At 37.3% G+C, this 144,179-nt stretch overlaps 1 protein-coding gene across 1 annotated transcript; it reads right to left on the bottom strand.

Annotated features, from left to right (window-relative positions):
• Positions 1-25,787: 25,787 nt before the first annotated feature.
• Positions 25,788-131,046, bottom strand: GABRA2 (gamma-aminobutyric acid type A receptor subunit alpha2). Its single transcript, XM_053923485.2, has 10 exons — positions 130,966-131,046; positions 129,939-130,016; positions 127,331-127,446; positions 83,636-83,703; positions 67,600-67,820; positions 65,307-65,389; positions 60,619-60,762; positions 59,476-59,628; positions 37,506-37,708; positions 25,788-27,720 (listed from the first exon to the last, which is right to left on the bottom strand). The coding sequence occupies exons 2-10, from the start codon at positions 129,980-129,982 to the stop codon at positions 27,424-27,426; spliced, it is 1,329 nt and encodes a 442-aa protein (XP_053779460.2). The 5' UTR covers positions 129,983-130,016; positions 130,966-131,046; the 3' UTR covers positions 25,788-27,423.
• Between the last annotated feature and the right edge of the window lie 13,133 nt (positions 131,047-144,179).

The raw sequence follows: 144,179 nt of genomic DNA, 5'->3' as shown, positions 1-144,179 counted from the left end.
CCTTTAAATATGCAAAGTGCTTCTCAATGGCCATGCTCCACTTCCTCTTCCCGCAGCCAGGTTAGTGGGGAAACTCCCCCATTTTTCAGGACCCCAATATTCCCTGTTACAATCGCACAGATTAACCTTTTTTATTTCAGAAAATTCAGTTGAAAATATCTTTTTATCTTCCAATTATTTCCTTTGCTGATAGGTTCAATTATAAAATACGTGATTTGGACAGAGCAAAGGAATGATGAAAATTTCAAGAACAATTTACTTGTTCTACAATAAAGCTGATGACTTTTGAAAAGTAAATTGCTAGAAATTTCATGTATATAATGATTTATTAATTATCTCTACTAAAGGAAGAAAGATTTAATGATATTAAATGATATCTAAGAACCTCATAAATATTAATTCTTTGCAAAATTAATAAGAGGATAACCAGTATCCACAAATATACATTGCTGTTTATCTATATCTGGTAATACAACAAAATCAGACACCGTTATTTAAAAAGATACAGATGAGTCAAAGAATGAACAAATGAATACAAGCTGAAAACCAAAACATGATTTTCCCTTTAATTTGTAAAATTACAGCTAGTATCATCTTGAAAAAAAGAGGCGAGAAAAACAGAAAGAGCTTTGGGGCTCTCAGGTTTCTAGAGGTTTTTAATAATGAGGAATCATTGCATCCACATGTATGTACATGCATCCACATGTACATATATCTATACAGTATATCAATTTTCCTTGAAGTATTTACTACTAAATGTAATTGTTTCTTAGTTACCTAGAAATTGAAACACAAGTGAAGTCAAAATACAGGAATTTGAGTGTCTAATACAGCAGCAACCCAAACCAGTTTGCAATTCAGGGCAGAGGGACCCTTGTGTTCTGAAATCATTCTAGAGCTTGCTTCTTTAGCGTCAAATCTAACATAAATGCCACTTTCTATCTGTCTTCCTGAGGCTAGCAAAATGGTTATTTTTACATAGTATACTCTGGAACCAGTCCATCCACCTAAGGGAAAAGTCCAACTGAAGAATGTTGAGGAAGTGGAATAACTAATAGTCCGAGATTTTCCTACTGACAGAACATTTGTAAAAGACATAATGACCCCTCTCAGTCTTTTTGGAGGCATTTATATTTATGTCCTTTTTGTAAATGGCAATGTCCTTCCATGTTAGGTCTTAAGAATTTACTTCTCTCTCTTAGACTCAATTTCTCCTGCTGCCATCCATTTCCATTGCTTCAGAAAGGAGTGACTTTATGATTATTTACAAATTTCTGTCTCTAACTCAGATCACCATACATTTGGTCAATTCTCAGGGACCTTAAACTAAATAAAACCAAGATTCATTATCTTCTCTTTCCAACCTACTGAATATGGGTCTATGTATGATCTCGATTTTGGTTAGTGTTGCCATATTTATTATCCATTCAGTGTGTAAAGCCAGAAAGATGGAACTAATCTTCCATCTTGTTTTTCCCTTTACAACCTATATCTAATCAGTCACTGGGATCTCTACATTCAACCCTGTAACTGGCCCTCAAATCTATTTATGCCCACAGTTCCATCATCTACTTGAGGAAACATCATTTCTTGCTAGGTTCACCACAACAGTCCCCTCCGCAATGTCTCGGTGTTCAGTCTCCCAACCCCTTTCCCGTTACTTGTCCCCAGTATAGCCAAAGTGATTCTAAAGTGAAAATGTTGACATATTATTTCCATGCGTAAGCCTTTGATGTCTCCTTATAGTACATAGAATAAGTCCATACTTCTAATTCCACACATAGAATAAATGAAATCTTAAGACACTTTATAATTTGACACTTCCTTACCTCTTCATAATATCCCATCACATTATCTGTTTGTATTCCAGTTACATGGTACTCTTTTTTTGCCTTTAAATTCATATGCTTTACACATCATCTTTCCGAAACATTCTCTTCTTCCCTGTGAAATCTTACTTATTATTCAGTTCTTAACCTAATGTCTTTTTCTCTAAGAACTTTCCTGAACATTGTTTTCCACCAAACACCCCAAAGTCAGGGTGATAAAGGCAGAGTGGACAAGTTCAATACATAGTCTGCTCTACAGGGTTATTACTATGAAAAAGTGATTAAAATGAGTGCCTAAATTTACTGTCATTTTAACATAGCTGAAGAGAAGTAAAATCTTTCTGCACCTTACATTACTTGTCATCATTAGGATGATTGTATTGGAGGAAAGTCACCATTTTCCTAACACACAGATAATGGTGCTCTTATAATTATTTAAAGCAAATCATATATTGCTGAGACTGAATGTAAGAGGAAAGTGAAAAATATATGTAAATAAATTTTTAGCAGAGGGGTTAAGCTAAGGGCTTTAGCAGCGGGGTTAATATTTACTAGCTCTATGAATGTGGAAAGTAACTTAAATTGTTTGAATTTCAGTGTCTGCTTGGAAAAAAGTGGTAAAAATAGTATCTATCTCATAGGGCTATTTTTATAATTAAATAAATTAATATACAAAAACAGTTTCTATTATTGTATCTGGTACATAGTAATCATCTAATAAATGTTAGTAGTGGCAGTAATATTGGTAGTTGTTTTAAGAAAGGTAAATTTCTATAAATAAGAGTCAGTAAAACATTCAATATCTTTTTATTTATTTATTTATTTATTTTTATTCAGTTACAATTGTCTGCATTTTCTCCCCTTCCCTCCACCACACCCCAGCCAGTCCCACCTCCCTCCCCCACCTCTACCCTCCCTCTTGATTTTGTCCTTGTGTCCTTTATAGTAGCTCCTATAGACCCCTCTCCCCACTATCCCCTCCCCACTCCCCTGTGGCTATTGTTACAATGTTCTTAATTTCAATGTCTCTGGTTATAAACATTCCATATCTTTTATAAATTAAGAAAAACCAGCATCTCTGGACAAATATTTCCTTAAGCAAAATGAACTATTGTATAAGTAATCTCTTTTACAAGGATCTTTAATATTAAACAGGAGGCCAAGTCTCATTGAATAATCTTTATTTCTATAAATACTAAATGACCAAAGAAAGATATTTAAGATATCGTCATTCAAGCCAAAAGCTTTTTTTCTTGTACTATAATAATAAAATTAGCAGACTTTCCATTGTACTTTCACAATAGTATCCCTCCTATTGACTCAGCACTTAGTTGACCAGAATAATAGCTACATTTTTCAGTCACTCTGGCAACTAGTTTTACTGAACTTTAAGTTCTGAATAATAAGATGAAAGCAAAACCTTCCTCATAAGACAGGTGGCACATGCCGTGTGTCCTTTTTTTTCTTTGTCCTTTATCCTTCCTGTTGGCTGAATGCAACTGTAATGGCTGGAGATAAAAGAGCCATCTTAAACCATGAAGTGCTTTGGGGACAGGAGGTGATGAAATAGTGAACTCCTGTAGACCTGGAGCAACGCCCTTCCAGCAGCTATGACTGCCTGCCTTCAGACCTAAACAAAAGTGAATTAAGGTATTTCTGTCATTTTAAGTCACTGTAAACTTGAATCAAAACTTACTTTTAATAAATAGAGGTTGAAATTTGTGGGAGGAAAAGACTCTTACAAGAGATGCCTTCTATTGCTTTAATTAAAATTAAGGTGACTTATCAATTAAGAATTAATTAAGGGGATGAGAGGAAGTTAAAGTTTTAATCAGAGATGAGAAATACAATGATCTTTTCAGAAAGTAATAGAACTAGGGAGCAAGCTAGTTTTGACAGAGAATTCTAAGTCACCCTAGTAGTAGTGACAGTGATTTAAAATTTAATCACTTTGACAAGTAGTACAGCTTTTCTCTATCAGAGTTCAGACCTCTAGGTTGAAGCACCGAGAGGGAAGATAAGTTAGAAAGAGCAAGATATGGGTTTTACCAAAGTAATATTTGGGAGAGAAAGTGTGGCAGAATCAAGGGTGTTTGCTGGAGATTTATTATATAAATGGAGCAGAGGACTAGGTTACTCTAAAAGGAAAGATAAGTACCAAGGGAGGAAAGAATGAGGTCAGTAATTATGGTTTACTGGCAAGTAGATGGCAACATGAAGTTCTGGAATTTTACAGATACTCAGGAAGGATCATGGAGAATTTGAAAGTGTTTCCTGAGAGTGGAATGATTGAATTCAAGATTTTCTAAATTCTCTCCAAGATTTTTTTTTCTCTTCCTGTCCTTGATAAAAACAAAGCTGGGCAAAATGCTGGGACATATTGACTTACGTATATACAAATAAAAACAACACTGTTTAACGAGAAAATTTTAAACCTTCGAAAAAATAAATTAAATGATCTTTAGAGACATGTTCTCAGTGGCTCTTCATAAGGTCTTCTTAAGCCATAGTGATATAAAATCACTATTGTACAAATAATCATCCTGGTAATTGTTATAAACACACACAATGCTAATAAAACACAGGCATTCTTTATTCTCCAAACTCATTATGTGTACTCACAAACCCAATAAAATTCAATATTCATTTTATAGATTCTTGTGGAGGAAACTATATCCCTCACTATCTAAATTCTTACTCCCAGATCTCTCTTTTATTAAATTTAAAATAGGGAGTCACACATATCTTTATAGTAAGGGAATACATTTAGGTGTGCCGGTTACATTTTTCTTTTAATCTTCAATCTCAATAGTTTTTTATTCCAAACATGTCAAACTATATTTTAATAAACCTTAGTAAAATATGTTAGCATTGTTATCCTCTCTTTTTCTTCACATCTCTATTGAGTCTGTCTGACTTATTCGCGATCCCTTGCTTGGATTCGGTCTCAAGATTTTTCTGCCTCCTTAGAAATTTTTAAGCCATTTCACTTTGATTCTTCATTTGGCTATTTTTTTAAAGGAAATCTTGACAAAAAATACATAGAAACTCTATGTTTCTCAAAACAGATTTTTTTTCCATGTAAAATGGCTTATAAGATTTCAAGCAGCCGCATATGTCAGAAGTCATTTTCAAAGGGGGTGTTTAATGTGCTGAGGGGGTCAGGCTTGACGGAGATTGCTGCTATTAGTGGGTATCTACATCTCTTTTGTATTTCCCAGGTGGTGTTCATTAGCATTGCCAAGTGACTTAAATTGGATAGGTTATGAGCATAATTTCACTTGGTTGAAAGTCAGCAGACAAAGGAAGATCATAAATTGTAATATATGACTATGGGAGTAAATTTTATTCCCAGTGGAATATAGGGTTCTTGAAACAGACATACACTTTAACCTCCTTGTTACATCCATTAAAGAGAGAAGTAGAAAAAATACTGCATCTGTATAATGTATAGATCATGAAGAATTACGGGCTTTGCGAATGTATTACAAGCATGATTTAAAGGGAACTACAGAAATCACAGTCATCCATGGGCTATTAGCTTCAGACACATTGGATAGAGCCTGGAAGATAGACTAGTCAGACAGAAAATGAACACTCTCTACTTCAACAGAATCATTCTATGCTCTTTGAACACGACTTATTTAACTTAAAGTTCTAATGAGCCTAAAGAAAAAAATGAACTCTGAGAAAATAGGAAAAATAATTCACAGAAGAAGCCACAGTGAAGCTGTGTCTTGAAGGCTGAAAGGGGTTTCAGAAAGCAAAAGTACAAGGAGAATAGGACACGTGCCAGGGCAATGGGGAACGCACAGTGCCAGAAAGAAGGCATACGCACGACCCGTGTGGAGATCAGAAAAGACCCACTGCAGATGGAGGATAAAGTAAGTGCTCACAGAAAAGGGCAAAGAAAAATGGCAATGTAATGATGTCTGTCCTTTAGGATATGGTCTTATTAGGAAAGGCCTCTATGTTTAGTTTGAATTTTATCCTTGTAAAATGATTAGCTCTTAAGCAGTACCCTGACCTGATCACACAAGATTTCAGACAGAATCCACTTCTGGGGAGAAGATGGTCAGGACAAGAGTCGTGGTGAAGAGGACTTTCAAGATGCCAAGGGAAGGGGACAGACATGCAGTGAGGGCAGTGACATTAGGGGTGAAGAGAAGAGAAGAATCGAAGGGACACTGCAAAGAAAGAAGCAACAATTTATTTTTCAGTTGGACACAGAGTATTTGTTCTTGACAAAAATTGATTAGGGTTTGAAAACAAGAGTGGAAGAACTTAGAGACCACTGTAAACATTCTCTTTTGACTAATGATGGGGGTGTGGCCACCTAAGTGGTCAGCACCTGTGATATCCTTCTGCGTGGGTGGCTCTGCCACCCAGGTGTTTGTACGGCGGTAGGAGAATTTTCATGCATGTGAAGGTGGTAATATATATCTTTCCACAACAACTTTCAGATGTCATCCTCTTTGAAATGGCTTTTTAACAGTAAAAAAACAAAACAGACAATACAATTAATTGGGCAGAAAAGTCAATCCAAAATCACTTCACATTTACTGAAGATCTCTGGTAGTCGGTCCTATGCTGCTCAGGCGAATTCATTTTGTTAAGTTGAAACATTGGCTATAAATATAGAGCTCTTCTGTGTAACATATGATTTCCCCCCTCAACTCCACCATTACTATTTATTAACACAAACTATTTCTAAGGCACTCCCTTAGATATAAAATGCTAGGAATTGGTCACATAAGTTGTTCAGACCACATCTTCCAGAGACTACCAAGGTACAAAGCCATAAGAAAGAATTAATAACCCTCTGAAATGTTTCACCTCAGCAAGTCCTACATTACGAACTGCACTTTACTAGGGACTGCTTTGGAAGTGGGAATTTTTGGAGTTGATTTATAAATAAGTAGTCTCATGTAATCTCTATTAAAGTTTATTAATCTGAAATAAGGGTGCTAGTACAATTTTCGCCACCATCTTCCCCAAACCACAGATTAGTTCATTATGTCTTGATTTTCATCCATCCTACAAACTCTGGAAATTACCACAATGAGAGTACTACAGAGGTATTCCAATATTCTTTGAGAAAGACATGTTGAATGGGTGAATCACACACTCAAGGGAGCCACAAAAGTTCTTATATGAAAGTCATTTCTTTGTAAGCAACTGGTCTCTGAAGCTTAAGAATTATGTTTATTTTGTACCATAAATTTTTCCTTCTTTATGCTGTAAGATGACATTAATCAATACAAAACACAAAGTTAGATCATCACATTTGCATTTGTTCTCAGGTTTTCTTGACCTCTATGTATCTGTGCAATTAACTCTTGAGTCTATTGACAAGAGAGTTTTAAGAGGAAAACATTTAAATTATATTTCTATATTTTAAAACAGCTTCCAATATGCAGCTAAATCACTTAGTACCATTGAACATGAGCAAGTTGCCCAACCTGTATCAAATATGCAGGTGCAGCAAAGATTCTACCTTACTCAGGACCTGAAAAATCAGTAAAATTCAGGATATTTTATATAGTGAAATTATTCAATAATGATCTAGTGCAATTGGTGGTTGTAAGAATCTAGTATAATAAGTGTGGCTGAGTTTTAACCTGCAGTATTTATCTAAGTGTTTCCTCCATATCCCGTCTCTCAGGCATTTTTACCTTGTCCCATTCACATACTACTGAGCTTTAGATAGTCACCTCATTAGCAACCACAAAGACTACTCATCATGCATGTACACAAGCAACATTTTCCTCCCTGAAGAAGTAAGCCAGTGCTGCGTAATGGTAAATTGGGGCTCGTGTCCCCTTCTTTTCCTCTTCTTGGTTGTGTGGACTGGACACGTTACTTCACTGTGCCTCAGACTTTCCACCCGTAAAAGGGGCATAGTTTCAGTACCTGCCCCATATTTTCTATGACAATTAAATGAGTGGATTTATGAAAACTTCTTTGTGCAGTGCATGCCAAATCAATCTAGCTTAATCAGTGAAAGTTATTATTGATAACATTTGAACTGTAGCGAAAGGAAGAGAAAATGGAATAACGTGATAAACACAGCCATGGATAAATCTGGATTCTGGTAGAACATATGGGGAGGCTGACGAAAGTGTAGACAGCTCCATCAAGGACACCTGAGAGCAGAATGGGACCCTGACTCAGGGCCATGTTTGATAAATCAATTCCCAAACCAGAGTCCGGATATCAGAGTCTGTTGACAGCCAAATGTTTGATAAATGGCCTTGCCGGATATATGGTCCTGTTCAAAATGTTCACAGAGACATTTGGTTTATGTCAAAAGGCCCTTGATATCAGTCCTTGATTATTCGGTGTTGTTCACATGTCCATGGAGACATTTGGCTCATGACCAAAGGTTCCTATATTTCGTCCACTGAGGCAAAAAGGCTTATCATTGGCAACAAAGCCCCAATGTAATTATTGTACCAGTAAAACATGACGGTATTTTATGTACTAATCCCGTAAACCAGAAATAGAAATAAGCATCGTGAGTTATTTAAAGCCAGGGACATTTTTTAAGTGTGGAAGTTTTTGACAGGAATGAATATCAAGGCCCGTTTGGTGTGGATGAAACATGCTCCTGAGCGTTCTAGACAGGACTGAATTTCAAGGACGTTTGGACGTGGATCAATGTCTCCGTGGATTTTTGGGGGGACTGGACCCAAAGTTTGCTAATCAGTGTGGAATATATTCCCAAACACGTCCAAACGTGGTGATGCAATACCTGGTACAGGACCATGGCACACAGGTCAGCTTCATCCTGTGGCCAAGCTGGGACTGGAAATGAGCAGACAGACAAGAGCAAGACCTTCCCTAAGAGCAAGGTCAGCAGGAAGCACGTCACCTCTGCCAGACATGGTTCTGATTGCAGGGTCTGACGCAATTCTCCACTTTTTATTGTAAATACCCGCACAGTGACACACACATGAAAAAAGGAGAACACTTCAAATTAGCACAATAGAAAAGGTTTAACAGTTAACCCATTGCTAATCTCTATAAGGCACTTTCCAAGGATGATGGCACTTTATATAAAAATAAAATATGGACCAGTTATGGAAGCTCATCAAGAAAATGTAGAAGAAAGATCATTCTTTCTTGTTCCTTGATATTGTTTCTGAATAAGAAATAGAAAGTTAATACTAATATTATCACTTTTGGATAGCAACTCCCAGAAAGTTGATTAGGAACTGGGATATGGAAATAACTCTTATACATTGAATCCTACAATATTTAATTCCTAAAACTTAAAGGTTGTGGATGAAGAGAGAGAGACCTGGGGTAACAGTGCCTTCTGGTGATCGGACATAAAGTAATAATAACCACAAGATTGCCAAAGATTTGTAACATTTATCAAGCAATCATTATGTACTGGACACTGTGTGTTACCTGATGCAGGGAGTATAAGATAATGAATGTAAACTGCATTAAGTGCACTGAGGAAATATAAGGATTGATTGTATTGTGGTTAATTGAAGCAATCAGATATTACATGGTGAAAAATAAATGTATGACAAATCTCTTCCTAATACAGTAATATGGAGGTAAGGGGAACTCCAACAGTCTTTCCTGTATATAAAGGACTCTCAAAGTTCCACCTGTATCTTTCATAATAAACCTATAGCCAATATCTGACTTGGAAATAACATAGTGTCAGCAGAGCACTGGCAGTTCCTCTCTTGGTGACACTCATAGCAATTAAAATCCCAAAGTAATATACACAGTCAGAACTACCACAACGCTGACCTGCAATAGAACTATTATAGAGGCAACAACATATCTAGTCCATAGTCCATAGTAGGTCCAGCACACTCTTTTACTGTAAACAGACCTAAATGAGAAGCCAACTCCGATAAGGACCTAGTTCAGTGTATAAGTAATCAGAACAAAGGAATGTGAAATTAGATATTAAAATAAAATAAGCTTACTTCGCCTGATGCAATCACCTGGCAATACCTTGCCCGTGGTAAAGGGCCAGGATACCTGATGCAATTGCTAAGTCTCTCTCCTTGTGGGTAGAACTTTGGCGCCAAAGGTGTTTGCTTCTAAGGTTGTGATTTTGTTAGGTTTCTCTGGCTAACAACAATTTAAATTTTCTATTTTGAAATATTAACACTTGTAATCAGATTATATTTTTAGTTCATAAACCTGGGAGATATTTTGTCACTTAAAATTAAATTTGAAACTCTTTTTTTGACTTTAGGGTTCAACTCTCAGAGAACAAATTTAATTCCTTGGTTTCCGGTATTTTGAGAGGTAAGGGTACATACTTAATGGAGCCTCTAAGCTTTTGACTTGCGGTAAGAAATTTTGAACCTAAAGTACAATATTAAGTTAATGATCTGATTAGTAAGATGCCATTCAACTGAGAAATTTAGTATGCCAATTGTGAGTTTCCTATGTAATACTTAGATAAGCTGAAGAATAATAATTGGAATTACATAAAAAGTAAAAACACTTCCAGCTGTGATCTACTTGCTCAGATGCTCAGCAAGACAAATCTCACTTTTCTTGACTTTGAAACCACAATTCTTAGACCATAAATAATTTCTCTGTCTTGGTACATTAGCTTTAAATATGCATACCCACTCATCCCATTATTCTTAACCTTCCTGAACAGCTGGATTCATTATAAAAACAGACCTCTTTTTTTTTCTTCAGCAGAGAATGGGATGAGAGAATAATTTAAAACATTTACAACAATATTTGAATGAAGTGGCAAATAGGAAAGATGGGGATGCCTTCCCTCACTTTCTGTTCTAGTAGCTACTTGTTTCCCAGCCGGCAGAGCTCTGCACTCTGCTAAATGAAGCCCAAGTGCTCGATCTTGCTTGCCCTCTCATTTTATGGACAGAATGAGCTGTTGTCTGTGCAGGGAGTGAACTACACACTCTATTATCTTTCCAATAGGCCTGAAAATTATTTATTTAAAAATCTTTCCAACTGTCACATTTAGAAGTGTTTGCAAAAGTGATTGTTACAGATTTCCTTCTATCTATCATTTCAGAGTAGACTCACATTCATTCTGTCCTAAATTTCAATAAGAAGCTGAACTTGAAGTTTAGAAATTACTCGTCTTCCATGGCTTTGTTTCTTTACCAAGACTTGTCCCTTCTTTATGCGTCAGGATTTTAGTCCACAAACCACTTTCTCCTCATGCATTCCATTATTCCTTTTTCTTCTCATGAGAGCGCTTCACCATGTGTCTTCTGGACAGGTTGTAGCAAGCCCTTAACTTCTCTCTTCACAACCACAAAATCATCACATAACAGTGCCGGAAATGTATTTAGTACAGCATTTCATTGCTGCTGTCTTTTTAGCTTAACAAATGCTATAATTCTAGGGTATTTTTCTACCACATATGCCCCCGGTACATTTCTAAATCATTTTTATCATTTAATCCTATCAAATTTTTACCATTTCAAGAGTCTAATAAGTATTCAATTGTGCTCTGTACATAGATAATTTACATGTTTTTTTTTTAACTCTGGCCACACTTCTCAACCCCCACTTTATTCTAGATCTGTATGACTTCTAAGGAACAAAACCAATTTGAAATGCCATTGATTCCTGATATAATCATATTTCAATACCCCATACTTGTTTTTCTTACCAAATTGATATCACTTCCATAATTGTCTTTCCTTTCCTCGTCTTTCCACAATGTTGCAGTTAAAATTTCTTGTCCCTTCCTTAAAGAATTTGCATTAATCATCTCAAATCTCTGTCTTGTTCTTACAAGTTTATGTTCATGATATCAAAAAGTAGCTCTGCACCAACTTACCTGCATCAGGAATAGCAAGAAGGCATCAAATAATGAGTAGAGGTCTAAGTGAAATCCTTTTCCGCTTTACAAGCTATTTAATTTTCAAAAAGAAGACCAGTTGCCATATAATTGTCACTTTTAACATTGTGGTTTATTTAGACTAGATTATGTTAGTACTACATTAGAAATCAATGCTTTATAAAGAATTTGGTGGGATGGTTCTCAATATCTACCGCACCCCACTCTGAGGAGCCAGGGACATAACTTGATTTTTTTTAAATGCTTGTGCAGCTCCAGCTCCAAATTGTATTTAGATTCCACCAAACAGATAAACTCACACAAGATTTGAAAATGAAAGCCCAAATAATGAAGGACACATCCTGCTTCTGCAGTTTATTCTAGCAGAGAGTAAGAGATTTTTTACAGTAATAGGGCAGCAGTCACACGCTGGTAGCTTCATTGGACTTGAAAGCAGGGCACAGACATTTTTCTGACCTGCACTGTGGATAACAGTACTGTTCTGCATCTGTAGATGTAACAGCAGTTACAGGGCTGTGACGCGTGATTGTGACAATGGTATTAGTTCTGGTACCTGTGATTTCCTGATTAGAGAAGAGGTACCAGCTCCCTTGGCATCTGTAGTACATCTGAGAGGATTCCCTAACCTAAAACTTCTTCCATAATCTTCCAATAGGATCTCTACAATTCATATCTTATAAGAAATTCATTCTTGTTTCTTTTTTGGTCTGCATCTTAACAATGGTTGATAAAGTAACTGACGACAAGATTGTCATTCTTAACAAAATGATGATCTGGAGTTGATTAAGGAGCTAGTTTAAAGTTGGCTGTGTTCCAACTAACATTAGATAGGCCAGAGATAGTCTATGGCATGCAATGATAAAAGTGTTACTTAAATTATGAGAGTATTATATGATATTGGTTGAAATCATAGACTTTGGAGATTTATGGACTGGGTTTCAATCAGAGTCTGCCATATACCAGCTGTGTGATTTTTGGCAAGTCATTTACTTTGTTTCAAATTCATTATCTATACAATAGTTCTAGCGTGTAGTTTTGCTGTGAGAATAACTAAAATGATATATGTAAAGTGCCTAGAAAGTTATCTGGCAGGGAGTGCTTTTTAGTTATTTGTATCATCATTATTAGTTATTGCTGTTGTGGTTGTGGCTATTTGTCAAGATTTGACCCTACATGCAAGCTAATAAGTTAGCCAGCCACAGTTTTCTGAACACTGGCAGAAAGACACAAGTTTCCTGGGTCGGAGACAAAACACATTTTTTTTTTTTACTCAAAGCAATAGCAATAAGTAGCACACCATGTTGGCATCCATTTCCTGAGCCCCAGTTTCTACAAAGCAGCAAAAAGTGATTCAGAAGATACCTGCACACACAATGGGTTACACATTATGAGAGGAATTCCAAGTTTGGGCACCTGAAACTTTTATAATGAGCAGCAAACTTTTCTGACAGAAAAAGACATTATCATTATCATACTGAACTGCTACTATCTTTGTACTCCAAGGCTGTTTGCTATACAAACATATTTGAAAAGACTGTCTGGAACAAAGGCAGCCAGTGCCTTTCTTGACAAGATGTGCGGAGACATGAGAGACTCATGGAAAACTATTTCAAAAACATCTGTCCCCGGTTTCTGCACCACCTTGGCTTCTGGTGAATTTTTTCATGAGTCTGGGCCACTTTATTGATTCCTCTGATACATCTGACTGACAGAGGCTGGATTATCGCTCTTCACTTTGTGTCAGCCAGCATTTAACTATGGTACTGTCCAAGAAGCAGGATGAAGCAAATCTGCAGTACTGACCACAGCGATGATCTTCCAAGTTCTCAAAACCCATTCGCTCAACAAATCCCATAAATCATCGGGGTATAGCTTAGGCAGCAAGGACACTTTTCTGTAAAATTTTGTGTGAGCCTTTCTACTGGTCTTGAGGCATTAATCCATGTAGAACATGATGTATTAACAATTGCACAGACTCTGCCCTGGCACTCAAGGAGGAGGAAGTCGAGGACTATTTTATCATCTCTAACAACCCTGGCCAGTGAGTTGCGGATGACCTGAATGTCTTTATGGGTCAAGGTGATATCATTGATTGTTTCAGATTAAGTCAGGAAACAAATTTCCTACCACCTTTTCAAATTGGATGACTCCCATTGTAGGAATAAACTGCCCTCAGGATACGTATAAATAAGGATGGGTTATCTCTCCAGAAAGCCCTCCTGAACAATCAAGGTTAACCTCTATTTGGAAAGAGCTCTGTAGTCTTAGGACTAAGTGATCTACTGGCAATATTTCCTTAAATACTTGAAGGTCTCTAAAGCACAATTCACGTTTTATTGAGGGATGCAAGTTAGAGCCTAGTTTCCACACAAGAATTATAGTCCTGGAGCAAACATGGTTCCCTTGGGGAAAAGGTGGTGTTTGCAATTGTCTGGGCCCTCCAACTGGGATCTGTATGAGGGGAGGGGCACCTGTTGGCAGTGCTTCCGGCATGGCTGAGAACAAAATGAACATGAAAAGGTCAGAGAAGGAGGAAAGTTATAATTGTGAAACAACCTCATCATCAGTTGGAAAACAGTGGACAGAAGTTCTCATTCATAATTTCTCTCTTGCCTTGTAAATATATATTTTCTTTTTTACCCTCTTTCTTTTGTTCACATTTTACATTTTCATATAGCTTATGGTTGCAGAGATAGACTTTATATAATAATGAAAGGTAACACAAAATTTACTGTACTAATGAAGGATTGAGACTGAATGCTTCTCAAAGAAATGTGCAAGATTGAATGTTTTGGTATCATCAAGATGAAGTCACTCATTTTTGAGCTTTCAAGTACAATCCAGCTGAAGTCAATTGCCAGGATTACTTTGTAGAGACTTATCCAATCAGAAAATCTGTTAACATTTGTTGAGCATTTAGTATATGCAGAGAACTGAAGTCTGCAGTAGAGTATAAGACAGACAATTAATGCAACATTTTGAAATGGTGACGTTTACTTGCCCGTGATGTGACTGCAACTACATGCAGAAACGTAAGCAAACACAACCCCGAGAGATAGGATCTGAAGGCAACCACTTGACTCGGTTTCCCTGGGAAACTTCCCTAGTGCTTTGCCACAGATCACAGTATCCCCTTGATTTATGTAAAGTCTTATCAAACATGTAAATAACTTCTATTCATATTAATTCATTTTAAGGCAAGAGAACTATAGAATCACTGTGTAATTTAATGGAAACCCCATGGAATTTGAAATTTAAAATAATAAAAATATGATTTTAGGCAAGTTAATTAGCCTTAGTTCAAAAGAAAGTATCCAGAAGGTGGTGCAGAGAGTTAGACACAGAAGAAATAAAAGAAACATTAAGGAACATGGAGGGTAGAGTAAGAAGATCTAACATACGTCTAACAGGCATTCCAGAATGACAGGGGAGACAGGCTAGAGCAGGAAGAATGTTACTGAAAGAGATGATGACCGAGAATTTTCCAGAACTGATAAAAGAAACAAGCCACAGATTCAAAGATTGTCAATGAATTTCAATCAAAAGCCTTATAAAAGATGGGCATAATCTCTGCCATTGAAATATTAAAGTCTAACGGGGAAAACAAATAGTGAGTAATTGTTAGTAGCATAGGAGACCAATGATTAATTAGCACAGGAACAGGCAATCAAGTTTTCCATCAGGGTGACTTGGAGCTTCATGCACAGTCCAGGTCAGTGGAGGTGTGTTGGAATCGGCACTAACTTCACTGTATAAACAGGCCAGGCACGCAACAGGACTTCTCCCCTATAACGCAATGCCTACAGGTGGGCTAACTGAAAAACAGACAAACAAGAAATTACGTGGAACCTAATTTTGCCCAATATAAGTTTACAAAGTTTTATGAAATTCATCTGGATGTATTAAAGTCAAATAATAAACTATAAATTATTATCTAGTGTTTTAGTTCTATTGTTATAAAAACTAGCTATAGCTCCATCAAGTTTAAAGTACTGATATTCAATACTATAGAAATTATAATACTGTATGCTTAAAAATAAGTCATTAATAGTGACATCCTGTATAAACAGAACTTCATTCTTCTGAGCAAATAGTAAAATTACTAAATGCTGCTTTTAGAAATTAATACTATACTACCTTGAAATATGCTAATCAAATAAGTTAAGCTTACATCAAATCGGTTAGATGTCAGCACTGTTCCTGTATCAAAATATCTATGATATAAAAAATACAGAAATTATTACCTATAAATAAAGAAGCAGCAATAGGATAACTGTGTATTTAGCTATATAAATTAATATAATATTAAGGGAAAATTACACATTCTATATTTTTGTTAACACGGAAGACCAAGCGTTCAAATCCTGATTGCAGGTTTGCGATCCTCAAATTCCAAGACTAATTATTTTAGTCTTCTGCTACTGTCTTCTTCTGTGACTCTCTGACTAAAATAATAATTCATTCACTTCTCATAATTTTACTTCATCTTATTTATTTTATCCCCTATCGGTGTGACCCAGCATGTATTGTGAGCAGAATGGGTAATGACGATGAGGAAGCTAGTTCCACTGTTCACCATCACTTGGGACTCCTCCTCCTTCGTTTACAATACGGGCTACAATTCCATTCCCATTCCGCTCATCTCTCCACCCTCTTCTTCTGGCCTTGTTCTTGCAGTTTGAATATACTGATTGTTTATAATTGTCTTAGAATATTTCTTGCCAGAATAATTTATACTTGGCATTGAGCTTTAGTTTCCTTCCAGTCCTGGATCCTTTAGAATAGGAAACAGAGCACATAAAACTTCTAACTCCAAAGCCCTTTGAGACCTCAGCTCCTCCCTTTCCAAATCTTTTAAAACAAAGGTGACATGAAAATTTTGTCCTCATATATGGGATCTACAAAGAAATTAAGAAGCTGAACATAAAGTAACAGCGAGTAGAAGGGGAGTTATTAGAAGCTAGGATATGGTGGGTTTAAAAGGAAGGTGAGAAAATAGAGCGGTGGTTGCCAGGGGCTGGAGGGAGGAGGAGCTCATGGGGAGTTACTGTTTGGTGGGTACAAAGTTCAGATTTACAAGATGAAAAGAGTTCTGGGATGAATGTCGGTGATGGTTGCACCATAATGTGAATGTACTCAATACCACGGAACCATACCCTTAAAATGGTTAAAAGTATAAAGTTTATGTTATATGTATATCTTATCACAATTTTAACATTGAAAAAATAAACACCAATAGAATATTGCTTTTCTACACCTTGTGATAGAAACACAATTTGTTTCCACTCTTCCAATAAAATATACTTTTGTCTATCAGAACATAATTTCTGGTACATTTCTTTATAGACAAATAAAAATTTGCCACCTAGGAGGACCCTGCATCTCGATCACGACTCACTTACCTGAGCTGCCAATCACCTCCACTTATTGAGGGACTGTGCTGATAGGGGCAATTGTGAGCGTAGTAAAGCAGATGGTTTTTCATCCCACTGAAACTAAGCATGAGTAACTTAAATAGGAGATGCATTTAACAAAATCTGTGGGATACATAGATTTCTTTGTCCTCCTAGATGTTAATTAGTTATGCTTTTGCATTGTATACATTATATAGACATGTGAATATTAACAGTGCAACTATACATTTTCTCACCCTTAAGTAGAGTTACATCAATTGGAAAATACAATGAGCATATGAACATTGAAAGAGAGTCTTTTTAATTTTTCCCCTTTAAAAATATTTTTAAGTTTCATTTTAGGTTTTGGAGGTTTTCAAAGTAAAACAAAAATCGTACTAGACTGTAGTCATGACATGTTGAAGTGTGTGCTGAGCCCTGGCCCCTCTGCAGTGGGCGCGGCCTCTCTCCCTGCAGCAGGGCGGCCCAGCAGCTGTGCTTCTCGTTTTCACTGCAGATCATACAGCTGATTGGACCAGACTGCTTCTCCCAGACTGTTTTCCTCACAAATTTGAACCAGCTATGTAGGTAGGCAGTGATCCTTGTTATTCCAAAGCTTCAGTAAAGTCCCTATCCCACTCCTGCCTTCCCTGGGTTCAGGGGCTTTAATGTTTAGTACTAAAGACATTTTCTACTCTTTCCCCGAGTTCCTTCTTTGCTCGCATTGCCTGGAAGTTGCCGTTGCTCTTCGTCAGAAGAATAAGGCTAAGATAGTGACTTTTACAAAGTCAAGTACAACTTTCTGTATAATATTCTACCTTAACTTTGAAACTATCTAGAGTTGTCTTGAGGAGTTAAAATGTTCCATATAATCACTGGATGGGATACTAGAATTTCAAAAAAAGGAATATAGTCACTTAAAGTAAAAATAGAAAAGCATTAGAAAATTATTAACATTTTCTTCTCAGCTACAGATATAGTTGTCTGGCATGGATTGGACTGGAGTTGAGCCTTAGGATGTCTCAATACACAACCACTGAAATCTTCCTGTAATCGTATTTAGAGGGACATATTATGACTTTAAATAATGATAAATTATGTTATATTTTTATTTATTTGGCATTTTATGTGTATTTTAGTTTGGAAATAAAGTAAGAGCAATTCAAAGTTGATATGCTTCAATTGTTCATTTACATCCCTTTATTATTCTACATCTTAAGACACGATTTAGGAATTCTCTTTACACTATTTTTATTGTTTCATGAAATGAATGTTATGGAATGTCAAGCCTTTAATGGAACACGGTGTTCCACAATAATAATTTTTCCCAGGTAAATGAATTTCAAGAAATTAAGCTCCAAAATGTTCACTGAAATTAAACAAAGGTCAAATTTTTTTCGAAAGTACCCATTTCCCATTTTTTAATGTATTGAAATTTTTTTATTTTTCATTATTTAGTTTGTAATGTATTGGGGCGACACTGGTAAACAAAGTTATACAGGTTTCAGGTCACAATTGGGCAACGCATCATCTGTATACTGTATCGTGTGTTCACCACCCCAAGTCTCCAGCCAACAGCATTTATTGCCCCAGGCCCTTCCACTAGATAAAATGTAATGTTCCTCCAGGGGCAATTGAGGGACTTAGTGCTATTTTTACTACTTTATCTGGTTTTCATTTTTCTACTTTCTTCTCTGCATCTAAAAACCTCTAAGACTTAATATTGAGCACAGGCCTTAGAATATGAGACCAGTTCTGCCCTGGCCAGTGTGGCTCACTTGGTTGGAGCATCATCCTATAAACCAAAAGTCCCCTGGGTTCCATTCCTAGTCAGGGCACCTGCCTAGGTTGCTGGTTCAGTCCCAGTTAAGGCACGTTCAAGAGGTCCCCATGTTGGGATGTGTAAAGAAGGCAACCAATTGATTTTTCCTCTCACATCGATGTGCCTCTCCCTCTCTCCCTCCCTTACCGTCTTTGTAAAATCGATAAGCATGTCCCCAGTGAGAATTAAAAAAAAATGTAAGTCCAGTTCCATGTGACAGGGCAGCAATCTTCATGGACAACTGTATTTTCTCGTACTGCCTTCTCAGCAGTTTTCTTTACCGGCAAGGCCCCTCTGAAACCTTAGTCCCTCCCTTTCTGAATCCTTCAGAGAAGAGATGACATAAATGCTTCCATTAGTAACATGTTTGTTTTCATTTACATGAATTTGACAAAGCCTGGGCTATAAATTGATATTGGAGAAACTAGCTAAATTCTATTAAAGAATGTAGCTTTTTGCTGGTTTTAATTTTACTGACATATGAATTTGGAGCTTTAGATACTTACCATATTATTTCAATTGAGCAGGCCTTCCCCAAGCAAACAGCAAACACATGTTAGTATGAATATTTTTTAAATATATGGTTAAAAAGCATAAGCTGAAAATGGCAACGATAATACTGTATATACTCAATTGTTTGTAATTAACTATAGGTCTATAGGGTACAAATTAAGAGTAGTAGTAATTTTAATTAATTGACTAGCTAATAAAATTTCGAGAATGATTCCTTGTTGCACAAGACTTGATTAGGTCATAAATTCACTACTTGGATGAAAATTTACCCTGTAATGTTCATGTTGTTTTCTGGTTGGTTCTTTTTTTCTTTCCTAATATAGGCTCAACTAAAAGTTACAGAAAAGCAAGCAGAGCTCTCCAAAAAGCAATCAGACATTAGAAAAAGCCCACACATAGGTTTATAAAAGGAAAGCATATATACATAGCTGTACTGTAGAATTACTTGGGAGTTTAAAATTTTTCATAACTTCTTTCAAGATTCTGATTGATTTGGTCTAGGGTAGGACCAAGGTTTGCTTAAAACTCTCAAGTGGTTTAAGGTGTGTCTCAGGTTGAGAAATATTGTATGAAAAATTAGCATATTGATAAAAGTTTGCTCAGTAGTTATACCATTTTAACAATGAAAAGTAATTGATTTCAGTGATATTAGTAAAAATAACAATAATCAAAAGAGGAGCTCATTAAATCAAACTGCACTAAGAGACTATATCCAACCGTAAAACTGTAATGTTACCAGTTTACAAATAGAACGATGCCCTGAGTCTGCCTAAAATAATCTTTATTTTATTTAATAGTTTCATATAAATGTGACACTTTTATGATAGAATGCAGTCAATTTTCTAGATGAATTTTTATTTTCCATAGCGCCACTCTCTTACAGTGTTAAAGAGGTCAACATTAGCAATTCATGATTCCCTCTAAAATTTCAGAAAAAGTTTATGCTTTTCCTGTTCACCCTATATTTTTTTTATTTTTAAAAGAAGTTTAAGAAACAAACAATGCTTAAAATCACTATTACAAAATACCAGTTTTATATCCCAATATAAAAAGTCAGTTTTACAATAAATTCACATCTTGAAGCAAACACATAATGATTAAAGTACAAAAAACACAGTTCTCAGATCAAATATATTTAAATTAATTTTAATAAGTACAAAAAGATAATGCTTAGCATTAATTTGCATGTAATCAATTAATCAGGAACTTTTAAAACAGCAAGCATAATGACATGTTCAATAATGGTCAAATTATCTTACATAAAAATAGTGATTTTTCCCAATTACGACAAGGTCACAAATAAATATTAGCTCCCGAATTATTTCCTTAAACCAGAAGACCTACTGTACAAGGGTAATGTCACCCAGAAAATTTCAAATTTCTCCTAATGTGAATATTCAGAGTTTACAATTGGAACTTCATCATGCATTCTTTATGCATACAATTTTTTAATAGATTTGTAGCAAGGGAAAAACATTTTAGCCTTTTCTGTTTTCTTTTCTAATTTAGCAACAAATACAAAGCTTTTTAAAGTTTCCACATATGTCACCTCAAAGGAAATATTTCATGATGGTCGCGTTCCTCAGTCAGGAGCTCACCAAACCAGATTACATCTGCTCAGAAAAATCTTGAAAAAAAATCATACACCAAGAAACTTGAAATCAATTACGACTCAAGCACCCAAGTTCAACAAACAACGAAGAATTTACCCATAGATGGGGAAGTTTAATTCATGAAAACTGTGCCGCGAGTTCAGTTCTCTTTAGGCCTCTCTAATCACACATCAAACTTCCTTATGCGCTCTGCGGATGTGAGACACAGACGCGTGCTTCCGCTACTGTGCTGAATACTCAGAATACAAAGTAATTGAAACACATCTGTGATGCATTATTCCTAAAGTAATTCTAACTACTTAGTTTTGCTTCTCTAGGACCAATCATTTTCACAAATACACTTTGTTAGAGGTCCTCATTTTTCTGATAACACAGGCTGCCATCCGACAGCATGTTAGAGTAGAGTTATGCTTCTGAAACAAAGAATGAAAAATTCCAATTTTCACACCAACCCCGCTAACTCAACACTTACAGCCCCAGCGCTGACATTTATTTGGGGTCAGTTTGAGTTTCTTTCTAGTAATAGTAATTTGTAACAAATTGTTTGATGAAATCAATATATAATATTTGGAGTCAGTGGATTTAAATGTTATGAAACCAACAATATGGTAAATAAAAACCAATCCAACCCCTAACAAAACTGGCAAAAAAGAAATGAAAATAAACTAAGAAAGTGTTCCTTTTGTGTGCTTAATCTACTTTAAGCATTTTACATATTTAAAGTATCTATGGATCAAAAAGAAAAATGAGCTGTATTCTCAAACTCTAAATTGTAACAAATGTTAGTAAATAGCTACTTTCACAAAAGTACATTATATTGGCTGCTGTACAGTTTTAGTTTTGCTTGGTTTTATTGTGTAGAAAATCAGATAGTAGCCTTCTTATTAGATTGATGCTCCCCAAAAAGTGTGAATATATATTTGAATTAAAGCAAAGAAAAATATAGGTTTTTTTTTTACTTTGCCCAAAATATGTGTTAGACTAGCATGTTGGTGTACCATTTAGGAATTCTAAACTTCCACGATGTGAAAAATCACACAGTGATTACGGTTGCTGTGAGGACCGAGTGAGGTGACAGCTGTAAGGGTGGGAAACACTGACTGGCATGCGTGACCGCATGTGGTTTTAGATGAATTGTCTATGAGAAGACACTTCAAACTATTTCAATTCAAAAAAGGTGGGAAACTAACCAGTTGTGAATGTATATGACTTGATATTTGCAAATGAACAACCAGATGTTTAATTTAATAAAAGCTTTCGCAAACTTCCACTGAGAAACTTGGAGTTAAAGGATTTTTCTATTCTGCCTTACAAGCAGAATTGTGATATTACTTTTAACTTAGTGGCTCAAAAGAACTGGCTAGAATTACCTCAGAAAAAATGTTTACACCTTTATAAGAAGGATAGTTTCTAGCCATTTACATAGCTCAAGACAAATTCCCATTAATAAGTTTATTACAGATCTATGGAAAGAGCTATTTTATTGACTAAGTGAATTGCTAGTTTAATAAGAGCTACATGTATGATTGAATAAGTTAATAAAATAAATGGTTTAGATTTCACAAATTTGTTGGAATTTCTCAAAATGTTATTTCATACCTAGGAAATACACCCACATGCACGCACAAACACACGCACACACTTCTAATCAAAGTTAAGACCTAAGGGTTCCTTGGGACTGTTCCTATAAACTCAAACACAGACCTGCTGTTCTTCCCTACTGGCAATGTTAAAATGTGATGAAGTAAATAAAATATGCAGGGAGTGACTTGGAGTATATAATTACATATATAATAAAATTTTGTTTATATAAACAAAATATTTCAGCTAAATATAATTGAGGACAATGGTCTAAAGTTGTAAGTTAAGAATTTTATGGAACTAACATGATATAAAATTCTTCTAAGTAGATATTGAATAATTTATTAATGCTACCTCCCCAATATTCCTTTTATATGACCTTTATGTATTTTAGTGTTTTAATCATGATTCACACTTTGATAGAATCATGACATTAGGCATTTCTATATGTGTGTGTGTGTGTATAATGTATCCTCTTCAGTAGGAAATTAAAAAGGGAAAATATTTCACATTGTTTAATTAGCAGCAGCTCATTAATCTGGAGGGTTTCTCTCTTCTTTTCTGTTTTTTTATTTTTAAATATTTTATTTATTTATTTTTAGACAGAAGGGAAGAGAGAGGCAGAGAAACCTCAGTGTGTGGTTGCCTCTCATGCACCCCCTATTGGGGACCTGGCCCGCAACCAAGGTAGGTGCCCTGACTGGGAATCAAACCGGCTATGCTTTGGCTCACAGGCCAGCGCTCAATCCACTGAGCCACATCAGCCAGGGCCTTTTCTGTCTTTTGAGGACCTAAATTTGTCTTTGAATTTAATGAAATCGTGAGTGCTTAATACTAATAAAAATATTAGTATTATATAATGTTGACAGTACAAGATTATGAATATTAAAATATTTATTAAATACTGAATTTAATTTTAAAGCATGGATGCAAGAGGAAAATATCATGATTCGTCTTGCCCATGTCACTGTTAGTGATTTGTTTATAGTGTCCTGGTTTCCCAAGCATGCAGGTGTTTAAAATAACTGTACCCTCCCTAATTTAAATTGTATGACTTGGTGTCCAAGATGCCTATGAAATCTCAATTAAAAGGAAAGTAAATGCAATGTAAAGTAGCAGTGGTTCATCTTATGATTCCCCTGAAATTCTGAATTTTTATGAAAAAATCTGGCAATTGCTTCAAAATATGCTGATGAATATAGGAATGCCAGAAAACTAATAACATGAACAGCTTATATAATAAACCTATTATTATGGTCCCAGATTATCAAAATAAGTAATACATATTTTAGTGTTTCACAGGCCTTGTCTGAGTGCATCAAGTATGGAGGACCTGAAGAAAATCCTTAACAGATGCTGAAGAACCACAGCTCTGCAGGAGGTGACTTAAACTACTTCCCTCACCCTCCCATTGGACTGACGACAGGCCCTGCCCAAGTCAGGGAGCCACAAGCCGCAGACTCCTGTGGAGCTGTGGTGCCCTGGAATCTAAGTCATCAGGGCAGAGTTCAATTCCCTCAATTCCCAGGAATATAAAGTGAGCCACGTCATAAACACATTATATATAACACATATAATATCAGTGAAACAATGGCTTCTGTGTTTTTTTTTTTTTAAATAAACTGTGGATAACTTAAGCAAATACAGCTCAAGGGGATCAGTTATGCAAACCTGAGATAAATTCAAAGTACAGACATCCCTGAAAAGATTGCTAAACATTAAGACTGCCACTTAAAAAAATGTCACTCGACCGCTAAAACAACTTTGAATGGTTATAGTAATTCTATGTTTATACTCAAAGAAAGAGGAGCACGGATGGGAGAACACAGAGAAACAGCCATCGTCCTTAGTGCCCTGGTGATCTCAGGGCTAATGAGAGGACTCTCAGTGCTGAACTCCTTTAAGTGTTCAACAGTCTTTGAGTTTACGTTTGTATAAGAATGTGATGTACTTTAATTTTAACTAAATTCTGTGGATGTGATATGAGCGGTACTAACACCCTCCCCACTGCACAACACATAGTAGGGGGTAAAAATGAAATATATTAGTGGAGTAAGTAGCTGAATCACAGCATTAGCTATATAACAATGAGAATATATCTCTATATATGTACATGTATTTGTCTACATTTTGTACATACTATAAATCTTTATGTATGACTACATAAAATAAGCGCAATGTTATGGGCCAAAGAGAACTGTTACTGTATTAAAAATGTGCTTCCTGAAAAATTAGTCATTTTAATATCACATTTAAATTGTGTTTTAAAGTAGTTTATGGAAGAGAGAATAATTATAAAGCCTATGCTTTTATAATTTAAAAATTCCCTTCCATGGAGCATCTTCTTTTTCTTCAGCAAGACCAAAGGCTCCCTTCGTTTTTTCTCAACTTTTAAAGATTAAAATGTGTGTGAAAAATACAACAAGTTAGAGAAATAATCGAAAATCCTGATCAGAGAATCAGGATGTCATCAGTCTCAAATAAGATTTTAACAATGAAACTAAAAACAGGTGTAACGATAATGATAAATTTTCTGATCTACAATTAATTTTAATGAAACTGGTGCCTTTAATGGAGGTGCGGCCTTTTGTCAAAGGTATAGACAAATCTCCTTTTGTCCTGAAGTAGCTGCTATATATAATTATTTTTACATATGTACATATTTATAGATTTATAATTTATAGTCAGAAATGAAAGGGGCAATGCAGAACTTATAAGAATTACATTTTTCAAGTGTCTAATAATGGCATACCATACAAAGCATTTTTATTGCTCGCTTTCAAGCACTGTGTACATTCTTAAACTATTGCACACTTCCCTAAACTACACAGAAGAGCTACGCTATATTTAAGTGTGTAAGAAAATAGGATATCTTCTATTTCAATGTGTAGATAAAGTGCACATATTAAAACTATTTAGGTGATAAAGAATGTGTTATTGAAAGGGGGCTAAAGGTATAAATGTATGGGCTTATGTCACAATATTATTTTATCAAGGATTATGGATTACTTTTTGTGAGGGAATTTCAATGTCAAGGTTGTCCTCAGGGTGAATTCTTCAGGGTATTTGTGACCTTGGTAATAAGACACTCATGCAAGCACATAATAAAAATCACACTAAAACAAAGAAATTTAAAAAAATAAAATTTAAATGAGGCAAAGGAATAGCAATTTTTGTTGTGATTTTGCTTATTTCTATAAGACACTCCTTTTATTGATTTTATGAATATACCTACTTATGCACTATACTGAAATACTGTACAAAACTGCAAGAAATGCCACTATTTGTCTACTTATGTTTCTACAAAAACACCATCATAAAGGTGTATCTAGTAGTAAAAGTCAACTAATAACTGCTAATGTATTTGTGAATCAAAAGGATCTTAAGTTTGCCAAAAGCACTGAATCTAGGCATAAGACACAATTGTTACTTTTATTAACATATCTGAGGGGCATACAGAGTACTTCTTAAAAGAAAAATGAATTTTACCCATTAATAATTTGTGATTATATAAAATAGAAAATTTTGGTTTTTAATTTAGCTACTTGTTTGTGTGTGTGTTCTAATTTCACTAATTGTGTATATTATGTTTGCGCATGTGAATTCACAATTTGTTGGTGATCCTTTGAAATTTCAGTTTAAAAATGTTCAACTCTTACCAAAACCTCTTCTGGTATACAAAGCTGTTGTAAATTTGGGTCAGCAAAATTTAAAGTTGCAGTTTACAAAAGCAGATTTACAATAATTCGTATCTGAAAGTGCTGCTTTCAAGACAGAAAAATGTGCCAATTAACTGCCCTTTCCATTGTGATTAGTGGCTTCTGAGTCCTGATGAAAAGAAGCCTTAAGGCAGAATTTGCAGTAAACAGGAAAGAAGAGAATCATGTAAGTGTTCGTCTACTCTCTGTGACACCTATGAATTCTCATTGGTGGGAGTTTTTGGCACAGTTTTCTAATCCAAAATGAATGTTGCTCTGCAGCAGCCAAACTGGATGCTTTGTCCAGTCTCCAGCACCAAGAAAATTTAGCTGATCAATTTCAATACAACACAAACCTGGAAAGAGTAAGACACGTTTAATTTTACTTTTTAAACTTTAAGGTAGTTTCCAATGATTAAAGTGATCTTAGACACATTTAAAATGATTAAAAGGATTTCAATGATCACTTTCAAATAAACTCTGATGCTCAAAATGTAATGACCATGACATTCCAGGAGTTACTATATTCTAGGCATAATTAACATCCTGTCAGGGGTTATTAGTAATTATTTGAGCTTGTCATGCTGTAATATGCACATGGCTATAGATACTGTATAGAATAATTAAAATCTCTTTTCAGACTTCTGGTTTTTCTTCTGATGTGTGCTAAGCTTCCAATTATGCTAGGAGGGATTTTGAGTGCTCAGGAAGGGGCTGCTGTTGCAGAAATGTGGTTCTGTTATTTCGAAGAATTTGTCTTGGAACAACAATGTTATCTTACATTATAGTTAGGCGACAGTAGAAAACACTCCTATATAAGACCTAAATCAAAGGGTTCATAAAGTGTGGTATAGGATCCCTATTGGCATCGCTATTAGAAGAGGAAAGAAATCAGGCCACCTGAAATCCACCTTAAAAACCAGTTCCTAGGGTCATTCTTGATTTGGGCATGGGGTGCTTCCGGCCTACAGTTCCACGAGTTAGCAAATGCGTGTCTCCATTAGAGGTGTACTGTTTAGCTCTATTGCTATATACATACTGTACATGGTTCACAAATTAGCAGTTATTAGTCAGACTGTACATAGCAAAAACAAACCAAGCTGAATGGTGTTATACATCCCAAAGGTAACCTGTGTCTAGATTCAGGGACTGACCCCTAATACAGGTTCCCTGTTTAAATATGTGGCCCAGTAAACTAAATTAAATGTACCAAACAACACTGGGAAAACTATTCTAGACATTCTGTCAATTTTGCTAACGCTGTTGAAGGTTTTCTTGGCTTCGGCGGGCTTGTTTTCTGGCTTCTTGTTGGGCTCCGGTGTGGTTGCACTTTTGGAGATGGTGGAGAGAACCGGGTCTTTGGAAAGGTTCGGGGCGTAATTGGCAACAGCCACTGCATAGGCATTGTTCTGCATCATGACAGAGGCTTTCTCTTTTTTCTATTGAAAATACAAGAAGGAACAGAATGTGGGTTGAGTCTGCTGCTTAACATGTTCCAAACTCCAGTTCAAGTTCTGAAGAAAAGTATCTTGTAAACATTAGAAAGAAGGAATTTCGGAGAATAAATGAAAGGAGTGTATGACGTCCTAAAACCATGAGGGTGAGGAAACCCCAGAGTAACCAAAAGTACCATTTTCCCAAAGAGCTATTTTTTGTTGTTCACAGGGAAACAATACAAATACAACTTTAAGAAATGACAGACAATTTTGACTATTACAAGCAACTCAAATATTTGCTGTATGAATGAGGGAGTGAGTAAGTGAAATGTAGAAATACTTTAACAAGAGGAACATCCATCTACAATGAATGATCTCAAAATCTGAAGAAAGACATTTAATTTCTTTAAGTCGACAACAGGATTTCCCCACTTCCCGTCAAACGGCGATGCTTTACTCAGATGGTGAAAATTTGTAACCACATACAGATGGCGGTGTAATCAACACTAAAAGAGAAGAAGGAAAATGAAATACAAACTTTTTTGATTTTTGCTAGCTCATCCACCACCTGTTTCTCCTTATAATCTTCAGGTCAGTTCTCACCGACTTTAGTCAAGGTCACTGCTATCTCCTGCCTGTACCAATGGGGGTATTCCTGTGTGCTCTCCCATCCTGGCTTGACCTCACCTAATCATTGGCCACCCTATAGCCTCAGGGATTTTTTTAAGTCATAAATTGGATCATGTCACTCCTCCACTTAAATCTCTTAAATACGATCTCACAGAACCTAGAATAAAACCAGCACAACTTACCACGGCTTTTTTCTTCTGCTGCCACTGCAATAGCGTCAGTTTTCAGAGTATCTCCTTGTTCGGAGCCTTTGGCTGTGCCACTTCCTCAGCCTACCCTACTCTCCTATTTCCATGCGACCCATTCCCTCTCGTATGCTGATCTTGGTTTCAGTATCATTTCCTCAAAAAAGCCCTCCTTAACCACTTTAACTAACACAGTCCTTGGTCCCAAACATGTTCTTTCATAACACTCAGGTTATTTAATTTCCATTCCCGTCATGGTCACTTTTAACATGTGTAAATTTCTTCTTTAGTGTGATTATTTATTGGCATCTTTTTTTCTCAGTAGAATCTGTATTCGGTGAAGGCTGCTTTTACTTCTGGCTGGTTCACCATTATAACTTACCATCTATCATGATGCCTTTCATAAAGCAGGCACATCATATGTAGCTGAATTAATGAAACTGGAAAGTATAAACTACATTTACCTGCATTTTATACTAATATAAATACTAAATATTATGAGTTATCACAATGCGAACAAAATCAGCCAGCAATGAATTATGCAAAATAGTGAATAGTGTAATGAATTGATTAGATTTAGAGGACCAATTGGCCTAGAACAGAAGTTTGAGTATCAGTTACTTTTTATTAAAAATTCTCAAAATGTTCGAGTAAAATAAAATATGCAAAGGCCTCTGAAAAGCCAGGACATCTGAAAAGAGGACTGGATTTTCTGTCCTTCACTGGCATCGGGCTTTTCCCTCTCCTTTTCCCTTGCTTGTCCGTTCTTCCAGTCATGCCTGGGGTGTAAAAGGAAATGGGGTGAGGGACTGCCATTTGTATTTTTATGAAAAGCTAAAAAAAGAGCCTTTCTTCAGTCATGGCACTTGCAGTTACTATGTTACAAACGGAGGGTGATGTACTAGTGTGTAACTGCTGAGATAATAGCGAACATTATGCTATGTCAGGTTGAATGGTGAGCTTGGGGGTGTCATCTGTGAGAAACTTCACTAATGGGTGAGAAGTAAGCTCTATTATTAACCCCACGTCACAAACTCAGAAAGGGAGGCTAAGGAGGTTCCGTGGCATGGCCAGATCTCTTGTCACTGAAGTGGATGAAAAAGCACACAAACCTAGGTGTATGAGAATTCCCACCTCCACTATGAACAGCATGCTATGTGACTTTCACGCTGAGGAAGCTGTTTAAAACCTGGAAGTACTTTCCCTAAAATATTCTAATTGAAGTTTATGTTACTGGCTCAATCTTCTGAAATGACTCTTAAACTCCTAGAGTATATAGCATATAGTGTTTATATTATTTCAGCTATACTTAAGCATCATTTAAAATGGCATCAAACTGTATTTATAAAGAATTTGGGCCTTGAGAATACTTCTTAACATATCCCTGTTTCAGCTTCTAGCTGGATAAAAAGGGAGATATTTATACCAAAGCCATACTGAACCATTGGGAGAATCAAAGGGACTAATAGATGTATTTGAATCACATTAGAAAATACCTCTTTATTGGAGAGTAGTGAAAGTTATAATTTAATTATAATCTAGACAATGATTACTGACATATAAGATATAAAAATGTACTCTATATATTTGAAAGAAGACATAAACACCGTACAGAAGAGCTCAAGGAAAGTTTTGTGGAAGAAGAACATTTATAATAAGTTGTGTTAGGAATTGGTGTACGGTTTAGACTTTAGACAAAGAAACATAAAATGTTAATGTTTTTGTTGCAAGGGGAAATACAGATAGAACTCTATACTAACTCTTACCAGCATCCTTTCTGCCTCCCACTTAAATACCCTCAATTATAAATAAATGCACAGGCGATACTGAAACTATGTAACAGGCTGTAGAACAGAGGCTCAGATAACTCAGAACACCAGAATTCTTACATACTATGTTTCACTGGACTCCTTCACTTACATATTCTACAGGTGTTTAAAACACAAAATATCCAGAAATGAATGAAGGTTTCTTTCATCCCCAACCTAAATCTGTACACCCTCCTGTACAGATTCCCCAACTTGTGAATAGTACCTCAATAAAACCCGGAACTGGTGATTAATCCACATTGGCCCCCTATGTCTCATACATTTTACATGGATTCAGCTTAGAATCACATCTATGGAGACATCACTTCCTACGTCAATAAGTCCCCCTTCCATATGCTTCCACAGCACCCTAGTGCTTGTCTCTATAATGGCATATATATACATTTTTCACATCTTTTTTTCCTGTTCCACTTGATTTACAAGTAAAATCCTTGAAGGTATAGACTATGTAATGCAGAGATCCTAGCAAGCTCCAAAAATGTTTGATTAATGATAAATGAGTGGTAGAATGATTACTCTGATTTTATACATACATACATACATACATACATATATACATATTTACATATGTATATATGAACATTAGATTTTTGTAAAATACAATAAAATTTTATTAGTAAGTGGAAACGGATTTCAATAGTTTATTCTACAATTCTATTATGTAATAATTCTCCTGAAAGTTCTCAATTTTACCATCTATAGATGTAGGAGACTGGGAAATTATAAAATAAGCTCAACTATAAAACAATGTTTCTGGAAGTTTTACTTGTGATTGAGACATGCAAGTGGGAAAGGGGCAAATACAGCTTATGAACAAAATCAATAAACCATGCATTTTTATACCCTACGTGGGGAACATGTAAATTATGCTGCTATAGAATTTGTTGATGCTGCTACTGAAGTGGAATGAAAAGGAAATATAACCCACAGTAATTAAATTCTACCTTTAAAATGATGGTTTACAGAATTCAGAATATTCTGACCTTGTTATTCTGTTAGAGTTCTAAATATATAATTCAAAATTCAAGTCTGGAAATTTTCTGGTTACAGTAATCTGAATGTGTTATACCATGTTGGCAAACCAATCTTGGCTTCTTTATACTATTAGATAAAATAGTGTGTTAATAACTTAAGTGATTGCTTTAGCTACTTATTCGTGAAGTGACCTGGCATATATATGAATATATGAAAATAACAACCACATGGTTTGAGAGTTGGAAAGAATCTCAGATTTGTCGATGAGAGCAAGGAAATGGAGCTTTTGTAAATATAACGCTAAATAGAACAGACTTTGGAGACAACACCAGGCCTCCAAAGTAGTAAATCTATGCTCTTTTTACACATCATGTTGCTCTTTTACAGTCATTGAGGCTGCTGGAAAGCCCAGTACCTGTAAAACAGCAACATGCTCCCTGGTCAGACAATGGAATTAACTATCTGCTACCCGTCCTGACTGAGAAAAGTGATACTTACAGAAGATTGTTTGAAGGTTATATAGTCCATCCACTTCTCTAAGTACTCTAAAGTCTTTCCTTGGATTAAACTGGGCCATGAGAAAGCTATGTACTTGGACCATATTAGCTTAGCTCCTTGAAGAATTGCCTTCACTGAGTTGTATGTTAATGTACTGCCTTCAGCTTTTATTGAAGGGGACTACAAGAAACATCAATATGAAATTCATTACTGCTTTTATTGGGAAAACGTTGACATTCCTACCTGCAACAGTACCCAGCTTTCTCTAATAAAAAATCCATACAATATTGTTTTAAAAAGAGAATTCAGTGTAGGAAAAGTTTTTTTTTTTCTGAAGAAATTTATGCTTCCTTTTTTGATTAAAGAAAAACATCCCCTCCCTCCCCAAGCAAAGATTAACTGGGGCCGCCAAAAAGCTCAGAATTTGAAACTTAGCACTGCTAGCTATGAACTACAGTTAACATTCTGGCCGCGATATTTGCAGTCTATTTTCCTTCACTCTGACTTCCTACCTCTATTTCTAAAATATTTTATAATAATTTAACAACATGCTTTCTTCTGGCAAACTGCCCAAAAAGCTTTTGGAACAAGGTAGGATGTTAAAAAATGCAAAGAAATCAATGAAAACACTTGAAAAGTGATGTTTTCTATGAGTTGCGTGGAGTGGATCACAACATAACGGCACACTTCATGTTGGTTTGGGTATCACGTGGCTGTGTCTCTGTTTTAATAGTTTTAAATTCAGTGTATTTCCAGAGAATATGCTTTGTTTGGGCAGCATAGAACCACTGATTAAGGTTTAGAAATGGAAACCATCTCAACAGATTAAAGTTAGTTATTTTAAAAATTTAATTCAAATAAATTACATGTTAAATGGTATGCTAGGGAACGGCAGAGAAAACAATGAATCAAACAAAGCTATTATCTTCTTAGAGAATGTAAGCTGCTGTTAGAAACAGACTTACTTATAATAAATATGTGATTTAATGAGTTAGATAAAATAACTTGTACCAGGTTCTGTAGAAACACATTGGCAATTAGATTTATTTGGAAAGTTTCAAGATTTGAGGAAAATCAGATGTATCTTATGGAATAAATAAATGTTTATTAGTTAGGGAAGGAGGACAAGGGAATTGCAATAAAAGGGATCGGCATATCTCGTGTCCTGGAGACGTGTAGAAGCACCGATGTCTGGGGGTGTGTGCAGTGGCCTGAGGAGTAAGTAATGTGAGCATGGACTCCAGATCTGTGCTGAACACTGAGTCCACCACTTAGTGGATGTGAGATCCTAGTCACGTGCTTTGTGTGTCCAGTCCTACATATCTTCTTTTCCGAAATGGAGATATCCCCAGGCACATAGTAGTAAGTGCACAACACAGAACAAAAAATATTGTCCTTATTATTCATCATGTAAATAAATAGATGAGAAAACCTGGACCCATATTAGGTGAGCTGCTTGAAGAATTGCCTTCAATAATTCATTAAAGACCCGAAAGGTTAAACAATCAGATTTTAGTTTTAGGAAGATTAACTCTGGACCTAATTTATAGGATGGACTAGAGGCAGAAATGATTAGAAATAATAAGGAAGAAAGAGACTAAAAAATGAGAGACGGCAAGCGCATGGTCTGTGACAGATAGGGCAGAGAGTGGACAGCATTTAAAGACTGGTTATGTTAAGGAGTTCCTCCAACATGTTAGGTTTTGCCATGAGATGAGGTACAGATGAAAACTAGGCTGCTGTGGGAGAAGGACTGGAAAAATAAATTTAAGAGTTTTATTTTGGTTTGTTGTTTCTTTCATTTAAAAAAAAGATATGTAAAAATTGAGTTGTTATATTCCAGTATAAGAGCCTAAGGAACAGATTGGGTATTTGATCCTCGAAGGTAAAAGAAAAGTATGGGCTGCACTTGTAGATAGTAACTGGAAGGTGAAATAAAGAAGTGGGCTGTAAATTCGATTTGTTCTGCTTCATTGATCTACACCACATTTATTGAGCAACTAATTTATACAAAGTCCTGTGCAAACGGACAGGGATCAATGACTTATTAAAATAAACATGGTCATTATTATCACGATCAGTGAAGGCGTTGAGACTCAAATATGCAATTACAAGTTATAATAAAGGCTCTGAAGCTAAAGGGGAGGGTACTAGGCACACTACAAAGAAATCCAATCATATGGGGGTGGGCAAGAACTCAGAAACACCCTGAGGACTGACATCTGCACTGAGGATGAGGCGGGAGTGTCTCCTTGGAGACAGTGAGTGGCCGGACAGTGTGCCTAGTGTGGCACACCTTCCTACAAACACTGCCAGGAAAGCCCTTAACGTGAGAACACATAGCGAATAGTAAAAACTGAAACAGCATGAAATAAAGCCAGATGATTGTCTGCTGGGGGATAAACAAGAGCAGAAGCTAGGGAGACTGGATCCACTCTGAACTCAGGCAGATAATTTCAAAGAATAGAATGAAGAGTGGCAGCTGCCAGAACTTGAAGGAAGGAAGTTGATATTCTAAACCTCATTTTAAAGAGGAAAAGGTAAGAAAATGTCACTAACTTGGGCCTGGAATGGAGTTCTCGAATACAACAGGATTCAATGGGTTTCCATTGAGAAAAATGGGAAATTATTGTCTGATCTGAAAATATGGAGGGTGTTGGTGTCCTTTGGCGATACGACAATAAATACAAAAGGAATCAGATTATGGTGGGTTGAAGATTAAATTGCAATTGAAAACATGGCAGTGTAAGCAATGCTTTCAAAAAGCTCCAAGGGTGAAAAAGAGGGTAGAATCTGAGGATAGGGGAAGGGGTGACACAGGATCTGGAGTTTTATTTCTGTCTCTATGGTAAGGTAAGCATATTAAGCATCTTCATAAACTGAAAGGAAGGAGGCAGTTAAAAAACAAAAGCAGGCTTTGAATAAATAAAAAAGAAAATAATAACCAATGGATGAATGTTAAGAAAGGAACAAGAAGGAAAATGCGTTGAATAGAATAATTAGTCTTGGTCAAGTGGAAAACACTGGGCTTAAGGGAAGGTTCCAGAAAAACTGAGAGGGTTACATAAGTAGATACTTTTTTTGTACGGAAGGACATAAAAACGTGGAGTTCAACCATTCGATCCAGCATTACATTTTCGAAGTAATAAGGCTCTGTTGTCTGGTTTCACACCTGAGCGTACAAGTGATGTACAGTTTTGACCAAGATTACAAAACAAGGTAGGGTTTATCTTCCAATAGCGCGCTCAAAGGTAGCATGAATGCAACTTGAGGATGTTTATTTATTTAACTTTAATGATCATCAGAGCATAATCTACACAAACTCTGTCAAATACATCATTACTTTTAAAAACATATAACATTAATAGGTATGTATCACTGATTATTCTCATAAAGCAAATTAATACTTGCCAATTAACAAATTTTCAAGAAGTTTTTATGTGCTCTTTGTATTGATGGATACCTTAACTGAATTTACTCACGTTGAAGAAAGCAGAGGACTTCTTCAGTCTGATTAGAATAAAAGGATACCAATATGGCCAGTGGATTAAAACTCTATTTCTAGAAAAGTATTATTTTTCCACTTAAAAATTAAATCTAAAGAAAAATAAAGCAGAGGTAGATTGCATTTTATTTATATATGTAATGGGTTAGTTTAGGGTATTCTACTTGATTTTTTTCAGGTCTAAGGACCTGGAAATTTCCAATGTAGGTTTAAGAAATACCTCCCAAAATTCATTTGAATCAGGGAATTGTACTGGGCACCCACTGGTAAATTCATCATTGGGAAGTTTTAAAACTTCATGTTGATATTACATTATTACATGGCCAGATTTAATATCAGAAGTTTGTTTACTCTTTATTCAACAAAAATTTCATACCTGGCACTGTGCTTGGCACTCTAGCTATGAATAAGTAAATAAAAACAAGCACTGTGCCTGAAGTAATGTACCCTTTAACTTAATCACTAAACTTGAACCACTAAGAACTGGAACAATATAAACTTTACTTTTTGTTTTCCTACATGTTAGGTTGTAGCATCAATGATTTTGACCTAGATTTCCCCCTACTACGTGTGATTTGATATGCGGATAGACTTAAATTCAGTATTCGTCCACGGAAGTTACTGCTTTTGAAATGCATTTTCAAGAATGGGTTGTGGTTTTGTTTGTTTGGTTGGTTGGTTTTTTGCATATATAGGTAATTCTTTTTTCCAAGTTCAGAGGGTGAGAAAGCATACTTTTTGACTTGCTAAATCACAATGCCAGTTTCATTGGCATACTCACTGTGTTAAAATGTATCAATGAATTTCAACATGGGGAATTTATACCCCAAACTACTATTTACCGTTTGTGACACACTCACAGATGACTAACAAGCATCTTAAAAAATATATTAGTATGAAAGTGCATGTGTTAACTAATATCACTAAAAAGAAGTAATTTCATAGATAGTAATGAAAAAGCAGCTTTACCACATGGGGGATGAGGACATAAATCAACAATGAAATGAAATGGAAATGTTGAAATAATCTGGAGGTTAAACAAAGAAATTTAATCAAATTTCTTTTAATGTTTACTCATTGGCTACTTATATGCAAAATGTAGCTTATAAAATGAAATAAACCAGAACTCATTAAAACTTTGTTTACAAAATTATGGGAAAAGAGCAGGACTTTTAAACTATAACATGTTTGTATGCTTAAGCTGCAACATGGACATAGAAATGAGGAAAAATATGTATATTGAAATAACTGAAAAAAAAGGGTATCAGCAAACATATTATTCCAAATGTAATAGAAGAGCATTTAGTAGATAGATTGCTAAAAGCAATCCTTCAAGTAGAACTTTTTTACTCTTATTAAGAAAACTTCATTATATATTGTGGTATATCCAAAGCCTTCTCTTAAGGTAGATGAATAATAATCCATAGAATAAGAAAGGAAATAGCTGGTATATCAATGCACAAAACTGCCACTAGCTTTCATACTGGAAACCTAAAAATGGGCACCGACAATCCCCAAAGAAGTTTCTCTCGAACATAAATAACTTTTGCCTTACAGACTACATGACCAACCTAAAATGTCTAGGCATTCCAGCACTGACTCAATCATTTCATACGACATGGGGGAAATAGCAATGATGTATGTATAGACTTTTACATCCAAGCAACAGAGATGGGAGTAGGAGAAGGGCAATAACTCAACCCACACATAAGGCCTGAATTCTAGAGCAGGCACAAGTAATGCCCACTTTTAATAAATAAATCAATGTGGTGTTTAAGAGTGTGAACTTAGTGATCGGACTTGGTTTCCAGTATACTTATTAACTCTTTGTGTGAGCTCTGGCAAGTAACTTCATGAAACCTCAGCTTCTTCATCAGAATAAAAAAGAATTAATATGAGTTTAGTTATAAAGTTGATGTAAAGATTACATGAAAGAGTATATGTTAAAACAAAAAAGTTACCACAGTTCCAGCCACAGAGTCAGAGCTCAGCAGATGCTAGGGAGTGGTTCCAAAGACATATTGCTACCACAAGCACTCCTACAGGATTTCAGGCAAGAACACCCTTTCAGAGAAATCAGTATGATTCATACACATAGACGCTAAATCTGCTCAGTCTGCTCCCCGGGAGTGCCTTAATCATGGAAAGAAGGAAGTTATCACTTACCTTGTCATTTACTACACTCTTCCCATCCCAAGCCCATCCTCTTTTGGTGAAGTAATTAACAGTTGCAAATTCAATGAGGGCAGAGAACACAAATGCATAACAAACAGCAATAAACCAGTCCATGGCAGTTGCATAAGCCACTTTGGGGAGAGAGTTCCGGGCACTGATGCTTAGAGTTGTCATTGTCAGAACAGTCGTCACACCTACGGAAGACAAGATGAGAACCGCAACGTTAACGGGTCCTAGCAGCACAGCATGGAAAGCTTGTTGTTTGCTTGTTTGTTTCTGAAGCAACTTTCAGGGCCACATTATTCCTCTAAAAAAATAAAGTTAAATTAACAGAACAACAAAAACAAAAAACTACCCGGAGAGATGACCCTGAAATGCTTTCGGTTTTCATTTTTGTTTGTATGAGTCGCTCTGTTCTCCTCAGGACAGCTGAGGGTAAAAGGACTGCTCAGACCGAGGTAGAATTTCCGATGAGAAAAAGTCATCACTTTAAATTGACCTACTGCTCATTAACATTAATTTTTTAAACCCCACATAAAGTCTCATATTAACTCATTCGTTATTTATGTGAATCATGCTAGGCAATGGACCAATCCTCCTCACCAATGATTTCAATGGAACTACAGTTCAGAAGCTCTTCATTCCGAGTATGACTACTGCACTATGAAGTTAATTCCAGACTGCTGAGCATAGTAAGGACATAGTTTCTTTCATAGTGAAGCTTAAAATTTATAGAAAATAAAAAAGCAGTTGAAACTAAAACCTTGTAAAATGTAAATCACTACTTTTGAGGAATATTTTAAATTAATATTGATTTAAACAATACTCTAGTTCCCCTTGTGCAGTTGGCAGTCATTTAAGCCAATAAAATATCGTGGAAATTTCAGTATGAATCTGCCATGTTTCACCATATTCAAATCTTGCCCACCTCTAAACTTTATTGGATTTTTTTACCTGATTTTGGAAACTAGACAATGAAATTGTTACCACTGACTGTAAGTTCCTTCCTCCTTCCCTCCCTGGATTTCTTTTTCTCTGTCACTGGAAAGATAAGAGTCTCACAGGGCAGCTTTTCTGCCTGCTAGTTCGGCCCAGCCCGGTCCCGTTACACTGTGAACAGAGCGAGCTGGGCATTAACCCATGAGTGCACTTACCTGGAAAGCTCGCAAACCTCCCACATGCCTGTCTCCCAACAACGTGCATTTTTCTAGAAGGGCCTCCATAAATGATGTTCCCACATTTCTTAACAGACAGTTTCTTCCTTTAGCACCTCCCTGTGACCTCTATAACTCAGTGCTTTTGGGGGATGCTTAGGTCTCTTTTTCAGTAAAATAAAAGGCAAGTACCTCAAAGTGCTTTTAGCACTAAAATTGTATGCATATATGTGAAACATTTGTGACCATTCCCCATACACAGGTAATATCTAACATGCAGCTTTTTAATATGCTGGTGTTACTCTATGTAGTATTATTTCAAGGTGTAACTATCAAAAACCTCAACTCGTAGTAGCTGAGCAAATGATGGAACCGTAAAGGAATGATAGGTGTTGGGTGAAAATATGCACTTTGAAAAAAGAAAATCAAATCAGAGTAAGTGATTTCAGCACAGACAGCACCATGGACACCAAGGACAGAAGCCAGAGACCTAATTTTGTGACCGTGGGGAAATTCCCTGGTCTCCTTGTACCAGCTGCCCCCTTGTAAAGGGGGGGCCAGGAACAGTGTTTGCCGTAGACTTGTTAGAGCAACAATGAGTTGCTGCGTATAAAGCAGTGTCACTATCTTGAAAAGAAACAGTGAGTGTGTGAGAAATTATCACCCTGGACTAAAACAAATTGAAATGAAAAAAATAATGAAATCCCTCTTTAGTCTTTTATACCCAGAAATGTTTTTATAGGGGTATTTGTGACTGGGGTGTGGGGTGAAAGTTAGGGAGGAGACGTCTCAGGCCACAAAACTGCTGCAGAACAAACATGTAAAATTGTTTGATACCACCTGCTGGTTACTGCTAGAAATGGCAGAAACAACAGGCATTGTAATAACAAGTTGTTGGGGTTTTTCCCCTTTCAGCTCAACAGACAGAGAAATAATACCTCCCTTTCAAATAATGACAGTAGCAATAGTAATAATAACAATAATAATAAACAGTAACAATAACTAACAATAATAATATGGTTAACATTTACAAATACAGTATAGGTACACTATGAAAGGTTGCAATTTTATTTTATTGTATTTTTAAGAGTGCAATTTTGACTCATAACTGTACTATATCTGAATGATAAAAATGGTAAAACTTCTATGTATGATGGACAGGACTTAGAACTTGTATAACGAATCTTTGTCATAAAACCTAATTAACTCAAATTCCACTAACTTAAGATTTGTGAGACTTGAGAATCTGTTTATTACGATCTAGAATAAAATGTCTGACAGGTTAATTATAGTGTGGACAAAACTATGAGGGAGTCAAATGTATTTTGTTTGCTCACCTGAATATGTCGTGCATTTTAATAAATCCAAAACTCATATCCCTTTTCCCAAACGCTTTTCTTCCTGGTGCCCTTTTATCAGTGAAAAGCCCCTCCAATCTAGATGAAGCCATTTCATATTCCAGGTTGAAGCTGCGTGTCATGTAGTATCTGTCAGTCTGACCTGTCCACTGTTTCCTCTGCCTGGAAATGTTCCTTGTTACTCTTCCCTCTGTTGTATTTAGCTAGTTCCAAGTCCCTCTCTTAATCAATTACTGGGTACCTACTAAATGCAAGGGCCATTTGTAGGCCGTGGGAACACAGCAATGATCAAAACAGCGAAGATTCCTGCACCCAAGGGGTGCCCAGTCTGCTAATGCTGCCGCACACACAGCTCAGTTTGCTCGTTCTGCAGGATTTTGACCCTGAAGGCTCCTGTGAGACCGTCCTGTGCATACCTCTGTCCAATCATGTTCATTTTGAATTTTCTGTCGGTTCACATGACCATATACCCCAATCAACTACATGGATGAGAGGATGAGTGTTTTCTTCCCCCCACATTGTAAAAGGGTGCCCAGTAGCGGGTAAGAGGTCATTAAAGAATTTTTAAATGAATTATTAAATATTTATTTAAACTACTCCTCCAGTGATCTTTAGTTGATAATTGCTGATCTAGTAGGATAACTGCAAGAATTCTCTTTGTACATTTACAAAGCAAGCATTCATTTAGTCCCCATTTTTTGCTGGGCACATATGATTTTTTTTTTTAATTAAAAAAAGCACAGTGTAAATGGACACCACAACTGGGCAGGGCTGATGATGAGCTGTAATCAGGTGCTCTCCCTAGACTGGGAGGCTGGGTTAGGCTCCCCACAGGAAATAGGGAGCAGAGTTTGAGGGCTCACCGGCAAGAGGAAATAGCTAGACTTACAAAAGAACACACACAGAAGCCCAGGGACCTGGGAAATGTGGCATTAGGAGGAATAGAAGGAGGCTTGCAAGATGGGAAGGTTTCGTTGCAGATGAGGCCAGAGGCAGAGGCAGGAGCCAGATTCCTCAGGGCCTGTTAAATGGCGCTGACGGGATGCAATCGGTTTTCCCGAGCAGTGAGAAGCCATTACATACAGAGATCGTTTTAAATGGAGGTGACATAATCAGCATTACTTTGGCTGCTGTTCCTCTGTTGTTAAGGTGATTGCTTTTCCCTTCTCTTGTTTTTCCAACATTTTCTTTTTGCTTTTGCTTCACTGCAGCTTGAATATGATATGACTAGGTTCGTGGGGGGTTTTTTGGTTGTTGTTGTTTTTTTTTTTGTAAGTTTATCTTCCGTGGCATTTTCTGAGCTTTCTGTATTTGTGGTTTGTCCACTAACATGTGGAAAGTTCTCAGCCATTATCACCTCTAATATGGCATCTGCTCCATTCTCACTTCTGTCTTCTGATATTCCAGCTACGAATATGTTACACCTGTTGAAGTTGAAGCATGGCTCCTGGGTGCTTTGTTCTGTTATGTTGTTATTGTTTTCTTTTTTCCTGATAAGTTTTTAATTTTGAAAGTTTCTAATGATCTATATAGAAGCTCATGTTAAGTTTACTGAGGAGCCTATCAGAGGCATTCTCCATTTCTATTACTGTTTTTTATTTTTATCATTTCTTTTGATTCTTAGAGTTTCCATATACCTGCTTACATTGCTGATATATTTTTGCATTAGTAAAAATAGTTTTGACATTAACATTAGCATATTAATCAGTTATTTTAAACTCCTTGCCTAATAATTCTAACATCTGTTTCGTATCCAAGTCTGGTTCTGGTTTTTTTGTTTTCCTACAAACTGTGTTGTTTCTGTTTTCCTTTTGACATGCTTCTAATTTTTTTCTTCCAACTTACTGAAACACAGTTGACATATATCACTGATAATTTTTTGGTGTAAGTTGACCATGTTGATTTAGGCACTAGAAACTGCTAAATAGAACTTTAATGTAGGACTGATGTTAATCTGGCTAAAAGTTGGAGTGTGTTTAATGTTTGCTCTAGTTATAAGTGCTGTAAGTAAGATTCTAGTTCCTCTTGTGTTCTTTGTCAAAAGTAAATGTATTGGGGTGACATTGGCTAATTACATAGGTTTCAAGTACACTATTCTGTGATACATCATTGTGCTCTTTTGTGGTTTTCTGTCTTCACTTTGGGCTTCTCTAAGTGCCCCGCTCCCAGAATCTGCATCTTCAGCTCTTTCTGCTGTAAGTCACAGCTATTCCACTGGGTTTTCGTTGGTTTGGCGGTAAGGCATTGTAAAATATTGTCATTAAATCTCAGCTTCTAGTGGGGCCACATCTCAGGCTGTAAGCTTCACAGGGTTTTTCCATGGGCACAGCTTTATTCCCTAGTCTCCATATTCCCTTCCCTGCAGCATGATCCATCCACTTCCTTGAAGCTCTGACCTGATAATGATGTTTTGTTCCTTACGCCACCCAAGGTGAGAGAGTAAAGACTAGAGGGGTTGGACTGAGAGGAAAGTCCTTCTGTCAGCTGAGATGAGTCTCTGGCCAAGTCCCTTTCCTTAAACACCTGCTTCTGTTGGGGAGAAACCTCTGGGTGTAGTTCAGAATGATCCCTGTTCCTTGTCCCTGCCCTGCCATAGGGTGGAAGGGTTATTTTTCAGATCTTTACCTCAAGAAGCTGGTGGGATTCCTGGAGCTGAAACCCATGAATACGTGGGGCTCCCCCATAAGACTGTGGCCTGAGGAGTTTCTCACTTCTGCATTAGAAGACTCTGAGTCTCCAGTAATTCATGAAAATGACCATCTAACTGCCTCTGCCTGTATGATGCTCCGGCAGCATCTCTTCCAAGTAAAAACATCTTAGCTGTGTGTCTCTGAATGTGCCTGCCTCTTCCCAATTTGGGGTGGCGGTTTCTCTGTCACCTTGATTCTGTTATGAATGCAATAAAAGTCTTTAATTTTCAGTTTGTTCAGCTTATTCTTGTTGTAGAAACGGGAGCCATAACTTGCAAGCTCTTCACATGTCAGCTCTGGAACCTGAAGCTTAGTGTCGTGATTTGAATACACGATTTTTTATAACTTCCCATGTCATTAGTTAGATGTCTATTTTTTTTCTTGTGCTTGAGTTCCTGGTTATGTTCTGGGTAATTGAGTTTGACAGATAATCAGAAAAATGAGGTAATCCTCAGCAAGACAATGAATCAATATAATACAGGCAATCTTCTGGGAGTGAAAGTGAACTTATATCAGCAGATGACTGATATAAAAGGAAAATCCACAAATGCCTGGATTTGGCCAGCATGATGAAATTTGAAACACAGATGCTCTGACAATTCACTGTGTTCCTGTTAACTGAGTCTTCAAAGGGAAACTTTGAAAGCATACAAAAATGAAACACAATGAATTAAAATGTGGTGCCAGAGTAATGTTATAATATTGCTGTATCTACATCATTTTAAAATAACCTGAACAGGAAAATTCCAAGTAACCAAGGTTTTAATTGATATGTACTTGATTTATTCAGTCAGCTTTCTTAATATTTTTTTCTCACTGCATTGATTACATTTTTGGTAAAAACATGACATAAATATGGGCCAAAGTTCTTAATGTTTTTACCATAACCATAAGTAAAATCATATTGCTTAAGACCAAATGTAAGAAGAAAATTAATCCAGTAATTGTAGTGACACTAATTTTACATCTGTGCACAATAGCTATTAAATTACTAAAATGTTAAAACTGTGCATGGATGTAGACTGAAATGTATTTGCAACACATATACACATGAACATTCAGAAATCTGGGGAATCGGTGGTGGAGCCATACATGTGAGGACCAGTTAATACTCCAAACTGGGACTGAGAGCCCCTTCCAAGTCATCAGAGAGCTCCCTGCAGGTCCCCTGACAGCCTCCTCAGACAGACAGTAACCTCTGCTCAGGTAGGGTTCCTGTCTCTCCTGTTGACCTCATATCTGGGCAGCCTGGTATAAGTGCCTGGCTAATGTTTTTTGATTCAATAAGAATACATATACTCATAATAGCAAATACACTTATGTGTGTGGATATAGACACAGAAATAAATGGATATGTTTGCCAGTATTTGGGGTTAAATACCCAGATCCTCAAAAATAGCCTGATAGTAAATTTTTTCAGAATTCAAGGACTAGGAAAACGGGTGCCTTACCTTGGAGGATTTGGAGACAGAGATGTGTATGTGAATTCTAACACAGTTTTGAAGTAAATATTTTCTGTGCTCTATTCAAAATATTACATATGCAATACTTTATACAAACATATTCATACATATATAAATAGCATATATAGTATACATACTATATTTGTTTATATACATAATATATAATATCGCATGTATAATTAAGTTATAGTAAAAGAAAAGTATAAGTCATAGAAAATATGTTAACCTAAGCACCAACTAAAGACAATTGAGCACCAACTCTGGAGTAAACAGCAGGAGGGCAGACAAGAGTCAGTGGAAGATTTTGCCCCTCTCTCACTTAACAGTTGTGGCCTAAGACATCCAGGGTAAGATGGTCTTGGCATCAGAGACCTACATTTATTCTTTCTTATTTCTCTGCCATTTTTAAGTCATTGCCTCTGTTCTTGAGGTTCACGAGTGCTTACGCACATTTGGTCTGCATTCCAGAAAACAAAAAAAGGTGATGGGAGAGAGGAGAGATTCCATTCACTCTAAGGGCATATTTCTGAGCTAAAGGCCATAAACTGAAAATTGTGTCTTCGAACACTTAGACATACGACCACACATAGCAGTAAAGGAAGCAGAGAAATGTAATCTTAATTTGATGTATATGTAGAATCAAGACTTCTATTATTCTGTACATTATTAGGAGAAAGCTAATCCTCTGGTAGAGAGAGGACTATGAGATCCAGGTACAGACTACAAATTGGTTTAAAATTTGGAACAAGAAGAAAGGAATGTGTTACATTCACCCTTTAAAATACCAAATTACCTGATAAACAAAACAAAACACAGATACACTGCCCTCCTGCAAGCCGTCCCAACGTGCTATGTAAATGCAGCTTAAAGATCCCAGCCTGCTATCTGGTCCATTTGAACAGAGATTCTTGAACTACTACTATTCCACGCACATTCCATTTTGACCACTCTTCCTTTGTCCTCTTTTCAGGCTGTTCTACTGCTCTTCTTGCTGTATTTTCTCTCTTGACAATACCATTTACTCCCACATGATGAAGATCTTCAAGGATGTATCTTATGATGAGCTCTAGTGCCAAACATCTGACCGTCTTCTGGATGTCTCCACCTGGACTCAAAAAAATTGACTGAGCCTCCTATGACACTCTTTGTTTCAGTAAAACGTATCCAGTCACCTATATGCCTGTCACTCTGTCTGACAGGAGTGTTTAAAAAACAAGAATCATAAGCTCAGGGAGACTACAACCTTCTAAAATATATGGGTAATGGATAAGCAAGTTACACACAGACAGTGTAAGTGCTGAAGAAAGTAAAGGTGCGCTGAGACTACCTAAAGATTACCTGTCCAAGACTGTAGAGTAAGAGAAGGCTTCCTAGAGGAAGTGACATATAAAAAGAGTTCTGAAGAGTCTTGGAATATGTTCACTGAAGACAAAACACGTTCCTAGATCCAGTGTAGGTTAGCACAGCAAAAGGTGGACTCACGGTGGTTTAGGCTGGGGAAGCCTCATGCAATGCAGAGCTGCGGAATGGTTTTATACACAAAAGGGTTATATAACTAGCCTGGAGTTTTTAAAAGACCACTCTTGCCACTGCGTAGAATGGAACAAAGAAAGGTGAAACTAGGGATGGGGGAAACAGAGAAACCTTTCACAGTATTCAACGGCATGTCCCATAGAAATTACAGATTTTTAAACATTCCCAACTGAATTTATAGTCTAACGTAAAACGTATCAATGTCTTCCACTATTCTCTATTACAGTGAATAAAATTACATTTATCTAATCACTCAGAAATCTGGGAGTATTCTGCAGTGCCTACAATTCAGATTTACTCTGGTTTAGTATCCCTCAAATCTATAACACCCTCTCCACCAATATTCATTGTCTTATTTCAGGCCTTCATTAGTTCTGAGCTGGATGATGCCAATTATCTCTTAACTAGATACTCTGTATCACTTATAATGTTTCCATTTTTTAATACAATATTCTCCACAACAGGCTTTCCCAAATTCAAAAGCATCTATTATAGTCCCTTGCTAAAACACCCTTCAAACAGTTTGCATGACTTTAGCATGGTACAGAAGCCTGCACATGAACTGGCTTGTGTAACCAGCCATCCTTACACGCAAATGAATCCCATGCCTGAGATACGCCAGTCACCAATTTGTTTTTCTCCATATGCTCCATGTTGCTTTTGATAATTGTGTGTCCTCTGCTTAGAGCATGGCCTTTTCCGTTACACTAATTCGCTAGGCTTGACTTGATGCTTCTTCCCTTTGGGCTTCTCTGACTTCCTCGGATATAATTGCTTTCTTTTGCCCTTAGCTTATTTTGGAATAGTTCCCTCCAGCTCCTATGATCCTTTACTTCACTTATTTCTTACATGTCTATCTCATTCCTCCAAACTCTGAGCAGTGTGTGAGTATGTGACTCGTCATGTCTTTTTAAAATGCTGCCTCCTAACACTGACTCTAGCAACAGTAAATACTCATTATGTGTTGGTTCACCAAGTGAAAGAATTAATTTTAAAAACTGAAAAGGAACACTGATGGCCCATATTTACAGATCCTACAAGAAGGGATGTACAAGTTAAAAATCTAGTAAACTGCTCTGGCTGGTGTGGCTTAATGGATTGAGTGCTGGCCTGAGAACCAACGGGTTGCAGGTTCAATTCCCAGTCAGGCACATGCCTGGGTTGCAGGCCAGGTTCCCAGTACGGGTGCATGAGAGACAACCACACATTGATGTTCCTCTCCCTCTTTCTTCCTCCATTCCCCTATCTCTAAAAGTAAATACATAAAATCTTCAAGAAAATCTATTAAGCTTTAGCATGAAATAGAGGTTTAATCACAATATCACAATATAAATGTGATGTAAAAATAGTATAAATTGATGTCTTTTGCACATAAATATCACATTCTCACATTACTCCAGATACGATAATAGAAGGTACCACCAAGGAGCACCTACTATAAGCCATATTTTATTATAAGAATCCTTCATATATTGATTCATTTACTCCACATAACAACCCTGTGAGTTAGGTATTATTATCATCTGCATTCACAGGAAGAAACTGAGGGTAGGTAATTCTGATCACCTCACTGAAGCTTACCCTACTCTCAGTCAGCAGAGGTGGGATGCAAACCCATGCAGTCTGCCTCAGAAGTCTGCACTCTTCTCTAAATTATTCTGCCCTCCCTATCGCCGGCACTCCCTCTCAATGTCAGCCGCACGTCCACATCATGCACTTTTCAGCGACAGGGATTGAACCTTTGCACTTTACCGATGCAGCTCCTCAGACCTCTGCAATTTTAAATTTATATCACAAATTAAATTGCTTGGAAAAAATAAAATAAATTGCTTGAGAAGTGGCAATGCAAAATGATGAATGTGCACTAAAATCAGGCAAAAATTTGGATTCTGCTTCTGACATGGCAGCTTCGTGACCCTTCTTGAGTTTTTTGGGAGGAGAAAGTACTAGCATATATGCCTAGCGTATGGATTTGCCCAACAGATGTTAAATTTTCCCTTCTCTCAGTGTGTCTCTTTGAGCCTTGGTGACTTCATCTCTAAAATGAGAATTCAATATATACCTTATAGACCTGAACACTGAACAATATATGCAAGTGACCAATACAGAACCTGCCACATAAAGATTGCTGTGGCTCCCCTGTTATTTCTGAGTATGTCAAGCCCCCAAAGTGAGAATGAAGCAGCCGAGAATCCAAACTAAGGATGCAAGAGCCCCATCTAGTGGTAGTTTAAGAAAAATCAAAAGACACTGTACTGTTTAAATGGCTACCTAGAAAGACTTGGACTGTTTTGTTTTATTCATTTCCCCCTTGAAAAATAATTGAATTGCCTCACAAAGATAAAGAAAAGTTTTAAACCAGACTTCCTTCTAGTCTCCCACTGTTTCAAGAAAGCCGAAAATCTTTGAGAGTGGATATACACATTTCTGGTCTTACTAAACGCATCATTTTCATTTCGGTTCACCTAGGCTGAACTATTCTGTTCCTAGATTTCAAAAAGGATATAATTCAACTCCTTAAAGGAGTCATTATTTGATAGCCTGATGCTATCAGACAGATTAATCTGTGTCTTTGCGATCATAACGCCAGTCTTTGGTAAGAAATACCCATCAGTTATAATTTATTACATATCAGAAGTGACTTCCAAGAAATCTAGTATGATCTGCATGTAATCTCCAGTGAAATCAGGAATGAGGTGGACATTCTCAGTTAAGATAAGGTTGGACCTAAAAATGGTTAAACACAGCCTACCAGGGGTAGCACCGTGGGACTCCCGCACCAACGGAACATTGGGGCCATTACCCAGAAAGGGACAACCTGAGGCAACTGCCTTAGCATTTACAGGAATTGTTCTGGACTGCATGTCTGCCTTTCCCAAAAATTCACTTGTTGAAATCTCATTCCCTGTGGGACGGCATTTGGGAGTGGGGCCTCTGGGAGATCACTTGGTTGTGAGGACGAAGCCGTCACTGATGGGTTCAGGGTCCTTCTACAAAGAAGCCAGAGAGCTAGCTCACTGCCCTTCCTCCCTGTGCGGAGACGATGAGGAGTCAGCAGTCCACCATCCGAATGAGGGCTCTCCGCAGAACCCCACCAGGCTGGCACCCTGGGCTCGGACTCCCAGCCTCCAGAACTATGAGAAATAAACACCTAATGCCTATAAGACACCCAGTCTGTGGTACTCTGTTCAAGTGGCGTGAACTGTAACAGTCATATTCTGGTTTCGTGAGTTAAAAAAATAATATAATCAGTATGATGACAATAAAATAGTAAAAGAGCAGAAGACAACAGAAAATGTAGTCTGTGTAAGCTCCTCATTGTCTTCAAACCCATTTATATTTCAATCTTATAATTGCATTGCCATAAAATTCAGGGTGACTATTCAAATGTTAATAGTTTGGGCAATTTCTTATAGCTCCCTGAGGTGATTTAACTGGGGAGACATGTTACTTTTGATGAATAATGCATTATTAAAGATATTTTTTCACATAATATCACCCAAGTGGGGAATATTTCCTTGAAGGACTAGTACATACATGAAAATAAATAATAGCTTTCTATTCCTTTTATGAAAGTTAAAAAACTAAGAACAGGTATACATTCAAGATTGTATTGTGGTGAAACTAAACATTTAACGACTTAAACCTCTACAAATAGCAATGTAATTAGAGTTGAAAAATCATTATTTTTCACTTTATTTCAAAATTTAATAAAGCAAAAATTAAATTTACAAAAAATCAGAACAAAACAAAAATACTTTCCTCTTGAAACACCTGAATTCTCCTTCATACTTTCTATAAGGTTACCAAGATTTCACAGATGAGTTTCAAGACGAAGTGTATTATACACGAATGCTAGTGATCAAGTTCTTCAGCTCAGATTAAACCAAAGCGTTTAACAAACTAAGGCCATCCAATTATAAGTAGCTATATTTTAAAGACCTGAATTTACTAAATTCATTTCACTTAAAAATGCAGAATATGATACTTGGGCAGAACTGAACTTGGAAAAATCCATGTAATGTATTAGTGGCTGCCATAACCTGAGAGTATCAATTTTTGGACAAGGAATAAAGAAAGGAATCTGGACCACTTCAATAAGCAACGGCTGATACTAACAGTTACCTAAAATTCAAATCGTCATGTTCACCTCCCGTTCTGGCCTATGTGTGGTAAGCCTGACCCTCAAACAGAAATCACGCATCTATGAAACAATCTCCCAGGATATTTCTGACTTCAGGCTCTAAAGGGGAAAAAGAAAAAGAAATAAAAAAGTCCTTGGATGGCATACTGTGCGGTTTCCACAGTGAAGTCACATTCGAGAGGGAGAGCCGTGATGTCACATCCTTTCTTTGTCACTGACCTGCTCTGTGATCATGGAATAACCTCTTGACAGCTTTGGTTTTCAGTGTTTTTGTCCGAAAAGGGGGAATACTAACTGTACCAGCAGGAGATATTTGTTCAGAACTTCACAATGAGTACAGTGGAAGGACCTACACAGTATAGGATGTGTAAAAAGTGTTCACCAAATGCTGTGTAAGTTTTTCCCTCAACATGACTATTTGGATTTCAGTGTAGGAAGTAAGAGTGAATAAACTGCCCTGAGTGGTCATAATTGAACTGAAGTGATATTTGCACATCCTAGGAAAATCTAAAAGAAAAAAATCACAGACAAAATAAAATGTTTAACTCTCTGTCTGTACTTTTACCACTAATTCATTCCCATCAGTCAGGCTTGACCAGGCTACCTATATTCCTGAAACAACTTTTAAACCTGCCTCTAGATGAACTCTCAAGGCTTTCTACTCTCCCTTGCCAGGGCTTATTCACGTATTTTGCTTCAGCCACTTTCCTAATTGGCGGTGGCTGACTAGGATGAGTCTCTGACAGCCGGGAGGAGGGCGGCTGGTGGGCTGGCAGCCTGCTGATTAGCATGTGCTGCCTTGTGCCAAAGTCAATTCTGGATGCCAGGTGTGCCGCCTGTTAGCTCTCCGCAGCCCGGGCCTCCTGGAAGACAGCGATTTGGAAGCAGTGTTGCAGAGGCTGTTTCTCCCCTGCACAGGTTTTCTGTTCTTTGTTTTCATATCCTGCTACCACCCAGGCAACCTGCCCCTGCTGCCACCCAAAGTGGGACTTTAGGTCTTGTTACTTTCCAGTGAAGCCATCTACGTGTCCTAAGGCTGCCCCAATTCTGTGTTCAGCCTGGACAGGCTAAAGGTGTGCTCAGGTTACTTTCCGATTCTCACTCCCTCTTTTTTTCTGTCTCTTTATTCTTTCATCTTTGCTGAGGTATAATTGACAAAGTCATAATATATTTAATGTGTGTAAAGTGATGAGCTAATATACATTGTGAAAGGATTCCACAGTAGAGTTCATTAACACACCTGCCCTCTCCCGTATTAACCTTCTTTCTTTTTTTCATGAAAACACTTAAGTTCTATTTTCTTAGCATATTTCAATTACACAGTATTATCAACTATAGCCACCAAGTTATAAGTTAGATCCTTAGACCTTATTCATCTTATAATCAAAAGTTTGTATCTTTTCCCCAGCCTGTCCCTATTTCTTCCATCCCCACAGCTCCTGGCAATCACCATTTTACTCTCTTTGGGGGAATTTGATGCTCTCTTTCATTGTTTTTGCTTTTTCGCCTGGTTTTTATGGAATGTTATTTTTATCTCTGCATGCCTTCATTTATGGGTTGCAACTTCCAATGTCCACAGGGACTGACGAGCAGGGAAAACAAACAGGTAAGGTGGGCAGCAGTGGGTGCAGACTTTGTGGCAAACCAGGGACTTCTTGCCCAAAGAAACTGCTTCTAATCAGTTCCAGTCCCAGGTTGCGATGTAAGAATGAATTCTAGTTTTAGCACATTTTCTGATTTTTTTCAATCACCCTTTTTTAAATAATGGAAACTGTTAGAATCTATACATTATGCACACAGGATTTTATATGTATTTAAAGGTAATAAAGGTATATATATCACATATGTAGCATAAAATCATCTATCTATTTATCATTCTTTATGTCCTATGGAAAATTCAACAGCTGATTCAGATGAAGTAACTGGAAGAAATAGTCTTGTATACTAACATGAGAAGTAATTAAAATTTGGAAGTTATAAGCTGAAGCTAAAGGAATTTGAATTCTAGGAACACACACACACCCCCCACTTGGATTCACAGTACATACTATAGTATCCTTGGCCCTCAGGAAATGCTCAAACGTGTTATTTGTTCTATATCTAAAACAACAAAAGTCTATCTTTAAGATTTAAGAAACCCTATACACATGTTGTTTTACGGATCCTCTAACATCCTTGTGAGATCGAAAGCACATGTTTTACACCCATTTGCAGCAGAGAAAACCTAGAGTTCAGAGAATTCACACACCTGCTTAATCTAGGGTAGAGTCAGGGCCTTGCAGAAGCCTTCTTCACTCCTGGTGCAATGCTCTTCCAAATGTGTCTCAAGCACTCAGCAGTGTTTGTTGTTTAATTGTAAGAGGAAAATATGCTATATGCACTAAGTCAGATTACGACTATCTCTTTATTAAACTACAATATTTGATTATTAAGGAATTTTCTGCCCAATCGACAACTGGTTTCTGGAAGCTTATAATGGAATGTTTTCTTATCTACTAATGTTATGATCCCCCACAGTATGTAGTTGTGTTTGTGTAACGGGTACATAGAGCCCATTGTCTGTGCAGCCTTCTAGAATGAAATGAAGAAGCATGTTCTCCCCTCCATAACTTCACCGTAAGTGAGATATTTCTAATACTAAGTAACTTTCTGGATGTGCTGGGGGGGAGAAAGAAAGTTAGACAACATGTTGAGTGCTATAGGGAAGTAGACAATGAGGAGGGAATCAAGACCAAGGGAAGGTAAAAATGAGGGAAGGACAGAAGAAGACTAGAGATGATACTGATAAATGTAAGAAGGACACAGATATATTGATAACTCAAAATTTTATTCTAATCTTTAGATATTTAATAGCTGGTTTATAATATATACTGTATGTGTAATAAATAATTTTAACCTTACTCAAAGAGAAGTTGGCCATTGACCTCAGCTTCTGGGAGTAATCTCTAGGCTTCGGAATGTCATACTTGATGGGTGTGACTCTGTTGACCTGGGGCCCTTGGGCCAGCCAGACAGTAACAACTGGATTTAGTGTGGCGTTTTAGCTCGTGACATATTAACCTGACCACCCGAGGAGCTGAGATCCGCTATAAGACCAGTCAACAGTGCCACTGTGAGAGCCCAAGACAGACCGGACACCAAGGGCTAGATGAGCTTCCCTGGCTGGCATGCTCTGTACCTGTTGCCGTATATCGATGCCAAGAAAATAATGCTGCCCTCGCTCCACGGTGAGAAGACAAAGGAGGCTCTGCGTTTGCAACTTTGCCTGGAGTGTACTCTCTGTGCTTCCTTTAGCCGATTTTAATCTGTCTCCTTTCCCTGTGGTAAAACCGTAACTGTGCAGGCAACAGCTTTCGATGTGCATTGCGAGTCCTTCTAGTGAGTGATCAACACTGCGGATGGTTCTAGGAACCCCGTGGACTTACCGTTAGTGTCGAAATCCCGGCAGCCCTCTGCATTGTGTTCCTCCTACACTTCGCAGTGGGCTAACCTTTGCAATGGAAATTTTGTTTGTTTTTTTCCTAATATCTATTCAACTCTCTTTTGGAAATAACACTCTGGTAACCTATACATACCCCTATGTTCAAGCCAAGGTCTGAAAACAACCCAAATGCCCATGAGAAAATGAGTGGGTAAAAAAGCTGTGGTGCATTCACACTACAGAGCTGTGAAGAGGAAGGAACTCTTACCCTTTGTGACAGCATGGATGGACCTGGAGATTATTATGCTGAGTGAAATAAACCAGTCAGAGAAAGACAAATACCATGTGATCTCACTCACATGTGAAATCTAATGAACTAAACTGATGAACAAAATAAAACCAGAGGTTCGGGCACATGGACCAGACTGACAGATCTCAGAGGGGAGGGAGGTGGGAGGACTGGAAGAGACTAGCTAAAGAACATAAATGCCTATATGCACAGCCCGTGGACACTGACCACAGTGTGGAGAAGGCCTGAGGAGCAGGGGGAACTAAGGAGAAAGATGAACAATTCGAACATGCTACTTTGGCATTTTAATTATTTCAAAATTTATATAAAACAGGCATCGAAGGCCCTTTCATATGCCAGGAAATTTGTATGCAATAAAGTATTTGAACTCTTTGTACTCATTTACCAAACCTCTACCCTAACAGATGCTGGTTATTTAATTTTAGTTTTTAATAGAAAAACTCACTGTTCCATACTGAATGTAGCATTAGCACAAAAATATCAGGACATATTTACTATATATAAGTTTATTCACATACAGTCTGAGGCAAAATTAGGTTTACAGTTGTGAGTATGCAAAACACAGAGTTTGTTCTTGTATTACTACTTATTAATTATTGTATTGCTTTTCTAACATGAAAAACAGTAAATCTACTTTTGCCACACCCTGTGTTCATATTTCCATATATGAGCTGACAGTCACATATTAATATATTACGTATCTGAATTACTTATCTTAAATTTGAAAGAGAATTTGGTTTCAAATATAATTGGTAAATTCCTTATGATTATTATTTATATAAAGTTCTGAAGGATGTCAAGCAACAGAAAGAACCAGAAGCTGCAATTTCACAAAATACCAAGTTTTGCTGTGTATGATGCATACCCATGTTTTTGGCCCAAACTTTCAGGAAAAAAATCTTTCACTTTAATTTTTTAATTCAATTTCTTAATTTATTCATATTTAGAAATGAAACCAATGACCGTATTCCAGGGTATTAGTTTGCATATGGATATCATTATTGCTTTCTAGAGTTATACTTTTAAAGTGTAAGCATAAATAAAAGAATTAAAAACATTTATACGGATATAGAATTAGTACTACCCATATATATAATGTGATCCTTATTTTCTCCTCAAAAGTATGGGGAAAACGCACGTTATACACTTTTTTGTATAATCTAAAGAACAGTATGCAATACTGTATGTTACACAAACACAAAATGAGGTCTGTACTTTGCGGATGCATTGTTCATTCACAGGAACCTGAAAAGCACAAAACTTGAAGTACAAAGTTAAGTTTCCCAATTGCTTTTTTATATTATTGGCAACAGGGAGCAGCTACTTCATAATGAAGGAAGTTGCATTTGGTTTTTGTTCAAGGATGTATCTCAAGCATCTAGAACAGTACTGATAAAAATAGCCGTTCAAAATAAGTATTTGTTGATGCTGAATGCATTGGGCGTGAGCACTCAGAGCAAGTCAAAGTAGATTTCTTATCATTGCAAAACATACGGAGAGCCCACTGAAGACACTGTTTAAATATATCAAGCGGATCTACAACCATAAAATAAATGCAATGTACAAAATAAGAATAGATGGCCAGAGGGAAAGGGGGTGGGGTTGGGGAGAAAAGGGGGGAGAAATTCGGACATCTGCAATAATGTCAACAATAAAAATAAAGTAAAAAAGAAATATATAAAACCAAATATAATGGAGCAAAGTCTCTAAAATCAAGCAACACACATTTTAATTTCCACTCCTCTGCATACTGTCTTGTTTGCTCTGTTTTCTTATTCTATTCACAGCATGAAGCCAGACCTCAAAGGGTGAGAAATTTGACATCTCCCTCCCAGGGCATATTAATTTCTTAACTGTAATAGTTTTTCCTTGGGTGGGTTACTCATCACAGAAAGCCTTGGAGGCAGGAGAAGGGGAGGTGATTTAATGATCTCTCAGAAGCTCGTGAACCTGCCTGTGAATCCGAAGAGCGAAATTTGGAGACAGTGGAAACGTTGCTTAGGTACCTGCTGTCTATGAGTCAGGTTAGGATATTCAAACTCAAAAGGAGGCAGAAAACAGTGAAGAATAGAATAAGGGTGTAGAATAAGGTGGCTGAGCAGCTTTCAACTCCCATTCCAAGTACAATATAGAGGCTGAGTTCATCTTTCACTTGCACACACACGCGCAATCACATGGAATTATGTTTATTACAAGCCTTGCACAGAGTAACTTTCAGAGAAAATACTAAGGATGCTTTTTACCACCTAACAGCCTAAATTTAAATGAAAATGTGACTTTTTGATCCTTAAGCTTGAATTGTAAATAATCCATATAAAAATTTACACATTTGAATATAGTTTGGATTTTTAATTTTATATTCATTGCCAATCTTTAAAATTCTTGTACATTAGTTATAGTTAAATCTATCAGCTTTGATACTAACACATTCTGCTGATTCAAATTTAAATATTTTTTCATCTATTTACCTCTCCTACAGGCAGGGAGAGTCCTCTACTTGCTTCTTTTAACATATGCATCTATGTGATTTATACTACAAAATCTTTATTTATCTCCATTCAAAATTTTATTTTTCTTACAATCTGTACCAAATATTATTTCATTTTGTCTGACTTGTCCTACATTTACATATAAAGTTAGATCTTTCTGGAATATCATTTCTGTCCTTTCCTTTCTGTTTTTAATTATTGTGTTATTTTTTTCCTTAAAGACTTTTCTCTGTAGTATTTGTGCTCTGAAAATCATGTAACCTTATTTTTCAAGTCATCTGAAAAAAATTTGCTACTATTTTGGGCCACATCAAATTTTTTGTCTTTGATTCAGTAATTTTCACACTTTGAAATAGGTATCTGAGAACTTGCATCTGGGTCTAAATCCTGGGACCTCTTGTACACATTCAACGCTGTCTTTTCAACCCATGGCATTTCCGAGGGATTTTACTAAGGCAAAATTAATATAACGCGCAACTCACCATTATAAAGTGTGCAGTTCAGTGGCATTTATGTTCACAATGTTCAGCAATCTCCACCTCTCTCTAGTTTCAAAACTTTTTCAGTACCTTAGAAGAACATCCTATTCTTATTAAGTAATCACTTCCTGTTTCTCTCTGCCTCCAGTTACTAAACTACATTCTATATCTATAGATTTACCAATTCTGGATCATTCATATGAAAGGAATCATACAGTATAACCTTTGAGCCTGGTTTCTTTTACTCAGCACGGTTTTGAGGTTCATTATGTTATAGTATGCATAACTATTCATCTTTTTATGGATGAATAATATTCCATTGTGAGTATATAAATCATTTTGGTTATCCACTCATCTGCTGATGAAAATATGGGTTCATTCCACCTTTTGTCTATTAAGGATGATTCTACTATAAACATTGGTGTACAAGTTTTCGTGTGAACATATGTTTTCATTAATTTTGAGTATGTACCTAGAAGTGGAATGGATGGGTATGAAAATTCTGTGTTATTGTTTTGGGAACTGCTGAACTTCTGTCCAGAGATGCTGCATCATTTTGCATTTCCACCAGCAATATATGAGGGTTTTTATTTCTCCTTATCCTTGCCAACACTTACTTCATATCTTTTTATTATTATGGTAGACATCCTAGTGTGAGTAAAATGTATTTTATTATGATTTTGATTTGAATTTCCTGAATGTCCCACGATGTTGAACACCAGGCCATGTGCTGGTTTGCCATTTGCACACTTTCTGTAGTAAAAAGTTCACTTGAGTTCTGTGTCCATGTTTTAAATCTAGTTTTCAATCTTTTTTTCTTTTTTAGTTGTAAGAGCTCTTTATTCAAGATTTTACATCCTTATCAGATATATAATTTTCAAAATACTTTCAATCTTTCTCCCATATATAGGTTGTCTGTCACATTCTTCACAACATTCTTTGAGGTGAAAAAAAATTAATTTTAATTAAATCCAATGTACCTATGTTTTTCTTTATTACTCATGCTTTTGGTGTCAAACCTGAGAAACCATTATTAGATCCAAGGTCATGAAGAGTTATACTATACTTTCTTCAAATAGTTTTATAGTTTTAGATTTTGTATCAAAGTTTTGTATCCATTGGAGTTCATTGCTGCATCTGGAATGAAGTCAGGTTCCAACTGCACTGTTCTGCATGCGGTGGCCACCCAGCCGTCCCAGCAATTTCATGAAGAGACCTCAATTTCTCCACAGAATGGTGTTGGCACCCTTGTTGCAAATCAGTGTGCCAGGGATGTGTGGTTTTGTTCCCGGACTCTCAGTTTTATTCCCTTGGTCCACGTGCCCATGCCTATGCCACGACCACTCCGTTAGGTAGCTTTGTGCTGAGTTTGGAAACTGAAAGGCCCACCGACTTTGTGTTCTTTTCCAACATTGCTTTGTTTGTTTGGAGCCCCTTGCAATTTGAAGTAAATTTGGGGATTGGCTTTGTCTTTTCTTTAAAAGAAAGGTCATTTTTGACTTTTGATAGATATTGACTTGAATCTATAGGTCGCTTTGAAGACTATTCTTTTCTTAGCAGTATTGTCTACAAATCCATGACCACGGATGCCTTTCTTTCAATTAGGTCTTCCGTAATTTCAGCAGAGTTTTATACTTTTTAGTGAACAGTTTATTCAGCTACTCGGTTAAATCTATTCCTAGATATTTTATTCTTTGGGATGTTACTGTAAATAAATTTTTTTCCTTAACTTCCTTTACAATTACTCATTGCTGATGTTGAGACTCGAACTGCTTTTTTTTTTTTTTTGCATTGACAATAAGAACAGTTAACAGGTATATAACACATATTAAATACCAGGGTTGTTCTGAGAGCTTTACACATGTTTGTGGCCTTAAATCACAGTGGCTTGCTATAGGCTACAGGATAAAGGTCAATTGTATTGACATGGCTTTCCAGGTCTTTCTCATCGAGGCTTTAAACTATACTTTTATCTGTGTGTGCCTCTGCTGACACCGAAATAACTCACTGTCACCAAACACACTATGTTCTTTCATCTCTTGATGTCATTTCATTCCACAATCTGTCAGTTTTGGCTAGGATTCTTGCCCCAGCTCATCCGTCTGAGAATCTCCTACTCATCCTTCAAGATTTAGCTCAAATGTTAGCTCAGCTACTTAATCAGTTCTCGTAGAGATGATCTTGGTGCTGTTTTCTGCAACAACCTCTTTTATAATGCCTTCACCTTGGGTCTGCATTATCTTTTCTGCTTATTTTGCTGTCCTCCCCTCTAGGGCTTGGTGCATTATCCAGCATAGTAGATGCTCAATAAAACTTCTTAAATGAATGAGTGGTCCAAATACACAAAAGTAGTCTATCTTGTCACAAAATGTGCTCAACCTAGTTCATACATACAAAACACAGTGACCAAATTTCCCCACCTGGTTTAAATCAGGAAATTTAAATTTGTAAGTAAACACACTGATGGTAGTACATGAGGGGGTCTCTTTGTCTCCCTTTTTTCTTCCTTCCCTTTCACTCTCTAATCTTAAGATAACCTTTGTTTATCTAAAAACAAAACAGAACAAACATAGAAAGCCTAGAAATGTGGTAGTTTTACTCTAAATTAAAATTTCTAACAATATTCTCCTTACACTAGCATGGAGGCAAATGTTGATGAGCAAAAGGATTGATCCACAGGAAGTAGACTGAGTGTACTTCCAGATGATTGGAGTACTGTTTGTATTCCTCGTTCACACTGCAGCACCGACTCTCCAACTGACCTCTCTAAGCCTCAGTTTCTTCACCTACAAGGTGAAGCCAACACTTCCTGCCGGACACACCACAGATTACTGTGCGAGCATCAGGAAAGAGAATGCTCTTGAAAGTGTGCTGTGAGACGTGATGCGCTTTACAACGAAGTGTGCAGTTGTACACTCACCAAACACGGTTCTTGCGGGCACGGACTCTCTGTTCAGCCAGAATGACACTTGGGAGAGAATGACAGTCATGATGCAAGGCAGGTATGTCTGAATCACAAAATACCCGATTTTTCTTTTCAAGTGGAAATGAGCTGTCATTACGGTATATTCACCTGGAAGAAAAATTTAAGAGGCTTAAGAAACTGTAGCAGTCAATCGTTTGCACATTTTGGAAATGGAAGGGATTAGAGAGAGAGAGCGGTCTCTGGTTTGAAAAAAGAATTTATCACGTATATGACATGAAAAATATATATATTTTAAATCCTCCTTAACATAGCAAGGATATTTTTAAAGGATTTAATACTACCAGGAAACTCACACTGCACGTCTACTGTATGGAATTTGTTTTCTCTCTAGGTCATACTTATTGACCAAGGAATACAGGATTAATGAATCCTCGCTGGCCATGGACTCTTTTACCTAGTCAGGTCCCTCATCCACACTGGTACCAGCCTCAAGTTCAGTTCTCTCTGGCCCTTTAAGGTTTTGATTTCTAGCCACATCTCCAAGACTGATCTTCTGGTCCAGATTTCCCACTGTTGACCCTGCCACCAATTCTGAATTTCTCAGTGTAGCGTGTAAGCTTCTATTCCCTGCAGTCAGTTCTATCCCATCCCCAGAGCCACCTTCCTTCCTGCTCTCTGGCTTTACATCTGCAGGATGTAAACACGTTAGTTCACAAAGCTGCTTTTTCTTAGAGGAGGGTGGCCCTTAGAAAGGACATCAGCTTCCCCACACAGGCCAGTAGTAATTAATTATAAACAAAGAGTTGAATCATGATAAGCTATCTAAAATAAAGGGAAATGAATCAGAACACTAGGGAAACTGTAATACTATTTGAAGGTAAATTGACTTGTCTGAGAAGACACACACTTTAATATGAAGTATATTTTAGACTACTATTTCTCAAACTTTAATGCACACCTAAGGAATCTCCTTGGAATCTTGTTAAAATACAGATCCTAAATTAACAAGGGGTCAGGGCTGAGATTCTGAATTTCTAAAAAGCCCCCAAGATTTTAAGCAAACTGATACATTTCCAATGACTTTAACCCTTTAATTTTTCTTAGGAACTAACTTTTCTTTAGACTCATTTTACTAACCTGTACTGGATTTAATTGTCTCCTTCCCAATCGATTGGCCCAGCAGATCATACTGATTTAACCTGGAGCCATCGGGAGCAACTTGTACTGAATCAGATGCATTGTAAGTCCAAATATACGTGACCTCTGAGGTTGTATATGCATCTGTAGGATAGTAGAAAAAAATTTTTTATCACTTCAGTAAAAACCATCAATAAAATATAACATCAAAACTTGTGTGTTCCATAGAATAATTGTTGACTAAAAAATCATTGTTGATACGTACAGGTCACAGTTTTAGGGTAAAAAGTGTGTGAAGCAGATAAAGAGAGACAATCAAGATCATGAGACTATTTTCTTTGCAACCACATTGGAGGTGAAGAACAAATTTCCTTCTAGAGCCTGCAAAAATCAGTGGGCTTTGAGGTGATGGAAACATCTCCCATAGCCCAAGGTGGTAGATGCAGCCGTTGTGGTAAACAGGTTATGAATGCCCATACCTCAGGTAATAAGAAATAATAATTACTTGTGAAATAACAATCATACTCCAAAATAATATTGCTGTCTGGGCATAAATCAATTTAGTTAAGAATTGAATTATAGCTATCATACATAATACAATGTATTTCATTAGAAAAACAAGGACTGATTATTGCAGAACAAGTAAAATAAATGAGAATGTTCTACTTTCCTCAAGTTGTAAATACTTATTAAAACATTTTCATTTTAAAATCAATTAATGCACCTAGATCTCACTGGACTCTACTATTATTGCATCTTAGCTTAGTTATAGATCCGTAGGAAAAGACAAAAGACATACAGACCAGGTGGGAGCAGAACTTAGTGGGAGTGAGGTGTCTCTAGGGCTGGCAGCTTGTCTTGTCTTAGCTGTCCTCTGGCCCTGGCATTTCCTTTGTACCTGTAGGTCTTGATGGGGGACCAGCTGACCTTTTCATAGCTGAATAAACAGATACCTCTTGCTACTCTACTGACCTTGTAAAGAAATTCTATGTACTTTTGCTCATGGGAATGTTTTGAAATATTGGTTACTCCTGGTCCTTGAGCAAAACTCAGCACCATGGACACATTCTCAATGAAGGGAGAGGATGGGCCAGCTGTCTCTGGCAGTATCTCTGTCTTGAGCTATCCAGGACCCTGGGAAGCTTATTTTGCTAGCATGTATAAATTTTCTAGTTTCAACTATTGTGATGCAGTAGTCCTAGTACTCACCTTGAACCAAAGTCTATGATCATAATTCAGTTCCCACTTAAACTTCAGTAACAATGAAATGAATGTGTAAGTTTGTATCTTTCTGTGTGGTTTTTTAATGGTCCCTACTAAATATTAGTATCCATAAAATGCTGATTTCATTGTACATGTATTCATCTACATTCACAAGTAAATTATATTACATAAAACAATTTTTGAAATAAGATTCTAAAAATATATGTATACATTTGTATATGTATATTTAATAGTAGAGATATATTGATATAGTTTCCAGATGAATAAATTCTACTTACTCTGTTTAAATTTTATATTAATTTTAGTTAGTTACTGATGAGGGCTAAAATTACAGTAACAACAGTAATGTGGATAACTACAAATTCATTGGCAAATTTTCAAGTGGCTTGTTTTGTTCTCCTGTGGATACAAATCATGGCCTTGTTTTCAATAAAATTCAAATTGCACAGAATTTAATAATTCAAAGACACACCACATGTACTACTTTATATTAGAAGGTCTCACAATATCCAAATAGTTGTGAATACTAATAAACTATATAGTTTTTTAAAGTAATAGCAAACATCATTTTGAGTCTGATGACACTTTTAAATGTAAATAAGAGAAAATGAAACCCTGCAAATGGGATGCCGTATTAAGAAACTAGTGAGCCATGGATGGGCAGGGACTCTGATTCATGCCTATAATTCCAGCACTTGGTCCATGCCGGACACACACAAAACATTTTCAATGCATGCTTGCCAGATTAATGAATAAACTCATAATATTTTATTATCTTAGTTTCCATCATAGAAGATAAAAATCTGTATGACAGCAAAATAATATGTTAAAGAAAATTGATTGATCCCTCCTACATCTTTTATAAAAAAGCAATTATGTCATTTCATTGGTTGTATAGGAATATGTTATTTTATTTTATTTTCTAAAGATTTAATTTATTTATTTTTAGACATGTGGAAAGGGAGGGAGAAGAGAGGGAGAGAAACATCAATGTGTGGTCGCCTCTCATACGCCACCCCCACCGGGGACATGGCCCGCAACCCAGGCATGTGCCCTGACTGGGAGTCGAACCGGAGATCCTTTGGTTCTCAGACCGGCACTCAATCCCCTGAGCCACACCAGCCATGGTAGAATATGTATTTTTAGGTTTGGGGCCTAGAGAGAGAAGATGTAGCAGAATGTTACGCAATGAGGATGAGAGGTACTCCCTGGTACACTGACACATGTAAAGGAGGCCAAAGCAATGTTTCTCAGTAAACTATAAAAAAGAGGTAAAGACCATTTGTATTGCCAATTTCATCTTAAATTCCATCTCTAAATTAGGTTTTTATTAAATAGTTTTATTTAGTTACATTAAATAACCCATTTTTAGTACCATTGCCTATTACACATCGAATGCATACTGACTGATTCTTAATAGTTGGTAACCAAACAAACTTTCAAGATATTCTTTAATTATTCATTTTTGTCCAAAATGACAACTTTTTATTTATTTTGGGCTAATGCACAGACTACGTCTAGAGGCCCATTCAGCAAGTTTTCAATCTAGTTAAACAGCAAGGAAATGTATAAAAATGTGAGACAATAAAATTAAGACAAAAAATTAATTCAAAATCATAAACCTATAGAAAAGATGCTTCTTTCATTCAGGAAAATGATAAAGTTCCAGAAATTCCATCATTTAGGGGGAAATAAAGGGACTTTTAAGCAAGACAGGAAAAAATGGACAGAAACAGTCATGACCGCTTCTGCCAACATTTGTTGCACCAGGATCTCAAGGTTTGGGTGGGATTCTGAGTCTGTTACTGCATTCTGGTGCTCATGCATCAGGCACCTATTGTCGGCAAAGACTAAAAGTGTGTCAAAATAAACTTAAGAAAAATACATAAAAAACAATTAAACAGAGAATGTCTAACAACAGGTTTTATGTTTTACCCATATCATTTCTAGGTACAGACAACCATATTCTCAAGCAGGTAATATTCCACTACTGTGTAGACACACTATAAAGACTTTTTATTTTCATTTAAAACAATTTCAGATGTATTTATTTCATATCCAGAGTGGTAACATAACCTCATTTATATCTGGTGTTTTAATAGCTCTAACTTGTCCACTGGAAAATAGGTTTCCTTCCTACACCATACTGCATCATGAATATATCCTTCCTTTGGTATCAAGGTTTTTTCCCCAGTTTTCTCTTTAATGCCATTTACGCAATGCAAATGTGTTTTTCCCTGCAACATCTGCTGGGTTTTTCAACATCATATTTACGTTGTGTAACATGATTGACTATCTTAAATAATTTTGGAAGAAATGCCTGTATTGAAGTGGTGGTTTCCATGACAATAAAGGAAGGCTTTGTAGTTAAACAAAGAAGAGATTCTCAAAAAAAATTGAGAGCTGACACCTTTTGTAAGAATGAACAGAAAAAAACAAGTCTGAACTTCTCATTCTATAAAACTATGGTCATCAAAATAATTAGAGGCTTTTGCATTCATATGAACCATCATTCTTTCCTTTCCTTTCACTTACAGTCTGTGAAAAGAAGGCACATCACTCACTCAGAAATATTTTTAATCAGTTTTGAGAACTACATCTCTATTCAAGAAAAAGAAATGTCAAAAGCTGCCCCAAATGGACAAAGACGGAGGTGCCGGAAAGAGCAATGTTTCTTAAAAGGTCAGGCAATGGAACGCGTTCACACAAGAGAGAAGCTGTCTAGTGTTATCTATGAATTTATCCTGAACCTGCCCTGCATGCCTAGCGGGCCTAGGGAGATGACTTGACCTTCCCTCTTTCCAATTATCCTGGGAGAGTAAATGCTTCTGCTTGACATGCAAGATATAACCTCAGTGACCTAAATATGGCCAAATGCACAGAGCCATCTCTGCAATATTCTATGTACACAGAAGACGTACGTCTGCATGCAGCAATCTAGCTACACACCTCTTTCAAATTTATTTTAGGAAATTAAAAAAAACACCTTCTATTAGTTAGAAAGCAGAAAGATAATTGCACAGGTCCAGCATCTGTGCCTGCCAGTTGCAACAGACTGTTAGCTACTTTAATAAACAATGGAATCTATCCTTTACAATTCATACTTAGGTGACAAAAATAAAACATTTATTTTGTATGTTTTACTAGCACTTAGCAAACACAGAAAATGGCACAGTCCTGATTTTCAAAGAGCTCCTGATCTAATTTACACATTTACAAAAACACACGGTGCTTTTTATTAGCAATAATGCAAGTGATAATATAAATACCAGGATTAAAATATAATGATATTTGAGAGTACAGTAGGGATAGCCAATTTGTCCTGTGATGGAAATTTGCCTTTGTATCTTCCTAACCAAGAATTGAGCATTCAATGATATGATAAGAAATATAAAATTAAGCAGTGTTGCTGACTATCCTTGGTATTGTTGACCCGAAACATGTAACTTCATCCCCATACTTACAGCTGCCAAATTTCAGAGGACATGAGTGAGCATCCATTGGAAAATCCTCCAAGTGCATTGGACATTCAGCTTGGACCGTAAGCCTAAAAGTCAAAATTCCACTCTTTGTTTAAGTAAATTGGCAAGTCAGGATAAATCACTCCTTACTGTTGTCAGCAGAATTAATGATGACGTAGAACTTTATAGCATCTTATTAGGTTAATCAACATTTAAACATGTTTTTTTCTTTCACATTTAGATCATACTTTAGAAGATATTAACATATGCAAAATGTGAGTACAAGTAACAATAATATTTATTTACAAAGATGGCATATTTAACCATACTTTACTCTGTGGCTTGTTAAAAAATAAAGAAGTTTTATATGCATTTTTGAAGAACCACTTTCCCATTAACTTCACTATTCATATTTGAAATGTTAGACAAAAGTTTTTAAAAATCTCTATAATGAAAAAAATGTATTTTTTCCTATCAGCTCATCAACAACCATATAACAAAATTGATGCAAGAATTCAATATTAATTCAGAGGAGCTTCCTTCAAAAATGTGTAAACTTTGAGCCAGTATCATATATGGATACATGAGTATAAATATGGAAATAGATATACTATGTTTTGCCATGTATAATGTGCATCCTTATTTTTCCTAGGAAAAATAAGGATGCACATTATACATGGGCAGTACTAATTCTGTATCTATATAAATGTTTTTAATTCTTTTATTTATGCTTATGCATTAAAGGTATAGCTCTAGAAAGCAATAAAGATATTTGTATGCAAGTATGATCATCAGTTTTGCTTTAAATATAAATAAATAAATAAATAATTGCGTGAAAAAATTAAAATGAAAAATTTTTCCTGAAAGCTTGGGGCAGAACTGTGGGTGTGCATTGCACACAGGTACATATTTAGATGTATCTCAAAAATATCTTGTTGACATGAGGCTGCGTTATGCATGTTATATACCAAGCATTTTTCTGTGTCCTCATGACCACAGTACAAAGTAATCAGCAAATTTATTATAAGGTTATTAGTCATTCCATCTCACACAAAGGTAAAGTAGAAAGACATGCGTTAAATCGAACAAATGAAAATATTTCTTTGGGCCAGAACAAATATGGGCAAAATTTAGTTGTAGATTATATACTTCCAATAGAACTCCACGAGATATCTCCCAAACTATGTGTGCTCTCTGCCTGTATTTTGTTTAAACTTCAAATTTCCAATTACTGTCCATAGGAATGATCAAAGTGTGCAAAATCACGAGGGCACTGCCTCTGCTTTGCAAAATTCAGAGAAAGAGGCAGAAAAATAGCTAACACTTCCATTTTAGGTAATGGTCTTTGGTAATGAGTCCATAGGAGTTTTTTCTTTAAAGATCAGGACTTCATGAAAGACCGTTCTTAGAGAATTTTGACAACTGCAATCTCCCATTTAATATTATGTATGAAATAATAAATACATCAAGTGCCTGCAATACACATCCGTCTAAATAAGATGTGGATGAAAGTCATCTGTGCTTCAAGGTCTTTATTCAACACTTTAAGTTTACAGTGTACATCACTTTATTAGATTCCTGATGATTTTCTTTTTTACATACTACAAGCAAACTATTTGAAAGATGAATTCATGGGAATAGTGAAAATGGGACAGTGGTGTTAACAACGGTACGTTCAGTACATTCAGCCCTGCAACAGCGCCTTCCTTTAGCTAATTTTTTAAGGTTGAATCAATGAAGTTGATGTCACATGACACTTTTTGATTTACAAAATGGCAATTTTACACAGTTCAATCTGAGACATATGCTTACGATATCCAATTTACCTGCAAGCTTTATTAAAAAAAACTCACTCTAAGTTAAAAAATAATGTTTTTTCTTTCAAGTAACTTCATAAAAAGAAACAAAACGTATAAGCTTGTTTAAAAATCCCTTAAATTTTTGGTGGGTTATCTAATGAGATATTAAAAATAAAATCACATGCCAGTATAAAGAAAAAATTGTAATGCTATTAAACTGTATTTCATTAAAATACAGTATGAAAAATAAATAGCCAAAAAATCAATTCTTAATAGTAAAGGCACTTCTTAAATTTTAAGATGGGAATCAAACTCATAAATACTATTTGATATTTATATTTTAATATGTGTGCAATTACAAGGATTACTATAGGTACTTTAATAATCTGTTATGAAAATGTTCAACTTGTGCTAACGTTTGACAACGAGGTTGGCTGGTTTTTTGATACATGAATTTCTCAGCGTCTAAATGCAACCTACCGAACCTGCAAACATACCTCATAGTGTACAGCAGCGTCCCGTCGTCCTGAATTCGAAGAAGTTTATTCGGCATCGTCATGTTATGAGCTACCGATTTTTTCCCATTGTGGAAGAAGGTGTCTGGGGTCCAGATTTTGCTAGCCATTAAATTGTTAAGTCGAAGGATATTCATAGGACCCTTAAATTTTAACCTTTCATCTTTCCATTTTTGCCGAAAGAAAACATCTATTGTATATTCCTGAAATATAAAATAACATTCTTTTGAAAATAATAAATATTTTAAATACAAGGAATGCCAAACTCCAGTAAGTGACATTGTTTCAAAAGAGAGAAAGCTGTCTCAAGAGAAGTAAACCTAGAATCAGAAATATCACTCCTTTCCATTACAATCGAATAAAGCATGTATTTACACAAGTACCTACATATTATTATGAAAATAAAAGTACATTTACTTTATCTAGTCTTATTTACTCTAACAAAGTCTCCATGCAAACTGTGTTATTTCATTCTATAGTTCATAACTACTTGGAGAGGGGGGCATGCTTGGGGCAAGGTTGGGTGGATTGTTTTGTCATTAACTTAAGAAAGAAATATCAGGGAGCCTTCTCAGTGGGAAAAAAGAAAAGAAAAGAAAAAATAGAAGCAAGTATTAAACACACTGTCGGATCTGTATGAGTCATCATCTCCTGTTGCCAAAGAAACTAGAATATCTTATTTTTTAAATACTAAAAAAATAGTGAAATATCATATCATTAGCAAGAATTTATTAGAAGATAACAATGATTTTCATAAAATTTATTTCATAAAATTTATTTTAATAAAAAGACTTGAAGTTATTAGTTACTATATTTGACAAGTTATTGTATTTGTATTCAAAGACAAATATTTTGCAAATAAATTCCTTCCGGTTAAAATATACTATTAAATATTCACACAGACTAGCTAGTGATCAATTCTTTTTTTTTTATATTCGGTTACAATTCTCTGCATTTTCTCCCCATCCCTCCACCCCACCCCAACCAGTCCCACCTCCCTCCCCCACCCCTACCCTCCCCCTTGATTTTGTCCTTGTGTCCTTTATAGTAGCTCCCATAGACCCTTCTCCCCAGTATCCCCTCCCCACTCTCCTCTGACTGCTGTTACATTGTTCTTAATTTCAATGTCTCTGGTTATATTTTGTTTGCTTTTTTCTTTTGTTGATTATGTTCCAGTTAAAGGTGAGATCATATGGTATTTGTCCCTCACTGCCTGGCTTATTTCACTTAGCATAATGCTCTCCAGTTATCATTCCCCAACACTGTTTTAGCTCAATCTCTCTCTCACTCTGTCCTCTCCTCCCCACCCCGTCTTTCTCCCTCTTCTCTTTCTCTCCCTCCCCCTCTCTTTTTCACGGACCCCTTCTCCTTCTTCCTCCCTCAGTTCCCTCTTTTCACTTTCCATCTCTGCCTTTCTTAACATAAAAGAATGCATGTGTTTTAGATGAGATATACAATTCACACACAATGCTGACAATATATTGGATGTGCAAAATTTTTGTCCATTCATGTTTGTGCAAACATTTACATGATAAATAATTACAATTTTCAGTTACACACTTGAGATTGGAAATTGAAAAACTGTCCCTTGAGCACACTGTCAGTTATCACATGTGAGCATATAAGTGCTGCAGCAGTTGGCAATTTTACTTAAAATTGTGTGTGTAGAAAGGAGCAGATTAAAAAAGCCATATGCTGATGAAAACGTCAAGTCATTTGTACGGATCTTAGTCAAGAAAATGAAAGTAGATGATTCTCAGTGGCCTCTCAGAAATGGAATGGATGGAGATGAACAGTATCAGCCAGGAGTGCTGGCAAATGAATAGGACATGCAAGTAGCTCTGGGCTGTGCTCCTGAAGCTTAGGAGAAAATTTCATAATTGAACACACCCTCAGTCTCCACGGTTCAGTCATTGCTTAAATATTTAACTACATAGAGTTGAAATTCAAACAGCCACAACAAAAAGCTAGGTTAATAAATGAATGTATATAATAAGTATTTATTCAGGTGTTTCTTTCCAACTGTGTTTCCTTTCAATTCAAAGTGAATGTGAATCCCAATGAACTTAATGTATTTTACAACTTTTTATCAAATTTCAAGTTCCATGTTTCTATTTCTATAGAATTATGGGATTTTTATTGCTTTTAGAAGCTATTGCCATGGCAATCATTTCCTACAGACGTCCCACATAGGAGACAACAAGGTTCCCAGACAGTCTTAGGTGACCTTTTTAAACCTTGTTTCCTGGAATGCCTTTTGTTTTTGAGCATGCACAGTGCCCCAAGTTGTACCGTGCCAACCCAGCCAGCGTGATCCGGGCCTTTTCTTCCACTTTCACCAGCCACGTTTATGCCCTTCGCTAGGTATCTCCAATAATCCTCACTCCTTACGATCCCTCACATAGAGCAAGCTCCCTACCCTCCGGAATCAAGAGCTCTACTCACAACCCTTAAACACCTGGGAAGCACATAGTCAGGTCTCTATCCATCTTTATTACTCACAAAGCAATCCATTACTGTAAGATCATTGATTTCAATTATACATTTGTTCTTCTGCCTCCCAACTAGCTTGCAAACGTTCAAGAAAGTGTCCACTGCTTTCATTTGCATATTATTGTACTTTGTCTTCACACATATAAGAGTACAAAGAATATTACAAATGCCTTTGAACCATCAGCAGCGGAGATGTCATCACAAATATTACAGAAGCCTTCCCCTCTCCTGCTGATTCCATCTCAGTCATGTTCCCCTGCTCTTCGAGGAAATGACTTTCTTGAATTTAGTGTGTACCACACCCATTCAAGTACTTACGTTTACTACACAAATGTATGTGTTGCTTGTCAAACTTTTAACATTTATACAAATGAGACCACACTGTGTATATTTTTCTGACACTCATTTTTGTAGTCACACAGTTGAGATTTACTCATGGCGATACATTTCATACTTTGATCCATTTTCACTGTTACATAGCATTAACTTGTAAGGGTATTTCACATTATCCATTTTTTTTCTCCTTGCTTTCATATGTATCTTTCCTATTTCCAGTTTGCTACTGCTATAAGCAATACTGCTATATACAGTGTTACACAATGCTTTTGTACAAAAGTATAAGAGTTAGTCTAGACCAGAGGTCAGCAAACTGTTTCCACAATGGGCCAGTTAGTAAACGCTTTAGACTTTGCCAGCCATACGGTCAGTATCACAACTATTCAACACTGCTACTGTGTGGGAGCCCACAGGCAATACATAAATGAGTGTGTGTGGGGGGGGTGCCAACAAATCTTTGTCCACAAGAACAGGCAGCTGGCAGGATTTGGCCCGTGGGCCCCACTATGCCCACGGCTGCTGTAGAGAAAATGATAAGTGGGATAACTGAAATGTGTTGTATGTGCATCTTCAAAATAACAAAATATTGTCAAACTGAAACCCTAGAGCCACTAGCAATGTATAAACTTCCTTGTTTCTTTACAACTTGGGATAGATGGAATACTTCATTTTAGCCGTTATGGTTGGTGTAAAATATTTCATTTGGATTTCCCTGTTAACTAGTGAAATTTAACACATGTTCATATGTTTATTAAATACTCTAGTTTTTTCTTATGGGACTTCCATTCATTTCATTTACTCAGTTTCCTTTAGGTTGCCTTTTTCTTATTGAGTTATAGAAATTCTTTATATTTTCTATATATGAATATTTTAAACAGACTTTATAAGAATTCTAAGATCATAAACCATACAATATATAATAGATATGTCCCAGAATGCTTCCTATAAAAATGTAAAAGTTCTGCTTTGAACATTTAGGTCCTGGAATTATTTTGTATCATATGAGGTGAAGATCCAACCTTTATTTTTCTAATGGGAAGAACAATTTTCTATTAAGTGGTCCAACTTTCCCCACAGATCTAAATGGTGCCTCTCTGATCTATTTAGCATCCATACAGGTTTGGATCTGCTTCTGAAATTTCTGTTCCATTGTTGATTCTGCATTGTTTCTAAACTCATGATTACTATTGCTATATAAAAATTATAACTAATAGAGTTTTTATTGTTGTTCAGTCGAAGACATAATTTGCATTATGGCTTTTTTTATGTAGGAGATATTGTAACAGGTTTTTATATTTCCAAATGTATTGCTTTATTTACTTATATCTTGTCAAGGATGTTTAATTTTACTGCATTCATAATAAGAGACTATGCTCTGAAGATACTAATTATTTCAAACTTTTTGAAAATATCTTGGTATTTCTTGTTGAATCAGACCATTTCCATTCTTTAATGGTAACTTAGTCTATTAACATTTAATATGGTTAATATATTGAACATACACCCAGTATATCATTTTATCAGCGATAATTAAAATAGTGAGAATAAAAAGTAATTATTTATATATATGTTTCATGACTAACTGATGGAAACAAACAAGAGAAAACTCTAGAAAATTGAGGACGAGGATCCATAAAAACACACACACTTGTAGAAGTAGGAGAGACAAGAAAATTTAAGAAGCAAATCAAGATTTACTGTGTCAAAGAGTGCTGAAATATTTTGAAAGGAGAAAGAAGAGTTTAGAGCTGGAATGTATAGGGTGAGGAATGGAAAGAGGGTACAATTGGGGAAAAAGTCCACTCCCTTAGTCCTGAATTTGTAAATGCCTTTAATGGAAATCAGTGTTTCACCAGTAGCATCTAGAGGCTGGCTATTATCATTTAGCTACTGCCAAGCAAAACCCGCCTAAAATGCAGAAGCTTAAAATAGCAACCAGTTATTATTAGCTCAGAAGAGCTGAGAGTAGGGGCCAGTTGATCTCACCTGGGCTCTGTTGATCTCAGGTGTTCTTACTGATGCATCTGTGGGTTAGGTGGCCATTGGCTGATCTGGTTTCCCATCCTTGCAAGGTCACTGGGGCATCTCAGCTATGTTTCTAGTATATCTTGTCCTACTCCACAGACCAGTGGACTACCTGGGGCTTATCTCTCTCATGACAATAGCATAAGTGCAAAATCACAAACCCCAATGAACAAGCTCACTTCAAGTCATTGCTCAGGTAATGTGTTTTAACAACCCATTGGCCTAAGCAAGTGAGTGGCAAGTATTATATCAGGTCCACCCATTCTTAGTGGAAGGGTATTAAAAGCTCAGAAATAGATGAATATATACAAAGAAGTGATGAATGGGGACCATCATTGCAATTCTTCACACTAGCCCTCTTTAAGTGAAAAATAAACAATATTTGTGAATGAATGGATTGAGAGCATCTAAAACGTAACTTCATCACATGACTTCAATGAGCGTCCCATGGATCTAATACCATGCAGGCAGGTTCATTATCACTTAGTTAAAAAAAAATCTATAACTGCACTTTACCTAAATGAAGAGAAAACCAAAAACTGTGAACAGAAGCAGGATTATCAGCTTAGACCAATGGTTTACAAAGTGGGATATGTACATCCACTTGGGTACAGGAAGAAATTGATAGAATCTTTGTTTTTACATAGAATTCTTATGGGAATATAGGAAGTAAATCAAGCTTTGCCATTAGATAATATATGGAATGATACTGGCATTCTCACAATACCCATAAGTAGATTACAGTTGTATATAAAGTGTCCTATGGGAAGAAAAGGACCTGCCACTGGGAATGGTCAGGCGCTGCTGCATTCAGTTGTTCGCAGTGTACTGTGACTCATACTTAGGTGACTTTGCAATTATAACATCTGGTTCTGATTAAACTCCCTCATGAAAATGGACAAATGGTTTCAAGGAGGGATCACAATATCTGATATCAAACTATGTTATAAGGCTACTGTAATCAAAACAGTCTGGTACTGGCATAAGAACAGACACATAGATTAGTGGAACGGAATAGAGAGCCCACAAATAAACCTATGTCTCCATGATCAATTAATATTTGACAAAGAGGGCAGGAACATAAAATGGAGTAAAAATAGTCTCTTCATCAAATGGTGGTGGGAGATCTGGACAGCTACATGAAAAAAATAAAATTCTACCACCAACTTACACCTTACACAAAAGTAAACTCAAGATGGATAGAAGACATAAATATGTCATGACACCATAAAACATCCTAGAGGAGAACATATGGAGAAAAATCTCAGATAATCCATGAAGCAATATCTTCACTGATATGTCCCCTAAGGCAAGGCATATAAAGGAAAGAATAAACAAATGAGACTATACAAATTAAAAGAATCTTCTGCACAGCTAAAGAAAACATCAGCAAAATGAAAAGGCAACAAACTGTATGGGAAAATATATTTGCCAATGATAACTCGGACAAGGGCTTGATCTCCTAAATATTTAAAGAATTCACACAACTTCACAACAAGAAGACAAATAATCCAATTTAAAAATGGGCAAAGGACCTGAAGAGACATTTCTCCAAGGAGGACATACAGAAGTCCCAGAGTCATATGAAAGGATGCTCAGCATCACTAGTCAGCAGAGAGATGCAAATTAAAGCCACAATGAAATACCACTTTACACAGGTCAGAATGTCCATCATAACCAAATCAACAAACAACAAGCACCGGTGAGGTTGTGGAGAAAAGAGAACCCTAGTACACTGTTGGTGGGAATGCAGACTGGTGCAGCCACTGTGGAAAACAGTATGGAATTTCCTCAAAACACTAAAAATGGAAATGCCTTTTGACCCAGCAGTACCACTGTTGGGATTATACCCAAAGAATCATGAATCACCAATTCAAAAGAACCTATGCACCCCAATGTTCATAGCAGCACTATTTACAATAGTCAAGTTCTGGAAGCAACCTAAGTGCCCATGAATAAATGAGTGGGTCAAAAAACCGTGGCACATTTATACAATGGAATACTACACAGCAGAGAGAAAGAAGGAGCTCCTACCCTTCGCAACAGCATGGATGGATCTGGAGAGCATTATGCTAAGTGAAATAAGCCAGGCAGTAAAAAACCAATACCATACGATCTCACCTTTAACAGGAACCTAATCAACACAACCAACAAGCAAGTAAAATAGAAATGGAGATGTGGAAATAAAGAACAAACTGACAGTAACCAGAGGGGAGGGAGGAGGAGAGTAATGGGAGAAAGAAAGAGACGGGTCAAGCCAAGGAACATGTATAAAGGACCCATGGACAAAGACAATGGTGGGGAGATTGAATGTGGGTAGTGGGGGGTGGGTAGGGCAGGGGAGAGTAATGTGGGAAAATAAGGACCACTGTAATTAAACAATAATAAAAAAACACAAAAGGATTATTGCTAAATGACACAATGGATTGAAAAAAACATTAATAATTACATAAGCACGAGTGAAAAAGAGAAAGAGATATTTATTGCGTGCCTAATATGAGCTCTTCATTAGCCACATTTAAAAATGATGAAATAATCAAATCTAAAACAAAATCTGCAAAAGAAGATTTACAATTACCATTGAGTATATTTAAAATATGGGTTTATACTCACTGTTTTAATGATTAAAATGGTAGGGTAATGAGACAACCAATTAGATATCCACTAAGAAAAACAGGATTTCCAAACCAATTATTTACATGTGATTGTCTTAAATTCATATAAAATGCATATTCTCAATATTAAAAAATATTCTTGAACGATTTCTTGAATAAACTTCCAGTGTGCCATGAGTATGTACAGTAATAACATGATTTGTGTGTTACAAGAAACTTGCCAGAGAAATAGAGAACAATGCAACCTCTTCATACAAACTTTGGACTTGAACCCATGAACCGATATTCTAAGAGAAATAAACAATAACACAAGCATACACAAAATCCTTTGGAGAGTACACAAACAAGAACAAAGCAAAGTTAGGAGGAAACAAAAATTCACAAGAGTGTAGGAGCACGCCACCATCCTATGACCAAATATACAGGAGACGTGAGACGGATGGTCAGGTAGAACTGAAGTGAAAAATCCATAAACTTCCAGATTTAAACAATTCTTTATAAGAAATGTAACCCAACTTTTCTTTTAATAGATGAGGTTATAGATAAATGCACTGAATTTCCTGTTTCTAAGCTTGTAAGGGACAAAACCAAGGGAAGGATACAGCTTTCAGTCCAATATTTTACTACCACTAACCATTATTTCCATGACTTGTATTGAAAACAAGGAAATCACCCTCTATTGCAGTTTGTTGCATAAACATGATTGCAAGGACACATTAACTCAGTGGAGATGGCATATTTTTAGTGCCTGGGTACATTAATTATAAGTCAATGCCTGTAGCCTGTTTTTGATTAACTGTATCTACTCACTAAAACATCCAAATGGCAGTCGCTCTTGGAGTGATTTCTCATTTACTTTGATTTACTGAGTGTATTTTAAAGTACCAAAGTTTACTTCATTATACCCTTTTTGCTAATAAAGGCCAGTCTCCGCTGAGTGAATTCCAATCAGTGTGTTTTTTATGTAACAAAGAAATATTGTGTTTATAAAGCAGGTATGTAGCAATTAAACAAAACCCCTGGAAAATGCAATGATGGTTAAACTCAAACACTTTCATTGGTGCTCAAAGAGGCTGAACAACAAATTTAAGCCAGTACTATTAACACTTCAAAAATTGCAGAAAGTAAGAAGCTTAAAAACAGAACAGCACAGTGTCAATAAATTCAACTGGTACAAGATCATAAAACACTATTATGCAAAGAAGCTCACACAAACAGAATGCAGAACAGCCTAGATGCAGCATGTTCAGGCCGCTGTGCAGGTAGGATGTCTGGGGTATCTTTTGGAACTAGATGCCAGGCAAGTTTCATGAATAAATTAAAAATTAATGCTAAAAATTCAGGTAATAATAATAGATTTTTAAAATATATACAAGCAAAGCATTCAAAATGGTTAATAGTTATAACATGGTTAATAGTTATAACATGTTAATTGCAATTCACTTTGATATAATTTATTATTTAAAATTCATAACAAACTTATTAAATATGCAAAGGTATCAACATTTCATAGATGGAGAACACTTTCAAAGCCATATTCATTTAAAAATAATACAGAGAGAGAAAGCCAAAATTTGAACTCAAACTTTATGCTTCCTAAACCAAGTTCTTTTCATTGTACCATACATAAAATAAATTCTTGGAGGCAGGACATTAGAGTGAAATTTCCTTCTTTTATAGATCAATAAATGCATGGATTATGGAAGGTGACAGGGAGAAATTAGTCCCAAGGCTGACATTGGAGTTTTATAATCTTTATCAAAGTCCTTCCACACTTAAAACTGACTCGCACAAAACTGAAGGATATCAACAGGAATAACAAATTGAGTAATATGAAATCGATGTTAAGAGTATGGGCTCTTAGATCAGATAGACCAGACTACCTGACCTTGAACAGGTTTAGTCGCTATTTAAATTGACTTCTCTGTAAAGTGGTGTTAATAATAAAATCTATTGTACTTTCTAAAACTCTTGCAAAATAAAGTGAGATAATATGTGTAAAGTTCTTAGAAACTGTTTGAACCTCAAAGTAACCTGGCTTAAATCACCTTCAAAGTATTATTCTCCCCCATTTCCATATTCAACAAAAGGATGTCCTGACAAGGGAGGGAACACCTAGTCCCAAAGGTCACAAAGTAAAGTAGCAGGCAGAGGCTGAGGAGGAGGCCACAAGCAGCCCATTAAACAATAAGCTGCTGATGTTTTTTGGTGTTTGGAGTAATAAAGACATCACAGAGAAGAAATCCCACGTGTGCCCCATGAAATAGCCTGTGTTTATCTACCAACCATTCAAATGGCATTGTCTGCCAAGAGAAACTATCAATAGGGCAAGTTAAGTAAAAAATGGTTATGCTCCTTTTTATAGCCTCCCCTCTTCTTGCCTCAACTCTGAGAGACCCAGAAAGAGGAGAAGAGTAGAACGTGGACTATCACCCATTGTACATCCCTTAGCTATGAACATGCCTGAGAAATGGAGAGAAGATCTAAATGGCATAAGAGATAAATAGGACTCCCTTGACTCTGATATTTAAAAGTGTAGATAAAGCTACAGGATGCACCTGACGCCGTGAATGAAGCATAGCTGAGTTTGGACAGTACAATTACTGAAGTCCTTGCGATGACATCCTGATGCTTTCTCTGAGCCCCCAAGAACCAGTATCACCCCCCCTCCCTCACCTCTCTGGCCTGGTGTTCAGCAATTCTCTCCCCATCCCACACTCTCTCCTGCAGCAGCACTGAGATCGCGGGGCCTCTGATGCCTCGTGCTCCGTCTCACTACTCATTGATCTCTACTGCAGTCTGTTCCCTACTCACCCCAACATTTGGCCAACTTTTACTTCTGAGAACAAGGACCATAACCACCTTCTTACATGCTGTGTCACCAGCATCTAATAATTTGCCTGGAACATAGGAAATAAGCAAAAATTAGTCTATGAGTGAACGAATAAGAGGATTTCTTGGAAACTAAATATTGTGACACGGATTCTGGCAACAACAGCACAAAGGGGACAGGAGGAGAAAGGTGTCAGCAGAGTCAGATGGAAGAAAACTCTCAGGTATCTTACAGCAAGGTCACCAGCACGCAATACCCTGATTCTTAAATTCACAAGTGAGAACGTAGGCTTGGCTGTATTTGCATAAATATATTACACTAATCACAGTGGGCTTTTATTATATATAATTGTTACATTTTAAAGGGTGTTGACATATATTTAAAAAGCCATCCCATAATAATTTCTCTGGCAACTGTGTTTTAGTTTTATTCAGGGGTGTTTTGGCTTTTGGGGAGGCAGTGGGCTATAAGTCTCTTTATGATCTGGTTCTGAGTTATACTCTAGCCTCATCCGTTTCACATCCCTAAGAGCATTCTAGGATTCTATTACACTGAACTTTTATATTTTTCTAAACTCAACCGGCTCTTCTAGTGTGTGCTAAGACACTCTTCTCATTATATAGCTGGCCAACCAACCATATTTGTCCTCCCTAGTTCTTTTCTTCTCCTAGAATTCTCCTCAGATGTGGATATCCTCTACCCGCATCCCTTCTGCTACCATGTTAATCCATAAATATTTTAATGAAAGCATAATCACACTTTTTGAAATGATGACTTTTTCTTACCCTCCACCCTGCCGCACACACAGATACACACTGTGAACAATTTGAAGGCAGCAGTGGTTCCACTAGTTTTCAGCTCCCGGCACGGTGACAGACACAGAGTATGTACTCAGTCAGTCTTGCTGAAATGAACAAATACAACTCGTGCCTTCGAGTAGCTCAGATTGCAGTGAAAAGAGAGACATGTAAAGATTTGTATCATCCAGTGCGACAAGTCACACGAAATGTGTGAACGCCATGTGGTGGAGCACAAGGACAAGAGGGGCTGACTCCACTTGGAGGAGCCCAGACAAACATCAGAGAGGATGAAATTTGAGTCTGGCCCCGAGTTAATGAAAGACCTCCAGATGGCAAAGGAGGAGCCAAGCATAACAAAAACAGGGAAAAACATGTGTGAGGCCAGAGAGTTGTTAAAGATAATGGCAGGCTCGGAGAGCAGTGAGAAGTTCAGTGCAGCCTTTAAAACATAAAAGCCTCGCAGAGTTAGCTATACTGGCTTACAGCTCCTGCCCTCTGTCTCACCTCCTCTCCCCGACCATGCTGCTTGAAAATGTCGCCTCCACTCGTTCTCCATTTCCTCACCTCCCACACGCTCAGCCCACTGCAATCTGGTTGCTTTTACCACGATCAGTAAATACCTCCTTGTTCTCCATCCAATGACACATTGGAATCTTTTTCTTGGCTTTACTACAACATAAGGCACTTGTTCTCTTTCTACTTTTGCTATACCCTCCTGCATTGGCATTAAAACCAGTCTCCTGGTGTTGTGGGAAACCCTTGGGAAAATCCTCATCATGGGATCTGAGACCTTCTGTATCTGCCAACAATCTAAATGCAATGATGTGTCCTGGGAAATGAATGGGGCTAACAGCAATGGGTAATAGCTATTATCCTCACTAAAGGCATACAAGTTCAGGGTGCCCCTCCCAAGAAGACAGGTTCCACCCTGGCAACCTGGGAAAAGGATATGCAACCTCTGCCATTTATATATTTTTTAAAATACCACTTCATGGTCAGAAGCCATAGCTGTTTGGTATTTATGCAAAAATGATGGGAGGATGGTAGGGAATGCCTCTTTTCTGAATAAGCCAAGAAAGCGCTACAACTGGATGTTCTCAGTTCCCACAACAGTCCCTCCTGCAAGATAGAAATGGATAGGATCAAACTACTCCAACTTTCCTTCTGCTGTGGAACTGCTACTCCATTCCCCAGGTGAGGTTTTTGCTATGGGCAAAACCTATGGTTTCCTCTCATTATCAAATGAACCATATCCTGCCTTGACCGAGGGCTGTAAGTGAGAAAGATATTTGACTATCGCACATCATCATTGCACCTGATAAGGAATAAAAGGCAGCGGACTCTGACTTTTGTCCAAATCCCCCTCTATTCTAACAGGCATCCATGGTTGCTCATTCTCAGTCTCCTAGGCAACCTTTTTCAAGCTCTTGTTTTCTAAAGTTTCTGTGAAAGCCTGATGACCATTTCATGATAACCTGTTTTTCCTACACATTTATGTATGTGCCTATGGTTACGACTACCATTGCATGGTTCTCCAAACCATCTGCACTCTATGCCCCCCTCCTGAGCTCCTGAGCTAGGCCTGCTAGCTACATATCTCTAACTAAATTACTCACAGCAGCGTGGTATGTCCGAAGCATAAACACTTGCTCCCAAACACCAAAACAAAAACATAGAAACCTTTCCTTGTTCCATAGCCCAGTGAACAGGGCCACCATTCACCCAAACTCCCAAGACTTGTCCTATACAAATAACTCATTCTGTTAAAACATAGACCGGCACACCCTACAACTGGCAATTATGACCTCACAGATTTTAGAAGGAGTCTAGGAAATAAAGGTTTTCATAAATAACTCTCAGTGATTCCAATGCAAGTATCTATGAATTTCATTTTCAGAAACATTTTTTAAACTATAGAAGGGGACTGAATAATAGTAGTTGAATGAGTGAATGTTCGCCAAGTCTAATTCCTACCCTTCCAAAATTGCAATAACTTTCTGATAATTAACTCCTACGTGCCCTTTAAAGTGAATAAACATCATCTCTTTCCTTTCAATGTATAGCATTTGCCATATTTGTAGCAGGTTTCTTTAGCGACATTTGCAAATGACAACTTCTGATAAAGGTTAACAGCTACATCCAGTGTCAATGTTTAACCCAATTATGGACATGCAATAACTCTCTAAACCTTCCTATGATGTTAATCACCAAACTGCATAATTTCCTAATAGCTTCAGGGAACCTGAGTGATACTGCACACTGTTTTCATAAGATAGAAAAGTATGAACCGATGAGATCAATATGATCAATAAACCAAGGTCACTCCACTTAATAGCTTGCTTCTTAATAGCTTAATGGTAAACTCTGGTTCAGAATTTGCCCACGATGACTTCAAAGTCTCCATTGTTTAAGTTTGAACCTTAACACTTAGCACTGCAGGAGTTAACCATTTGGGCTGTGGTTCTTAGCCTAGGATTCGGTGCAAAAGTTCGTGGCTATACCACTTATGCCTTAAGAATACACACACACAGTGAAAGTGTTTACTCATATGGGAAAGACTTTTCCATATACAAACCAAGGAGAAAAATTAACGAGAAGAGTTATAAATCGCTAAAATGCACACACCTACTACAAACTTTGTCAATTGTCAGCTAGTACCTTCCAGAGTTTAATTAATTACCTCCTTAATCATAATTTTTAAATATTAAAATGAGAAATTTTAAACTTATTTGCAGGCACTCTGATTACCACCTTTCATTATAATTTAGACCTGCAACCTTCTTTGGACCATCACACTGGTTAACGGCTCTGAAATACAGGTTTCGTGTGAGCGTGCATGTGTGTGTTTGTTCTTTTGGTTCTTAATTCTTTTTGCTACACTGCATTTTCCTCTCAGGCTAATGTCACAGCAAATCTACATCACTGACCCGAACAGGGAGACTTAGGGGTTTAGGTCTTGCTACTCTGCATGCACACTGCATGGAAATGAGTGTATCTGCTAAGACACTAAACGTGAAGTGAAATTTATTCTTTACTTTTTGCCATTAATTAATTGCTTCTGTAAGCCGCTTATGGCTGATAATGATATGGGCATATTTTCCCTCCACATCATAATAAATTTCTTTCTAATTAATGCATCACAGCCAAGTTTCATTTCTTGACCTGGCCATGTAAATTAATATAAATTCGAACTGTACCTCATTATCTTGCTTTCCAGCAAAAATAATACCAAGATGGAAAAATCACTCCATTTGATCATCAGGAAGACCAAATCATTTCTTTTCACAAAATATGTACCAGTACATGTTTTTAAATAAGCTCTACCTTCACTAAGAGATTTACAATATGAGTAAATGCATACATTTGTATATGTCTGTTTTACATATTTATATAGGTAACTCAGGCTTCATTGTCCCCAGCTTTATAATACTTCTCTAGATTTGGACAATCAACAAACAGTACCTGTTGAGTGATCAAACCATCTCTTTGTTCTTACTCAAAATCCTCCTCAATTTTACACATCATTATGTATATTGATTATCAGCGTATCAACTCTCTGACCCTCAGCTGCAAATCCACCCTCCTTTCCCTCCTTTGAGAAGGACTCTGTGAACCAGGGGTGTCAAACTCATTTTCACCGGGGGCCAATTTAGCCTTGATATTGCCTTCAAAGGGCCAAATATAATCTCAACTCCTTAACTGTTAAGGAGTACATTTATACAGTCCTAAAATTATTTCAGCCCTTTAAAGGCAACCATGAGGCTGATGTGGCCCTTGGTGAAAATGAGTTTGACCCCCTTGCTGTAAACATTGCTCTTTTGCCAGCTGGTGCAATGTTAGGCTTTGTCAATGGAGGGTACTGGAGGGACTTTCTGAGGTCATAGCAAGACAAGGGACTTTTCTTGCTGCTTTTCTTCACGGTTTGGGTGCATTGCCATTCCGTGGTATGGCTTCAAAGGATTGGCATGCAGCGAGTTTTCAGTCACCAGGCAGGATGTTCAGACCAATCAGCTTTAGCAAGTACCCACAAATGTTTACCTGTTGTGTGTATGTGTGGCAATGTTGAAGTTCTACTCTTTTCGTTAATTTCAATTATACATTACAGTGTTATCAGCTAGAGTCACCCTGTTCTAATTAGACCCTCAGACCTTATCTATTTTGTAGCTGTAGGGGTAGGGAGAGGGGGGTATAGGGTGTATCCCTACCCCCAGACCATAGCAACCACAGTTTTATGCACTGTTTCTGTCAGTTTAATATTTTTAGTTAACATATAAGTGCTGCATGTGGAATCTGTTTTTCTCTGTTAATTTACTTAGCATAATGCCCTTAAGGTCGATCCGTCTTGTAGCAAATGGCGGGATTCTGTGACTCTCAGGGCTGAATAATATTCCACTGTGGTAGTATGTACCTTGCTTCTTATCTTGGCTGTTGTGAATAACGCTGTAATGAACAGGGGGCCGCAGAGAGCTCTTTGAGATCCTGTTTTCGTTTTCTGTAGATATGCACCCAGCAGTGGGATTGCTGGGTCATACAGATCACGTCTTTAACTTGGCATGGAACCTCCGTCACGTTTTCCACAGCGGCCATACCACTTCACATCCCCACCAACAGTGCACAAGGGCTGATTTTCTCCACATCCTTGCCAATGCTTTTAACATCTTGCCTTTTTAGTGGTACAAGTTATGAAAAGAATACAAAATATAAAGCACTAATCTGAACACCCAAGCCAGAATGGTGCACCACAGATACAAAAGAATTAACATCCGTAACTCTCCATATATATTTTTTTAGACTCAATAGGCATGGGACAGTCACATAATTCTATAACACTAAACATGCTTGTTTATTCTAAAAAAAATTATCCCTCCCATCTTTGCATTCTATGAAGTAAAAATACTATTTAATGAAAAACTCACCATATCTGTATCTGAGACAGGGCCAAAACTTGTCACGTAGATGTTAGTGAAGACTTCAGTAATACTGTCTGATACAAGAAAAAGAGATTAATATAGATATCGTATAATGAGAGGCACAGGAGAAAGAAGGGGTCAAGTTCATGGCATGGTTAGAAACTGTGTGATATTTGAGAATATTGTTTTATACTTGCTTTTTAACTTCCGGAACCAAAAGAAATTATATTACTCAATGATTTCATAGGTTCTCACAACCCTAAATGCAAAATGCCTACAAGTATTAGGACCCTCTTACTTAGCAACTATTCCTAACAGGAGCATTCTGTTGTAAGCATATTTCCCAAAATTGATAGTTTCTTAAAATCTATCTTATCTGAGCTATTTTACAATAAATTTTCCACCAGTACTGAAAATAAAATATAGTTAGTATGGTTACTGTTTGGTATAGTCCTGAATTTAATTCCTAAACTGAATATTTCAGATGGTGTTTCATGATGGTAGAGACCTAGTTTGTACACTGTAAATTAGTGCATCTTCTCAATAAAGCACAGATTGTTAATCATTACAAATAAATATAATTCATATTCATATAAAAAGATGTGTTATTTAGTCACATAAAAATAAAAGAAAATAACATGCATTAATCACAATGGATTACTTCCAAACAAGCTTGCTTTTAAATGCATTTAAGATGTCTAAAATGCCAAGACTTAGAATTCATCTTAATTGGATTAGATTCTATAGTTATGTAACTTATTAACTGTAACACAATTAACTGGATTGCTCTAATGATTCATTTTTCCTTTTTCTGAGTTTACTGGGATGACAGTGGTTAACAACACTATACAAGTTTCAGGTGCACAGTTCCACAACACATCTTCTGTGCACTGCATTGCGACCACCCCGAGTCAAGTCTCCCTCCAACGCCATCTCGCCCCTTATGCCCTCCTCCTCCCCCCCGACCCTCACTCCCTAGCAATCACCACACTGTTGTCCATGTCCATGACTTTTTTCTATATTTTCCCTTTTTTTGCTCAATCCCTCCACTCTCCCACCCAGCACCCCAACCCTATCCAACACTGTCAGCCTGTTCCTTATCTGTGAGTTTATCTTTATTTTGTTTGTTATTTCATAAGACAAATAGTGAGGGTGAGGGGAAGCTCGAGGGAAAGATTTTAAAAGAAAAACCCTTTAGCCCTGGCTGGATGACTCGGTTAGAGTGTCATCGTGCACACCAAAGGGTTGCAGGTTTGACCCCCGGTCAGGGCACATATCTAGGTTGTGGGTTTGATCCCCGATCTAGGCACATATAAGAGACAGCCTATAGATCCTCTTTCTCTAAAATCAGTAAATATATATCCTAGTGTAAGGATTAAAAAATCTTTTAGATATACTTATAGAAAAAATGCACCATTAGTTTCTACCATCGTGAACGGAATGTCTTATTTGGTAACTGTCAAGTTTTTAATCCTAGAAAAATATCATGAAATACTTTTAATATTATACTGGATGTTAATTCCTAACCAGGAAGGAGAGAGTAAACTAAGTTTGTGATATTGTATCCACTGATGCAAAACTAAAAAATAGAAAAGGATTTGAAATAACAGAGTAGACTTATTCAAAAGACTTGACATGTAATAATCTGTGTAAGAAACCTATGAGGTCGATTTTCTCTTATCACCTCGGTGTGTGTATACACTTAGGTATAGAGAAGTAAGGAATTACACCCAATCACCCACTCTTAGAAGCCAAGCAATCTTGCTCCTGAGCCCTCAGGGTAATCCAAATCGTTACATCACAGTCAACAATCTATTTGAAATAAAAGTGTTTTCTCATTAACTAAGTATTTCTATTCACTATAATATTCTGTGTGAGAACACAGTTATAGTGTTCTAAGTAAGTATAGTCATTCATCTTTATTATTTTTCTAAAGTATTCTATTGCAAAACTGTATGAAATTTTATCATAAAACTGAGTTGAAATATTAATATCCTTATAAAGTTAATTCCCGGCTGCCACCTGCTCCAAAGACCTGCACAGGGTCAGCTTCGTGCCAGTGCAGCGGGTCTCGTGCTCAGAAGCACCCCGGGCTTGGTTTAATGTCCTGTTTTTGCTGTTTTAAAATTATTATTCATTTTCTGAAAAAGAGGTCCCACATTGCGATCTTGGACCAGGCCTCACAAATTCAGTAGCCAGTCCTGGACCTAAATCACATATGGTACTAGAAAGAAGTCAAGACAATGGGACCCAAGTTTGTTTGTTTTTTCCTTTTATACACACTAACTCTATCATGCTATCAGCTTTACTTAATAAACAATATCATACACTTTTAGTAATTATAGTTAGTGATTTAAAATTCTTCAGAGCAGAGAAGCTAAAATGTTAAGGTCATCTTCATCCAAATAGAGGCAAATGAAATTATCCTCCTTAGTCTAGAAAAGTAAAATTGAAAAAGAGAGATGACAAAAATGTGTGAACACATTCATGCTTAAGGATATGAAAAATACTCACTATATTCCAAATGGAAATTAAAGAGTAAGGGAGAGTATGATCGGTGCCTAGTGGCTGCAGAGAAATGCCAGCTAAGTATCCAAACAGTGGAAAATACGAATAGCATCAGAGCTCTAAGAGATAAGAGCAGCCCCTAGAGAGATGTGCAAGGTTACCTTAAAAATTGATTCCATGCTTTACTGACTTCATAAACATGGCTAAAGAATATATGCACTGGAAAAGGTATTCTTCTGCTATGAAAGTTCATAAAAAGAAAAATTACCAAGGCACACACTGACCACAAATACCCAATATGTACCTGAGATTGGAAGACTGATTCTTGGTACTGGGACTTTGAGGATTTCCATTCAGATGGATGCCCAGAGTTCTAAACAATTAATATGCATTAGTGAACTATTTTAGAGTGATGACGAAAAATATTTGATACATTTAACACAGCTTTCCAGGGTTCTGTATTTGAAATGTTATCTTTGATTTGTATTTCCATAAGGGAAAGGAAAGGCAGGGAGGTGGGCTAAGATTATATGAATAGACATAGGTAACTTCTGGATTTTGTGACACTGATTTGTCAAAGTCAGTCCATAGTATCTTCTGGTATCATTTTGTTTTCCCTGGCGGATGTAGGGCAGGGTTGAGCTGTGTTATTAATGCCTGTTATAGCTTTCTGATCCATGCGACAGACGTATGTCACAAGTAAACCAATAAACAACACTGACACTCGGGTGGCCATCCCAGTCTCTGTATCTTAGGTACCAGGAGTTACCCTCTGAAATCCGGATCACTTTAGTGGACCCACCAAGCACTGTCCTGCCTCAGGGCTTTTACTTCTTTTTCAGTCACAGTTAATTGCTGCTCTGCCCTGTGTCCGAGGTAAATGTTCTTTCCTCAGAGCAGGGTCCACTATTTCTCCGACAGAATGTAAGTCCTCTCCTCTTATTGTCTCTCTCTGACACTAGTTTCCTCTCTCCATAGGGTGTTTTAGAACTTGCCATTATTTTTATGCCTTTATGTTTTTTACTTCTTTTGTTTTGTTTTGTTTTGCTTTGCTTTGTTCATTGTTGGGTCCGTCTCTCCAAGGAGGATTTAAATTTGCTGGAGGACAGGAACTGTGTCATTTCTGTTCTCTGTTCTATCACCTGCCCTAGCACACCTGCCACACATTAGGTGCTTTATTCTTGAATAAACAAGTCATCTCTAATTATTGTGCATGCAGAATACATAACTTTTCCCAAAATATTTCACCAACATAAAAATGGCCGTGAATGGCTGCTGACAGTCACTCAGCGAGGCCCTGTTTTTTGTAAAAGCAGAGGTGAGACTGTCCATCGACAGAGGGGGTTGAAAGCCTGGGATCGGGTTCCCAGTGAGGAGACAAAGTCAAGCAAAGGGGGGAAATGTATTTACAGGGATCGCTGTCCATGGAAACTGAAAGGTAACTGCTGAACAGTTAGAGGCTTTTAACAGAAACATCCACCATGTGTCACTTCAAAGAAATTACTTATCAGCTAAATTTTTGGCTTCAGAAATACCAGCAGCATAATATACAAAAGTAAGATCTTCTACAGAGATTTTTTCAAAGGCAAAACACCATGGGTTTAATAACAGACACTTTAAGAGAAGTAAGAAATGCATGTGATAAACACAGAAGAATGTGTGAAATCTCCAGATTCAGGGTGGCAGCTACCTGGGGAAGGAGAAAGGAGAATAACCTGTCGAGAGGTACAAGGAGCTTCTCATATATTTCTAACATTTTTCTTCTTCTCAAATTGATGTTAATCAAATTTTCAAAGTCTTAAGACTTGATAAAACTGGTCATGGAATAAATCATATTATTCTCTCTACTTTTCTGAATGTTTGAAATACTTCATAGAAAAAAGTAAATGACCCTGAAAGATATCTGCAGTGAATATATGAATAATTTAATAATTTCAAGAAATGTTTAAATTAATTCATGTGGATTGTTCTTCACTGGATAATGCAGCATCCAATAACACTGAAACTTGTTCTTAAAGACCTTTAGCAAACAGCTAAGTCTGGTTCAGGAACACAGTTAACATGTACAGATGTGGGGGGTATTACTCTGTAAAGACAGAGGTTGTGTTGAAAAAAATCCTGAAAATGATGAGAATGTGGCCTTTCTCTCTATATATAGCAGCACAGCATTCACTGAAACCCTTTCATATAGAGAAGGTTATGATATTGAAAAGTTATGTCACATTTATAACAGTGGGAAAACCAAATCAGAGGAGACTGAAAAATTGTATCCAGTTTGAAAGAGGTTGCAATAGTTACTACAAAAGAAAAAAATGACATCGAGAATACAAAAGGATAGAAATCAAGTGAGTAGAGTTTTTTTTCTATGATGGTATTGTTAGAAGATGCTGAAATAGGTCCCTTTGTTTGCCTATCAGAAAATCTTCAGAGCCTAGAAGTGAGCAGTTGCATAAAACAAATGAAAGAAGACCACAAAGTAAACGGATGGTGAATACATGAAAAGAACAAGTGGAAACTATTTTCTTTACAATGATTGTCAAAAATACTTAGATGAAGTCATAAATAGTTGAACTGTACTGGGTAATATAATACACCAGCAATCAAACCTTCAAGCAAAAATGTTAACATTTGGCAAGAATAAAATCATGTCTTTATGTACAGCATTTTGTGAGTGATTGACATACATCGGAAATTATGCAATAACGCTTGCTGTTCCCAGTTGTTCTTCATGAGTGGGCAAAATTTTCAACACTACTGAACATAGCAGTGGGCTTTCTGTTATTTCTTTTCTTTTTTTTTGTATTTAAAATTTTTTTGAGCATAATCTTCTATTTTATTTTATTTTTTATTATTTTTATTTTATTTTATTTTTATTCAGTTACAATTGTCTGCATTTTCTTTGTTATTTCTTAATGAGGCACACCTTACCTATTTTTAGTTGCAACCATTCCATGTCTCTCCCTGGCTGCTCTAATATGTTCATTTACTTACAGTGTTAAGGTTTGCCGTCTATGTCTACAATATGCTAGACACAGGCCACCCATGGCTCTCTAAAATTAAATTTTAAATAATTAAAATCAAATCAAATAAAAAATGTAGTTTCTCAGTCACACTAGCCACATTGTATCCACATACAACTTTGGCTACCGTGTGGGATGGCAACGTCGAACATTTTCATGATCACAGAAAGTTCTGTAAGGTAATACCAGTCTCTCTTCCTACTAGAAGTTAAGCTCCATGAGCACATGGATTTGTATGCATTCAGGAAAATAAAACCCCAGCACAGAACAGCCCCTGACATCATGTATATTCACTTATTTCATTGAATAAGTAAATTCTCATTCTTGTTCACAGAGTCACTGAAAATAGATATGTCCTCTGTTATCATAATAGAAATTGGCAGAGACTAGTAAAGAGAAATATCAAGAGAAAAGCAGATAAATATACAGTCACAGAAATGATACATTCTATGAAATCATGTGACAAGAGAGTATTCCTCCTCCTGGAAATACTTTCTTCACTTGATCTCTGAAACACCACAATCTCTCGATTTTATTCTACTTTCACTGGTTGCTTCTTCTCTGAATCCTTCACTGCTATGCCTCCAACCTCTCAATATTGGAACGCCCCCACATTCATTTTTTGGTTCTCTTTACTTAGTTCTTGATGGTTTGTGTCATGTAGTCACAGACTTTTTAATTTCCATTTACAATCCACAGCTTTCTTCTCAAATCTGGACAGCCATATCCAGCTGTGTAGTTGATATCTCCGCCTGGCTATCTATTAATTTCCTCACACTCACCACATCCCAAATAAAATCTACATTCCTTTCCAAAATCACCTGCACTCACAGCCTTCCCTATCATTTTTGTTGTTCTAACCCTCTAGGCCCCGAATCTTGGCTTCATCCAAAACATCTCTCTTCTAAATAGTAAGCCTGGTTGAGTCTCAAAGACATCTGTAATCCAACCACTTCTTACCTCCTTTGAAAGCTGTTTCTCCTACTCTTACAGTTCCCTTCGTCTCTCTGTATGAAAACTGCTTCTACTCATTTACCCCTGAAGTCTCTTATTTGATTTTTATATACATTGTCTTGAGATATAATTCACACAATATAAAGCATATACTTTATAAATGTCAATTCAGTGTTTTTTTTAGTATAGAATTGTACAACATTACTGCTCTCTCACCAGAGAATGACTTTTAGCATCAGAAAGAAGCCCTGCACGCATTCACAGTTATTCCCTGTCCTCTCTCCTTCCAGGCCTGGCAACTCTAATTCAGTTTCTATTTCTATGGATTTGCCTATTCTAGATATTTCATATAAATAGAATGCTTTCTATGCCTAGTTTATAAAGAAGGTTGTTGTTGTTTTTAAACCGTGAATGGCTGCTGCATTTTGTCAAGTACTCTTTATGTGTGCATGCAGAAAATCATGGAGTTTTTGCCCTTTATTCTAGTAACATGGCACTTTATATCAATGTATTATCGTGTGTTAAAGCAACTTTCCATGCCTGTGATAATCTCACTCGGCTTTGGTCCATAGTTTTTTATATGTTGCTGGATTTGATATGATAGTATTTTGTGGAGCATTTGAGTGCCTGTATTCATAAGGGATCCTGGTCTGCAGTTTTCTTTTCTTGAAATGTCTTTGTCTCATTTTAGTGTCAGTGTGATTGAACTAATAGAATGAGCTGAGGCATGTTCTCTTTTCTTCTATTTTTAGGACATTTTGTGAAGGCTTGGTGCTAATTCTCCTTTAAATGTTAGACAAAATTCATCAGTGAAGCCATATGGACCTGGAATTTGCTCTGTGGGAAGTTGTTTTGTTACTAATTCAATCTCTTTGCTTGTACAAGTCTATTTAGGTTTGCGACTTCTTTTTGAGTGAGTTTTAGTAGTTTTCATTTTCCTAGGAATGCGTCCATTTCATCTAGGATATTTAATTTGCTGCCGTACAAATGCAATAAAAATGTATTCCCTTACAGGATTTCTGTAATGTTTCCCTTACAGATTCTCTGCCTAAGGGCTTTCTCTGGCCGTGCAGGGAAGGCCAGAGTGCAGAGAAGTTAGTGCTCACGGAAAAACCATCAACCAGTCACTGATGGGAGTCGGATAAAAGAGAACTCAGGTTTCTCTTCCCTTTAGAAGAAAAAACTCTACACCATGTGCCACACCATTCCCCAGAGATCTTCAGTGGAATTAAACCTCACCAATAACCTGCTCATTAGGGTACCCTCCTCTGGCTCCCTTCCCTTCCTGTGTCACCTTCCCGCCCCCTCTGCGAGTACCTCTTGATATCACTTCCAAAATAATCCCTACCTTAGTCTCCTATGAGGGAAAACAAGCACAGATGTAAATATCATTCACTTACTCTAAGGGGGATAACTGATCATAGTTAAATAGTTAAACACATGCATTCACTGGAACCAGCCACACAAGCTTATTAGCTGTACCATCTTCATTCCTGGCATGCAGATAGTAACAGTAGTGCTAATGAGGACATAAACTTACAACACAAAGAGTAAAATCAAAGATAACACCCTTCAAAGAGTTCAGGACACTAATAATTTTGTACATCATGTATCATAAAGATGATGTCATACACATATTTTAAGACAAGTTAGTCATTTCTGTGTTTTCTAAACTTTTTTTATTGATGTTCAAGTACAGTTGTCTTCATTTTCCTGCCACCACTCTCCCCTTCCCTATCCCCGTCCACCTCCCCCTCTCAACCCCACCCCCCTTGGCTCCATCCATGGGTCCCTCATTCGTGTTCATCTGCATACCTTTCCCTCCTTCCCCACGTTATTTCCCTCTCCCCTCCCCTCCGGCTGCTGTGTTTGGCTTTACTCTGTACAGCAACAGCAGACAGTTTGCTTCCTGGGATGATCTCATATACTGATACGTGCCGTTGGTTATCAATCAATTTCACTAAAGTCAAAAATACTTATTAAGTGACTCTTGTGTATATGACATGTTGTGTTCCCTGCTAAAAGTTGAAAACTTTGAATCTGATAATATTGTTGCCACCATTCTTCCACATAGGAATCGCTACACCTTACAGACTGTCTTCCGGTAGACACTTCAACACATTGTCCGTAAAAACAGGGAGAGTTAAGAACAATAATAAAACCATTATGTATAATGTTTCGATACAATCATTTTTCCTTGTATGTAAATTCTAAATTTTGGTCTTTGATTTCAAACTGTGAAATATCAACATATACTGAGTATATGAAATTTTCTCTCAGCATAATATTCTTGGTGCTTTTGAACATTTCTATCTTTATATGTTGTTTGTCCTTGTAGTTTTCTTTGTTTAACTTTGATTTTTTTTTCCTACTCATGAAAATATATTGATTTAAAAAGTACAGTGCATTTGGAAATCCCAAACAAGAATCAATATGCCTGCATGCTACGGACAGGATACAAAAAGGTCTTAAAGGAGAAATTGCACCCCCCCATATGGCAGTTACTGTTACAGGTTAGAAACAAATTTGACTTTGAAATCACTTCAGGGTCTATTGATCCCCAACAGGCTTTGGACTGTTCTGGCCCCTAGAACCATCCGTGGGTTGAAGATTCGAGGTGCCTTCTCTCCCTTTGAGATGTGCTCCTTCACCACCTGACGATCCAGCTTACTGCTGAGCACACAGCTCTCCCCAGAGCACTAGCAGAGGGAGTCAACGTGGAAAGGGAAGAGGAGACTGGGTGCAGTGAATCCCATCCATTTAGTGGGACCATCTAGTTCAATTAACAAATTGCTACTAAGGGCTGACTAAGTACAGTCCAGAGACATTCCCAGGCTGACAGACAAGGGGGAAAATGTTTCCAAAGGGAAGCTGTAGGTGGTACCAAGAGCAAGTTATGTTCCTCAAGGTAATGTTTCATCAAGCAATTGCTGCATTTTCAGTCTGGGACTCTGCCAAAGCAAAGAGTAAAGATGTTCTCAGCTATGTTCTCTTGTGAGGAGATTCTAACGACCCAACCCCGTCTCAGGTCGTTAAAGATGGCCTCCAGATCACACGGGATGTGTCAGGCACTAACAGTGCAAAGCTCAGCCTGGCCACAGGCTGTTACAGATCTAGGACTCCTGGGTTAGTTAGTAACCTGGAGTGTACCAGTCACCAGCTGGAAACCCTGTGCTGTTCTCCAGGTACTAATAAAAACTAACTTGACAACTAAGTCATAAGAATTTAAAGATAAAAACTATGCTAATGTAAATTTACATTTTACTCCCCAAATACATTTTAATAAGAAAGTATTCTTATACCCAATGTACAATGAAAATAAACTTTTATATTTTAAGATGTTATTTTATAATCAATATAATTGACAATTCTTAACACTAAGATTATAATTCATTAATATATTACTAATATGAAGGGATGGAAAAAATCTCACTATTTATTACAGTATATAATAAGCAAACTAACTGACTTTTTCTTTTACACACTTTTTGCCATCCCCACAGAAATCTGCTGTTGACAACACTATTTCTGTCTACCTTGCAATATAATTTTTTTGTTTCTTCACTATTTTGTAGAGGAAAATTATTTAAATGTAATAAAAATATTAACATTGTAAATGCAATCCAAACAACTTCAAAAGCTCATATAAGCCATGGCTTCAATCATTTCAAACTTCTAGCCTTGCCTTCTCTGTTTCCAGTCTTGGTGAAAGGAGCCATTAGCTTTTCAGTTGTCAAAACTTTACACTCAGTCTGAACTTCTTACTCATATCCTACATATTAATTTTTCGCTGGGTTGTGCTGATTATATCTCCTACATATTTCTTGAATGTCCTTTTCCACCCCATCCTCACTGGCAATGGCCTTTCGCATGGCTTCCTTTTGTCCTTCTGCCTCCAGTTTTGCCAATTCCTGTCTACCCTCCTTAATGCTGCTAAAGTGTTCCCTCCTGATTATAGTGTGATGTCTTTCCTCAAAGCAAAATTTTTCTCAGTGATGCTCCTTTGCCTATAGATCAAGTTCAAAGGTCATAACATGGCATGTAAGGTCCTTCATGATCATCTTCGTCTGTGTTTCTTTCCCAGAGTCACTCCGTGCTGTGCACCTGAGCCACACCATACTCTGCCCTTCATGTTCCTTCACCCTTTCCGGCTCTGTAGTCACCCTTTCCTCCATGAAAATGTCTTCTAGCTTAACCCTTGCTCTTAAAAAAATTAACCTCAAATAACATTTTCCCTGTGAATTTGCTCTTACAATCCCTGGGGTATTAACTTAGTCTTTCTGTTGGGTCCAGTAATGTTTACTTCTTCAGATAAAATAATCAATCACATTGTAACATTCAAGGCATCAGAAGTTATGGAATGACTATGTGTCCCCCGTTCTATTCACCACACGACAAGCAGCCCCTAGCAAGTTGCTCTGTGTGAGTAACATGAAATATCATAATTACAGAATGATACAAAGCAACATCCTAAAAATCATTTTATTATTCATTTTCTATCAGGTAGTTTATATTTTCTTCTTTTTTTTCGTTCTTCACATTTATTTAACTTCTTTCTTATTGTTGTTCTAGTAGAGTTGTCTTCATTTTCCCCCCACCACTTGCCTCCACCCCAGCCATCCCCACTTCCCACCCTTGATATTTTCATTAGAAATGTAGCTTTTAAGTAGGGAATTCATTTTGATCTTCTTTTTTGTTCAACTCTAAATGGATAGCAGATTCTAATCAAGGATAAGGCCACAACAATCCTGTCACACTTAAATATGAAATAAATCAAAGTATTTACCTTTATACCGTGAGTAATCTGAACTAAGTTGGGGACATTATGATGATGATAAATTACTGAATTAACTTAATCATATATGGACAATTTTTAAAGGCAAGATTTTAGATTTTGATGCTAAGAACATAAGATCATCTGGCTTTACTTCAAGTAAGTTTGGTTTCCACACTCAACAATCCATCATTTTTCATGAACAGTATTCCAAGATTAAAGACATGCAGAACTTCGTTGGCAATATTACAAATGCTTGCTACTTTTCCCTGGATCTCCTGGATCAGTCTCAAAAAGAAACCCTCCACTTATAGTATGGAGCTTATTGATATTCTAATTTGATGATAGTATCACTTGCTTCCTAAAAATAAATTTAGCTTAAAGTAGTTTAAAAGGAAAAAAGAACTCTCCTAAAATAATTCACTTTATCGCCCATCACTGGATGCTGTTTCCCGAGGGTATGTGCATTGGAAAATGTTATGATTACTCTCCATGTAACATGCAATTAGGAAATTTTAGAAACTGCTGTAGCAACCTTTAAGTACTTATCCTATCTGTTGAATTCCCATTATGTGATAATAAAAGGACCTTACCACCCATAAAGCTTATATACCATGCCTCTAGTAGGTTAAATTTTTAAATATATGATCCAAATTTATTTTCATGATCACTTTATGAACTGTGCAGAATTATATTCACTTTTTCTCATCCAAATTCAGCAACTAATGAAACAGAGTTGCACTGAAATATTTTTCTCTGACTTAAAATCTCATGCTCATCTCTAGTCCAATAATGAAATGCCACTCAAAACACAAAGAATGCAACAGATTTTTCATTTAGTTTAGGACTGTTTTGTATCTTAAATAGTGCCAGTATAATCGAGCCATTTAGGTTTACTACACACATGTCATATTCGGCTTCGAGTTATGTACTTGGGGTGGTATAATAATATGTAGTAATCCTAAAGAAACCTACATTTCAGTTAAATAGTCATGGCTAATTTTGCAGAACATAAGGTCATTTCAACTTTAGGGTACACTTTATATGCTTGTGCATATGACACACTCACATACAACAGTATATAATAAATATATTATAGTAAACAAATACAAATGTGTTTAGGTGGTTATGTATATTTGTGTGTAGGTATACACATACCAATGTACAAATTTTGGTGTTGAATGGCCCTGTATTTAGACCAAAAGACGTATTATTCTAACTGAAATGTGGAACTTCGAAGGAGGGCTACATGTAGAGTGACACTGAGAAATGGATAAGTAAATTTTATTTCTTTCCTCCCTTCTTCCTTCCTTCCTCTTTTTCCTCTTTCAGAACAAAAACATATTGAGTGGGTGTTACACTAAGTAATACACTTAGACAAATGATAAAGAACATAATATGTAATCATCATGTCTCAGAGGAAGAAAAATAAGCCAATATATTATTGTCCATGAAGTGTGCATAAATGACAAAAAATAATTAAAAAATGCTAAGTTACATTGTGAGGAGGCAGGTGGTGGGCGGTGGTAAGGAGAGAGGCGGCACTGAGCTCAAGCATGGGGGTGAGGGGGTCAGGGAAAGGCTGACCAAGCCGTCCTTTGATCTGTATTGTGTGCTTCTTTTTATTTATTTCTCATCCTCCCTCAGAACATTCCCCTTCCTTCCCTTTAACTCAATTTGTTCCAAGGCCTCATAGTTGCACCTAAAAACAAATGATAGCTATTAACTTGAATGAATAGTGATACTTATGACAGACCCTTTTGAAGTAATTTTAAGAGAACTAGATTATTACTTAGGAGAAAATTCTAAGGAAGTAGATTATAGTATCAGGCTTGGACCTCAAAATGAATTTGGAAATTGATAGTAGGAGAAACTTGAACAGAGCTCTTTCATTCAACACAAGAGTGAGATAAAAGAATAAAAAAAGATAACTACGAAATTAAAATGATGGAAGAATCTCTGGTGGTTTTTCAGAATTGTTTTGGATGCTACACTTAGATCTGGTCAGAAAATGATCATTTAAATTTAATGCAAATTCTCAAACTCAGCATTCTTATGATTCACATTATTTTACATTGGTCTAAATGTGTCCCTTTAGAGGCATTGTCTCTAAATTGTCCTAAAAGAATCCTAATTATGCCTTTATATATTTCAAAACAATAATTTTATTTTAGAAAAAAATTTACTAAGAAAAAATTAAAGATACAAGAATTGTTTTGCAATTAAAATCTAAAGTTAGAATATTTGAAAAGATATATGTGTAGGTAATAACATTCAAGAATTACACATAAAAAACTGACCTTTCAAGGACAGTGATTACTGGGCCATATTTGAAATAAGAAACTGTATTTGCTACTTCTTAGTCTATAGCACACTTTTAATTTCTCAGCTCTGATTGTATTTCTGACAGGAAATATTTTGATATAAATATTCAAGTTGTTTTCTTCCTTTTTGATTTGCATTTCAATGTTATCCTATTTCCTTCTTTGCTCTGATATACTTTTATAAACAGTTGATTTTGCCCCTGTCTTAAATTCAGCTTCCAGCAGTTCTTCCTATAAAAGTGTTTGTTATATAAACCTGTACGTTGATACATTTGGGGTTTTATCAGAAAATGATTCTCACTTGTCCACCCTTACTTGTTCCTGACATTCCTGGTAATCTTTGAAAGTGCTGGTTTAGCTCTCCAGGCAGCTTTAAAAGGCAGCTGTGGCACAACCTCAGCTAATACGTCAATGAGATTCACTCCACGTTTGCCTTCACTCAGCTCAGAGCGTGGGACTCTGAGCCTTCTCCCGGAAGGGCAGAGAACCACTGATAAGGGAGACACTGCACCTCGCACGATAAAAACACACCCGTTTAAAGTCACAGGGACAGTTACAGCTAAATCAGGGCGTCTCATTTGTGTGCTGCTACTCATCATGCGCAGCTCTGCTGTTTGGAACACACACCGCACTTCTGAGCTCTACTTACAACTGTTAGGGCTTGACCTTTTGCTTTTAGTTGTGACTCACTAATTACAATGAAAAAAAAAAACAGACATAGTAAGTAAGCTTCATAATTTTTTTTGGTTCTCCCAGAAATATTTGCTTCTGCTCTCAGTGTGAAAGTTTTTACATAAATCATCTGTAAATGTTCACAAGGATATAAATGCAACACAGAAAAATAATCACATCACTTCCAGAGAGTATTGTGGCGATTCTCTGTAGTCCCTAAGAATATATCACCACACAAACAGCAGAGCTGAGATCCCCGTGGAGGAGAAATTTTAGACCAACTTTTCAGGACTTCTTTACCCAGGCATCTCATCCATTGCCATTTCTACTGACTGCACAACACTTGTCTCTATGTGGCCGGAGAACAGGGAAGCCAGATCACTACAAAAGCTCTTAACAACAGAGACCATTTTCTGCAATCAAGAAGGTGTAGCCACCCATATTGATTTTGAGACCGGCTGAAGCTAAGTGCCTGGATCATTTGATGGAGGATAAATAGGTAGTGCTGGACCTAGATCAAGCAGTAGAGTAATATCAATATCTATATCTATCTATCTATCTATCTATCTATCTATCTATCTATACGTATATGTGTATACACACACACACACATATATTTGTTTGTTTGATTTGGTAGCCCTTGTTATCTTTTGATGCCTGACTGCTTTCTCTGAGCAGTAGAACTGTCCGCATATCTACAAAGATTCAACAATCATTTATTCAGAACCGACTCTGTGCATATCATTTTCTTAGTGCTGTAGAAGATACAAAAAGTACAAGTGAGTTCCTTATTCTTTGTTAAGTGTAAAAAACAAGAAGATGAAAATCATTACATTTGTTATAATCCTTGCTGATTCTTAGGCCAAAACCTTGTAATTATCCTTGACTTTCCTCTTTCACATCCTCATCCATTCCAACAGAGAATCTGGTGGCTCTGCCATTAAGATATACCCCAAATCACGCTGTGAATATCTCTACCTCTTCTTCCCTGTCACATAAATAACCGATCTCCTGGCTTCTGTCTTTACCCTTGGAGAGTCCACTATCATCACAGCACAAAGAGTGAGTATAATATATAAATAAAACATAAGAACATGGAACCCTGCCATGCCTGTACTCGGAACTCTAAGACAATGCCCTGTTTCAGTGAGAATGAAAGCCAGATCTCATGGAGCTGCCGACAATGCCCCAAGTGATGTGAGCTCTTCCCGCCATTACATATCCAATGCCATCCCTACTGATTTCTCCCTCTGCGGCACCAGCCTCCTTGCCCTAGGCCCACTCTCACCTGAAAGCCTGGGAATTGGCTGCGCCCTTCCCCAATCTGGATGCTCTTTTCCCAGACACCCATGTAGGTAACGCCTTCATCCTTCTTTGAATCCTCATGTAAGTGTCACCATCTCAATGAGGCTAATATTGATGACTCTATATTAACTGGAACATGCTTACCTTCCTCCCACTTTCCCCACTACGTATGTCTTCTCTCTACTTTTATTTGTGTTTAATGCTTTTACAGTATTGACTAGCTACTGCCATACTGTATAATGTACTTATTTACTGCGTTTATTTATTTATGCTTCATTCACAAAGATGTAAATTCAGGAGCAGATATCTGTTTTGTTCACTGATGTATTCCAATGGATGAGAGCAATTGTTGACACATACTTGGCATGCAGTAAGTACTTTTTAAATAAATGAGTAAGCTTAACAAAGAATAAATAAAAATAGCTGAGTGCATACTACATGCCAGTGCTTTGCTAAGTACTCCGCACACGTGATCTTAGCCCCCCTCGTAAAACACGGAGAGCCAGGCATTACTCCTCCTTTTGGCAGATGTAGAAACTGATACTTGAGAAAGTCTGTTACTTGCACCAGGTTACACAGCAGGTAAGTGGCAGAGCCCAGACTGAACTCATGTCCAACTCTGAGACTTGGGATGTTGGCCACTGTGGCATGTTGGAAGTAATGACCTTCACCAAGTTTCACTACACGGGTCTGCATAGTCCTAAATTCTGCAATGTGTAGGATAGACTTGAATCTTTGTGCACTGGGAAGCAAAAGGTAATTATCAAGATACACATGATTCCAGAGACTAATCATAATTTAGAAAATTTTTCAAAGCAAGAAACTGGCTCATATTTCTATAGAAAAAGGTAAAAAAAAAAAAACCATGAAGAACATGGGTGAAGTTTAATTTGTTATCCCTTTAATTAATTTAAACAATTTCTGTTCTCAATTCTCCCCCGGGGATTACTCCTAAATTTCTCTAATGTTTCACATCTTGAATCTTTGATTAATGTAAGACCCAAAACCATTTGGTAAATTCAGTATTTTAAAATCAGCAAAGTGATTAAATAATCATTCAAACTACTAGTTTGTCTCATGTAAACCAACCAACCAGCAGATCCTCAAGCGCTCTCAGTGGTTCCTCTCGAGCTCAGCTCTGGTCTCAAGAATGAAATCACTTGTCCCCACCTTGACAAAGCAAGAGAATCCTCTAACTTCCCTCACTCGGGGGGCCAGTGTATACACTTGTGCATGTTCCCTGATTTCAAATTTCAACTTGCCATCCACTTTTGCCCCGCCTATGCCCGAACTTAGATTTTAAAATCCCTGGGGAGGAAGAGAGGCCTGGATATAATTATACACACTAACTCACTTTAGACATACCTTACAGACAGCCGTGAACTGAATAGACTTTTAATATGTACATCCTGATAAAAATATCTTAGTCTACTCCTTCCCTTCCAAGACACCCTCCACCCACACCAACACTTCACTGTATTTCTCATTTGTCTGGTGAGTCATATCAGTGCCGGCAATTTATATTAAAGGCCTCAATCCCAATTTTTTTGCTATTTTCATCACTATTTTCTTAACCTAAATCATCCTTATAACTGCAATTGTTCACTTCTTGAGTATACACATGGAAGAATGTATAGAGCAGTCAACAGACGCCTGGCATTTCAATGCACTAAACAATATTTTTTAGGATTAAACATCTATCATGCTTTAAAAGCACTCCAACAAATTGTCTCTCTAAATGGTGCCTTAAACAGCAGTTGTCCCTTCCTTTGTAAGCACAGTGAAGAGATAATATATCCTTTGGGGTCAGGCTGTGCTCAATTTTCCCCCCAGTAGACTCTTTAACTGCAAATAACTTTTCTTAAATGGGTTCTCAAATTTCTTTTTAAATCAAAATTATTATTAAATTAAAGAAAACAAGAGAAGAATTTTTACATGTACCAAGTATTTACTTAAGCAATTCTTGCAGGGTAGCTTATTTAATATGTAGGATTCCTGATTCTCCCATTGCCAAAGATCCCCCTGGGCACAAGAGCACTCAAATAACTCAGATCTATGGTAGGCTCAGCACTACCGGAAGAAAATATATTAGAGTCTAATAGGCAATGAGTTTTATGCCTTGTGTTCACTTATTTATAATTTTCTGCATTACTTTAAAATATGACTAGGTCTATTAGTATGACAGTTCAATAGTAAAACTCTTTCCAGCTCTAAATGCATATTTCACCACCTTATTAGACCATGTAGAGCTAACTGTGGTAACAACAGTGGTTTTACATTTCTATCCATTAGTTTCACAATGGCGCTGATGTATCACGCATTTCAAGAGTCATCAGCACTGGTCTCCATCTCCATTGAGCCTGCTGACGTGTGAGATTTCTTGCTTCACAGAAGGTGCCAACGTCCTGTCCCTGTGAACTGTTATTTGGATCATGGTACTCAGTGCTCCCGCCCACAGTAATCCTCATGAAAGAACACCGCTTCCTCCCAAATTCACCTTTCAAACTTCTAAAATCAATTTGTTTCAACCCTGCTCTACTGTGCTCCTCAGAAAACTTTAATAATGCCAGAGTTCTCCGAAAATCAAAAGTAACTTTCTTTTGCTCTGCTTGTAATCTCTTATCCAAAACTCTTAATTTTATCTTCCCGGCCAGCCCCTCATTACGGATTTGCCAAAGCCAATCTACTTTTCCATTTTCTGACTGTCTTGATATCTCCCCATGAACCTGTTTTCCGCAGCCTCTTCACACCCACATCCAGGCAGAAAACTTATCTGCAATTATCTAGAGGGTAAGGCAAACTCACTGAGCAGAGAGCAGCCACTGTTTTTCAGCTTCTCAAATTTATAGTATCTAACAGCTCCTTTCCTTGATGTTTATCAAGCAATTACAGGGCATGTGGCAGCAGTATCAGAATAAGTATGCCTTTGAGGAATCTGGAGTCTGCATATCAAAATCACCTCTGAGAGTCGCATGAACCCTGGATCTGCAGAGATTGTCGCAGGACAATCAAGAACAAATCTAACAGCTTCATAATTAGCATACTCTATTTTCCCAGGAAGGAAAAAGAAACCAGACATCATTGCCACCCTGTGGAGGTCTGACCTACTATGGGGGGAACCCTTATTCCCATTCCTCGCATTGTTGTGTACCTTTCCCTCTTTAGAAGGAACAACATTGGAATAACACTTCCATCCCCATTCTCTGCTCATTCACACTGAGAAAGAAGTAACTTCTGTGAAGATAAAATTGGAAGAGTAAACTGAACATGCTCAAGTCTGCCACATTCTTTGTTATAGAGTCGACGTGCCCCGAGAAGAGCTGTGTCTTCTTTTCTTGCTTCCTGTGATAATCACACAACGCAGCCTAGGCCTGGCACCTAGAGACAGATCTGACGGTGTCCATTTCTGGCCACAGTATCAGGGTTCCACACACATGAGTAACCAGAAGTGTGTGTGTGTTCATCTGCAAACCCAAACAGACCTTGGGGAGAAGAATTATGGGGCCTGACGACAACCACGCATCTAAGTCACATTATCCTTGTCAGTGAAAAAAACGATATTCGGATTTCCATATGCGGGCTTCCTATGTCCAGTTTTTGTTTGAGTAGGGGTTTAGGAGGGAAATAAACGGGTCTTATTACTGGCTTCATAGACCCTCAGCAGCTGGAGAGAAACAATTATGCGTGCTTTTCACCCCAAATGGTAAGTTTTCACTTGATTGGAATGTATGGAGCTTACAGATCGTGATTTGAATCTGAGTTCTGTCACTATCTGTCTAACATCATGCAAGTTATTAAACATATTAGTGCCTCAGTTTCCTCAAATGTGCATTCAACTAATATTTAATGGGCACATACTACATGTCAGGCACTGTTTGAGGGTCTGAGAACACACAATAAACAAACTGACTAAAAATGCCTGCCTTACTGAACCTTTCGTTCTGTAAAATTGAAATAGTTTTACAATATGAGGTCAGCACGAGGATTCAGTGGGTTAGTACACAGGATGCACTCACAGTGCTGCCCGGAGCATGGTAAGCTCTCCATAAGTGATGATGAGAGATAATGGCCTCTGCTTCACTGAGAGAAGCAAGGCCAACTCTAATGGAACGATTCTTGCTATTAAAGCAGTTCTCCCCTCCCTGTGATTGTCTCTGAGCTTTCAGATGTCCCATGATGCAGTGATGGTTCTCAGGTGAAATATTTTATACCTTCTGATTTCTAAACCCCACTCTCAAACCCCACACTCAGCTCCTTAGAGGATAGTGTTATTTAAATGTTACACTGTGCCAAGAGGAATTATTTTCTGGCTTTGAAAATACAGAGCTTTCAGCCCTAGTTGGTGTGGCTCGGTGGATTGAGTGCTGGCCTGTGAAGCAAAGGGTCACTGGTTCTATTCCCAGTCAGGGCACATGCCTGGGTTGCGGCCAAGTCTCCAGTAGGGGACATGTGTGAGGCAACCACACATTGATGTTTCTCTCCCTCTCTATCTCCCTCCCTTCCCCTCTCTCTAAAAATAAGCAAATAAAATAATAAAATGTTTAAAAAAAAGAAAATACATAGCTTTCAATTTGTGTGTGTGTTTCATGTTGCAACATTTAGGTAAAACATGCTCTGTATATGGTACTTTCAAGTAAATGCTGATAAGGCAATATTAAAAAATATTATCTCATAATCTTCTTAGTGACAATAGGATGCTGCTAAATAAATATAGCTATGACGTCAATGAGGATGGTACCAAACAATATCGACATTTCTTCAGGAATATTCTAATCACCACTGCAGTTTTGGGCTAGTTAAGAATCCCAGGCTCGGGAGAACCAAGATGGCGGCGTAGGTAGACACACTGCGCCTCCTCGCACAACTAGAACTGACAGAGAATCGAACAGCAAGGGGGACCAACACCAAGAAAATAGAAAATAACCATTCATCCAGACTGGTAGGAGGGGCGGAGACGGGCACCGGGGTGGAGAGGACTCACTTGGCTGTGGCGAGACTGAGACTGGCGGAGTGTGGGACAAATGGCGCAGGCAGTCCGAGCACTAGCAGACACTGCGGCCCCATATTTGCACAGATAAACCCAGAGGGCCGGACTCAGAGTGGTGGAGAGCGGGGCAGGCAGAGCAGCGGGTAGCACCCCGCGGCACGAAATTCGCCCACAGATAAACCTGACGAACGGCGGGCAACGAAGCAGACCGTGCAACCCAGGGCTCCAGCTCCAGGAAATAAAGCCTCAAACCTCTGATTGAAAGCGCCCCTGGGGGTTGGGGCGGCAGCAGGAGAGACTCCCAGCCTCACAGAAGAGGTTGTTGGAGAGACCCACAGGGGCCTAGAGTGTGCACAGGCCCACTTACTCGGGAACCAGCACCAGAGTGGCCCAGTTTGATTGTGGGTAGCGGAGTGAAGGATTGAAATCCGGAGGAGAGTGAGGCGGGCGCCATTGCTCCCACTTGGCCCCTCCCCCTCGTATAGCGTCACAGCTCAGCGACCACCGTTACCCCGCCCTGGTGAACACCTAAGGCTCCACCCCTTAAAGTAACAGACGCGCCAAGACAAAAAAAAAAAAAAATGGCCCAAATGACAGAACACTTCAAAGCTCCAGAAAAAATACAACTAAGCGACGAAGAGATAGCCAACCTATCGGATGCACAGTTCAAAGCACTGGTTATCAATATGCTCACAGACTTGGTTGAATCTATTCGAAAAACAGATGAAAAAATGAAGCCTATGCTAAGAGAAACAAATGAAAATGTACAGGGAACCAATAGTGATGAGAAGGAAACTGGGACTCAAATCAATGGTGTGGACCAGAAGGAAGAAACAAACATCCAAACAGAAAAGAATGAAGAAACAAGAACTTGGAAAAAGGAGGAGAGGCTTAGGAACCTCCCGGACGCCTTGAAACGTTCCCACATCCGAATTATAGGGGTGCCAGAAGGAGAAGAGGAAGAACAAAAAATTGAAAACTTATTTGAACAAATAATGAAGGAGAACTTCCCTAATCTGGCAAAGGAAATAGACTTCCGGGAAGTCCAGGAAGCTCAGAGAGTCCCAAAGAAGCTGGACCCAAGGAGGAACACACCAAGGCACATCATAATTACATTACCCAAGATTAAACGCAAGGACCTACATCCAAGATTACTGTATCCAGCAAAGCTATCACTTAGAATGGAAGGGAAGATAAAGTGCTTCTCAGATAAGGTCAAGTTAAAGAAGCTCATCATCACCAAGCCCTTATTATATGAAATGTTAAAGGGAGTTACCTAAGAAAAAGAAGATCAAAAATAGGAACAGTAAAAATGACAGCAAACTCACAGTTATTAACGGCCACACATAAAACAAAAACGAGAGCAAACTAGGCAAACAACTAGAACATGAGGGTTGTCATTAAGGGAGTGGGAGGGGGAGAGGGGGGAAAGGTACAGAGAATAAGTAGCATAGATGATAGGTGGAAAATAGACAGGGGGAGGGTAAAAATAGTGTAGGAAATGTAGAAGCCAAAGAACTTATAAGTATGACCTATGCACATGAACTATAGGGGGGGAATGTGGGAGGGAGGGGGGTGGGCAGGATGGAGTGGAGTGGGGGGGGAAATGGGACAACTGTAATAGCATAATCAATAAATATATTTAAAAAAAAAAAAAGTAAAAAAAAAAAAAAAAAAGAATCCCAGGCTCACATGGGTTGGTTCCAGTAAAGAAATGGCAACACTCGCACACTTGTGCCCTGAGGTCCACACCTAGCCACTGTGTGCAGTGTGATTCCTGCCGATTTCCTCTCAGGCGGAACTCTGCACACTCTTGCGTCAGAGTGATGTCATCCACATGTAGTACCAGGCGTGAGGATCTGATATACTAGCATGAGCACCCGTTAGACCCTGTCCACTTTAATTCCTGTCTGATCGTCTGTGACAGAACCATTTGTCTCAGGCACACTGATGCTCTGCACAGAAGGAATGATGGATTGTTTTCACAGGTAATGAATAACTATCACACACTGCTCATTTCTCCAGCCGTTCATTCAACAATCCAAACGCATGTCTGCCATTTACCAAACATTGTGATCTACAATTTTATCTTCATTTTGATAGAAGAGATCAACACTTTGAGAACTTAAACATCTAAATGGGCATAAGGTCATACAAATAATTAGTTGAGATATTAACCAAAATATTTTCCTTCTGACCCAAAGTCTATTGAACTACAGACACTGGTCTGCAGACATTTACCAAAACTGTCCATTTATGTTGTCAAATCTAATAAATATCACTCACTGCACTTTAAAGAGCTGTTCAGAAACAAATTTCTGTTCTGAAATCTAACCTTCTCCAGTACGGGAGGGCCCACCTTCAAGTGTGGACACTCATGATATCCTTTACACTCAACTCTGCAGGGCCAAGAAAAGGCAGTCAGTTCCTCCCGAAACAGTCCAATGTAAGATGATTGACAAGTGTCCTATTTTTCTTTACTCAGTAACGTGTTGATGAAATAACATATATACAATTGCCTGTTTTTATTTTTTAATAAAGCAACTAATATTAGAATAACTTTTGGTGAGTTCTCCATTGTTCAGAATGCCATTTTTTTTTCAAAATAATTACCTTCAACATAGAAGGACTCTTCACATCACGATAAATATTTGTTCCATTCCAATGAGATAATAAATGAGTGCATGAAAGGAATGTGAGAAAAAGGGGAAGCTCACATCCCAGAAAAGAGAGGGGTGGAGAGGAGAAAACCAATACCTCCCATCAAACAACAAGACCACAGGTTGAAAATAGAACAAACTTCAAATACAATTAGATGAAACCATGCAGAACCAAAAAACGCTACGGTAAAGGTTTGAGATTATCTTTAAATTTTTAATCACTGGTTGTAAATGTGTGCTATATGGTTGCTGGTCATTATTAATAAGAGGGAAATTCAAGTCTTAGCAGTATTACATGCAGTAAAGCAACAGTTTGCAAAAGGACAAATGACGATAAAGTTAAATGGTTTATTCAATTATTAAACATTTACTGAGTGATACTCGATGAAAGATGTTGTGCTAAGTGCCGCAGGGATAAGAAAAGCTAGAGGACTTAGTTCCTACAGTCAAGAACTTTCTAATCTACTCAGGAAACTAAGACATGTTCAAAAGTAACAATAATTCAGATCTTTTCTATTTAGGTAAATGACAGCCATTCCCACCAGTTTGTCTAAGTCAAAAACCTTTAAGCCATCCTTGATTTTTCTTCTTCTCTCACCTCATCTAGCCTCACAAGATAGAGGATAAGGGATGGACAGTGAATGTAGGAATACAATAATAAGGTATTTCCATAGGCCAGCAAGAACATAAGTGTCAGGAAGAGGGTTAAGAATAAGTGGAAACAGCTAATAGGTGGGCATTAACATAGAGAGCTAGGAGATGTTTCCATCTACAGAAGTAGAGTAGGCGCAAGGTCCTCAAGCTAAGAAAAGACTTTAGAAACATGGGCACGGCAAGGCAGCCGAATCCCGGGGAACAGATGGATGAGACCAACATCGAGAATGAAAGTGGGGGCAAGACATATTTAGATGTATTGAAGGAGAAAGAGAAGAGGTCATCAGAGAGAAAAAAGGCAGACACACTCTAATACTCGCTAAAAATACATGACAAGATAATGGCCCGTGTGAGACCATGTAATGACTTATAACTATTTAAAGAACAATTTAGCAATCCAAAGCTTAAAGAAAACAATAAACTTTATCATCTAGTATTTCTAATGTGTAATAATTTAGCCCTTCAGTTATAAAGTTAATATTCTGAGAATATTTTAAGGTATTTAATAAAAATATAAGGACATTCACAGTCTCACAAGGGTTTTAAAAGACTTCTATTCAATGTAGGCAAAGATGATTAAAATAAAACTAAACATCATGAATGTATCAATAATGTACTTTATAAAAGTTAGTCATTTTAGAATATATAAGTTAGTGCAGACTAATATCAAGTTTGAGCTGTAACTGACATCTAAAAAAATGTTGAATACAATTAATTCTTCCATAAAAACTTTAAGGGAAAAATAAATTCACATGTAGTGCTTTAAAACTTTAACACCCATAGATGGTAGGTAATCTTGGCATATAAGAGTAAAATAAAATTTATTTATTTGTTGCTAGGGGTTCATAAAAAAGATACTTTGTAAATCAAGTGTCACATCATGTCATATCTTATCCTATAAATGGCATGTTCTCACCTCAATGAAATGCCCATTCTTACACAATTAAGGTTTATGTATAATTCCAAAACTTGAAATCAGAGAAATCTAAATGTACATCTGAGTTATGTCTTACTTTTTAATCCCTTATTTTAACTTATTATTTCCCAAATTGTAAACAAATCTCCACATTAGGCCATTTTAGCAAATACCAAAGGGCAAGGGGAAAGTTCCCCATTAGGGGAAAATGGAGACAACTGTACTTGAACAATAATAAAAATGTGGAAAAAAAAAGAAAGTTCACCATTAATGAACACCTGTCACATGCCTAGAACTCTTATGGAAACAATACACACATCATTTAATTTAATCTTTCTAACGTCCATATGAATGTTAGCTATCTTAAATGTTTTACTGATAAAAAAAAACTGGGGCTCAGAGAGGGTAACTAATGTGCGCAAAACCACCCAAATAGAACGTGCTAGACCCAGAATACAAGCCTAGAGTCAGTCAGACTCCAAAACCTGATCTCCTTCCAAAATATACTCTATACTCTACTGGCTCATAGGATTAATAAGGGTCAACTGGGGACAAAGGAAAATGAGGACGTTTTAACCCAATGCAAGGAGAAGGGTTCTTGCATTTAATAGTTTTTCATTGCTTTGGCTTTTACGTACACATCCCTCTTTCACGTGTCATGTTCTTTAAATGTGACTTACTATAAGCTGATCAAAGCTAAAATTTATGTGACTGACTGCATCGTTGCATTAACTCCGAACATAGTCTAAGTACCAATTTACTACGAAATAAGCAATACTGCAATTATCTAGCTAAACCACATGGTCTTCTTGTGTCCTTCTATTAGCTGTTCTTGAGCTGAACAGCAAAGGCTCTGACTTACATCAAGTGAGGGGTACACCCAGCAGCATGAGAGTCAGATTCTGGCTTTAATTCACCAACACCCTAAGGGATTTTCTACTAATCAATATCCTTCTGTCCATTCATATCTAAATCCCTATCCAAGGCAAGGTATTTGTCAAAGTCAAGGCTGATCAAGAAATGTGATAATGAGAAACCCTATGCAAATTCAGGAGTGAATTTGCAAACCATCCTTTACCTTCCAGAAGTACTTATTCAGAGGTTAATGATTACACAATCATAATAAACAATGACCTCCTGAATCCCAGAGTACAGATGTGCACATTACTAGTCATCACTTTTGTAGGATTTGGGAGTCCTTAATTCCTGATTGATCGGACAAAGGCTCTGGGAAAGATGCATCACTTGGAATGTCCATTCTGCCACAAAATAACTGTTACAAAAGGCAAATAATTGGTCTCAAGCTCTCATTTTCTTACTAGTAAAGTGAGGATCACTGAATCACCCACCTCATGGAACTAATAATGAATGTCAAATTATAGGTGGCATGTGTAGAGTAACACCCAGCACTCAAAGCATGATAGATATTATTGTTAATTTATTATGATTATTATAATTATTTTATAATATTCAATTTGATAGCCTCTGAAAGACAAATGAAAATTTTAAATAGTCCACATAAAACTAATAATAGATCTGCATGATCTCAACAGAGGAAACCATTTTACTCAGGCTTTTTAAATTCATTTTTGTAGTTGTTTATACTCATTTCTATCATGTTCAACTAGTGGCTCTTCCCGAGCTCTCACTTTGACACGTGAGTGCAGAGCTGTGTGCCCTACAGACTCCGGAACCCATACAACCTTTTGTTCAGCAGTCGTAGCTCACACGGTCCCCATCTCAGTAACAGCGAGGGCCACCGAACTAGGACATGGCACTATATTAAATCCAAACTCATCCTAATGGTTCTAATTTTATGTGCTACTGAAATTAAGGCTCAGCACAGCAACTGAACCCATATATCAATCAACATAGTTTCCGAGAAGGATGACTCATTGAAAGGCATGCCAGAAGTCTAAATCACCAGGATTTATAGATAAAGCTGATTGTCAAGTGCCTAAGCTGAGTGCCCCACATAAGTGGGTTTGCACAGAACAGATATGTCTACACATTTGGGGGTATACGATTGTTGGATCACACACACAATCAATTGACAGACAGTGAATTCTAGGTACTGTGTCAGGCACTGAGGACATGGTAACAGACTAGGAAGACATGACCTCTGCTCCTCAGCCATTTAATTTCACTCTCCCCAGCAATTACTGTCACAGAGGTTTGAGATTTCAAACTAACACTTCTAAGACTCTCTCTTCTTCAATATCTGCAGTTTGGGCTATGGCTTCAGAGCCCAAATGCCAAAGCTCCCTATTCTTGGGAACTGGGAAATAAGGCTTTAAATGTACATTAAATCAGCTGTAGCAAAAAAGTTCCATAACAATTCACTTCATGAACATGCTATGCATGTTGCACTCAAAACATCATTGCTGAATTCTGTATTTTGAAATAAGATTTGACCTGTGTCACCAAGCAATCCATATTATTTGACACCATTGAAGATAAGTCACACCCTGAGAAATGAGTGATTTTTACTAAGTATAGGAGTCATTGAGCTGCCAAATATCTCCAATTGTCCTTCTGAGTAACAGTAGAGTTTACTTCCCTGCCCCTCAAAGTCAAACATGTCTATGCAGCTTCCTTTGAGCAATGGAATATGAGCAGGAATGATGTTAGCTCACATCTGTGGAAAAGCTTCCAATGACAGTATGCTCCCTGCCACAGTAACCAGCACTGTTTTAGATGGTGGGTGGCCATCAGCCTGAGACCCTGGCTGAGGATGACGTGCTGGAGAACCCAAATCCTACACATCCAAGCTCAGTGGACAGGGCTGGGCCATGAGCAATGTCCGTGAGAGCCAAGAGCTGTCACTGCAGGAGAAGACTGTTAATTCAGATTAATACACTGAGTACACAAAAGTAGGTTTCTGACTCTATAAAAATGAGAGCTATCTCAGAACAGAGGTGCAAAAGCCCTTTTTTGAAGGTTACTGAGGAAAATGCTAGTCAGGTCCATTTGACGGCAGACTTATCTTACTATACATTTTATTTTTCATAGTTAACTAAAAAGATACAAGTAAAGTACCATGAGAGAATAGAGAAAGACAACATAATTTCTATTCAGAAACTTGAAGACTGATGATTTAGTTCCGTGTTTGAACAACCTGAATCAAAGTTAAGTACATTTGATGAAATGAGGATTCCTGGGCCCAAACCTGAACCGATCGAATATTTGAGGATTTGTTCAATTTAACAAGTTATCCAATTGATTCTTGCATTGTCTTCATGGGAAACCTTGGTTTGGGGCCAGAGGCTGCAAAGTAATAACGCCCTAGTGTGTTTTGTTTGAGATGCACAAGATTTTGTATGTTTTTATTTAAGTTAGAAATATTTGCCCTTTAAAAATTAAGAAACTCCCCATAAAAATTGATATTTCTAACAACTTTTGAAAAATAACTGCAGTATCTGGAACTCTAAGTTCAGACACAGACATGGCAATCGTCCGATGAAACCCATCCCCCTTCGCCAGTGAAATCGCTCGCTCCAGTTCCTCAGTCTCTGCAATGTCCACCCATTCCTTCACCTGCCCCACCCCAGAGAAGCATAAGAGTTTGGGTCCCCTTATTCTGGTTCCGGAACACTGTTACACAGACCAGAGATTATGTTTTGGAAAGTGGGGGAAAGGAAAGCCATTGAAGAATTAGATAATCAAATTGAATAAAAAAAATAAAAACCTGGTCACATAGAAAGTAGGATAGAACTGGCTTTTCATATTCAAATGTTTTCTTTAGGGTCAGACAGGGATTTACTGTAATTTACTGGCTGGGCAGGTATCTTGACAGAGTGACATGGACTAAGTGAGATTTCTGGCTGAATGTAGAGGACACACCCCCTCTATAGTAAACCTGTTGCTTAGTTTCCAATTCTGTCATTCATTCAATTTCACTTTCTGTCATCAGGAATTTCAGCCTGGGGCCACCAGATTTGCCATTACTAGAAGACAGAAATCCTCATTTTTATTAGAAGTATCCTCATTCCTAAATTGTTAAAGTTGTTTATTTGAAAACAAAAACAAGCTGATCCATCAGGTAGGTGCCTGTGTACTAGAGGACAGCACAACGAGAGTCGGGAGACCAGAAAGGAGCAAAGAGAATTTGAAAAGTTATTCTCGGATGGATTTTTAGCTCTTTCAGCTTGCCAAGTAGGGTACCAGTAACCATGCAGGGGAATCACAGTATGAAATGCAGTTTTAGATGGCAAAATTACAAATTTACTTTCTAGAAGTTTGAGAAATGCCATGTGTGAAAAAACAGAGTTTATCACTTGTCTATTAATCTATTCAGGAAATATTATGATTACTGTCTACCTCCTAGAAGTAGTACAGATTACTGGGCTAGAACAACACAAGGGGTCATAAATGTCTGCCTTTAGAGATCTTAGTGTCCAATCGGTGGAGCCGAGTTACAAAACAGCACAATAATGTTTTGCCAAATTCAGTACCAGGCGATAAGCTTGACAGAGATGTGTGGCGCATGTGTGCATGTGTGTGCGATAGTCTTATACGGCTGTTAGAAAGCAGTGACATCTGAGCTAGAACCAGAAGAAAGAAATAAGTGTTCCCAAAAGAAGCAACAGCCCACATAAAGGCCCTCCGGCTAGAGAAAGTCAAATGCATTAAAAACTAAAAACTGAAACAAGGTCAGTGCATTCAGTCTCCTTCGTACAAGATAGCGACATTAGGTGAGAGATGGGGTCAGAAAAGTGAGCAGAGGCCAGAGCCTGTATAAGCTACACTAAGTTCTCTAGACTCGATCCTGAAAGTAATGGGTGATCACACAAGGGAGTTCATCTGCACAATAAGAAACAAACTCGCATAGACAACAGTCTCAGGACTAAAGATCATGCACATATAGGTTAATTGTGAGACTGTGGAATCGAATAAGATTGTTCTAGGGAAAACTTAAGGTGAAAAGCAGTAAGAGTGAACACTACAGAACCTTGGGGAGCACATTTAAGAAGAAAGAAGATAAAGAGGAACCAAAGAATGAAACACACGAAGAAGGGTAGAGGGACACAGAAGGAGGAAAAGAGGAGTGAGTTCCAGGAGGAGACAGGTCTCCGACATCAAACAGAGCAGAGCAGAGAGAGTGAGCTCTGAAGACATGTTGCCAGTTACCTCACATGTAAACAGAGCGGAGAGCCATGTTTACAAGTGCTGATATTGGTAAATACAATTTGGCACATTAATCACTCCTTCACTTGTACCAATCTCTTCCTAATCAAATCTCACTCAGCGTTAAGAGAAGCTCCTAACGGGAATTTTCATGGAATGGAAGTACTTGGGTTTGCACAAATTCCTAGCTGCTAGAAGCTGGAAGACACAACAGTCTTTGTACTCTTCTCAACTGGACAGATTTTTAAAAGCTTAGCAACCTTATTCTGTTAGCTTGTATTCAGGCCCATACTCTGCCTCCCAGTGTCTCTACAATGAAGAAAAACTGGTCTTAGATTTCAGTTCCAAGAACCTTTTTTTCCACACTATTTGTCTTGACACAAGCTACAGAAGAAAGAAAGAAAGGGGGACTTTAGATGGCAGGAACATTGCAGGTCACTGCTAACAGTCCCCTGACTTTTATGTATTGGAAACTGAGGCACAGAGGTAATAACTGTTTGTCCAAGGCCCCAGACACTTCCAAACAGAAAGAGTTTTCTGTGCTTAGTGTTTTCAATGCTCTTGTACACTGCTTTGCCATGGCAGTCTCTTCTGATCAAAACAAAGGCCTCTTCCCCTCTCAGGGTCTTTAAATACAGTTCTTTAAGAATTCAGGAACCTCTAGATGTATAATCTGGCCTTTGTAGGTCACTCTAATACAAAGCATGTATAATATCTTTAAAGGAAAATCATACTTTCTATCTGCCCCCCAAAATTTTTTGAAGCAACTTAAATAGAACATACAATGATTTGAAGACAGAGCTCTGTTATTTTCCCTCCAGACTATACATGTGGTAAAATGTTACTTGCTACAATTCTATATTCAGAATTCAATTCATTTTATAAGCAGTTGTTCCTACTAATTTAGTTTATAATCTTCATGTCACTGTTTTGTTTTGTTTTTTTTTTCTCACAACTAGTCAGCTGGAATATCTAATGCATTTTTATAAAGATTCAAATACTATCGTGGAATTACTACAGGTTAGTTTTAATTTTATATATATATTCATATGTGTAGACTGTGGTAGAATTAAAATATACTGATAATTGGATAGAGAAATTGTATTTAACATTATACAGTATATCCACAGAAATTAACGGTTAATTCTAGTATTTACTAATAAGTCGGTAAAAGCATATCATAGAAAACAAATTTGTCTATGATTATATTCTGATAAAAATAAGGTTTATTACTGCCACGCCTTAGAAACAAAAATGTGAATTCCTAACTCTCAGAGGAAACCAAGGAAGTGATCATGACGGTAACAGCAGCAGCAGCATTTAGCTGCACACGCAGGAATGTAAAGCATCGCACTGCCCTCTCCAAGCGGTGGGGACGGTCATGGAAATGACAGGCCACAGAACAGTTCCCTAAAGGCAAAGGATCTGATGAGGAAACTGTGCTTTCTGCCTGCCTAACTTTCACATCCACTCACTTAAACACACACCTGCCCACTTTCCTTCTCTGCCGATAGATTTTGCTTAAATTCCCAGCTGTCCCAAGGCAGCCACAACAGCAGCAGAAATTGCAGTTGCCCCCTGTAACTTGGGGCAGTTCAAATGTCTAAGTGTGACATGCCTGTATTGGAAGATGTCACCAAAAACGACAAGTCGTAGATTGGGTGTGGCAGCAGCTAAAGGACAGTGACGAAGACGGGCAACATCAGTGTAATAAGCAGAACTGCATCAAAATATAAGTATCTCCATCCTGAGTTAGCAGCTGGGTCCCACGGAACTTTCCTTCACCCCAGAATTTCACAGATAACAATGGAGAGCCTACTTGACCCTTTGTGCTAAAGCTGTGAGTCATAAGGTCAGTTTGGTGGCCGTCAAAGAACACCTTCAAGAACCCTTCAGATGATCTGAGAAGCCTGAAAGAATCCAAGCTGAAGTGAGTTTTGCTACAGCAATGTTCTCGCTACTTCACCTGCCTGATGTTATCCTTTAAGAATTCTGACATTGCTATTCAGGTTTTTATGTCTTAAGAATAACAAGTCGTGTTTTGATATTTACTCTTTTAAATGGTGACATCTTTTAATATAAACATTAGTAGTAATATGGTTCTATTTATTTTTTCTTGTTAGTTATCTTTGACCTTGCAAGTCCATAATGGTTATTCAGGCAAAAGCTACTGAAATTGATAAAAGAATATTCAGCTTTGTTTTTTAGTTATCAAGGGACTTTACTACAATATTCTAATGACATCTTCCTTTAAAACGCTCTACCTTCACCCTCATTCCTTTGTGACATTTCACCATCGAAGCCCACCCCATTTACTTTGTTAAAATTCTAATGCTCCTCTAATATGTGTGGGACCATTCTTTCGCTATGCTACAAAGTGCAATCACCAGCCGCACATTTTTTGCTTCCATGATTACTCTCTCACATGCCCTAGATAACTAATTAAATGTACCCTCCCTTATCCCCCTCTACCTGACCTGAACACCAGCCTTGCAATTCCATTTTCTTTTAATTAAGACTTCTTCTCTCTTGGTATCCAAATTTTAATCTTTCTTAAACCTGCCTGGCATTTTACTTCACTATCTTGTTTCTTGAGAAATTGGAGAGCTTCTCCATGTAATCATAGTAAGAAAAATGAATTTGTTCCATTTAACACAATTCTCTGACTATGGATGATTTGCTTAATTCTATTGTAAGGGCTTCTAAAAATTCATATAATTGAAAAATTTTGGACTCCCCAACCCAAATATCAGAGTAGTAATTCTGCTTCTTTTGTTTCAGTATCAAAAACCTTGTGAGGTCCTGGCCAGGGAACTCAGGTGGTTAGAGAGTCATCTGGATCCGCCAAGGTTGTGGGCTCAACCCCTGGTCAGGGCATATACAAGAATCAACCAATGGATGTATAAATAAATGGAACAACATACCAATGGTTCTCTCTCTCTCTCTCTCTCTCTCTCTCTCTCTCTCTCTCTCTCTCTCTCTCTCTCTCTCTTCCTTTCTCTAAATTAACAAATAAAAACTTTTTAAATGATGTAATAAAACCATCTTGTGAGTAACTAGGAGTACACTGGAAATCTTTCATCTCTTCCTAAATGTTTCTCATAACGTGTTCCCTTCGTCCAGACCACTTCTCCAGTTCAGGGCTGGCGGCCTCTTTTCCTGGGAAAGCTTTTAACGCACACCACTCCAACAATGCCTGATCCTTTTACCTTCTTAATGGAAAATCAAATGCTTCCCCAATACCTACTAAAATATTTTTGGTACCACCACAAAACAGAATCTAAATAATGGGTTTGGGATTGCTACTAGGAGGCGTTTATAGTTCTTACCCTTGTTCATCCTTCCCTAACCCTGTGACGTAACTCCACTCCTCCACTCGTGGAAGAAATCCATTGTCCCATTCATCACATCATATTCCTGAAACGTTTCTAAGATCTCTTAGATTTTACTAACCACCTCTATGAAAATACTTGAAAATAGTAGTATCTTAATTTGGACATATATTTGTCTGTGAGTACTATAGCAGCAGAAGAAAAATCTTACTTTTTAATGCTTTAAATCAAATTAGTAATATCCTAACTGACCGCATCTGCTAAGAATACTGAAATGACTTCATCCAGAAAGACGGGTGCTACACACACCACCGAAACGATCTTGGTGCTACAGCTTGCATTCGCCCCCTAACAAGGAGCTAACACCCTGAATATTTATGAAGATGTTTACTATAAAGGATTCTCCTATCATACAGTACTACATTTTTTAATTGTATGTGAAAGCATTTTTCTTTCACGTATTTATTTGTTTGTTTGTTGTTCAATCACAGCTGTTCCCATTTTCCCCCATTACTCTCCTTTGCCCTACCCACCTCCACCTCCCACCTTAACATGTTTTAAATATTGAAAAAAAAATCAAAAAGAAATGTAAAAAACATAAAAGTTCACATCACTTAAATCATGTCAAATCTTCCACATGCTAGTTTTTTCAAAAATTTTTAAAGGATACTAAACCTTACAAAGATAAAAACCTCCCATCTAATGTAAGGTACTAAAAATGAAAAAATGCAATGGAGAATTAATTCTAAGGGATTAATGTCATGATAAATTCATTTCCCTAGTTTGATGAGCTTCTATATGAAATTTTTTCAATTTAAGCATTTTTATTCTTTTCATCCCTTACTCTTTAATGATAAGATCTGTACCTCAAAGGATGAGAGTACATCAAGTTATAAACAAGGTTTCAGAATTCTGTTTTGTCGGGAATATTAAAAAGTCAAATGCTCATGTCATTGATATATTTTTTTAATTCACAGGGCATGTCTAGTTAATATTTAATTCAGCTGTAGCTCAAAACAGATTAAGATAAGGCAGAAAATAAGGGTGCCTTAAAAAGAGAACTGAGGAGTTTCCAGACGTTGCAGCTGGAGTTAACACTTATTACCTCTGGGAATGCCACACCACGTAGACTTGCTCAACAGCCAGCCCTCCAACAGATGGGAAGACATGCTCTCTGACTGCTAGTACTTCTGCAGCTATCACAACTCTCAGCCTGGCAGTAAATACCCTGGAAATAACTTGTGCCTTTCTGAGAGAAGGCTTACAATTCAATAAAGGAAATATAGGGTAATTGAAGAGTATTCTCAATTAAGGAAGGAAAAAAAAAAGAAACCAATGTCTAGGATACTCAAAGGCAGAAAGAGCAAAAGTTGGTTTGATATGAATTTCTGCAAAGACTGGTTCTTACTCATCACAGAATTTCCAGCACTTAAAATAGGACCTAGCAAATCCTTGGCCCTTAGTAAGAAACAGTTTAATGAGTGAACTATGATTATAGATACAGAACTATATATATGGTACAAGTAAAAGTGATTTCTTCTCTAAACTTCAATAGTATGTTCTTATAATGGGACAATGTGTTCTAGTGTTTTAATTTATATTAGGAATTTTAATGTACCTACCTTATCTGTCCTCCAAGGAACCTCATCCCTAGGAGACCAACACTACCCTTTCACATCTTTCTATCCTGCAGCATGCCTGGCACATCAGAAGGCTTCAGTATGCATGTGTTAGGGAAGAGAGTGCAAGAACAGTTGCACTTAACTCTTTCCATGTGAATACATTGAAAAGTAGTGAACTGCTGGACGGCCAACCTGTTTACCTGGACATCTCCACCACTCACATAGATTTCTGCAATGTGTTGAGTAGTAGCAATAATAGTAATAGTAATAATACTACTACTAATAATAATTAATAATAAAAACAAATGGACTGGTCATGCCTATGGTCCAATTCATCCATTGTGTTTTTACAAAGGAGAGAAAAAGAAAGGCGTTGATTCCGCCAAAGTTTAAATGCTGGAAGGCAAACAATACAGTGGGTGAGGCACACTTGTGCCTAAAAAAGCAAAAGTAACAATTCTTCAAAACTGCGACCAAAGGCAAAACCTCTCTAGCAGCAGTAGTAGAGAGAACAAACTGCTATTGACCAGAAATGTTTCAAGGGAAAAACAGAGCCTCGGTTTTAGTTAGACCTTGAAACCACAGGTAGTATTCTCTGGGCCATGCACATCAGTGACGTTGCCGGAACAGTGGCGTCTTTTGCCGGACAGGTGCTGTTTGGGAATATAAGTTCCACCGCGCAATCTAATGCATACTGTTCCTTCTGTGCATTCAGTCTGCCTTTCCCACGAAAAAATCACAAGCTATACATCTAGTTAAAACAACAAACTGAGAAAAAGTTATGCAAAATTACCTCACATTGAACATTTCTGAAGAAGCCCTCCTTAGTACTACTATCCTCTGACAGGGAGGGGGCAACCAACGCACAGAATTACTGAGGGCGTGTAGAAAGGCTAACATGATCCTTAGTCTTGCCTTGAAATAGTAGAAAGAATCCAAAATTGTGTCCATAATGTTACCATGTTTCTTTAACCTAGTGTGCACTGTGACGAAGCCCATGTGATTTCTGGGCCAGAGGAACAACAGCAAGCCAGTCAACAAAATTGAAGGAACTGACTTTTAAAGCCGCCCCAGTAGCATCTCATTTCAGGCAGCCAATAGCTTTCTGCTTTCTATGTTTTGTGCTTTCCACAAAGTAATTTTAAAAGAATAAGAAATGACAAATGACTTGATACTGGTCATTTACACATTTTGTGAAAGCTATTTACACCCTTGTGTGAAATCACCCGAACTCATTTCCATTTTCTCACTCATGACATAATCCAGTGCAGTGTTCCCCGTGACCTTTAGGCAAACTCAAGTGACTGGCTGGAGAAGATCTGGTGGTAGAAAGTGACAAAATCTCTGAAATTTTCTGATGTCCAAGGCTTATTCTGACAATTGTCTTCTTATGGACACTTTAGACTCTAAAGTTTAGAGAATCACTGGAATCTAAGTCAGAAGGGTGGTCAGACCTGGTTCTAGCTGCCTCATGCTTCTTGAAGAGCATCAACCCCAATCACAGCTGCTGAGTGGGGAGGATAATTCCCAATATCATCAATTTTCAAGGAAGCAGAGTTCCCAATACCTGGAGTTTATGACCTCTCCATCTGAGACTAGAACTTCTTGACAACTTAATTTCTTCCTTTCTGTTCATCCTGCAACCCACTCTCCCCTTCTCCCTCTTCCAATTCTTTACAGAGATTTCAGATCATTCGCAGTGTGCTGTCTCCCTCCTGATGCCTCCACCACGCCTCACCTCAAATGATCATCGAATATCAGGCATACACTCAGTGGTCACGAGACCCAGGGTTTGCCATTCAGTACCTAGCACATCCCAGGTTAGGTTAGTAGATATGCTTCTTTCGATTTTATGTCTCTAAAATCATCACTGATGTCATTCATTAATAGTAATCTTTTCTTCTGTAAATATAACATTGTTCCTATAGGTAAATTCATTATTATGAATCGGTGATGCTAAATGGTTATACGTCATGATAATAATTATAAAAAAGCAAAAATATGTCATATTTCTTTTGTGATAGTTTTTGTTTCCAGAGATTTCATACATATACAAAGATGTGCCTGAACAATGAAATTGATTGTATAAGATACAAATATCTCCTTTGTTTAAATGTAGGTTATATGCACTACAATTTTATCATTTTTTATAAGTCACAGCTGTTATAATATAAGGGAACCATTGGGTGATGCTCTCTATTGCACTCATAGTAGGAGTAGTACAGTAGGACCAATAAGAACAGCAATAATATCAATACATACTGAAGTCTTAGTCTGCATGTCAGAAACTGTCCAAACAACTTAGATTAAAAATATTAAATCCCAGAAAACCACAAAATCACATACCTTTACCCTCATTGTATAAGTGAAGAAACAAAAGCAAGGAGACATTGAGTAACATGCTAACAGTTTTTAGTTAATGTATGGTGGCAATAGAATTCAGACCCAATGGTGCTGGTATCCAGAGGCACTGATCTTCATCATTAATTTATAAAGCAAAATGATGTTATTTTTAGAATTATATTGTATTGATTATGCTATTATAGTTGTCCCAAGTTTTATTCCTTTGCCCTCCTCCACCCAGTACGTTCCACTCCCTCAGGCAATCCCCCAACCATTGTTCACATCCAGGGGTCCTGCATAGGTTCTTTGGCTGCTCCATTTCCTATGCTGTACTTTACATCCCCAGGGCTGTTCTGTAATTACCTATTTGTACTTCTTAATCTCCTCCTGTCTTCACTCATTCTCCCTCACACCCCTTTCCCATTGGGCAACCATCAAAACACTCTCTGAATCTATGGTTCTGTCTCTGTTCTTCTTATTTGCTTAGTTTGTTTTTTAGATTCAATTGTTGATAGATATGTATGGTATGCCATTTTATTGTTCATAGTTTTCATCTTTTTCTTAAATAAGTCCCTTTAACATTTCATATAATGATAGTTTGGTGATGATGAACTCTTAGTTTTTTCTTGTCTGGGAAGCTCCTTATCTGCCCTTCAATTATAAACAATAGCTTTGCTGGGTAGAGCAATCTCGGCCATAGACCCCTGTTTTTCATGACTTTGAATATTACTTGCCAATCCCTTCTAGCCTGCAGAGTTTCTTTTGAGAAATTGACAGAGAGAGTCTTATGGGAACTCCCTTGTAGGTAACTATCTGCTTCTCTCTTGATGCTTTTAAGATTTTATTTTTATCTTTAAACTTTGGCTTTTTAATTATGATGTGTTTTAGAGTGGGCTTCTTTGTATCTATCTTTTTTGGGACTCTCTGTGCTTCCTGGGCTTACATATCTATTTCCTTCACCAAATTAGGGGTTTTCTTTTATTATTTTTTCAAATAGATTTCCAATTTCTTGATCTTTTCTTCTCCTTCTGGCACCCCTATGATGCAAATTTAAATCCAAAGATGTTAGTACCCTGAGGCTCTGATCTTCACCATTACTTTAAAGAGTAAAAAGACATTATTTTGAGGTCAGACTATCTCATAGGTTCTGGGAGAGATAAGATTTGTCTATAGTATTTTCCACTGAATAGCCTATATTTTATTTTTATAAATTCGAGAGAGTAAAATTCATAGAACATGTTATCACATTCTCCCTTTAGCCTGAGGATAAATATCCAAGAGTGAAGTTAGAAACTCACATTCAGCCACTAAATCTATGATCTTACATCATGTTTTTCATGGCCTTAAGCTGAAAAATTCTTCAAGGTTTCAGAGTATAAGTCAAGAGAGCTAGGGGGGAAAACCTACCTAGACAGCCTCCTCAAAACAGCTTTTTGAAATGCAATTAAACATGGTATTCAATCTAGATTTTCCAGATTGAACCTGTAATTTAGATACCAAGGCTTGTCATTTCCAATAGTCATCACTGCTTAGCATATGGATATTAGCTGTCAAAATATACAAGATCTGTTACACGTTCATTTTTCCAATGACCTCATAAAATTGGTTCAAAAAGTAAATGTTGCTACCTTCATTCAGTTACCCATTGGAAAGCGTCTTATGAAATATAAAAATCAAAGGCTGATACCATGAATTGTTAGCTCCAATGACTAAAATGAAAGCAAAAAAAATTGATTCAATTAGTTCTAGCTGATCTGAATGTGTGGTCTCGGCTTCCAGGCTCACCAGGAAGTAAGCCAACAAATGCACAAGACATCCCAATGTTTTCTGGCCATGATTTTAAAGGATACTACCTCTTAAGATGATGTTCTCCTTGAAGAACTCTTCTCTGCTATTCTAAACAATACTAATACTTACAAGTGTTATGTCACATTATGCATTCTTAAGACCTTTAATTTACTGGAGCCCACAATATCCCTGCAAGATATAAACCAAATAAGTAGAACTTTTCCTTCCATTTCACAGATGAGAAAATTAAGTCACAGTTGGGATAAATGAATCACCCAAAATCACAGTTAATGTTAGATGTAATGACAGAATTACATCTAACATTAAATCAACAGTTTGAGCAATTGACCCTGGCTGGTGTGGCTCAGTGGATTGAACATGAGCCTGAGAACCAAAGGGTTACTGGTTCGATTCCCAGTCAGGGCATGTGCCTGGGTTGCAGGCCAGGTCCCCACTAGGGGATGTGCAAGAGACAACCATACGTTGATGTTTCTTCCCCTCTCTTTCCCCCTCCCTTCCCTTCTGTCTAAAAATAAAATAAATAAAATCTTTAAAAAAAAAGAGTTTGAGTAATTGGTGTAATAGTTATTCCAACTCACCAAGAACTCAGCTTTAAATATGTTGGTATTAACAGTGAAAGTTTAATGTCATAACTAAATGACAATTGCTCCATTTATTTTAAGAATAACGTCTATAGTTGATTTTTTTCCTGGTAGAATACTACCATAAAATAAAATACAACAAATAAAATTAAAATTTATTCAAGAAATATTTGAATGCCTACTGTGCACCCGTCACTATTCTAGATGCTCGGGAACCAAACAGCAATCCTTGGCTAAAATTCCAGACTTCAATAAGCCTAATTTCTAGAAAAGAGACACAAATAAGAAGTTGACATAATATTAATAAAGATATAAATTATTTTGTATTTGTTTGGTAGGCTTCATCGAGAAGGTGAGATCAATGGATATCCAAGGAAAAGGCTCCAAGGAGTGTCCTAGCGAGTTCAAAGAACAGAAAGGAAGGCAGTGTGACTGCAACAGCATTAGGAAGAAGGAGAGGTGCAGGAGGTGAGGTCAGAGGAAGCACAGAGAGGCAGACCGCGCCAGGCACTGGCAGCCACCTCAGGAAGTCTGGGCTTTGTTCGGAACGAAGTGCAAACCATTGCAGGGATTCGAGCAGTTGGTTTGGCATGATCTTACTACAGTTTTAAAGAGGATCTATTGTTAATTATTAAATGTCTTACAATTTTATCCCTCAGTATACTGTATTACCTTTGTTATATGTGTGAATCCAAATTTACCCCACTTCTCTCAGAATAAAATACAATTATTCCCCATTTTTCCAAAGAAAATACCAAATCTCAGGATCTCTAAGTAACTTGTCTAGGATAAGACAAAATATAATACATGGCAGGACCAGGTGAAATGAACTATTTTTCTAACTTGTCCAAACCTGATTGATCTTTCCTATGTACTTATTTATATTAAAGTCACAAAGGAAAGAAAATAATAATTGGCATTAATTATCCAAATTATTCATCAATAGAGATGTTCGGTTTGATATATTTAAATTGAATTAAACCAATTTTTACCTTATTAATTTCTCGGACATAATGAAACAAGTAATCTCCCTGAACTTTCTATTTAAAATGACATGAACATCCAGGCTAGGAACTTTAAATGCAGAGGTAACCATACTAATAATTTAAGTTTACAACAGTACATTTAGTTTTTTAGTTATTGTTATTTAGTAACTCTCTGTCTAGTCACTGTGCTAACTTCTTTGCATATATCACTGTATTTAACTCATCAGCACTTTAAGAATAGTACTATTAGTGGTCCCATGCTATACAGGACAGATGTGGATCCAGAGGGGCTAGTAGTCAAAGGTCATAGGACTAGTCAGTAGCAGAACCAGGGTTTTACCAAAATCCTCCACTCTAAAGTTAGGTCTCTTCACTAAGCAACACTACAATTCTGCAGCATGATGCTCAACATATCATTTCAACATGGTCAGCCAGATATGAGTAGCTCCATTTCACAGATGATTAACTGGTCATAGAAAAGTTAATCAAGCCATCAGCATTTATTTTATGTCCACAATATGCAAATCATTATTTAGTTGCTGAGAGTACACAGAATTTATGATACAATATCTTGCTTCAATGAGCTTGCAATCTAGTTAAAGTAACAAGAAACACATAAAAAGATAATAAAAAATCCAAGATAGCACATAATAAGTACCAAATGTGATATAGAGCCAACCACTACTACAGAAATGCAGCAGAGAGAAAATTGAATCTGGGCCCTTCAGCTCAGTTAAGAAAAAAATCTTTACTAGAATGGACCATGTTGAGGTGGTCTTTACAGGAAAGGTAAGATTTAGATCAGAGAAGATAATGAAGAATAATTCCGATGAGAGGTGATGATGAGATCGAAGGCCAAGGGAGAAGATGTGACTGGATTGTCAAGGGGAAATGAATGGATGCATCCGAAGTGCAGAACAGATGAGAGGGCAAACAAAAAGTGAAGGCAGAGAAGTAGATTGTAGAAAACCTTGTCTGGCAACTTGGAAATCTAAGGGAGGAGAGACGAAATGGATCTTTGCTGAACTGCCAGTATGTGGCACACACTTTGAGCTCATTTTTGTTTATATAATCCTCTTGTCAGCCCTATGAGGTAGAAAGGGAGCTATACCATGGCTATTTTAAATAAAAGGAAACAGATTACCTGGCCAAGGCACAGTTTTGTGTGTGGGTGGGACAGAAACTCTAATCTAGATCTACTAGCCTCCAAGGCCCATATTCCTTCCACTACTCCTCACCACATTCTACTGAAGGCAGTGGGGAGCCACCGAAGTTATCTGATCAAGAGAAAAGAATGACACATGAAAGAACTGTAAGAATAAAAGACCACTAATATTATCATATGCATAATATCAGATAAAGTTTGAGGAACAAAGACACTAGGCAAGAAGATCCATTTAATCTATTGCATTAACACAAATAATATGATGACAAGGATTTATATTTGAGTCCTAACAATGGAAATAAAAATGAATGTAAGAGATATTACAGAAGAAATATAAAGAGATAAATGGCAAAACCCATGTCCTGCAACAAGTAGTTTCTACTACCCACCAAACAAGCACAGTGTCATTATTTTTCCTAAAGCCTCAGAGCCAAAATCCAAGGTCTAGCTCAAATATTTTTCATTCTGGACAGTACATAATTAAAAAAATAATACAAACTATGGCTTAGGAAAAATATCTGCCTTAGTACAATCTACCTCTCAAACCACCGTGATGCATTGTGGAAACCTTATGCTAGGCATATTTTTGTTATATGAGTTTGGCAGTAGGTCACTATCAGATATGCTAGTGTGGACTGTAATACCTTATATTCATGCACACGAGACATATTAATTACTAAGGAAATATTCTGTTCCTTTCAATTTTCCCTTATAGAAAACTAAGTGTAGATTAATCAAGTGAATTCTTTCTGAGAGAAAAATGTATCATCTTTCTAAACATTATTCTTTCCCAGCACTTCTCTCTTAAAATGCAAGGTACTATTCAGGAAACAAGTAAAAAACCAATAGCAATTAATGGTATATCATGTAAAAACAAGTTGTGCCTTTTCTGACTTTTTCTGATTCCTAGATAATCCAAATCATGTGATTGCTAAATATATATATATATATATAAAATTAACAACTACCTACATTTTTCAAAGAAAGTATTTACAAAAACATCCAGGCACATAGTCAATTGCTTTGCAAGCAATTTAATATTGCTAGGTTGCCAACCCGGTAATAATCAGGTTAACTAGAAAAATCCTTGGTTAAAATCATGTTCAACTAATCTGTATTAATTTTGAATTAATTGTTAAACTGAACACCCCAATAAGTACAACAGCTGTGACCAATGAGTGCATCTAGACATATAACTCATGTTAGAAGTGAGGAGTTACAATATTTTGACCTAGAATCCTTTAGTGAATTATAAATTTACCCTACTTTCACCTGATCTCCTTAGGTTATCACCCAGCTATACGGAAGGATAATTAAAATTTAACGTGTTAGCCAAGCCTAATTTTCTTCACTTTTATGAATAAAAATAGATTGTTTTTCCGAGTAGAAAATGAATGTTTAAAGTTGAAGTCAAACTGTGCCACAGCCCAATAAATTTAGGCCTTTGGCTAATGTATTTCTAAAATGTCTTTGAAAGTTTCAAGAATGCCAACCTGTGCTACATTTTAGAAATGTCACATGCTGTATAATAAAATGCATCACAGAATCCTAAAAAGAGTATGTGTTGAAATACAACCCAGATACTCTTTCATTTATGTAACTCATTTTTGCATATGTGTACTGATGTTAAAACAGGCATTTGTAAAATGTGATGAAGAAAACCAAAGATGTTACAAAAGCATTTCTGCCCAGTAATGTTACCCTGTTACATATTCTAAGTTTACAAATGAACTAATGTAAAAACTATTCACGCAGAAGGCCTCGGCTTTCATGAAGGTATGTTAAATACATTTCGTGTGTATAAAAGGAATCACAGAAAATGTTTATTTCATAAACTTTACCTTCTATTATCTATGGTTTTTAATATATAGCAATGCATTTCTATATAAAATATAAATATTAACCTTAACTTCTAAAGGCATTATTTTGTGAGAGTTCAAAAAGAAATAAAACTATTTTTACCTCCCAGTCCTGGTCTAAGCCGATTATCGTAACCATCCAGAAGTCTGTCTAGAATTCTTGTAAAGATGGTAATGTTATTTTTAGCCTCATCTTCTTGGATGCCAGCCAGCACCAACCTAAACAGATAATTTTACAAGCTGATATATATATACATATGTGTGTTTTGAAAGTGCCAACATGCACTTATTTCTTGATTTGAATTTTACGCCCCCTAAACTATTAGTGCAACCCATTTCTTTCTTCCATTCATGTCTATAAATACTAATATGTCTATGGGGAAGGTAAGCATGCCATGGAAAATAGATACTAAATACCAGATTATTAGAAAGTTTAATGTCAAAATTATTTCAGATATCTACCATTTAGCATTGTGTGGGGGCTATCCCTTTTTTCCTAAAGCCCATTCCATACAAAATGTTATGATTGCACATGATCACATGCAGACACTAATTGTAACATTATTCTGCATTTAGAAACCTACAATAATCAAAGGGTCTCCTGAAATAAATCTTCAGTGATTCGAATATAAATTGGGGAAAAAAATTGCCTCCTTGGAGGCACTAAATTTCTCTGTCTTCCTCATAAATGTCTTTCTTTTTCTCTTTATGTCTTGTTCTCTTTTAAGCTAAGATGATTTCCTTACTTTGGGTATACCTCCACCCAATGGCCAAGTGCAATATAGACATCAGGGGAACTCCGCTGGCTGCGTGCCAGGCAGGCTTCAGTGTGGCCAGGAAGTGGAGGTGGGCTCTGAAAGGACCTGCAGCGCACATACACAGCTGCAGAGAGCCCTGGAGGAAACCCCTCCACTCTGACCTCAAGGACAGCCACAAGGGTCACTTACGATTCACATGCCCAGCTACTTTTGTGAGAAATTTGCAGACAGAACAAGTCATCTTAAAATATCACCAGAAAGAGGGTTAGAAACAGTGATTTTTCTCCATTATTTCTCCCTCAAAAGCTAGAGACCTGATTTTGTGATATCCAGCAAATTGGTGCAAAAGAAACTGGATGTATAAAACAGAATGTCCCTTTTCACTGCCACTTTTTCCCCAGAATGATTCAGAGATTTAAATTACTAGCCAAAGAGAGAGAGAGAGAGAGAGAAAGAGAGAGGGAGAGAGAGAGAAAATATTTTATATAATAGAATAAAATACTGGCATGAGCATTACTGGGCAAGTATAGAACAGAAAATTAATAGAGGGAAATATAGTTAAGCACTGAGGATTTTCACTGATTCTAAATTGACCATGGTTTGTTCACTCCTTTAAAATAAGATTCTGTGTAATCTGTATTCTGACCAAGTTGTATTCTGTAAAATATCACTGACACAGTCCATTTGCATTTAAATGATTATACAGCTAGTAGCTAAAAATAGTCACAATGCATCCTAAATGGGTAATCAACTTAAAATATTGTCTTGAAAGCAGAGAAAATAGTAAAACACCAATATGAAGATAAGCATTTAAAAATTATGCAGGCAAATTAGTTCATACCCTCCAGTTTCTATGTTACCTTAAGGTAATCTTAAAATCAATCATTTAAATAGTCATAAAGTTCCAAATAGAGATTTTTAGTCAAAAGTGTTTTTTAATCACCTATCACAGTTTCTTTCTAAAGTCAGTATTAAGATGTTAAATGAGATTTTCTCCACTTAAAATATGACTTTCTAAAGAGATTTCTTCTCAGTTCTAGAAAATATGTCCATACTTTGACAACTGTTTGGGCAGGGAAATGAAAAATTAAAAGGGAAATAAGGACATAATACTTATTTCTCTCTAAAAAAAGAAAGGAATGGTTACATGAACAGTCTTATGAATCTTGTATTTTTAGTCCCTGGTATTTTGAAAACATATTCTAAAGGCAATAAATAAAAGATGTCCATCGGTGATAAAATCATAAAAAGGTTACAACTATGATAAAGTTATTGCAAGGAATAAGAATTATTTCATGTCTGTAGAACATAGGCAAAAAAATAGTTACATGCTTAAAATCAGTACTTTTATGACAGTAACCATTTTAAGAATAAAAGATCTCTAAGTCAATAATATAAAAAAGTTGATTAATAAATCAAGCTTTTGATTTATTGTTTTTTGTTTGTGAGTGTGAAGTTGTATACTACCTCCACCTAGAGGTTTAAGGCTCACATATCATTTAGGCTTCTTTACGACTGAAAGAGCCAAGATGGGTTTTAAAAAGGGGGGAGAAACAAAAAAAATAACTTAGCACACAAATCATTTTAGCTCAAGCTTTTTCATTTGACTTAAGGAAGACTGTTGACTTCTTTATTGAATTGTGGTGTTTTTATAAGTGCATGTAACTTAATCACTTCAATTCCTTGCAAGAATATGCCATTCAAAGGGCATTGTTTTCTTTGGTGATTTTTTAAAAAAAATATTTCTGTTCACGGTTGTATTTATAGCTAAAAGCAAGAAGCAGTGAACTTTTTACCATCTCTGCCACTTCATAGTTCAGTTTCTTGGTACAATCTTTTTTCATTAGAAATAGTTCTTCAAAATATTCTAGCTTCTCAAAAGCCACCCCTGCCCTGATGCCATTCGAGAAACACACCTTTAACCTGAATTAAAAGAGTCCATAAATGTCTCACCTGGCTGGGTCCCACATCAAGAAAACAAGAAGCAGTAACTGCATGTTGTAGATGTTCAATTTCGTCTTCGTCGCTGCTCTTTGAAAGCCATAGAAGAAAACCAAAATACACTAAAAATTAAATTCAGTCCCACCATCCATATAGCCCAAAAGACAGGGAATTGGAGTCAACGTTATGGAGGTTATTACGGGGAGTGAGTGTAGGACATGATGATTGGGTAAGTTTTTTTTTTTCTTTCCTTTTTTTTTTTTGACAGCCAGATGACCAAATAATCACATTTTAGTCCCCCAGTAACTTCCCCCAGCCCCATCGTCAGCAAACACTGTTTTGTGCTCACACACAGACATGTAATAATAACACACAGAACCCTGAACTGACATATGAGCCAGAGAAGAGAATAGGTTGGTGGAGAGCGTGAAAAGGGGGAGGAGAGATGGGCACTTCATGCCACCATCCCCTCAACCAAGACCACCCCCGCGACACTGGCGAGAAAAGCAAGGGGGGCAGCCAGCCCACTTTTTTTATTATTATTCTTTCCATTACAGTGAGCTGCAGTCCTCCCCTCTTCACTTCCTCACTCTCTCTAAAATAAAATGTAATAATCCCCGTTCCTGTCCATCTACAATTGCCTAACATCACGTCTCGGAGGCAGACGGGTTCGGTTCAACTGCTGCGAAACGCCGCGTTTGACAGCTGTTCGCGGAGCGGAGGACCACAACCCGGCGGGAGCGCGAGGCTCGGGATCAGCCCTGGCAGGCAGGCTCGCCAGGCGCAGCTTGCAAAGTTGAAGACTGTAAAAGAGCCAGGCTAACGTGCAGCCGGGAGGGTGTCTCGGAGCTTATTGTACTTGTAAATATGCTTCTGATGATGGGCACCGAAATTATTTTTTAGGTGGGCTGGGGAGGTGGGGGCGACCTGAACCTCCCGGGTTTCCAGGGAGCAGGGGAGAGTGGAGGACAGGAAGCATGCATGGGAGGCAGAGGCAAATGGAAAGGGTCCCTGTTGGGACTAACGTGTGCGACCTTACCTGAAACAACAAGCAGAATTGGGTGTTTTCCTCCCTTCGCCCTGATCTTGAGCAGATAGGAAACTTGAGAGAAGAGAGCGCCAGAGACACTGACTGCAGCAGCCGAGCGCCGAGCGAGCGGGGAGCGAAGGGCTGGTGACAATCGGGGAGGAGCGCGAGGAGCGGTGGCGGCAGTGCCAGGAGTAGAAGGAGGCGAAGGCGTCCGTAGTGGCGGTGATGGGCGGAGGAGGAGGAAGAGGAGGAGGGGGAAGCGTTGGCAGGAGCGGGCGGGCTGGCGGGCAGGGTGGGGGACGCGAGCAGAGGCGCGGTGCGCGCGGGCTGTGGCGGGCACGAGCCCCACGACTGGAGAAGAAGGAGGAGCCAGGCCGGGGAGGAGGGCTAACGAGGTTTCAGGACGTGCAGGGACCCCCCACCCCCTCCCCGAGCCCAAATAACCGCCCCCAGGGCACCTGCAGCGGCACATCCCCGGCTGGCGGCGGGAGCCCGGGTGCGCCCGGAGCGCTGCACCCGACATCCACACCGCGCGGGAGGAGCGGAGCCCTCGCACCTCCCGAGACTGCTCCCCGCGGCAGCCCGCCGGGGCTCCCCGGAGGCCCAGAGGTTCCTAGAGGACTGCCGCTGGGTGTCTGTGAGTCCCTGGGTCCCCGGGGCCCCGCGGGCTCTGGAGCTACGCGGCTGCGGAGCAGAGGTAAAGAGGTGCTGCTCCCGCTGGAGGGCAAGGGACTAATCACGCCTTTACTTTGTCATCAGCACACCCACACAGGACCAAGTTCAACCGATATTCGTGGAATCAGACAGCGGGAAGTTTCTTTGATTGCCTGAGCCATCTGCGTGTATCACTCATTCCTTCACACTCCTTGCCAGCAGACCGATTTCTCCTCCAAGCTCTGAGGGTTGGAGACTTCCCTGGAGCCGGTCAGTAAAGTCTATTTGCAAATTGTACGACTAAGGAAACCTCCTACACACTCTCAGCACTTCTCCTCCCCGATCTCTCTTCACAGGCATCCCTTCCTCCCTACCTGGTGATCAAACTCATCAACAACTCTAAAAAGTTCACATTTTCCCAAAGCAAAATTGAACCTGCTGTGTGTCTACTACCTCTGCTATTTGCGGTTTTTCCCCTGGGTTGGAAAAGGAGCAGAGTGAGGTTTCCCCCTATTAGGGCTGTTGGGTTTTTTTGTCTGTTTTTGTTTTTGTTTTTGTTTTCCTGTAAAAGGGGGACCTGTTGTAATTCCAGCCTCCCTCGTACGTTTTCAGCATTGTGTATTTGATTCAGCATTGTCTTTTCTATTTTATGTGGGGAGATAAAATCCAAACTGTGCAACTTGAGCAACAACAACAGACATTTTCCTTTTTGTAGGGCACATAAGATCATGCTATCCTACTAAGGCAAAGCAGAGCAGCGTTTATTTCTCTGAGAAGTCCTTATAAACGTTAGGTACTTCCACCGTTTCAGAGTATGCTGATGTGTTCCTGGTATATTATGTTCGGAGTCAATATGTGCTAAACGGTTCAATTGCATTAGTTATGAACCCAAAATATCAGGTGTTTTTCCTAGGTGGTGCAGTTTTCATAATAACAGACAGTGCCAATCTACATAAATTTTGGTTTTGCTTTGAAGATTATGTGAGGGAAATAAAACCTACATCTTCAATATTTCAAGTCGTGCTTTTTAACCTGTTAATCACCAACTTCTAAGTAAGCGTTTAATATGCTACAACCCAAACAAACATTTGCTGCCCTGTATGGCCAGCTCTGCGAAGCCTGGAACACGACCCAGCTTTCTCCCCCATCATTAATATTCCCTTCCTGCCTCTCCCAGTGCAGAGTCTAATTGAAATTCACAAAGATAAAAAGCATGCCATTTAAAACCTTTCAACTAGAGGATCTAACCCTCTTCTACCTGGTGTGAACACTTCACTTGTTGTGTATACTTTCCTGTTCTCCATTTCTATGAGTGAATCTTCATCAAGATCTCTCATCATTTCACCACTTACATTACTACCAATGGTTAATATTTTGATAATGGAAATTAAACAGCACATGGTTTCTTTACAACTTTAATTGCTTGCTCTGACAAAATTTCTCCTTCATGAATGTCACCATCTTTGTAAACATCTCCATAGATTAGTCTCAATGCCAATTTATAGATTTTAGTTTAATTGCTTTATCTCAAAATTTATACTTACTGGAATGATTTGTTCTAAAAGAATTAGCTTTATTCAGTTGGCTCCCCTATTAGATTTGTAATCTCATTTCCGTATGACCCACTTATATGTAACTTCACAGAGCTCAACTGTTTTAAATGATTTTCACTGTTTGCTTTTTTAAAACCTGTATGTAGATTTGGATATGCACTTATTTGAGAGGGATTCACAAAATCATTCATTACAACACCATGATTTTCTCTTTTTCCCTACAAATACTTCTTCATTTTGTTGACGTTGGATAGCTGGGACATAAAGGAAATGGAAATCAGGAAAGCTGACTGCAGACAGTGGGTCTCTACTTACTGCTCTATCTATACTGATAATTTACTGTGTCACTAGTCCAGCCAAATTTCTTCTAGAAGTGTCCGGTTTCCGCAGACATCTGACAAATCCAGCCTCATTTTCCTCTCTCCTCTCTGTGGTGATGGAATGCCGTGATGTGCCTGTGGTGTGGAATCCAGACTGTGTTGGTGGTGACTAAGCTCTTCCCGCCCCTTTTTTTGGATCGTGTCCCAAGGCAGCCAATCCTGTAGAAGAATTGACAACTAATTGGTTGCAGGTAAACCCATTCCTGCCCAGGCTAGGGCAGCTCAGAACCTTCTGTTTTAACTTGTTTGAATTATCCTCCCACAGATTAGATTGGGGGACTTCACTCTTAGATATTTCCCATCCCCAACACCCAAGTGGCTAAGGAGATTTCCACATAAGAATCAAAAAATAAAAAGAAAGATGAAGAATTGGGAGGTTCTTGGTATTGCCTGATTTCTCTTTCTTGACATCTCATAATGTTGTATAGTTTTTAAATTCATTACAGAACTATTTATGTTTTTTAACAGATATTTTGGAGAGCTTCTCCTTTTCCAGCCCAGCTCTATAGGGACTTGGCATTACGGCTTCCTGGAGCTACTACTCTATACAACCTAGGGAACCTCACGAATCTTTAAGTTCTGTAAGATAATATGTTTATGTGTATATACGTACAAATTTTTACAAAGATAGATGTCTGAACTCATAAAAAAGCTTGAGAATTTAAATGAGAATGACATTTATATAACAAACTTTTACAAAATACATTTCATCTCACCATCACATGATTTGATCATAGTGATTTTTACATACTTTGAAGTACCAGAACTACTTTAACAAGAATGGCATCTCACTGTATTTATAAATTTTGAAATATCAGCATGTAGTTCATGTAATAAACTTATATACACTTTAACTACACATTTCCCTATGTGAGTCACTTATTCAAGTGGTAATATAAACTGGTGAAAAAATAGGAACTAAAGCATAGAGTACCCTCTTTTCATAGAATTAAGTACCATCCTGTACTTTTACCCAGAATGTTTTCCCTGTTTTAAAATATGCTTTAGAGTACAAGTCTGTTCTCACATGTTCACAATTATCATTCAAAAAAATAAACTGGAGCAAATACTCATTTGGTAATTCTTAAGTCTGAAGCATGGCTTGGTCACACTTCATTTTTCCTGTAAGTTTAATTTAGATGGATAGTTCTAATATGTGTACTAGGCTCTAAGATTCTGAATGAAGAAAGAGCTGGAAAGTGGGAGTAATTAGCCTTATAAGCAAATAATTCTGAAACAACTCTGTTGCATTAATGTATCTAGGCCGTATTTCATTAGAGCTAAATATGTCATGTATACCAGTTCAGATACACTATGCACATTACATGCTTCAAAGTAACTCTCTGTTTATAATATAAACTAATTTTACAAATTCTCATCCAACTTGCAAATCAAACATATACTGGATTTAGGATATCCTGGTGGTTTCTCAGATTTTAAAATCTAACTGCTACATCAAACACATATGCTAAGCCATTTGTAAGGAAACTCTTTTGTGAAATTATAGATAGAATTTATTTACATGTTATTTGATTGCTTCCTAAAACAATAACAATTTCAGTACTACAAGCCACAATCCACAGTCTCACTCTTTGGAAAACATCCTACAAATTTCAGTGAAGGATAAGCAGCTACATCATTGGCAACACTTTTGCTTTTGAGGCAGGTACCTTAAATAATAATCATAACAATTAAAGTAAAAAATAAACCTATAATGTCTTTTTTTGTATAACAGTATAAATCCCATTCTAAATACCTTTTGTTTGTTCATTTATTTCAACTTCACAAGTAGGAGTTAGATTATTGGTTTCATTTCACTGACAAGAAACTCGAGGCACAGGAAACTTAATCTGGCTCAAGGTCTTCCCATGAGCTGACGAGAGTAGATCCCAAAGAGCATGACTCTGGAGTCTGCATGCTTAGCCACTATACTATGCCACGGCAGCCAAAATTCTAGCTTCGTACGTGCAGTCTCAGCATGGAAGGTTTTTTGGGCAAAATATTTAACTGTTAATAAGTTGATGTGTTCAGGATAGTATGAATCTGTGAATAACAGCAGTGTAGTCATTCAACAAGTCTTATTGAGTGCTTCTTACAACACTCTGTTAGGTGTTGCTCTGGATATAATAATGATTAAGGCATGTTCCTCACTCTTAAAGAGCTTACAGCAAATTGGAAAGGCAGCAAATAACCTATGTTGTTAACTGCGAGCAAATTAAGACCAAAGCCTGTACATATACTCTGAAAACTTGTTTACAGAGAAATACTACCTTTACTAAGTAGTAACCTTAAGCTGATGAAAAATAATGCAATATAGGGAGCTTTATTTTAATTAATAAAATAAAAATCTAGTTATTACCATATAATAATAAATGGGTTATTATTAAGAACATGATAAAGTACTTTCTCTGACACAAAAAAACAACTTAAGCTCCTAGGACCAGGAAAAGTTTATGTTCAGAATGAAAAAATATCTATCTTATGTGGATATTTTCTGAATAACATTTCATCACACAAAATTATGCAGAAGAATTCAATAGCAACAAAAATAACAAAATTAGAAAATAGAGGTAGTCCAGAACGTAATTTAGGCCCATTCATGTATTTCTCACATGGGATAAGACTGGTTCCCAACCGAAGGATTATTCTTTCAGTTGCATTATTTTTAACATCATAATTCTTTTATCTTGAGTGGAAGAGAGGGTATACACATTGTGCAGAAATCAGTGAAAAATATCAGACTATGAGTACATATTTCATGGTCAATCAGAGAGACATGAAAGAGAAAAATAGAAACTAATGACTTCTGAGAAAATGTGAATAATGCCATGGCAAATTAATTATGTATCTATATCAATTGACTTTAAATAATAATACGTAAATGATTTCTCCTCACTAGAGAACTCTTAGTATTTGTCAGAGACTTGCTCATAGATTCTGCTCATAGATTTGCAATAAATAATTTCAGATATCTTCATAGAGTTGAATACTTTTGTCATACACATTGGGAGCTTTGGTAGCAGTATCAAAAATGTCATGACCTTGTGCAGCCTCAGTTCTAATATACCGGCAACTCTCAGAGCTCCGTCTGTCTCTAACAGCTCACTATACATCGCCAGTAGACACCATCTTTCCACAAAAGGTATCCTCTTCTCTGCTGTTCTCTATCTTACCACACCGGCCACACCAAAGTCCTGAATCTGGGGGTCATTCTAGATCCTTTTCTCAGAACATTGTCCCCCCATACACTCACACCACACACGTACACACACTCATAAACACACACATTTGTTATGCCGAGAAAACACCTCCTCCCTATCTATTATCTGATCCATTCTAGCCATCACTAATTCCATAGCCTTAGCTCTGTCTTCATCTGATCTACTGCAGTACCAATAAGCAGTAGCCTACTACCTAGTTCTCTGACTCCAATCTCAGTTTTCTTTAGTTTGTTTTCTACATGGCCAACAAAAGAGTGTTTCAAAACTGATTTGATAGTGTCACCAGGTAATTATAATCCTTTCTCAATAAAAGTGTAAGTTGCAGACTCTTTTGTATATCATACCTGAGCCCTGTTTATATCTCCAGCCTGACCTCTGCTTTTTTCATGCCCACCCTGTCAGATACACACACGTCCATAATCAGCACTAATTTCTTATCATCCTGTCCCCTGTGCTCTCTACAAGTGAAATTGTCTACATTTTTCTCAACAGCCAATGGCTTCATGCCTCTATGCTTTCGGTTCTCATTGCCCCCTTCAGCTGGAATACTACTTCCATACTGCCTACCTGGTGAACAGTGCAAGCCTCGGCCCTATGAACCATTTCTTATCCTTCCAGAGCAAAAAATAATCCATATCGTCCTTTGTACTCCTGCTGAACTTATCACAGGCATTTAACATGAAACCTAGAATATGCAAGGAGCTTATTAACTTTTCTATTGCACTCTATTAGCCTGCTAGCTCTTTAAAGGCAATGAGCCTCATCTTAATAATTTTTCCTTTTCAAGTGCCTAGCATGGAATCAGACACATAGAATCTTTCAGGAAATTATTGAGGAAGAAATGACAGAAAGAATGGATCAATGCATGAGTAGAAACCTAATGAATAAATGAGAGAATACATGAGCACCTGTGCTTTCATATGCATGTGCTTTCTTCAGGACAAATGAGATGCCACAGACAGTAGTGGTTAAGCACTCAGACTCCGGTGCTGAAAACGAAAGTTCAGATCCTGATTCTCTTACTTACTCACTGTGCAGCCTTGGATAAATTCCTTAGCCTTACTATGCTTTTGTTTTCTTGCCTGTAGAGTAAGGATAATTGTGGAACCTACCTCACACGGTTTGTAAATAGTTTATGAGTTGACACATGTACCCGGAACAGCGCTTGGATCAGCAACAACGCTACACAGCATCTGTGGATATTATTAAAGGGTTCGAAAGCTGTTAGTTCACTGCCTCAAAACTTAGTAAGTGGGATGTAGTTGGCCTCCTTGCCCTTGAATTTAGTGCATTTTTGACTCATCTTTTCTTGTATATTCCCATCTGCTCTTCCCACCAACATTCAAGCTCCCACCTTTGCAGAAGAATTGGCCAGAGCCCTCCACATGTACTCACATTCTCCTTGTTGCTGTACTTTTTTTGCTCATGAGTGCATTGCTTCCTTCAATCTTTCTCTGTTTTTCCTGCTTTTTCCCATGTCCTCCTTTTAATGTACGATGCCCTCCTTTTTATTCTAGTTTGGCCTGCATTTTCATCTTTCGTGCATTCTCTATTGTCCCTTCTCTCTCCCTTCCCCAATAATACTCGTATGTAGCATGAAGTCAGCATTGCTGTGCACACTTGTTTTTTAGCATGTGGGGGAAAAGTTTGTTTATAAGAGTACACACAGATAAATATCTATGTAGGCGAATGGGGGCGTACATGCCCATACTACAAATGCCTGAATACCCCCCTCTGTGTTTCTGTGTTTAGGACCCAGTACAAAGTTATGCTATTAAATCCACTCAAGTGTATTTTGTTGATTCATTATATGAATTGAATAGAGAAGTCAAGTGATTTTCTCTTTTGAATTGGTTACTGCTTTGCTTGCAATAAAGAAATTGTCATAAGTTGGGTATTCTCTTTAAAAGAGACCCATATCTCTAATATCCAGAGAGCCACAGTCACGTATCAACATAGAAGCTTCCCTCTGCGCTCCTAATCACATGCCCTAGATAAAAATACAGTTACAAGTTTCTCTTCCTTTTTTCTGTGACTTCCAGGTATATAGTATCTATGTGCTACTCATTTAGAAAAGAGAAATAAAAGGACTTTTGCATTAGGACTTAATAAATCATCTTTCAAGGCTTTCTTTTGGAAGGGTGAAATTTTAAAAGTGACTTATGACAGACATTAGTGCTCTCCAGAATATATTGCCAGTTTGCAGCCTCGGTGTATGAAAAAAACAGATTTCTTTACTCACCTTGAAATGAGAGACAGCAATGGAACTGGCTCTGACCAGGGAAAGGTGAGCAAAGGAGACATGGGCCACTTCCAGATGGAAGGCGGGTGAGCCAGGGCTCCTTCCCTGTGACCTGGTCATGGACAGTGATACTCCAAATGGTGGCCGCTCAGTGGGTCCTTCAATAAGAACAACAAATATCAGAGCTCCTGGCTGACTTGCATGGGACATATTAGCTGCTTTAAGCCTCTACAATTTGGGGGTGGTGTTCAACCACAAAATAACATCATAAAATAACCACAAAATAACTCAGTCTATCCCCACTGCTGAAGGATGAAGAGTTCAGTAAGCTTGGTTGTGTCTGTTTTTTGAATACAAATATTGAATGATGGAGTAACACATCAGATCTTTTCTGGTAAGAAAGACTTTCTTAAAGATCCTGAAATCATGTTATATAAATAGTGGCTTGTCTAACTCTGCCAGTTGATTTCTTTGTTCTTTGGTAACATTTGTGTGATGTTTCCATAACTTAACAGATTTTCATTCTTTTTTTTTTTTGCATTTACAAATCCAGAGGGGTTAAAGCAAAGTCTGAGGTTATTTTTGGCAAGCAGTTTTTCTTAACCTCCACTTTATCTTTTCCCTCTGAGTCACAGGCATTGAATGTGTTGGTGATGAAGATGGGAGGGTGAGAGGATGGTATTCATTGAGTTACAGCAGGAACTCCCATTCCCAAAACATCTAATGGAACCCAGAAATGGGATGGGAGAGGGTAAGAAAAGAAAAAGAGATCTGATTGGTATAGCAACTGCTATATATTAAAGTCAAAGGAGGATGGATTAAATTCCTTCTAAAGAGAAATTATGTTAAGAATATATCTCTACTACATAAAGAAAAACAAAAAAAAATTGACTTTGACCTCAACATACAATGTGCAAATTCTAAAGCCATTTTCAGAGATTTTCAACAATTTGGAAGAGGCCAGTCAGTCAACAAATTCAGCTGTCATTACACAATTTATTGCAGCAAAAATTTCTAGGTTCAAATGGCTTTTGTTTAGTCAATCAAGATCATTCCCATACAAACCACTGCAGGCATTTAACATTTAAATTGTGAGAATAAAAATATATGCATCTCTAATATGCTTTTAAGGGACCAGAAACTATGATTTATCTCTTTATCTTTCCATGCTTTTCATTTTGCAGGTGCTCAGTAAGTGTTAATAGAGGAAGACTACATGACCAAATAAACAGATTAGTGAATTAATAAATGATTGCAAGGATGTGTTGAAGTATTTATAAACATCATCCACTGTAGCTCATCTGTCCTTCCCTTGTCCATTCTGACCCTCTCTAGTCTGGCCTTAATGTGATCTTTCCAAAATACAAATTTATTCATGTCACTGCATAACTTCCAATCAATTGTCCAGGGATTTCCTATTTCTCTTAAGGTCAAGACCAACATCCTTATCATGGCCATAGTCTTGGGTGCCTTAATTACTGCCTTGCCTTGAACCGTAGTTTCTCTTGCTCCATTCACATCAGTCTTCTTTCAGTTCCTGGAATGTGCCAGGTTTCCTATAGCTATTTCTTATTTTGCCATAGGTCATTGTAGCTCAAGTTCTCTCTGCTGGAAAGTTCTACACCTTCCACTCACTTGATTTGCACCTATTTATCTTTCATATAAAAATAGGAAGCACTTTCTCAAGAAGACTTCCTTGACAGAGCCCCCCTACCCACTAGCCAGTTAAATTCCTTAGAGAATTGTCTCAGTGTTTCAACGTTCTGTGATCATAACATTAACATGTTAACCAACTGTGCTGTACATTCAGGAAACATGTTTATTTTTACCAAACATTGGATCCCCTGCAATCAGTGCACTGCCTGACTTAGGGTAAGCACTCAATAAACAGCTGTTGAAAAAAATGAAGGACTAAATGAATGTGTAACAAACACAGGATTAGATGTATAATGCTTCTTTCAAAACTAGCATCTCATATCCTTAAAAACAAATCCACAGTCTAGTAACTTGAATTTTTGCCACATTCATAACGAATATAAGGTAAACTAATAATTGAAAACCACGTTGCTGACCCTCTGATTTTGTGAGAAATGAGAAGAAGGCACGTAGTGTTGACATCAAGGCGGGGGTTATAAATTCAATCAAGGAAGATAACCGTGGGTTGCTGTACAGTGAAGACTATTTCTACTCATCCCACGGTATTTGTTCACAACAAAGGTCTTTTCCAGTGTTTAAGAATGGATCATCCCAACAAATCTTGCCATAGTATTCTCTGCCTAGAGTGGTGTGACCTGTTCTTATTCAGCTGGAATACGGGACTAATTAGCAGCCCCACCTGAACGATATGGATGCCAGCTCTACAAATCTCTAAAAGGATTTATGTCATGAAGGAGTGTTAGTGGATAAAATATAAGATGAGTTTTATGTATTAACTATTCTTATATTATGGAAATTCTACATGTCTACTGAGATGCTAATTTCACTAGGGATTTTATTATAAATGGGAATTTTTTATAGTTTGGGTCCTTTTAATAAACACTCCTGTATAGTTATATTATAATTTTCTAAAAATAAACACAGAATACCTCACGCCAAGGGTGCCCAGCATCTGTACAGTCTCAATATGTTTAATATGGTAGTTTTCAAGACACACAAAATAAAAATTTAAGGCATAAAAAACAGTGCTTTTTGACAACTGGATAATTTATTATGTTACACTAACATTTCAGTAGCATCTAATAATGCCATGTTAGGCCAAAGTCTCTCAGAATTTCCATTATAGGGGTTCTTTTAAGTTATTCTTAACCCTAAACTCTCCAGTCAGATAAACAGTTTATGCATCCCATATTTCGGTAAGTCCATGTGTATGCTTGGAGAAATGTATTTACATAACATAAATATATAACTAAGCTAACATGTGCACATTTGTATATGCATGTACATACAGCATGATCTGAACTAATCAGTTAAGACTCACAAGTCTATAAATTAGCAGCTGCACACATCTGGCCTGCCACCTGTGTTGTATAAAAAAGCTTATTGGGTCATGGCCATTCCCATTCATCGATGTATCTTCTAATAGTTCTCGTGTGCTGCAGTGGCAGAACCGAGCAGTTGCAACAAAGTCCATGTCACCCACAAAGCCCAAGACATTCCTATGTAAGCCTTTAAGATCAAAAAGTCCAACCTCTGAACTAAGTCAGACTTGCCCGTGGAGTCTGAGCAGCAATTGAGGAAAGTTGGGTCGTATGACAGGATGGAGTCTTTACACCTCACTTCAGCAATGACTATTTGGAAGGTTCCTTTTTATCTCCTGTGTGAATATTACTCAGTATCAAAACTGCCCTGGTGAATTGAATAATTATCATTATTTTTCCCAAAAACTAAAAATGTTTTATTTACAATCAATGTGTGGAATGTAAAGCATGATATTATTACTTTAAATTAAAAACAGAAAAAAAAACCAAATGGGGTCATTGACTCTCAAGAAACAGTTTGATGAATGAATGTGTGATCTGCACCAAAAACAAAACAACCCTAAAATAAAAAGTCTTGTGTACATCTTCTGTGTGGGTGAGTGTCCTTGTCCTGGGCTCCCATACCACCCTGTGCTTGCATGTTATTTTTCTCTGCCTAGAATGGTGTGATCGATTCTTATTCATCGGGAATACAGGACTAATTAGCAGCCCCACCTGAACTATATGGATGCTGGCTCTACAAATATTTGGTGTTGCAAAAGTATGTCCACCTATCTCCCCACGTGGAAGGTGAACTCGTTGAGGGCAGGAGCTGATTTATTTATGTGTCTCCTTTTGTGGTGCAAGTAATGAGTTCTCAGTTTACATGTGTTCAAAGAACAGACACATGAATATCTGTAACACTTGATGCCTCCTGTTCTGTCACCTACTTCTACGTAGGACTATGGCTGATCTGTAGAGCCAGATATCTTCAATATTGCTTTGACTTTAATAAATAAAGTTATCTAGGAAGTTCCTGAAGAATCCTTTTACCACCACTACCCCACCAGGTCTTTTTCATTATACTTTCTGGGAGTAATTAACTTTAAATATTTTAGTAAAACTAGTATGACATGTATGTATGGACAAGTTAAATTTGACTAACATTCTAGAGGGAGTTAATTGAACACATGTCTCAATATGAATCAAACTTATTGGGTTAATTAATTTTGATGATACCTATGAAACATAACTTTTGATTGGTGATAGTATTGGGATTTGGGATATGTGAAAAATTAAGGGGACTTTAAGAGAATACAATGTGTTTCTATGAAAAAAAGTATGAGAAGACCAATCTCGCCAATGGCTGTCACTCCATGTCTAGGGCCTTTGACCTGGAGACATCTTGCCACCGGATCCAGTTCCAAAGCCCACAGGTCCTGCCATTGGATCCTCTAGGTCCCACTCAGAGGGAGTGTTTTTCACGGATGATGCTGGTCCGTGAACTTGCGGCAAAAGAGTGAACCTCTCTTAATTAAGCTAAGAAAGTTCTGTAAGTATGCCTGTATTAATAAATGTATTCTGTTTGACGATTATGGCTCAAAATTTGCTCTTTAAAAATTTTTAAAAAGCAACTCTCCAGGGCCGGAGAGTTGGCGTCAGACTAAAGGTAGAAGTAGTGACAGAAGTTGGCTGGAATTGGTACAGAAAAAGAAGGCTTACTCACATCTGGGCTTAGGCCCTAGAGCTTGGGCAAGTCCTTCCTGGGACAAGAAACATACCATATGTGAGAGCATGGTGCAGAAAAGGTGCTTTATTTCTAGAAGACTTGTAGATAATATGGAAAGCAACTGCTGAGTATGGTTGTTTGTACACAAGTCAGAGCCAGAGATGTTTTATTTTATTTTTTTAGAATTTATGTTTTATTTAATCTTTAGTGCATTTTTCCATTACCATTTAGTCCCTGTAAACTCACCTCCCCCAGCAATCACCACACTGTCGTCCATGACCATGAGCCCTTTGCTTTTTTGCTCAATCCCCCCACCCCCTAAACTCACTGCCCCCAGCTGTTATCTGCTCTCCATCTATGAGTCTGTACCCATTTTCCTTGTTAGTTCAGTGTGTTCATTAGATTCCACATATGAGTGAAATCATATATTTGTCTTTCTCTGACTGGCTTATTTCACTTAGCAAAATATTTTCCAGGTACATCCATA

Source organism: Desmodus rotundus, chromosome 4 (genome assembly GCF_022682495.2).
Source record: "Desmodus rotundus isolate HL8 chromosome 4, HLdesRot8A.1, whole genome shotgun sequence".
NCBI lineage: Eukaryota > Metazoa > Chordata > Mammalia > Chiroptera > Phyllostomidae > Desmodus > Desmodus rotundus.
Note: the sequence above shows the minus strand (reverse complement) of the source record. Positions and strands in the feature narration are given on the sequence as shown.

Coding starts and splice junctions, on each gene's coding strand:
- GABRA2 (XM_053923485.2), bottom strand. CDS start 129,982: ATGCAGTTACTGCTTCTTGTTTTCTTGATGTGGGACCCAGCCAG. Junction 83,704..127,330: donor GCTTAGACCAGGACTGGGAG/GTAAAAATAGTT, acceptor TTCTTGTATCAG/ACAGTATTACTGAAGTCTTC. Junction 65,390..67,599: donor ACGCTGCTGTACACTATGAG/GTATGTTTGCAG, acceptor TTTGACTTTTAG/GCTTACGGTCCAAGCTGAAT.